General features: G+C 44.8%; 1 protein-coding gene across 1 annotated transcript; it reads right to left on the reverse strand.

The window, feature by feature from the left end:
- Window positions 1-36,362: 36,362 nt before the first annotated feature.
- On the reverse strand, window positions 36,363-100,013 carry SEC23IP (SEC23 interacting protein; the record flags this gene model as incomplete). Its single annotated transcript, XM_073595772.1, is given in 18 exon segments — window positions 36,363-36,567; window positions 39,283-39,375; window positions 45,681-45,840; window positions 54,416-54,598; window positions 54,682-54,784; window positions 55,237-55,392; window positions 57,169-57,339; window positions 64,617-64,712; window positions 66,754-66,897; window positions 73,666-73,787; window positions 76,857-77,065; window positions 88,570-88,711; window positions 92,873-92,962; window positions 95,619-95,736; window positions 95,918-96,007; window positions 96,092-96,285; window positions 96,827-97,046; window positions 99,490-100,013. Coding segments are annotated over 17 exon segments (2,804 nt in total), but the record flags the coding sequence as incomplete, so codon positions are not given.
- Window positions 100,014-106,845: the final 6,832 nt, after the last annotated feature.

Below are 106,845 nucleotides of genomic sequence, written 5' to 3' on the forward strand. Positions count from 1 at the left end.
CCGAAGTCGGAAGAAGACCCCCGGAGCTGTCTAATAAAATGCTTTAAAAATCTGTGTAGTGTTTTTTTTTAAATTGACACTTTTTTCCTAGGTGAATGGGTAGGGGTACGCTGTACCCCATACTCATTCACATAGGGTGGGGGGCCGGGATCTGGGGGCTCCCTTATTAAAGGGGGCTCCCGGATTCCGATAAGCCCCCCGCCCGCAGACCCCGACAACCAACGGCCAGGGTTGTCGGGAAGAGGCCCTTGTCCTCATCAACATGGGGACAAGGTGCTTTGGGGTGGGGGGGCCGCAGCGCGCCCCCTCCCCCAAGGCACCACCCCCCATGTTGAGGGCATGCGGCCTGGTACGGTTCAGGAGGGGGGGGGGCGCTCACTCGTCCCCACCCCCATTCCTGTCCGGCCGGGCTGCGTGCTCGGATAAGGGTCTGGTATGGATTGGGGGCGACCCCACACGCCATTTTTTCGGCGTAGGGGGTTCCCCTCAAGGTCCATACCAGACCCAAGGGCCTGGTATGCCTCTGGAGGGGAACCCATGCCGGTTTTTTATTTAAAATTTGGCGCGGAGTTCCCCCCTAAAGATTCATACCAAACACAGTGCCGGCATTGGCGGGGATCCAAGTCGGATCCCCGTTCATTGAAAGTCGGACACATGCCGGCTTCATGTCGCAGGGCAAAGTCGGATCCAAAGTAGGACGGCTGTCGTGTCGCACCAGTGTGAACCCAGCCTTAGACACTATTCTGATTCCTCCAGCAAGAAAAAAAGTCTACATAGTTCTTTTTGTTTGTGAGAGAGCTGGACAGCTGTGTTTGCCATAATTAACCCTGTTTGCACTATGCATGCAGATCTTCATTAGCGATTGTAACTAAATTTGAGCACTGTCTGTCCTGACAAAGGGTTAAGGCTCAATTCACACTACCGCGACTTGGGATCCGACTTGTCAGACCTCAAGTCGCCCCAAGTCACTGGACATCAGAAATTGCATTCAAGTTAATGAGAGTCATCCTAATGTACGCTACTGAAGTCACTCCGACTTCAGAAAAGGTTCCTGTGCTACTTCAATGTGACTTCTAGGCGACTTGTACCCATTGATTTCAATGGAAGTCGCCTCCAAAGTCGGATCGTGTCTTAACTGAAGCAACAATACAGGAAGAGAAAATTGTTTTCTCGGGCAAACCCCTCCCTCCCCCCTCCCTCCCACAGAGCTGATTGTGGTTTGATTGGCCACTGGAAAGTCACCTGTCCTGGAGGCGACTTGAAGTCGCCTTGTAAGTTGCCAAAAGTCGCGCTGTGATGCGCCCTCAGGTCGTGTCCAGGTCGCCTCGCAAAGTCGTGGCCAGAGTCGTGTTGCCCCTGTGTGAACCGAGCCTTAAGGTGACGAGGCTGGGCTTGTTGCATTGTATATTAATCAGGACATTCTTGGGACAAACTCACACTTGTCCTTGTCCTGAGAAACATCTAAAAAGGTAAGAAATATTAGTAAGAAATATTTTTAAAAAATAGGTATGCTGTATAAATAGGAACACGTAGCTCACTTCTGTTGAGTATTTATGACTAGTACCATTGGCGGGTGCTGCTCACGAAACTTTGGCAGCACTTGGATTCACCCCCAATAGATTGTGGAGATCTGGTTTGTCTTTGAATTTAGGTTTTGGGTCAGGTTTGAGTAACGATCCTGACATTTGCCTGTATTCTGTTTCCCCCTTTTTTGGTACTCTCCTCCTTCCCCCTCCCTTTTTTTTTAGACCACCATGACGGGAAACCTCTATAAAGCTCTGTTCCTTTAATACGTGGGGCCTGAATGAACCAACTAGAAGATCACAGATTTTATACCACCTTCACAAGTCCAAGGTTAGCATTGCTTTTTTTCAGGAAACTCATTTCTGTACAGATAAGATTCCTACCTTGAAGATGAAGAAATCCTGGACTGCAGTACTCTGAAGAAAGACATCTTTATTTGTAAATCGTTAAAATCCAACAAAAGCCATCTCAGAGGAACAGTGTGTAGCAGTAGCTAACGCGTTTCACATCCATAGATGCTTACTCATAGCTTTGAGTAAGCATCTATCGATGTGAAATGGTATAAATCTTTTCCCCTTTCCCCTGTCCCTTAGCAATCTCACCAGATCCCCCTTCCCGTCTCAGGCGCTGGAGGCCCATATAACCATATTGCCTAAACCTGGTAAGGACCCCACCTTGTGCGGGAGCCATCGCCCAATATCCTTAAAAAATATTGATATACACTTGTATGCTAAATTGATAGCTAATCGCCTCACACCACTGCTGCCGACCCTGCTCCACCTTGACCAAGTGGGTTTCATCCCTGACAGAGAAGCTAGGGATAATACCCTAAAAACAATCTCTCTAATGGAATATGCCCAAAAATGTCACATTCCTGCTTGCCTGATTTCGGTGGATGCCAAGAAGGCGTTCGACCGGGTTTATTTGACATCCCTATAACATACCCTGAAACAGATAGGACTGCAGTGACGTCGCTAGGGGGTGGCTTTTGGGGCCAAAGCCCCAAATCTGGAGCCCATAGCCCCGAGTCTCTGCAGGGGTTACCAAGGGGAGGGGAGGCTCTCTGGGGACCCTGATTTAAGTGGGGGGCTCTCTGGGGACCCTGATTTAAGTGGGGGGCTCTCTGGGGACCCTAATGTAAGGGGGAGGCTCTCTGGGGACCCTGATTTTAAGGGGGAGGCTCTCTGGGGACCCTGATTTTAAGGGGAAGGCTCTCTGGGGACCCTGATTTAAGGTGGAGGCTCTCTGGGGACCCTGATTTAAGGGGAAGGCTCTCTGGGGACCCTGATTTTAAGGGGAAGACTCTCTGGGGACCCTGATTTAAGGTGGAGGCTCTCTGGGGACCCTGATTTAAGGGGGAGGCTCTCTTGGGACCCTAATGTAAGGGGGGCTCTCTGGAAACCCTGATGTAAGTAGGGGGCTCTCTGGGGACCCTGATGCAAGGGGGAGGCTCTCAAGGGACCCTGATGTAAGGGGGGGTTCTCTGGGGACCCTGATGTAAGGAGGGATTCTCTGGGGGTCCTGATGTAAGTGAGGGGCTCTCTGGGGATATATACACACACACGTATATTTCTGTATATACATGTGTATGCCCGCCTAAGCATACGACTTTCTTTACTACGCTGCTATGGGCTCTAGCCCCAGATCTTTTGTAGACCTAGCAACGCCCCTGTAGGACTAGGCGCAAACTTGTTGCAGAAGATACTGGCTCTCTATAGTCGACCTTCCACGAGAATCCGTTCCCATAGTCTTCACTTGGACCCTATTTTGATTCTTAATGGAACCAGACAAGGATGCCCTCTCTCTCCCCTGCTATATGTACACCTGGCAATAGCCATTCAACAAGACCTGGACATTTCAGGGCATTTCAATTGGGCAAAATCAATATACATTTTCACTTTATGCAGATGATCTCCTGTTGTCACCAATCCTCACATTTCTATCGCCTCCATAATCAGAACATTTCAGGAAATAGAGGTTGTCAGCATATTCAACGTAACTTGTGATAAGACTGAAGCTCTCAATATCTCCCTACCTCACACCACTGTATCCCGCCTTCAAGCTAATTTTGCCTTCCAATGCAAAGGACAGCCTTACAGTATCTGGGTGTCCATATCCTGTCGACATTAACCTCTCTGGCTGATCTTAATTATACCCCTTTACTACATACCATTCGCACATGCCTCAAAGGCTATGATAAACCACACATTTCCTGGTTCAGCCGTATGAACGCAGTGAAAATGGATGTTTTACCAAAATTTTTATATAGCTTTCAGACTATCCCTGTCCCACTACCCTCTGGCTTTTTTCAGGCTATTCGTACTTATGTATGGCACAAAAAGAAGCCCAGAATTCTGCAATATATCTTTTCTTTACTCAAGGTCAGGAATAGAGTTGTCCTTCCTCAAGTGGCCCTATAGTTTCAAGCTGCATCCCTTCTCCGCAAAGTTGACTGGTATCATAGTAGACCCATTAAACTATGGACTCACGTCGAAGCGGACCTTATCTCCTGGCTTTGGACAGATCCCATTCATAGGCCCTCCTGAGACCTGCTTCCTACACTTGTTGACGCTACCTTACATATCTGGGATGGTTACCTGGGTTGGAAATTGCTTTTTTCTAGACCAAGCCCCCTGACCCCATTGTTTGGCCTTGCATCCTTTCCCCCAACTTTGACTAGTCCTAACTTCCTTTCCTGGCAGAGGAGTGATAATCCTTTACTGGGTGGTACCTTGCGTGGGGGAACAATCTTACCTCTCTCTCTCAAGTTTTCTCAAAGTTGCCATAACACTCGTATAGCCTGGCTTGAGCACACACAATTACCTTAAAATGTTCTACTCCTCAGACCTACTGACGAGGGATCCCACAGAGTTTGAGTCACTACTGTCTCGGTCCACCAGGCCTGATCGCCCACTCTCTCAGATATACCAAATGTTGCTGCGGGAATCTAATCCGACCTCCCCTTCATTTCTTTCCAAGTAGGAGCAGGACTGAATATATTGCCGGATGAAATTGACGGGGACAAAGTACTAGCATTGTCATAGAAACTGTCGATTTCCTCTTAAGCCCAAGAACGCAACTACCGGATTCTTGCCCGCTGGAATCGTTGCCCAGTGACTCTTCATAAAATTGATCCCTCCATTTCTGATATGTGCTGGCGTTGTTTGCGGGCCCCTGGCACCATGCTTCATATTTGGGTATCCTACCCATGCATTGTCCTCTTTTGAGACAAAATACTTCAATTTTATGATAACCTGGTGGGAGACAAATACCCTAATCAGCCTCAAATTACATTACTCTCCATGGTGCCAGGCTCTTACAAACAAATCAAGAAAAGTTTGATCAGACACTTTTTGACGGCAGCTCAGTCTGCTATGGCCAGAAGCTAGCACCAGCCTAAGCCCCCGTCACTTGCTGTCTGGGCTTGTGAAGTGAACAATATTGAATATATGGAAAATATACTTGATTGCATTTCAGTGCATTTACTTTCCTAATGTGACTATATTCATGCCTCGCATCATGGAATGTGGTTCCTCTCTTTTTTTTTTTTCCACATGTATCCTACCGATGCTGTTGCCAGTTGCGTAATTGTACACTTTCATGTGCGTCGGTATGTCTCTTAACTTTACGTGGACCTACTTATGTCTTTGTGATCTATCATGTACGATGTTCTTTTTGTACTTTCTTACCGTATGTCAAAAACGTAATAAAACAAGATTCAATATAAATAGGAAAATGAAGTAAACATATATAATGAGGTTTTCACAAATTTAACTGCAAAAGTGGAACTACACCTGTGGTTTGTTGCTGTGCTCAGATTTATTTTACTGCCCTCCGTAACCTCCATTTGTTTGTAGAACAGGTATTTTTCTCACACAGTTTCATATCTCCTACACAGCTGATTCTGTTTGGTTTGATGGTTATATCTTGACCTACTTGTTATCATGCTGAACATCAACAACACCTTAGTATTGAATGCAAAATTTTCTTCCAGCAGAGGTTTGAATCTCATGTTTGTGCTATGACTCAGATCCTTCCCATCACAGACCTCAACCACCCCCCTTCACACTACTCCCCCCCCCCCCTTTTACATCACATGCCCCCTTCACTTCACAGTGGACCATCTTTACAGTCCCCCCTTTAAATTACAACTCGCAGCACCCCTCTTTACAATACAGTCCACCCTTTACATTACAACCCCCCCCCCCCTTTACATCACAGTATTCTTCTTTTCCTCCATTACCCCCTTTAAATTACGCAGTTTCAGAGATTCCCCTCCTTTAAATTACAACCCCCATTACACCACAGCTCCACTTTACATCACAGTCCCTCCATTTAAATCACAACACACCCCTCTACATTGCTGTCCTCCACTTTACATTGCAAGCTACCCCTTTACATAACAGCCCCCACTTTTTTTTTTTTTTTTTTTTTTTTTTTATAAATCTCTTTTTATTTTAAAAGTTATCCAATACAGCACATACAAAAAAAAAAAAAGAACAAAAAGCAGAAGAAAAGGGGTACATAAATAGGGACTGTCACTGAAATCGTCAGCACAATAAGATCAGGTATTCCCATAAAATTCTCTACGTCCGATATATACCAATTCAGAAATATCTATACGCTGTACCTCTCTGGAAGGGAAGCATGAAAAACGTTACTTTATTTCCCCCTATTCCCCCCCCCCCCTTTTCCTCCCCTCACCCCTCATGCATCCTCACAAATATTCTACATCCCTCTCATCCTAAGCCTTCCTTACTCCACCTGTCCATCTCTCACCCAATCCAGCCATGCTTTCCATATTTTCTCAAATTTCTTATAATTACCCCTTTTCCTATAGATATATTTTTCCCTACAAACCACCTCCCCTACTGCATTTTCCCATTCTGTCAATGTTGGGGCCTCCTTCCTCTGCCAATGCCGTGCGATAAGCTTTTTTCCCTGGAACAAGCATCTGTCTCTTGCCGTCTGCACATCCTTTGAGATCCCTCCCTCCCCCTTCAAGCCCAGCAGGCACTCCCCTGCCTCCACCCTCAGCGATGTCCCAAACACTAAGTTTATTTCCCCCACTATCCCTTCCCAATATCTATGCAACTTGGGGCAGCGCCAGAACATGTGGATCAAATCCCCATGCCCCCCTCTGCATCTCTGGCATTTCGCGTCAGGTCTCCTGCCCCACTTGAATAGCTTCAGAGGTGTGTAATATGCTCTATGTAGCAAATACAAATGAGACATCACTTGTGAGGGAGAGAGAGTGACCCTGGGACCCAGCGCCAAGGCCTGATCCCATTGATCATCAGATATTATGCCCACATCTTTTTCCCATCTAGCCCTGTTTTTATTTTCGACCTGGCCTTCTTGTGCTGCTGCTTTCAAGCACCCATACATGTCCGAGATCAGACCCTTTGTAGATCCCGCATCGATCAGCCTTCTCAAAAAGGTCATTTCACACCACACTGGCATTTCCTTCCCAAATTGTGCCTCCAGAGCGTGCCTGAGTTGCAAATATTTATAAAATGACCTGTTGGAGATCGCATACTCCTCTACCAGTTCCTGGAAGGACTTTAACCTCCCTGCCCTATATACCTGTACAAGGTAATGAATGCCCATATGGTCCCATTCCTCTACACGCCCCATTTTCTTAAGCTCGTTAAGGCTATTATTATCCCAGAGTGACGAGAATTCCGCAAACCCCTCATATCCCAGAATTTTTTTAGCCTGTGCCCAGACTCTACTCATCAACCGGATAGTAGGACATTTGGTACAGAATGAGTCCGCCTCTAACCCCTCCGCCACTGTATCGTGTCTGGTGTCGTTCAATAAGATGCTACCCCCTGCTCCTGCTTCTCCTGGCCTATTACTACCTCCCATTTGTTGCAGTTGGGCTGCCAGGAAGTAACCTCGTGGATCTGGTACCGCCAAACCTCCTTTCTCCTCTGGTCGCCGTAGCGTCTCCAGCCCAATCCTGGCCACCCCTTCCTTCCAAATAAGTTCTCTAAATATACTGTCCAGTTTTTTGAACCAGTGCTTGGGAATCCAAACAGGAGAATTCTGCATAACATATAAAATTTGAGGTAGCCAGACCATTTTAATCAGATTGCAGCGCCCGGCGACCGAGAGGGGTAAACGTCTCCATACTTGACACTTCTGTTTAAGTTTCTTCATCAGTGGAACTAGGTTTCCAGATATATACTGGCTTGGGTCTCTGGTAATATTAATCCCCAGATATTTCATATGCCTAACCACTTGGACCTGGGATGCCTGATGTGGGAGAGGCTCACACAGGGTATCAATGGGCAAAATCACTGATTTCTCCCAGTTGATTAACAGCCCAGAGAAATTTCCGAACTCCCTCACTATCCTCATAGCTGTTTCCAGTGACTCCTGCGTGTCCGCCAAAAATAATAAAATATCATCGGCATACAAGGCCACTTTATCCACCCCTCTCTTCCTCCTGAATCCCTGTATGCCCTGTGCCATCCTTAGAGCCACTGCCAAGGGTTCAATTGCCAGTGCGAAGAGCAGGGGGGACAAAGGACACCCCTGTCTTGTGCCCCTGCTCAGCTGAAACCCCTCCGAGCATTGCCCGTTAATTTTTACCTTGGCCCTTGGCTCGCTATACAGCAGTCTTAGCCACCGAGCAAACCCGGGGCCAAGCTGATATTCCGCTAGTACCTTCCATAGGTAATGCCATTCCAGGGAATCGAAGGCCTTGGCCGCGTCTAGTGAGAGAATTGCTCTCCTACCGCTATTTTCTATGGGGATTTGCATATTGAGATATACCCGCCTTATATTGGTGCTTGTGGATCTGTTTGGGATAAACCCAGACTGATCCGGGTGTATTAGTTTAGGGATTATTTTGTTAAGCCTTGCAGCCATTACTTTGGCAAGGATCTTCACATCCGAGCACAGAAGCGATATGGGCCTGTATGAGGACATATCTATTGGGTTCTTCCCTTCTTTTAACAGAAGTATTACTATGGCTTCTGCCATGGAGGGGGGCAAAGCCCCCTCTTCCTTAGCCCCATTGAATACTTTCAGCAATAAGGGTAACAGTACCTCCCCATATTTTTTATATAATTCTATAGGCAGGCCATCCGGGCCTGGGGATTTTTGAGCCGCCATATCTCCAACCGCACTCTGCAGTTCCTTAAGAGTCAGTGGGGCATCCAACATTTCCCGATCTACCTCTGATATCGGGGTTATCTCCAGCCCCTCAAAGAAACTCTGCATTTCCCCCTCTACATTTACCCTGGTGGAACTATATAACTTCTCAAAGTACATTTTAAATTCATTTACTATATCCGGAGTGTTTTTTCTTATCTCTCCTTCCCTCCCTATAATTGCCGGTACTGCACTCGGGGGGCCGTTTGCCTTGATTATCAGAGACAGAGCTTTCCCTATCTTCTCCCCCTCTCCAAAAAAGCTCCGTCTCTGAAAGGATCCTATCTTTTCTGCCTTCTCCCGAAGCACCCTGCTGTACTCTTCTTGCCTCCTCACCCAACACTCGTGGTTGACTTGGGATGGTGTTGCTACAAAGTGCGCCTCTGACAGTCTTGCATTCTCTTTAGCTTCCATTTCAACAGCTTGCGACTGTTTTTTGACATGCGCTATTCTCTGGATTAAAGCTCCTCGGATATGTGCCTTTAAGGAGTCCCAGACCACCCCAAGTGAAGCCGATCCTAGGTTTATACTAATATATTCTGAAAGCCCCTCCATCATTTTCTCCTCCTCTCCTATAAGTTCGAGCCAAAAGGGATTAATCTTCCAACTCCCCCTGCCATACTGTCCCCCCACTCTCACGGAGGCAATAACTGGGGTGTGGTCCGAAATGCCTCTTGGCTCATATACTATCTCTTCCACTACATTTAGTGCCTCCTCATTCCCCAGTACAAGATCAATTCTAGACAGGGTGGCGTGAGTCCTGGAGTGACACGAATACTGCCTCTCTCCAGGATGCCTCCTTCTCCAGATATCTACCAGTCCTAGTTCAACACAATACTGAAGAAGGGGACTCCTGTTGGCCTCTCCCACTCCAGGCTTTGGCGGGAATCTGTCTATGCTCCCATTCATCGTCATGTTAAAATCTCCCAATGCTATTACCGGTGTCCCAGGGAAGTCTGCTACAAACCTGGCTAAATCCTCCATTACCTCTGTGCAAAATGGGGGGGGGGGGATATACACATTCGCCAGTATATATCTTCTATTTTCTATTAAACAGGAGAGGAAAATATACCTTCCCTTTTCGTCTACCCTGCTCTGCCCGCAGGAGAAGGCAAGCTCCGTACTTATCAGTACACTCACCCCTCTCGAGTATGATGAGTGGGTAGAGTGAAACTGCGTCCGGAACTGTTTGTTGCTCAAAGTTTCACATGTATCCTTCACCAGATGCGTCTCCTGCAGGCAGAGTATCTTGAAGTTCCCCTTTTTGGCTATTGAAAAAATGATTTGTTTTTTAAGCTTGTCTTTTACTCCTCTTACATTCCATGAGCATATATTGATCCTTTTACCCGTATTTGGAATTTTACCCCTCCCTCCTTTAACGCTCCTGGACCCTTCTATCTGGTACCGTTATGATATTTTGATCCCCTATCAGGACTAATCTCTCATTATAAATGCAATAAGGGGGCACGTAGTATATCTCCCTATCATTTACCCACCCCATTAATCTAACAACCTGCATCCACTCATATCCACTCACAACACTCCCCAACCTCCACCTCTGATTATGTACATGCCTCTTCCCCCCCACCCCCCATCCCCCGTTCCCCCTCTCCCTCCCAACGCCCCCCTTCCTCCCCACCCCCCCCCCTCCCTCCCCCATTCCACCCCCACGCCCACTTTGGGGCCTAACCCTCGGGGTTCTATTGTGACCTTCGAAAAACTTTTTGAGGTTTAAGAACAAAAAAGAAAAAAACCATGAACTAAATCCAGTAGGGGGGGACTTTCCCCCTCTTGGGAAAAAAAAAAAAAAAACAACAACAAACATGTATTTTGTGCTATTACCTTGTGCGTACATTGTGCATTTTTCTCTATAGACATTATATTACTATTTACTTAAAAAAAAAAAAAAAAAAAAAAAACATGTATTTTGTGCCATTACCTTGTGCGTAATTTGTGCGTTTTTACTCTATAAATATATTATATTACTATTTATTACTATCTACTTAGTCCCCCTGGGAATACAAAACACACACAAAAAAAAAAAAAAAAGGGGCAGAAACATGCATTTTTGTGCTATTACCTTATACATAGATTGTGCATTTTTCTCTATAAATACATTATATTACTATTTACTTAATCTCCCCCTCCCCCCTCCCCCACTCCGCTCCCCATTTATCACATCAAATGGAAAAAAAAAAAAAAAAAAGTCCAGTGAGAAAACAACCCAAAAATAATACAATAAAAATTCCAGAGAAAAAAAAAAAAAAAAGAAAAAACAGGAGATTATTCCAAACAGCACTCAACTTCCCTCTCCTCTCTTAATTCTTTCCTCAATGTCCTCTAGCCAAGTTGACACTTCATTGGGGGTAGAAAAAAACCTAACTTCTCCCAGAGCCGAGACACGCAGTCGCGCCGGGAACAACAGCGCATAATTAATTTTGAGTTGCTGAAGCTTGCGCTTACAATCTCCGAATTTGGCTCTTTGCCTCTGCAGCTCAGGGGAGAAGTCTGGGTAAATTGAAATCCTAACTCCATTGTGCTGGATGTTCCTTAACTCTCTTACCTTCTGTAAAATAGTGACTTTGTCCCGGAAACACAAAAGCTTAAAAATAAAGGGTCTAGGGTGGCCTCCTGGTGCTAGGGTCTTGGGACCTATTCTGTGTGCCCGCTCGATAGCAAATGTAGCAGAAAATGAGTCCCTGCCGAACTTCTCCCTCAGCCAGTCCTCCATGAATTGAATGGGGTTGTTCCCCTCACAGCCTTCTGGGAGCCCAAGCACCCTCAGGTTCTCTCTGCGTAGCCTGTTCTCCATACTGTCCATTTTCTGTAAGCAATCCCTTAGTTGGATTTTCATGAGTGCCACCTCTTGCTTTAGTGGGTACACATCATCCTCCATTTGGCTACATCTCTCCTCAAGTGCTGTTGTGCGGGTACAAACCGTGCGTACTTCCCCTTTAACCACAAGCAGTTCATCTCTAATACTTTTAAATTGCTCAGACAGCTCGGTGATTGATTGCTTGCAGGTATTAACAGCTGTAAGAATATCTTGCAGGGATGGCTCTCTCTCCCCTGAACTGCCCTGGTCCCCCCCTATCGCCCCTTCTAGGCCCAGATTTTGTTGTTTATCCAGGATTCTTGAGGCTGAGCCTGCGAGTGGAATAGCTGATGATGGAGCTATCAAAGTCCCATTTTCCTGGGTCTGGCTTCTCCTCCCAGGATGTCCCACCTGCTGCTGGCCCCCTCCTGGGTTGCTGGGTTTGTTGGGGGTTTGATTTGGGGTGTGCGCAAAGCGCTCTAGTTTGGTGGCTACTTGGTTTCCCTTCTCCTTAGCGCTGCGGGTTCCGAGACCCCCTGTCCCTTGCTGGACTGGCCCATCCTCCATCCCCTTCTTCCTGGACATTTCTGATGGTATCCTAATAATTAGCTGTTTTACCAATACACCGCGCTAGCCCCCTGCCCTGTAGTCCGGGCCTATATAGCCGCAGTCCCCTTACCGGGGTATCGGTAATAGTGTCTCTCTGCAGCAGGGCTTTTATACTGTGGGTGCACACACAGCCAGTGTCTTACCCCTCCAGTGCTCCGGACGAGATCCCGTGCCACTTAGTCCCTTCCAGGGGTTTCCATCACCGCACAGCGCAGCTCGATCCCAGGTGTCAGCGCCTTCCTCTCTCACAGGAACAGGCGCTGCCGATGTATTTCCTGTACGATTGGGCTCCGTGCAGCTCCGTGTAGCAGTCCCACTGCGTTCACATCCGCGGTAGCCTGATTAGGTGCTCCGGGCAGTCTCCTGAGTCCCGCACTGTCAGACGCTGGATACGGAGCGAGGGGAGAGGGCTGAACTCAGTCACGGCGTCCTCTCTCGCCTCTCACCTCAACATCCGGTCACGCCCCCGTTGTTCCTCCCCAACAGCCCCCACTTTACATTATAGTGCCCCCTTTAGATCACAGCCTCCCCCCCATAGTTTACAGGCCTATCTTTAGAGTACAGTGCCCCCTCTACATCGTACCCCCTTTTTCCAGTGCTACCTTACACAGCAGGACAGAGGGCAGGAGATATGTCAGGTCAGGAGATTCCCAACTTTTTCTGATAACTAGTGGGTGATTGGTTCCTGGCACTGCCCTGCATCATAGCAACCAATCACCACTTGTTAACCTTGAAAAGTAGGGCTGCTCCCGCCCTCCATCCAGACCTCCTGCCCTTCTCTTCCTCTGCCCCGCTGTGAAGGTGAGAGTAGCAGAGTGGGAAAGAGAGGACACACAGGCAATTTAGTGATGCCTGATATAATTGTTTCATCATGCACTGGACTATATGCCTGCCAAATCCTACATTCACATGACAGTTTGCTGCATTCAGAGGCATTGCCTTTCGATGCGATAACACTGTGCTATGGCTGCATACAAACTGGTCGATTAGTTGTGGCCAGTTTGCATTAAACCAAAATTCCATAAAAACACTGACTCTGGACACACACTGGATGCGCCCAGGGTCAAGGGAACTCTATTCACATGTGAACAGTGCTGGCGCCAGGGAACGATTCGTACAGAGTATAAATCTGACATCTGCCGCTGTTCACACACACATCTACTAATTCTTGCTGGTGGCGGCCGCTGGCTGCTGCTATACTGCAGTGTGAATGTAGCTTTAGGCCTCTTTCATACGCATGGCTGGTGGGCGGTAAAACAGGCTGTTGAGCTGTGGTTCTACTGCCCCTTTACCACTCACCTAATACCTACAATACAGCCAGTGGCATGTAAAATTGACAGTTGGCACTGCCTGACAAGCTCAGTTACTGGATTCAGTGGGGCCACTTCACAACTGAGAGCCAAACGCTTGCCATGTGTTAAATTAGTCCCATTTAAAATTGACAAAAAAAAAAAAACAGGTATTCAGGAGGCTGCAGGATTTATATAGTGCCATCACTTTGCACAGGGCTTTACAATATAAATTAAGACAGTACAGTTACAACACAATAAATTACAAGAGAATTGAGAGAGCACTGCTCTTAGGAGCTTACAATCTAATAGGGCGGGGCAAGTAGTACAAAAGGTTATAACTATGGGGGATGAGCTGATGGAAGTGATAAAAGTTCAGTTAGTTGGAGGCGTGATAGGCTTCCCTGAAGAGATGAGTTTTCAAGGTATGATAACTTGGTGGGAGATACTCCGGAATGAGTAGCTTGGTGGTTTCATTCGTAAAAAAGGGGCAAATTTTAGAGATGTTACAGAGGTTTAGTCTTAAAGCTTTTGACAACGATTGGTTTCGGGGCTGAAAGGTCAAGTCAGAGTCTCGGACTACACCTAGTACCCTTGCCTGATAGGCTTCCCTGAAGAGATGAGTTTTCAAGCTATGATACCCTGGTGGGAGATACTCTGGAATGAGTAGCTTGGTGGTTTAATTCGTAAAAAAAGGGGCAAATTTTAGAGATGTTACAGAGGTTTAGTCTTAAAGCTTTTGACAACGATTGGATTTGGGGCTGAAAGGTCAAGTCAGAGTCTCGGACTACACCTAGTACCCTTGCCTGAAGGGAGGGACTGATAGTTGTATTATTGATCTTCATGGAAAGGTCATGAAGGAGGGCACGAGTGGAGGGGGATATTATCAGCTTTGTTTGAGAGAGATTTAGTTGAAGGAGGTGGTGCGACATCCATGCTGATATGTCAGTTATTAAGTGTAAGAGGTGATGGAAGGAGTGAGGTGAGGAGAAGAAAGATAGATAGATTTGGATGTCATCAGCATAGAGATGGTATTGGAAGCCGTTGGAGGTTATCAAGTGACCATGGGAGGAGGTGTGGATCGAGAACAGAAGGGGTACAAGAACAGAAGCTTGGGGGCCCCCTACAGAAAGAGGAAGCAGAGAGGAGGAGACAGAGCTGTCGGTAACACTAAAGGAGAGCTGTAATAGATAGGGGAGAACCAGGAAAGATCTGAATCTTGGAGGCCAAGGGCATTGGAGTTTACTGAGAAGAAGTGGGTGGTCAACAGTATCAAAGGCTGCAGAGAGGTCAAGTAGTAGGAATATGGAGTAGTTGCTATTGGTTTTAGCAGTTAGTAAATCTTTAGCGAGTTTTAGTAGGGCAATTTCCATGGAGTGAGTGCTGCAAAGAAAGCCAGACTGTAGAGGGTCAAGAAGATTTTTGTCAGTGAGGCAGGAGCTAAGACAGTTGTAGACTAAGTGTTCCAAAAATGTAGAGGTGAATGGGAGCAATGAGATCTGGTTGTTCAGTTTGGTGGGGTTCAGTGGCGGCTGGTGCTCAAAATTTTTGTGGGGAGCAAACAAACTAAAAAAAAAAACAATTGCTGCCTCACTGTGCCCATCAAACGCAGCCACTGTGCCCATCAATTGCAGCCATTGTGCCATCAAACGCAGCCACTGTGCCCATCAAATGCCACCACTGTGCCCATCAATTTCAGCCACTGTGCCCATCAAACGCTGCCATTGTGCCATCAAACGCTGCCACTGTGCCATCAAACGCAGCCAATGTGCCCATCAAACGCTGCCATTGTGCCATCAAATGCTGCCACTGTGCCAAACGCAGCCTCTGTGTGATCAAATGCAGGCACTGTGCCCATCAAACACTGCCACTGTGCCATCAAATGCTGCCACTGTGCCCATCAAATGCTGCCACTGTGCCATCAAATTCCGCCACTGTGCCCATCAAACGCTGCCACTGTGCCATCAAATGCTGCCACTGTGCCTATCAAACGCAGCCACTGTGCCCATCAAACGCTGCCACTGTGCCATCAAATGCTGCCACTGTGCCATCAAATGCTGCCACTATACCTATCAAATGCCACCAATGTGCCATCAAATGCTGCCACTGTGCCATCGAATGCTGCCACTGTGACCCCCCCCCACCCGCTCGCAGTCTGCCCGGCACTTACCCTGTCGCGGTGGGGCAGTGGGTGACAGCGGTGAGCGGTGTCCTCCATGCGTCGCCTTCCGTCCTCTCCTCTCGTCCTCTCCTCCTGATAGGCATCCAATCACAGCACCTGTCATTTCAGCCAATCAGGTGACGGGTAACAGACCTGAGCACCTGAGTGGCGGTGAGGCGGTTCAATGTTTTCTAACACACCTGGGTGGACCATGTTCACCTATTCTGAAGCCTATTAGAGCCTATGGCTCTAATCAGTTGTTTCAAAAACACCCCCCGCTGCTGTAATTCAAGTGCCTGGCGCCTGAAAAAGGGGCCGGACGCCTCAATAGGGGGTGGCAGCAGTGGCCATGGATAGATTCATGCAATGCACAAATCCATTGGTCATAGAGGGGGTGACTGGAGAGAGGGGGCGGCGCCGTGTGCCCTTATGGACGCACCGCCACTGGTGTTGACTGTGCTGTTAGACAAGGTATGTTAAGTGGGGAAGATATCTGTACAGTTGAAGTGTCCTCATGTATTGCATCAATCTTGTTTTTGAAGTGATTGGCAAACTCTTGGGCAATGAGCGAGTTAGTGGGTAGGGGTGGAGGGACAAATCAGAGTTAAAAGGTAGAGAAGAGCCGATGAGGACTGGATGACAAGTTTAATAAGAGTGACAAAATAGGTTTGGTTGGCAGAATGAAGGCAGGAATTGTATTTTAGGAGTGAAGATTTGTAAAAGGTGAAGTCCTGCAGGGATTTGGTTTTACGCCACAGTTGTTCAAGAGCACAGCAATGTCTTTTGAGGTTTCTGGTGTAGTCAGTTTTCCAAGGTTGTAGCAGTCGGTACCTGGATGTGCATGTAGTTAGAGGAGCAAGTGCATCCAGTGAGGATGAGAGTTAACTGTTATAGACAGAGGTGGCCAGGTTAGGACAGGAAAGGGGAGAGATTTTGTCATAGAGGGGGGTCAGCAGCATAATATAAAACAGAAGGGTTGAAGTGACAAATAATTGTTTGCTGCTTGGAGGGATAGGTGGTTGGAGACAAGGATACAGTAGGACTGATGATGTGATCAGAGAGAGAAAAGGGGGTGAGGTTGCCAGGAGTGCAGAGAAGGGAGAATGCAGGGTCAAGGGTAGTACCATTAGAGTGAGTGGAAGCGTGTGTCCATTGTGTTAGGTCAAAAGATGAGGTAAAGTTGAGAAGTCGAGATGTAGCCAGGCTGCTAACATTAACAGGGATGTTAAAGTCATCAAGAATGACAGTGGGTATTTCAAAGGAGAGAAAATAGGGTAGCCAGGCAGAGAAGTCATCAAAAAAAGCTGGTACTGGTCCAGGAGGCCGATAAAAATCACTGCAATCTTCAGAGAAATTGGAGAAAACAGACAAATACAGTGCATCTTGAAAGAAGAAAGGGGGGTAGGAAAGACTTGAAAGGTGCCCAGTGGTGATAGAAGGAATCCAACTCCACCTCCTTTTTGTCCACTGGGTGAGTGAGTCCAGTGAAGGCCACCATGAGAGAGGGTAGCAGGAGAAGCAGAGTCAGAGTCTTGAAACCAGGTTTCAGTATTGGCAAATATGTTAAAGCAATGGGAGATAAAAAGGTGATGTAGAGATTGTTACAGACAGTGGGCATTTCAGAGGGCACATGAGATCGGGGGGCTGGTTTTTGGAAGCAGAGGGATTGAATTTAAACTGAGTGGATTTGGACTGTTGCCAGAGGTTAAAGGGTGCTGGATATGGGGTTTGCAGTTAGAAAATGGAGGGCAAGGATTGGGGGAAACGTCCTCAGAGATTAGGAGAAGAAAGGAGGTTTAGGTAAGTAAGATGGGAGTGGGATGTATATGAGCACACATATCTCGCTGTCTCGATGTTTAGGTCAGCATGTGGGTTCAGTATTTGCAGGAGGTGATGGTTGCAGTAATAGGGAGGGGGCAGGGATGAGGGTGATATGTATAAGCTGTGGGGTAGAGCGGAGGGGTAAAGTAAGGACAATTTGAGGGCAGAGAACTCTGAGAAGGAAGAGTAGAGGGAGCATTCTATAGGGAAGAGAAAGTGGCAATGAGATTTAATAAAAAATTAAATATCAAAAGTTGGTTTGCTTGCCATCTTTCCAGAGTGGAGCAAAGTTCTCGTATCTTCATACTGCTTTAGTTAAACTGCTGTGCTGAAATTGCTACAGCACTTGTTCAAGGAATACTTCGGCAAGAAGCATAGGGGTTTATTTACTAAAGCTAGAGAGAGCAAAATTAGTCACAATACTGCACAGAAACCAATCAGCTTCTAACCTCAGCTTATTTAATTCAGCTTTAGCAATAAAACCTGGAAGCTGATTGGTTTCTCTGCAGAATTGTGACTAATTTTGCCCTCTCTAGCTTTGGTAAATAAACCCCATAGTGTCTGCAATTCCACAACAGATCCCTATCTGCACTGTCTATCACAAGTTCTAAGACATGGACACTGGTTTCTCTCAATCTCTCCTCGTAGGCTGCATTCACACCTGAGCGTTTTGTAGCTTGAAGCTCAAAAAAGCTGGAGAGGAAAAAAAATAATGATTCTCTATGGAGATGGTTCACCTCTCCACTCCACAACGCCTGAAGCCAAACGCCTGAAGCTCAAACAAGTTCTGGAGCTTTTTTTTAGGCAGATTACAGGCGTTTTTCTGCTTTTTACATTGGTGAACTTTTGACCTGTACAAAATCGCAGCAAAATTGCCGTAAAATCGCGTGATTGTCAGCCTGAAACTGATATGCTCAGGTGTGAATGCAGCCTTATGCCGCGTACACACGGTTGGAATTTCAGCCCACAAAAGACTGATGAGATTTTTTCGTCGGAACATGCGACCGTGCGTATGTCCATCGGTCTTTTGCTGGCTGGAATTCCGCCAGCATGCTCTCAATTTTTCGGTCGGGAAAAGTTCCTATCTGAAAATGTGATCGTCTGTGGCAATTCCAACGCGCAAAATCCCTACGCATGCTCGGAAACAATTCGACGCATGCTCGGAAGCATTGAACGTCATTTTCTCGGCTCGTCGTAGTGTTGTACGTCACTGCGTTCTTGACGGTCGTAATTTCAGCGAACTTTTGCGTGACCGTGTGTATGCAAGGCAAACTTGAGCAGAATCCCGTCAGAAAAGCCGCCATATCTTTTTCCGACGAGAAAACCGATCGTGTGTACTCGGCATAAGGCCCTTTTCACACTTGTGCGACTTGTCCTGCGACTTGGGACTGCAAAGTCGCATGACAAGTTGTACTCCATGATTTTTAATGAGTATCATTCATATCGGTGCGACTTCAAAATAGTCCCTGCACTACTTTGATCTGACTTTGAGGTGACTTGAGGTCCCTAGACCTCAACATTATAGTTACATAGTTACATAGTAGGTGAATTTGAAAAAAGACACAAGTCCAACCTATGTGTGTGATTATATGTCAGTATTATATTGTATATCCCTGTATGTTGTGGTCGTTCAGGTGCTTATCTAATCATTTTTTTAAACTATCGATGCTCTGCGCTGAAACCACCGCCTGTGGAAGGGAATTCCACATCCTTGCCGCTCTTACAGTAAAGAACCCTCTACGCAGTCTAAGGTTAAACCTCTTTTCTTCTAATCTTAACGAGTGGCCACGTGTCTTAGTAAACTCCCTTCCACAGAAAAGTTTTATCCCTATTGTGGGGTCACCAGTACGGTATTTGTATATTGAAATCATATCCCCTCTCAAGCGTCTCTTCTCCAGAGAGAATAAGTTCAGTGCTTGCAACCTTTCCTCATAACTAAGATCCTCCAGACCCTTTATTAGCTTTGTTGCCCTACTTTGTACTCGCTCCATTTCCAGTACATCCTTCCTGAGGACTGGTGCCCTGAACTGGACAGGTGAGGCCGGACCAGTATACAGGCATTGCTTCAAATCGCCTCAAAATCTCATGACTTTCAGGTTACACAAGTGTGAAAGGGGCCTTAGAGAGTCTAGGTTTCCAAGCTCATACACAGGATATAATAACTTTACAGGTAAACCTTGGTAAAATAGAGGCAGATGAAATTAAATATAAAAAAAACAATGTCAGGTTTTGCACCTTAGGAGTAGAAATATGTGTGCAAGTTACTCATTAGGAGGAAGTCCTTGTAGACCACTGATTTAGCATGCAATCCCAAGCTGCGGCAAACAAGGCAAGCAGACTAATCTTATGAATTAAAAAAAAAAATTAATCCAGAGATACAACTAAAACTCTACCCCTTTCCAGAATTCTGATTTGCCCAAACCTTTAGAATACAGTCCAGTTCTGGTCACAATTACCCTGAAAGAATGTCCTTAAAGAGGGAGTCCACCTAAACCACCTAAAAAAAAATATATTAAAACCCAGCAGCTACAAATACTGCAGCTGCTGACGTTTAATAAATGGCCACTTACCTGTCCCAGGGTCCAGCGATGTCGGCAGCCGACGCCGAGAACCCGCTCGGTTCTCGGCAGCTGCCGCCGCCATCCTAGGTGAGGGAATCAGGAAGTGAAGCGTTGTGGCTTCACTTCCCGGTTCCCTACTGCGCATGCGCGAGTCGCGCTGCGCATCGTAACTGGTCCCTGCTATCTCCTGGGACCTGTGTGTTTCCGAGGAGACAGCGCGGAGGGACAGGAAGAGGCATAGACTCCCATGGGAGTCTATGCCGGAAGTGGGTGCAAATACCTGTCTTAGACAGGTATCTGCACCCCCCTCCCCCCTGAAAGGTGCCAAATGTGACACCGGAGGGGGGAGGGTTCCGAAAAGCGGAAGTTCCATTTTTGTGTGGAACTCCGCTTTAAACTAGAGAGAGTTCAGAGAAGAGTGACACAACTAATAAGGGAGCTGGAGGACCTCTGTTATGAGGAAAGAAAGGTTTAAAAAATATATATATATATATATATATATATATATATATATATATATCACACTTATTCACCCCGGAGAAGAGGAGCTTAAAAAGGGGGATATGATCACAATATACAAATGTATCAATGGTAATGTAGTAATTTGTATTGAAATGTATACTCTAAGGCCTGTGATGAAAACATACAGCCAGAGATTTAAACCATGTATGGGCAGGCTGACTGTACCCGAGTTGATTGATCGACCAACTTGGGTACAAAGAACCTACGGGATTTTACATGCAATTATTGCTAGAGGCTGGTATAGCTGCTAGCAATAATCACTGTCTTCTCCATCTGTGGTTGCAGGAAAAAAATTAGCTCTGTGTATGTCCTGCCTAAGAATGGATGAAAAAAGGTTCAATCTTAAACTGTGTAGGGCAGTGGTCTCCAAACTGCGGCCCGGGGGCCGGATGTGGCCCTTTGCTTGCCTTTATCTGGCCCTTGGAGCACTGTTCCACTCGCTGACACTGACTATTCTTCTCGTTGATACCAACAATAGGGCACTATTTCTCCCATTAAAACCAATGATGGAGCACTGATGCCAGAGCATTTTCTAATCCCACTGGCCACAGTCTGGCCCCCCTAAAGCCTGAAGGACAGTAAACTGACCCCTGCTTAGCAAGTTCGGTGACTGATGGTGTAGAGCAGTGGTTCTCAACCCTTCCCCTTAAGTACCCCCAACAGGCCATGTTTGCAGGTTTTCCTTTATCTTGCACAGCTGCTTTAAATCAGAGTAAATGGTTTAGTATTTTGGACAGCTATTTTATCTAAGAGAAATTCCCAAAACATGGCCTATTGGGGGTACTTGAGGATAGGGTTGAAAACCCTATGTGGAACTCCCTTCCCTAGGTGGTGGTATCAGCTAGGAGTATATCTAAGAAAAAGGAGGAAAAACAAAACCCTTTTATATGTCTTCCTCTGTGAACACAATATACAGGAGTATCGGATAGAATAGAAAGATATTGGTGACCCATACGCGCCCATGAGAAGCCCCAGTGCCGGGCTAAGGCACCATATATACCTCATCTACGGTCTTGCGGAGGAGGGATATTTGCCTAAACAATCTCCTACATTGAGCAAGTTTATCTTGCTAAAAGCACTACTTGACCTTCATTTTAATTAAAGAGGTCACTTCTATCTGATAAGCTGAACCCACATATGGAGCACTTTGGGTGTATTCATTCCAGTTCACTATTGATGCCATATAGAAGATAATCAGCACTGAAGAATCATATGCACTAGGACTTCTATTATTTTTTGATTTTTTCTTGTTGACATTTATTTGGTATTTCAATATGTATATTGATCGCTTATTTTGTATATTAGAGCACATTGCCCTTTAATATGGATATAGAGGTATTGTTCTACTGAAATATTCAATTATCTAAGTAGTCAGACGGATATGTAAGTCCTGTATTTCACTATATAAACTGACTTTACTGTTATAAATACGTGTAAAATTCAAAACTCCGGTGGGTGTAACAACATGTCCGCTTTCCCCCTTCTTAGTGTATTCTTACTGTGGACGAGTGTGGGGTGTAGCAAGATGGCGGCGATGGGACGTCACTTCCGTAGCAAACTGCGATGGGTCGCTGAATATGTCGTTACACCTGCCAGACGGGTGATGATGTCAGTGCGCAGCTCAACGCCGCCGCCGGGTGTACCAAGATGACTGCCGCTCCGGAGCTAGGCCGAAGCGGCGGGCTTTCCTAAGGCCGAGGCCGAGGCAGCGGAGCACTCCGCGGATTGCGTGGTGTGCCGATCCAAACAGGTTGACCCGTTCGGATCACGGATCGGTGACGATCCGTTGCACCACTAGACAAAACACAAACAAATTATATCCAAAATGGTGAAGCGCTTGAAAAAAGTCCAACATGAACCCAAAATATATTGCTGACACAGACTTAACTGGCAAAAAACATATAAATGTAATCCACTTTTAAAAAGTCTAAAGTAAGCCAAAGGGATGTATCTTGAGGTATCAGATAAGTGAAGAGACCGCCACCGTCACCTACACTGACTCTTACCCTTAGGTAGATGATAACAAGCATGGATATAAATCACTGACAGCTCCTCAGCAGCACAGGGATGACTCTGTATCTCCCTCACACAAGAGAGAAAAAGAGACTCCTCATAGTGCAGACATCCAAATGTTAGTTTATTGATAAAAGGCTAAAAAGTTTTGCACTCACATTTCAGCAGGTTAATATAAGCATTATAGGAAACGTCCAGCGTTTCCAACCCACAAAATGGCCGCCGCGTCCCAGCATGCAAGTTGCGTCACACGTCTCCAACTCCTAAGCGTTTTGTCATCTATGACGTCATCAGGGGCATGGCTTGACGTGCGCTATGCTCAATATATATAGGGGACGGCATGGAATAAGGATTTGGGACTTTATATGAGACTCATATGTACACTCATACACATGTGCCTCTATCCCTAGTGGTATGGAATGGAAGAAAGATTGGGACATATTATTGGATAATGAATAATTGTTAAACATATATTTATTTGTTCCTTCTATAATAGTGGATTTTACAAGTCTATGACAGTAAGTACATGCATAATTAGAAATTTTTAATAAAACATGATTATGACATAAATGACATGACAAGGAAGGAAGAATAATCTCCATGACAGAATTCCCTATAGGACTATATAACATGTAAGGTCTAAAATATATTGCATTAAAAGCATAGTAGACCGTCTGTAGGACATGGTGCATCTGGCACTTTTTGAACTTTTTTCCACCATATAATTTATTGATTTTCATTACTCTATAAATAGAAGTGGACTTTATGATTTTCCAACATTATTGGATTGCCCCTTTTTTCATCTATCTTGTGTTTTTTCATATATTGTGCACATATTTTGCATATGATTTGTGCATTTTTGATTTTTTTGATCATATATTTGTGTCATTACAATATTGTTGCTCACTATTCACGAGGTGTCACTTGTAATAATTTACATTTTAATAATTTACATGTTATTTTATGTCTAAGAAATGTTATATTAGGATTTTCATTTTTAAGTTATTCGTAGTAGTTACTATCACATTAAGCTATTGATGTTAGGTGTGACAATTGGTTTTTCATTATTAATAATCCACTCTCTGTAATAGGGATCTAGGATTGGTCTAATATATTAGAAGTGGTGTGGACACTCACCTTAAATCCCACTGACAGGGGATAGCGCCACTCTTCATCTAGTTACGTTTCGAATTTGTATAATATGTATGTTAACTTCTTTTAGTAAATGTTTTGTATTATTACATGGTTTGTACCTAGCATTGAACCAAGTTAATAAACTTCCTGACGAATTTTATTTATTATGTCATTTTGTGGTGACATACTTTGCACAAAAAATATCTATATGTCATGTAATAAACATAATCAAAAATAAACATAATCAAATATGAGTAGTTTTTGTCTTTTTTCTATGTAACATTAATAATTATAACATCATTACAAAATATGAATATTGACTATAGTGGGAGTGGGATTATAGTTAGGGTTGGGGATTTGGAACTAGTGGGAGTGGGATTAGGGTTAAGAGTTGGGGTTTTGGGACTAGAGGGAGCGGGTTAGGGTTGGGGATTTGGGACAAGTGGGTGTGGGATTAGGGTTAAGAGTTGGGGTTCTGGGACTAGTGGGAGCAGGATTATGGTTAGGGTTGGGGATTTGGGACTAGTGGGAGTGGGATTAGGGTTAAGAGTTGGGGTTTTGGGACTAGTGGGAGTGGGATTAGGGTTAAGAGTTGGGGATTTGGGACAAGTGGGAGTGGGATTAGGGTTAGGGACTAGTGGGTGTGGGGTTAGGGATTTGGGACTAGTGGGAGCGGGATTAGGGTTAGGGATTTGGGACTAGTAGGAGTGGGATTAGGGTTAGATATTTGGGACTAGTGGGAGCAGGATTAGGGTTAATACACCCCTCACATTTTTGTAAATATTTTATTATATCTTTTCATGTGACAACACTGAAGAAATGACACTTTGCTACAATGTAAAGTAGTGAGTGTACAGCTTGTATAACAGTGTAAATTTGCTGTCCCCTCAAAATTACTCAACACACAGCCATTAATGTCTAAACCGCTGGCAACAAAAGTGAGTACAACCCTAAGTGAAAATGTCCAAATTGGGCACAAAGTGTCAATATTTTGTGTGGTCACCATTATTTTCCAGCACTGCCTTAACCCTCTTTGGCATGAAGTTCACCAGAACTTCACAGGTTGCCACTGGAGTCCTCTTCCACTTCTCCATGACGACATCACGGAGCTGGTGGATGTTAGATGCCTTGCGCTCCTCCACCTTCCATTTGAGGATGCCCCACAGATGCTCTATAGGGTTTAGGTCTGGACACATGCTTGGCCAGTCCATCACCTTTACCCTCAGCTTCTTTAGGTGTGTTTGGGGTCGTTATCGTGTTGGAATACTGCCCTGCGGCGCAGTCTCCGAAGGGAGGGGATCATGCTCTGCTTCAATAAGTCTCAGTACATATTGGCATTCATGGTTCCCTCAATGAACTGTAGCTCCCCAGTGTCGGTAGCACTCATGCAGCCCCAGACCAAGACACTCCCACCACCATGCTTGTCTGTAGGCAAGACACACTTGACTTTGTACTCCTCACCTGGTTGCTGCCACACATGCTTGACATCATTTGAACCAAATAAGTCTCATTAGACCACAGGACATGGTTCCAGTAATCCATGTCCTTAGTTTGCTTGTCTTCAGCAAACTGTTTGTGGGCTTTCTTGTGCATCATCTTTAGAAGAGGCTTCATTTTGGGACAACAGCCATGCAGACCAATTTGATGCAGTGTGCGGCATATGTTATGAGCACTGACAGGCTGACCCCCCACCCCTTCAACATCTGCAGCAATGCTCGCAGCACTCATAAGCCTATTTCCCAAAGACAACCTCTGTATATGACGCTGAGCACGTGCACTCAACTTCTTTGGGAGACCATGGCGAGGCCTGTTCTGAGTGGAACCTTTCTTGTTAAACTGCATTATGGTCTTGGCCACTGTGCTGCAGCTCAGTTTCAGGGTCTTGGTAATCTTCTTATAGCCTAGGCCATATTTATGTAGAGCAACAATTCTTTTTGTTCAGATCCTCAGAGAGTTCTATGCCATGAGGTGCCATGTTGAACTTCCAGTGACCAGTATGAGAGAGTGAGAGCGATAACACCAAATTTAACAGACGTGCTCCACATTCATACCTGAGACCTTGTAACTTTAACGAGACACATGACACCGGGGAGAAAAAATGGCTAATTGGGCCCAATTTGGACATTTTCACTTAGGGGTGTACTCACTTTTGTTGCCAGCGGTTTAGACATTATTGGCTGCGTGTTGAGTTATTTTGAGGGGACAGCAAATTTACACTGTTATACAAGCTGTACACTCACTACTTTACATTGTAGCAAAGTGTCATTTCTTCAGTGTTGTCACATGAAAAGATATAATAAAATATTTACAAAAATGTGAGGGGTGTACTCACTTTTGTGAGATACTGTATTACATCTAGAAACTAGGTGGATTTATCAGGTTAGGTGCTATGCCCCACATGATATGAACATCGAGTGGGATATTAATTCGTTCATTAATAATAGCTAAGCAGTTTTGGGTTTTTTTACCCCTAGACAACGTTTTTAATTCAAAGTTTTATTAATGTCTTCGTAATATGGATGGAATTGTGTATAAATGTTGTAATGTTACTACCCTGTTTCCTCGAAAATAAGACCTAGCGTGATTGTCAGTGATGGCCGCAATATAAGCCCTACCCCCCCAAATAAGCCCTAGTTAAAGTCCCTGTAGGTCTTATTTTCAGGGTAGGGCTTATTTTCTGGGAAACAGGGTAGGGCTTATTTGGGGGGTAGGGCTTATATTGCAACCATCACCGACAATCACGCTAGGTCTTATTTTCGGGGAAACAGGGTAATTGTTTAATTTTAACATATTTTTGTACCACAAGATGGCGCTGCTTCCTGGCTTGGTTGTATAAGATTCACTATAAGTATTGATGCTTCCTGTCAATGGATTGCATAAGTATTTCCTGTTTCCTGTTGTTGTGTGCGATGTATGTGTGGAGCGATGCGTAAAATTGACGGCGCTATATGGGTACCTTAAATAAATAGGGATAATTGTAGACATGCACACTCTCACTCAGGTTGAACTGGATGGACTGGTGTCTTTATTCAACCTTACTAACTATGTAACTCAGTAGACCTTCTATTGCTTCTTGTTATTGGAACGCAGGTGATGCCCGCCCACTAATAAGCTGTCCCCTTTATATATTGAGCATAACACCACACCCTGACGACGTCATAGATGACGAAACACATAGGAGTTGGAGAGGCGTGACGTGACTTGCAGGCTGGGACGCGGTGGACATTTTGTGGGTTGGAAACGCTGGATGTTTCCTATAATGCTTATATAAACCTGCTGAAATGTGAATGCAAAACTTTTTAGCCTTTTATTAATAAACTATCATTTGGATGTCTGCACTATGAGGAGTCTCTTTTTCTCTCTCTTAACTGGGTAATGAGACTGTGAAGGAGATACAGAGTCATCCCTGTGCTGCTGCAGAGCTGTCAGCGATTTACATCCATGCTTGTTATCATCTACCTAAGGGTAAGAGGCAGTGTGTTTGGGTGGCGGTCTCTTCACTTATCTGATACCGCAAGATACATCCCTTTGGCTTTGTAGTTTTTAAAAGTGGATTACATTTATAAGTTTTTTACCAGTTGAGTCTGTGCCAGCAATATATTTTGGGTTCATGTTGGACTTTTTTTTCAAGCACTTCACCATTTTCCATATAGTCTGTATGGATGAGCTGAATGTCTTTATATTCTATGTCCTGTCATTTTAATGTCACCACCCTATATATTGTTTTATACTTCAAACTCACTAAAGTTTATGTATTAAAAAAAAAAAAAAATTACAAAGTTGGTTTGTAAAATGTTATATGCAAACACTTACAATGTAAGAAAACCACATTAATATGCTAGTTACGCGTAGAAAAGAAACTGCACATTTGGCATGTGGTTTTTTTTTTTTTATTTTTCTGATTTATCTTACTAATCTAAGAGGTCTTTTTGCAAAATTGCGACCACAGACTCTTCCGCCTTGAGCAATTTACCGCAGCAACTGATGAGAAGTACCCAATCATGAAAGCAAAACAAACTTTAAACGGCACCCCAGTCTGATATCTCAAAACCACATCAAGGTTAGATCGAAATACCAGACCTACACTAATGTGTCATCTTTCCTTTAAGCTGCAGTGCAGAGATCAGACATGTCCTTATTGTGTCACTGGTTAGGGTTAGGGAGACCTGTGTGAATCTCCAAGAAGTACAAGGAATGGTTTAAAAAAAAAAAAAAAACCCCAAAACACTGAGTTTCAGTTCAAACCTTCGGATAGTGATTACAGATATGAAAAGAACTTGTTTACTTGTCTTATGGAAGTATTTTGAGTAGAAATTGGTGGTATTGGTAACAAAGGTACCATCTTAGCATCAGTCCAGTTAGGGGCCCAGGGTTGCAGGCATCTCCAACTCCTCCATTGATGCACTCTGATAACGCTCAGTAATATCAGCCACCGTAATTCTCACTTCCTGTAACTCAATACAAATGTCATCAGATGCTCTGATGTGTCAGTACTTAGAAAGTTCGGGCCATATTTGGCCACATTCCAGAAACTGCACATCATTCTACAGTCTGCTGCATGGGCCTCCATGTCCTGCTCAGCGATCTGATACAGCTGTAATTACTCAGTACAACTTATAACATCCAAGTGAAAGATGTAACACCAACATGTCAAGAAAAAAAAAAAAAACAGAATCACTAATTTGGAAAAAGGATCACCCCCTCCTAAAAATGACTTGTAAACTCAATCAGGTGTAGCTAATCACCTTCTCAAATGGCACACAAAGCTATTTGGACTTTCAACTGATCAGCTGTAGTCATTTTGATTAGCTCAGCATGAAAAGAGCTTTTCTGGAGCATTTCAGTCCCTGGTAGTGCAACTGAAGCAAACAATCAATTATGGGTAGCAAGGCACTGTCACCAAGATCTCCAGGATAAAGTTGTGGATGGGCACAAGTCTGAAGAGATGGATGCAAAAAAAAAATTCAAAGGCTTTATCATTGCCTGGAAGCACAGTGACGTCTATTATTAAGAAGTGGAAGGTTTTTGGTACAACACAGACCCTCCCTGGATCAGGACATCACTACAAACTGGATGAATGAGCCAGGAGGAAACTGGTCAGTGAGGCTACCAAGAGGTCTACAGCAACTCTGATGCAGTTGAAGGAATTTATGGACAGAGTGGTCATTGTGTGCATGTGACAACAATATCACAAATTCTCCACAAACGTGGCTTGTATGGGAGGGTTGCACCTTGAAGATTCTGAGACACATGGAAAAAAAGAGGTTATGATCAGATAAGACTAAAATTTAATTATTTGGCCTCAATACCAAACTATATGTCCGCCAGAAATCCAATACAGCTCACCATCCAAATATCACCATTCCTACAGTAAAGCATGGAGGTGGTAATATCCTGTAATGGGGTGCTTCTTTGCAGGAGGGACTGGAGCACTTGTCAGGATAGAAGGAAAAATGGATGGGGCAAATTACCATTGAATTCTTGAGGAAAATCTGCCAGAAAGTTATAAACAGGGCCAAGGATAAATCCAAGTAGAAAAAAAAACAAAAAACAAGCTTACTTACCGATGAGCTCGCAGACAACCAAATCAACCTAACAATATGCATTAAGTCTGGATTTGCAAATGCATGCGTAAACCAGAGCCTCGCCACGGCACCCTGGTATGTGTGGTCCCTAACACTAACTTATAAGTGTCTCCACAGTGGAAGCACATGCAATTTTTTTATATCACTATACTGGTCAGGCAATGCACTGACACCTTTGCAGTGTGCTCCTGTACATTTAAGAAGGGGTGGGCTCCCCTTCAGTCCACCTATCCATCAGAATGCATGTGCTTCCACCATGGAGACACTTATAATTGTTAGGGACCACAGATACCAGGGTGCCGTGGCGAGGTCCTGTGGCTTAGGCATGTATTTGCAAATCCAGACCAAGCCCCTGCTTTTAACGCATACTGTTAAAGGTTGATTTTGGTTGTCTGCGAGCTGGTTGGCAAGTAAGCTTGTTTTTTTCCCTTGGATTTATCCTTGGCCCTGTTTATACCTTATGTCCAGCTATAGATGGGGGCAGTGGTGCTTTTTTTTGTACCTCTGCTAGAAAGTTGTCAGTGGAAAGAAGGTTTACCTTCCAAACATGACAATGACCCAAAACACATGACAAAAATGAGTTCACAGTGGTTGAAGGAGAAAAAGGCGAATATCCTTGCATGGCCTAGTCAGAACCAAGACTTAAACCCCATTGAAAATCTGTGGAATGACTTGAAGACTGCAGTCCACAAAATGGTCACCATCAAATTTAACTGAACTTAGTAGCAAAAGGTGGTTAAACAAAATACTGACACAAGGGGTGATCCTTTTTCCAACGCTTTTCAACCAGGGTGCGTTCAGGTTTCTTCAGGGGTTCCTTGGCAAAATGCCTACACATGCCAGTGGGTGCCAGCATCCTCACAAGCAATGACATCATCAGTTGATAAGGAGGATGTCTGTCGCTTGGACAGCGACCCTGCCCCACTCCATCAGCAATGGACCCCAATGTGACCCACATTAGCTAAATGATGGGGAGAAACTGGAATACTAGTCAGTACCAGTGAGCTAAAGTGAAGAATAATCACCTCTAACATTGGGTGTCCCCCGTGTGTAGATGTTGCAGAGTTATGCAAAACTATAAGAATAGTTTACATTTTAGAATGGGGCGCCTCAAGACTATCCATGTTTATGGGTGCCTTGACTGAAAATTGCATGAATCTATCCATGGCCGCCGCCACCCCCTATGCAGTTGTCCGGCCCCTTTTAAGACACCCTGAATTACAGTGGTGGGGGTATTTTTTTTTAGAGCCATAGGCTTGAACAGGCTTCAAAAAAGGTGGACTCAGAGCGCAGTGCATTGCACTCGGAGCCCACCCAGATGTGTTAGGAAAGCAAATTAATATTTGCTTTTCGAACACTGAACCGCCTCTCAGCCAATCAGGTAGCATGGGTTTGATACCCGTCACCTAATTTGCTGAAAGGATAGGCGCTGCCATTGGACGCCTAGCAGGAAGACGAGACACACGGAGGGCACAGTGGCTGCATTTGATGGGCACAGAGAGGTGGCAATTGATGGGCACAGTGAGACGGCAATTGATGTTTTTTTTTTTTCAGTATTTATCAGAATTTTTCAGTTTGTTTGTGCCCCCCCCCCCCCCAAAAAAAATTTTTTTGAGCACCAGCTGCCACTGGCCTTGAATGACATTTCTAATACAGCAATCTATCATTCTAAATGTGCAGAAACAGCTTTAGCCCCTTTTACACCCGAGGGTTTTCCTGCGCAATTTCTAAAGCACAACACTACTCAAGCTGAAGAGTCCTAGGATTCTCAGTGGGTGCATTCACTTATAGCTGGGAAAAACTTGTGCGCTTGTTTGGGGTAGAGTTGCACATTTTTCGGACCCATATACTTTAATGGGAGCACCAAAAAAAAAAAAAAACAAAAAAAAAAAAAAAACAACACATGTTTATGCACATCAGGCATGAGTCTATAGGGCCAAAAATGCACAATTATGCTCCTTTACTACAAATCTCATGTACCTTTATGTAATTGGGGTGTTAAAGCGGAAGTCCCGCAAATTTTTTTTTTTTAAAGTCAGCAGCTACAAATACTGCAGCTGCTGACTTTTAAAATAAGGACGCTTACCTGTCCAGGGCGCCCGCGATGTCGGCACCCGAGGCCGAACCATCCTTCGGATGCTGCTGCCGCCATCTACGGTGAGGGAATCAGGAAATGAAGCCTTGTGGCTTCGCTTCCCGGTTCCCTACCGCACATGCGCGAGTCACGCTACGCAATCCGAACCGTCCCTGCTGTGTCTGGGACCCGTGCGTGTTCCAGCAGAGAGCGCGGGGGGACGGGAAGAGGCGTAGACTCCCGTGGGAGTCTATACCCGGAAGTAGGTGCAAATACCTGTCTTAGACAGGTATCTGCACCCCCCTCCCCCCTGAAAGGTGCCAAATGTGACACCGGTGGGGGGGGGGTTCCATTTTTGTGTGGAACTCAGCTTTAAGAAGCTTTCCTGAAGTCTTTAACCACTTAAGGACCGATGCTCTGAGATTTGGTGTTTACAAGTTAAAAACAGTTTTTTTTTGCTAGAAAAAATTACTTGGGGGGAAAAAAAAAAAAATTCATATCAAGATTATATCTATCTATCTATCTATATATATATATATATATATATGTAGATAAAATGGCGGTCGTTGCAATACTTTGTCACACCGTATTTGCGCAGCGATCTTACAAGCGCACTTTTTTTGGGAAAAAAAAAAAATACATTTGAATTAAAAAAATAGGCAACGGTAAAGTTAGCCCAATATTCTTTTAGATTGTGAAAGATAATGTTACGCCGAGCAAATTGATACCCAACATATCACGCTTCAAAATTGCACCCGCTCATGGAATGGCGACAAACTTTTACCCTTAAAAATCTCAATAGGCGATGTTTAAAAAACTCTACAGGTTGCATGTTTTGAGTTACAGAGGAGGTCTAGCGCTGGAACGCTGTGACGTTTTAGTTTATGGAGACCATCTTCCCCTCACTCGTCTCCATACCAAGCCAGGGAGCAGACCTGGTCGCCTCCGCCGCTACCGACGGCTCCGGTAAGCGGTGGAGGGCACCGGAGCGCAGCGGGAGGGGGTGTTCTTCCGCTGCCGATAAAAGTGATCTTGCGGCGAATCCACCGCAGAGACCACTTTTATCTCAAAAGCAGACCGCTCGCTGAAGAAGAGTTGCCTGTCGTCATTTTACGTCACTAATCTGAAGAGGAATATTGTTGTTATGGCAGCAGCTAGCTGCCATAACTCCGGCATCCTCTTCTTTAGCGGGCGGTCCGCTTTCAGATAAAAGTTTTACTATTGCTTTAATCGCTTACGGACCGTAAGTGGTTAAAGCAATAGTAAAATCATTAACTTGCAGTAGTACTTTTTTTCATTTTTTAAGACATAATGTGCTAGTATGCATCGCATACTAGCACATCATGAAAGACTGATCTTTGAAACAGATCCCTCCAGTGGCACACTGTCACTGTTGACAGGGCTTTAGGCTTGATTTACACCTATGCATTTTTAGTCCTTTTTGCATTTTGTGGATTTGCACTACAGAACATGTTCCATAGGAAACCATGGTAAATGGACTTTGCAGGTTTGCACTACAATGCAAAAAGCACTAAAAATGCATAGGTGTGAATCCAGCCTGAGTCTTCACCCAGCCTTCCTTCTGGTTTTTCAGGCTCTGGCAGTTTGAACAGCCGAGGCGACATGACGTCAATCCCGCGCATGCACACGGGAATCACAGCCATGGCACAGCGCTCTGAATTGACGGCACACTTGAGAGTGCCATCCATTCAGAGCGCAGTGCACATGCGCCAGTGACGTCACTGGCTCTTACAGATATGAAAAGCTCCTAAAACAGAGTACAGGAAGTCCCCGAGTTACCCACACAATAGGGACTGTAGGTTTTTTCGTAAGTCGAAGTTGTTCATAAGTCGTAACACTTTGTAAGTAACTTCTGGTCAGAACACTGCATTCGTGAGTGTAACGTCCGCCTGTGCATGGATGTGGGATGTTCTGGGCGCTTGTTATGTTATCTGGGGCTCTTCTGACCATGCAGTACATGCAGTACATGCAGTACTGCAGTATGGGATGTGTCCGGAGGTATCCAGGACCAGCGTGGAGCACAAGTGGCCGGCGTTTGAGGCCGTTCGTAAGTAGGAGTCGTTTGCAACTCTGGGACTGCCTGTACGTCCAAGAGATATTCACTGTACCTACAGCTAATCCTCATTATAGGCTTACCTGTAGGTACAACTGAAAGAGCGGACCTTACTACCACTTTAAAGCACCCGTCACTTCGTTTGGGAAAGTTAAACAGATCTTGATGCGAGTGCCAACTGTCACTTTAAACAAGCTGCTAGCAGGCTTCAGTACTAATTGGAGCGTGTGCTAATAGGTTATTTATTACTATTCACCACTCCCATAAGTTCTATGTATAACAGCCCCATATTGGAATGAACACAGCTGCTCTTAAGGTTTCAACAAAGAAAATACTTCATACAAGCTTACTGTAGATATTGCTGTCAGTTTGTACAATGTCTTAGTGAATAGCACCGATAATGTCACCTGGACTGCGTAGAGCAGAGGTAGGCAACCATAAAGAGGTGGAGATCTACCTGAACATGGAAGAAGTCAAAGATGGCCCGGGCACAGTGTTGCCTCCTCACACCTGATATAAAGCTCTAATTGCCGCACTACGGTGTCACAATTGCATGCATTGCACAGCAATCATGGGTTTAAATCAGGTGGGGAGGAGGTAACCCTATGGGCACCCCTTATGGACGGGCCTCCTCCAGTGGCGGCCCATCCATAGGGGGTGCCCAAGCGCCGCCACCCCCCCCCCCACCCCCCCGGCAGTCACAAAAAAAAAAGTTTTTTAAACATGTCCCTTAAAAAAAAAAAAAAATAAATAAAAAAGTCATTTAGTGCACTTTAGTGTTCGGGCGCTGGACACAGTGCACTATGGGAAGCGCCACGTCACGAGATTGCAGATGCAGTGATTCATTGGTGGGCTTTGGAGCTGCTTTGCGGCGCAATCCATTGCACCAAGCAGCTTCCGCCCGGTGCCCGTAGTGAATCACTACGGCCAGGTGCTTTGTTCTCAGTGTGAGAACAAAGTAACTTCAGGCGGGCTACAAAAAGATGGCCGTGGTGACTAATCCCCTTGTGCCCACTGAACACATAGAGAAAGACAGGAACTAGCTGCAGCTGAAGGGGAGAGACAGACGCTGCATGAAGGAGGGCTGTGCTGCCGGGGACACAGATGTAAGGAGGGGCTCCGCTGATGGGGACACAGATGTAAGGAGGGGCTCTGCTGACGGGGCACCTGATGTAAGGACGGACGCCGCTGACGGGGGCACCTGATGTAAAGACTTTCTCCTCTGGGGACACCTGATGGCATCTGGTGGCAGGTGACACGCTCAGGGCTCCCACTGATTCTGCATTATGGAGAGTTGAATGATTTCATTTTATATTACAATGTAATATATCCTAAAACTTCACCAGCCGCCACTGGCCTCCTCACCACCTGTCAAACACACTCTGCCTGCTGCACTTATGAATGAACCCTTAGTTGCATTCGGCAGCAGGAACCTTAGGGGTTGTTCACAAAAAGTTAGTGTGTGGTAAAACCCTGCGGCTGATTTACGGATTTACCGCCCCCCAATCCCTACCCCCTTTAGCTGCTGAGGCAGCAGCCAAAATGTGTACACATGCCGCATCAGGAATGAAACCCGCTGCTGCTTTTGGTGGGTGCTACCACCTGCCAATCTCAACCCATTCAAGTAAATGGGGCCTTTAAGCACCCCATAACTACATGCTTCTGCGGGGTCCAAGCGGTTAAAGCAGGTGGTGAGAAAGCAACACAAAGCTGTTTTAACCCCTCGTTTGCTGTACTGCACAAGGTTGTAGGGCACTTGCAGAGTGGCCTCATTCACTTGAGCGGGTCATGCATGGCAGGTGCTACACCCACCAGCCATGACAGGGCGTATTACTCTTGCTGTGGCATGTGTACACCCGTGCGACTAAAGAGGGTGCAGTTGAGGCAGGAGTGGTAAACACCCCTTAACTATGGAGTATTACCAACCCCCAAACTAGAAATGTAAAATGGACCCTTACTGTTCTAAGCCCCCTATAAGGCTGCCTTCACATGGATGTGCTGCGGTTTACCTGCACCATGGGAGCAGCGCATTTGCAACTTTCCTGGGTCAGCTGCGCTTTGCCATAGACTTCTATTATATCCTGCAGGTGTGGTGCACTTTCTGAAAGTGTACCAAAATTCTTTCATTCAGAAAGTGCACCAAACCCACAGGATATAATAATAGAAGTCTATGGCTAAGAGCAGCTAACCCGCAGGAAAGCTGCAGGTACACTGCACGGCACCCGTGGTGTGGGTAAACCGCAGTGCATCAGTGTGAAAGTAGCCCTATACTATTATGCCCAGTGTATTGCTTCAAACTGACCTGAAGATCTCCTCTTTCCTGCTGCTGGCACCACTCTGCACACCGCTAGCCGGGATAAGAGGTGGAGTGCAGTTGGCATCACTCTGCATGGGACAGGAGCCGGCACTACAGAGAAGGCAACGTCTCCCTACTACAGCTCCAACTTTACAAGTAGTCCCTCCGCACCGCACTCTGATGCTCTGGGATGGTGGGTAAGCAAGCCCGGATGGTGATCTACCAGTCACCTGCGAACTACTGGTTGCTGACCCCCAGTGTAGAGAAAGCAGGACCTGGTGCTGGTACAAGAGGACTCGTGTGGGAAACATTTGAGCTAAACTAGATCTTTAAACCATTGCAATCAGATTCCACACTGGCTTTGAAACCTGGAATAGCGACTGAAGGCAATAGCTAAAGGTTTGTTTAATTTATGTACCAGCTCCTCTGGAATCCTGGAATTCTGGCACACACTTCAGACCCGCAATCACTAAAACCAGGCACCAGACATGGCATGGACATCCTGTACTCCATATTTGGTCTCTTAATTCTGCTCGAAAATAAATTGGCCTAAAATGGGAGAATCTGGTGGCCGAGTAAAGCAAAAAATATTTCCGAACACATATCTGACTGTAAACTGAACACCATTTATGATGTTACAATTAGACTGCATTGTGTTCTGACCAGATAAAACCAGCAGTATACACAAATGTTGCACACAGAGAACTGAACTCTCCAGGCTGTAAGAGATTGAGCCTTTATTTCATGTAAAATAATTATCTATGCTCTGTACAAGATTGGGCTCATTCACAATAATAGAATTTTGTTATATGATAAAACTATGATCACAGTGCCGTTCATTCATAGATGGCCGGCTCCTTTCCAAAAAGAACCAGGAAAACACGTCTTCAAATCTCAGAAATGCAGCATGATCAGCAACCAGCACCTGCAACAGAGCAATTCAATAAATAAGAAGAAGCAAAAAAACAGACAGACTGATTGCAGTATAATTGTCACTGGTCCCAAAAAAAGTGTCCGATCTGTCCAGCGATCTTTAGCGGGTTTGCGGCAATCACTGCCATTAGTAGTAGTAGTAGTAAAAAAAAATAAATAAATAAATAAATAAATATGAATAATAAAAATGCCAGAAATCGTATCTCCTATTTTGTAGACGCTATCAACCAATCAATATACGCTTATTGCGATCTTTTTTTACCAAAAATATGTATTAGAATACATATTGGCCTAAACTAATGAAGAAATTAGTTTTTCGTTATTTTTTTGGATATTATAGCAAAAAGTTAGAAATAGTTCTTTCTTCAAAAATTGTCAGTCTTTTTATTTATAGCGCAAAAAATGAAAACCACAGAGGTGATCAAATGCCACCAAAAGAAAGCTCTATTTGTGGGAAAAAAGGGACGTAAATTTTGTAATGGTGCAGTGTCGCACAGCCGCGCAAATGTCAGTTAAAGTGACGCAGTGCCGTATTGTAAAAAATGGCCTGGTTATTGAGGAGGTAAATCTTCCGGGACTGAAGTGGTTAATTGTCTTTTTTGTAATTTTTTTTTTCTTGTACATTACCACAGTATGTAATGGGATCCGGGGTCCTGCCGAAGCAGGTCAGTCCGCGAAAAGCGTTGGCTACAGAAAAGACCAGGACAATATCATCCTGGGCAACCAATGTGACAATTTTTTTTTTTTTTTTTTTAAAACAAATCTCTTAAGATAGTGTGTAATATTTTGACTAAATCTATGTAATATTGCTTTTAAAATAAGTGGTCAGTGTTTATTATACCCGAGGATGTACATGTAAAGTCCCAAATAATTATGTATCCTTAAATTATCATTAAAAGTAAAGAAAATCCCAAATTTTGGGTTGTCTCCCCAGAAAAATAGGGAGGAGGAGGGAGGAGGGAGGAGGGAGAAGGGCTTACCCAAAATGAAAGAAAAAAAAAAAAAAGAAGAAGAAGTTTTGCCTAAAGTTATACTGTAGATTACAATATGACTGAATATGTAGCAATTGTATATGCTAGGCTATTGTTTTAAATTTGTCAAACTGATGGTCAGCAAGTTTAACATGCCCACACTTGAATCCCTACCGCTGCGCCCCTAGGAAAAAGTTTAGAGATTTGATTAAAGCTGCTACTCTAAATAAATCTAAACGAAGACTGTATTTTACCCTTTACCTAAAATGTAAAAGTAAATAGTGGCGCTGATATTGAAATATGACAATACCGTAACAAACGAACATAAATGAAATAACACCCTGTGACAAGTGAAAGTCACTATGAACATAAGTTACAGAAGTGACACAAATTAAAGTTCATAAAATAATCTAAAATTTCGACTCACAATCTTCCTGTTATCAGCAAGTGATGGTAGATTGTGGTCACTGCGGACCCGCGGTGTATGATCTGTATCTCCCCCTCACTGACTCAGATCATGTGATAACAGGAAGATTGTTTTTATGCTTACTTTATTTGGATCTATGTGAGTGCAATAGTTGAAGACTTGCTTTTATTCATTAAAAATTGTTTTAAACGTCACACTTTTGGAGTACTTATTTTATTTTCATGTGGAGAGATCTTTTTCCATATGCACGGTTGGATATCGGGATGATTTAACCCTTTGAGAATAGAAGTAGAGCTGGGCGATTTTCGAAAGAAAAAAAAACAAAAAAAACTGCGATTGTTTTGAAAAAAACTTGATTCACATCGTGTTTTTTTTTTTGGACACCACGCTGGTCCTGAGGAGCTGCAGGCAGGAGTTTTTAGGTGAGGCCGCGGCTTCGGCCTAGTTCGCGGCGTCCGGCCTCGCAGACTAAGCTGAAGCCGCGGCCTCACCCAAAAACTCCTGCCCGCAGCTCTTTAGGACTGGCGCGGTGAAATTAAAAAAAAAAAAAAAAAAAAAAAATCGATTTGCTTAAATTTTGAATTGATTTGACCTCTCAACTCGATTCAAGATTTAAATCCATTTTTCCCCAGCCCTAGGTAAAAGTGCATATGCCGAGCATGAGAGTGCAAGGCACCTAAAGCCGGTGAGTGCGTTTCTTAAGGGGAGCAGAGGCACTTTCACATGCAGTGTGGTGGAAGATCTGGAATATTACAACTGCTATAGAAAAATATTTTTGAAGTCCTGGAGTCAAAATTTGGATTATTTTATGGACTTTAATTTGTGTCACTTCTATCACTAATGTTCTTAGTGACTTTCACTTGTCACAGGGTGTTATTTCATTTATAAAAAGTACAGGCCGGCAACTCGACAGCTTCTCCATAGAAAATATTTATATAAAGCATTACAGCAATAACATCATCCAAAAATGCTGTCATTTCATTTAGGTTTGTTTATGTTACAGTATTGATTGTTAGATTTCAATATCAGCGCCACTGTTTACTTATTTGTTTTAATTTGCTATAATTAATTGCACAAATGTGTAGTTACCATTTAAGAGATATTTTTAGTAAGATATCAAAAACCACCACGACAGCCAAAAGATCTTTATCTATAGCATACGTCAGTGAACATACCGATGTGCATAAAGACAAAATATTTTGTCAGCATACCAAGAAAAAAAGAAAAAAAAAATTTACATAATTTCAGGCGGCCGGTATTGTCAGAAGTGCACTACAATAAAGGAAACCACAATAAAGAAATGACTTACGTTAATGCAGCTTAATGTAAAAGCTGATCAGGCTGAACATTTATTGACTTGTAAATTTGCTTCAGAAATAGAAGGGCTGTGTCTTCAGATTCCCTAGAAAAAGATAAAAAAGATTATCTATTCTGATGCTTAGAATCTGTAAAATGATGCTATAGGCCAAGGTGTTAAGAAAAAAAACATCATTCAATTCCAAGAAATCACACACAAACGGGGCCGCAATAGAACGCAGCTATAGTCATAGTCTTAGTCATAGTGAAATCCTTGTGGGGTTCAACTACACAAGTCAGCAATTCTAGATAAAGCATTTAAAAGTAACTCCATTATGTTAGGAGAGGAGTATAAAAATATTAGAGAGGATGAAATCTTGACTATGTTGGGAATGATGAGAGAGCATTAAAACCAGAGCATGGAGAATGAATTCTCTATAATGAAGGGACAGGTGAGAAGACTGTAAATTATGAGATGTTAGCATTTTTGGGGTATGTTGGGACTGGGGAGGCGACACTGGAGTAAGAGATGTATGGAGAAAGAAATCAGATATGTTGGGACTATTAAAAGGGGACATTAGAGTACGAAGGATAAGATGGAATTTTTGTACTGTTCATAAAATCCGATATTTAAAGTTCTGACTCCTGAGTAAAAGTCAGTGGTGGCGGTTAAAGGGTTAATTGCTTGATTTGCCCAGTGACAAATCACTCCCAGGCTGCTAGCACATAGATTGTGGTCCCGCAAGCTGGAAAATCTTAGTGCCGGGTGCAGCTGAGAATGGCAATGTTACGCAAGTGACAGCGCAGCGCGAGATCGGCTGGACCTTTGTCATGAGTTAGTGAGGAGGGCAAGGGGTCTGATGCCCGCATTTGTCACAAAGTTAATAGCCTCCCATGGCTTTCGATATCTCTACATTGATGACACCCAAATCTATCTATCCTTGCTTTGTGCACTGGTGCAAATCATTTGGTGGAGGGGGGGGGATTGTGGTGTGGGGTTGTTTTTCAGGGGTTGGGCTTGGCCCCTTAGTTCCAGTGAAGGGAGCTCTTGTATACCAAGACATTTTGAACAATTTCATGCTCCCAACTTTGTGGGAACAGTTTGGGGATGGCCCCTTCCTGTTCCAACATGACTGCGCACCAGTGCACAAAGCAAGGTCCATAAAAGACATGGATAAGTGAGTTTGGGATGGAGAAACTTGACTGGCCTGCACAGAGTCCTGACCTCAACCCGATAGAACACCTTTGGGATGAATTAGAGTGGAGACTGCAAGCCAGGCCTTCTCGTCCAACATCAATGTCTGACCTCATAAATGACTTCTGGAAGAATGGTCAAACATTCCCATAGACACACTCCTAAACCTTGAGAACAGTCTTCCCAGAAGAGATGAAGTGGTTATAGCTGCAAATAACAGCAGGACAACGACCACAACCATACAACCAGAGCTACAATGGAATGGTTTAGATCAAAGCATATTAATGTGTTAGAATGGCCCAATCAAAGTCCAGACCTAAAGTCAATTGAGAATCTGTGGCAAGACTTGAAAATTGCTGTTCACAGACGCTCTCCATCCAATCTGACAGAGCTTGAGTTATTTTGCAAAGAATGGGCAAAAATGTCAGTCTCTAGATGCAAAGCTGGTAGAGACATCCCCAAAAAGACTTGCAGCTGTAATTGCAGTGAAAGGAGGTTCTACAAAGTATTGACTCAGGGGGGCTGAATACAAATGTACACCACACTTTTCATATATTTGCAAAAATAAATAAATAAATAAACCTGAAAACCATTTATTATTTCCCTTCTACTTCACAATTATGTGCCACTTTGTGTTGGTCTATCACATAAAATCCCAATAAAATACATTGACGTTTTTGGTTGTATCATGACAAAATGTGGAGAATTTCACAGGGTATGATGAATACTTTAAGGCACTGTATCAGTTTGAAACAGACAAAAAAGTAAAGCGGTTATAAAGCATTAAGGCCATTTCACCGTAATGCATTCTGAGCATTAGGAATAAAAACATTCTGTGCTGCAGCATCTGTTGGGAAAAACAAAAAAACACAAAAACACACGGTTTAGGGTTAGTGGTTGCAGCATTACAAAAAAAGTGCTGTAGCACAAGACCGGGACATTAATCGAACGGTTCTAAACATCTATAGTCAATAGACTACCACATCAACTAGAAAGGAAGTCATGTAGAGGTTGAAAACTGTGGTCTAAGACGGAGAACAACAAAAAAAGTACACAAGAACCACACATCCCCTGCAAAGCTCTCAGTGTTGAAAACATTAACTGGGGTGAGGAGGGCGCTGGATCCCTGGACAGTAAGTGTCCGATTATTAAAAGCCAGCAGCTATGGGATTTTTCTTTTTTTTTTTTGAGTGAATTATCTCTTTACCACTGTAGTATAGGACAGATAACATCAGAAGTACATTAGTACCATGCATGACCTACAAAGAGCTTACAGTATAACTGGCTGCAACACTAGACCAAAACAAGTGCTGCCATGCACTACAAGACATAAAAATGTTTAACACCTCTGCAAATCAACATGTAGACAGGAAGTCATGAAAGAGGTTAAAGGGGTTGCAAACCCTCGTGTTCTTTCATCTTAATGCATCCTACGCATTAAAAAGGTGAAAAAAAACACCTGGTGCCCCCCCCCCCCCCCTTCTACTTACCTGAGCCCTGGAATTTCACCCAGCAGAGACATGCTCTTCCTCTGCCCGGGGTTCTCGGCTCTCGATTGGATAGATTGATAGCAGCGCAGCCATTGGCTCCCGCTGCTGTCAATCAATCCCAATAACGCAGGCGCCAGGGGGACGGGGCAGAGTGTGGCATTCGTGTCTATGGACGCAAATGCTGGACTCAGGAGCACACCCGCAAGGTAGCCCCTGCGGGAGAGCACTTCTCCTAGGGGCTTATACGATGCGGGGGAGGAGCCACCGGGGACCCCAGAAGACGAGGTTCAGGGCCACTCTGTGCAAAACGCACTGCACAGCAGAAGCAAGTATGACTTTTTTTTTTATTATTATTTTTTTTTTTTTTTTTAAAAACAACACACGCAAAATCACTTTAACACTTTGGAGGAACACAAGAAGTAAGGCTGCTTTCACACTGATGCAGTTTTCAGGCATTTTAGCGCTAGACAATAGCCTCCAACGCCTGAAAACCACCTCCCCATTCATTTCAGTGTGACTTTTCACACTGGGGCGGTGCACTTGCGGGATTTTCTGAAAAGTCCTGCAAGCAGCATCTTTGGGGCAGTTTGGGAGGGGTGTATACACCCCTCCCAAAACACCCTGCCCATTGAAATGAATGGGCAGCGCTGCCAAAGCACTTAGGCATCACCAAAACACCCCTAGCTAGCGGCTGAAAACAACGGTAAAGTGCTGATAAACCTAGCGGTGCTTTAGCGCCAACATGAGTGGCTACAGTGTGACAGTAGCCTAAATCCATACCATGCATGACCTACAAAAGGGCTTATAGTGTAACTTTTTTTTAAATCTTTCTTTATGCAAATAAGAAAACCATCACAGTGTATCAATAGGTACAGAAGACTCAGACTGCCTGTATCCAAAAATAGATAAAGAAAACCCCATTGCCTCAACACAGGTACATGTCCCGGGGGAACTCAGGGACACCTTGCAAAGATCCAGAACATATACATAGGAAGTCCATGTAAAAGGCACAACCCATGCCATGTAAAAAGCTAAGGGTTAAACATCTCTGCCGACAATTAAACAAATGCCGTGTAGGACCCCTACTGCCAAACATTATGTTGACAGAAGACCCCACTGCTGCACTGCCACACCTGAATGTTTACTATGTAGTAAATTATCTATGTTCATCATAACTTTATGACCACCCACTTAATATTTAGTAGGTCCTCCTTTTGCTGCCAAAACAGCCATTACCCTTCGAGACATGGACTCCAAAGAAACATCCAAATGAATGGCAAGACCCAAGGTTTCCCAACAGAACATTGCCCAAAGCATCACACTGCCTCTGCTGGCTTGCCTTCTTTCCACAGTGAATCTTGGTGCCATCTCTTCCTCGGGTAAGTGACACACGTGCACCTGGCCATCCACGTGATGTAAAAGAAAACATGATTCATTGGAGGAGGCCACCTTCTTCCATTACTCCATGGTCCAGTTCTAATGCTCACTTGCTGTGGACACAGGTCAGAATGGGTACTCTGACCGGTCTGCGACTATGCAGCCCCACATGCAATAAATTGCGATGCACTGTATGTCCAAACACCTCTGTATCGGAATCAACATTAGCTTTTCAGCAATTTGAACTACAGTAACTCTCGTCTTGGATTAGACTACACGGGCCAGCCTTGGCTTCCTGCATGCGTCAATAAGCTTTGGCCACCCATGACCCTGTTGCTGGTTCCCTCAAGGTCCTGATCACTGCAGAACGGGAACATTACACAAAATCTGAAGTTTTGTGTTGCTCTGACCCAGTCGTCTACCCATTACAATTTGGCCCTTGTCAAGGTAGCTCAAATCCTTATGCTTGCTCATTTTTTTTCTGCTTTCAACACATCAACTTCAGGGACAACAAATTTACTTGCTGCCCAATATATCCCACCCACTTTCAAATGCCATTGTACGAGATGAGAGAGGATGTTATTTACTTTACTGGTAAGTGGTCGTTATGGCTGATCAGTATATATGTTAACATTTATAAAGAACCAAGACATAAATTCCCTAACAAATACATGTAACAGTCTAATAGGCACCCTCCTAAGGTATGAAAATGGTAGTCAGAAAACATCCACTGCAATCCGACTTTGGGGGGCGATTTGACAGACATCTGTGTGGGTTCATGCACAAATGTCTATATACAAATCGGACCCAAAATCACCAAAAGTAGTACAGGAAGTACTTTTGGGAATCATTACAGCGCCGCAAAGTCAGCATCGCACCAATTTGGACGATGACATTGCTGTCAAATCGGCCCGATGCGAACAGGTGCTTAAAGAGGAACTGCAGTCTGCTCACATAATTTCGTATGATTAGAAAGCAATTGGAGACCCTTATTGGGTACTGATGAGGCTGCCCTTGGTATCCACTTTTAATGTACAGAGAGGAATTGGTGGGTCATATTTAAATTAGAGGGTGCACAAGGGCAGCACAAAACCTAAATACACCACTGCATGGCGGCGTTTGTATGCGAGTTACAAGCGGCATTTTGTTCATATATTTCTGTGTACTAGCAGTTTATCTGGCTGGTATTGTGTTTAAGCTGCTTTAATAAAAACTACTACACTATACCTTATTTCCTTTGCTTATTGGTATCATTTCGTGGTGTGAAGGGCTGAGTGTCCCCTAAAAGGATTGAGAGTCCTGGACTTAGAGGATATCGGAGGCACTGTCTGGATCCATTCATAAAGATCTGTTGACCATAAGCGGGCTGCATACTGCATGGTTATATACTCCCTCTGGTGAGTTTGCATTTTATGTGGGGAAGGCAGAGTGGCACACGGATTCATCAGTTTGTTATTATCAGGGGTGATTTATTTCACTGTTCCACCGAATATTTACTAAATACTACACTATAAGATTTTTCTGTTTATAATGTCTGGATTTGATAGCATATGATCTTGAGAAAGTGACCACATTTCACACCAGACATGAACTTGTATGAATTACATCTGAATTGTATTACAAAAAGTGTGTGGGCTGCTCTCTTGATTGAAACAGCATCTTCGTCTGGCGAATGGCCATTTCTTCTATTTTTGCACATTTAAAAAAAAGGAGCACTGCACTTTTATGGACCATTTGATCTTTTCACCAAGAATTTGATTTTGGAGCACTGCACTTTATATGGACTTTATTATTTGATTTTTTTTTTTTTTAAGCGCTGCAATTTTGTTTCTCCCAATATGTAATGGGGACACTAGGTCCACCAGAACCCATTGCAAACTGCTAAGCATCACAACGGCGTGTCAAGAAACAACAGTGCAAGCAATAAGAATGAGTGACCTAACTCCTTCAGCCTAGGATGGGTCATTTAAACATGGCTTTATGAAGCTAAGATGATGAGTAAGGGTAATTTTAAAGGTACGCATTGTTAAGCAAATTGTGCAATATGTCAATAAGTTTATAAATTAAATAATACAGATGTCATCTAGATTTTTCAATTTCAACTCCCCTTTAAGAGAGAAAATGGCAAACCCTAATTCTTAAAGGAGAAGTTCACGTTAAAAAAAAAAATAAATGCACATTTTTTTGCAGGTACATGTTGCCAAGGCACCACGATACTATGTGCGGGTTCCATGCAAATCTTTGCCACAGAGACCCCCACATGTATAAAAGCTTTGGGAGAAGGGAGTTTCTGCTGGCTGCCAGTGTTATGTGCTGGAGAAGAAGCTTCTTATCACATGCAATACTCACCAGTAACATAGGTGGCTCTGCAGGGCAAACAAATACTCATTGAAACTTTCAATTGGCTTCTCTTGTAAAACATAGTCAATTCTGTGGCCACCATTCAACATGCCAATCTTAATGGACAGGTCCTCTTCTCTGCAGATCTCTGTATTTTCAAATTTCTCGGCTGAAAGAAAAAGTATAAAAAACGAAGAGCTTGATCAATATTATCAACTATCATGCAGAGATAGCCCCAGCACCGCAAAGGGAATGGGGAGAAAAGTGCAGTCTGCAGGTCTTGGTGTCAGTTTAACAGCCGGCATATTTAAGAGAGCAGACATTGGATCCCGATAAACAGAGATGGACCAGCAGTCAAAACTGACAGCCAAGCACCGCAGGTTACACCGGAGCCCACATTATCCTTAAAGTGATTGTAAAGTCTTGTTTGTTATTAAAAAAAAAAAAAAAAACATAATATACTTACCTGCTCTGTTGCAGTGGATTTGCAGAGCAGCCCAGATCCTCCTCTTCTCTGGTCCCTCCCTCCTGTTGAGTGCCCCCCACAGCAAGCGGCTTGCTATGCTGCAGCTCGGCTCGGGTGCCCCCATGTGTCCATTTAGACAGGGAGCTGCCATTTGGCACCGAACCCCTCTCTCTCTCTCCTGATTGGCCAACTGACTTTGATTGACAGCAGTGTGAGCAAATGGTGCCGCTGCTGTGTCTCAGGCAAATCAGGAGGAGAGTCCCGGATGGCTGAGGGACTCGTGGACACTGCTTGACAGAGATAGGGCTCAGGTAAGTATTAGGGTGGCTGCTACACACAGAAGGCTTTTTATCTTCATGCATAGAATGCATGAAGATAAAAAAAAACCTTCTGCCTTTACAACTCCTTTAAAAGGGCAAAAAGGTATATTATACAGCCGTGGCCAAATGTTTTGAGAATGACAAATATTAAAATTAATTTTCGCAAAGGTCTGCTGCTTTAGTGTTTTTAGAACTTTTTGTCAGAGGTTACTATACTGAAGTAGAATTACAAGCATTTTATAAGTGTTAAAGGCTTTTATTGACAATTACATGAAGTTTATGCAAAAAATAGGATTTTTTAAAACAGCTTACCTGTAAAATCCTTTTCTTTCGAAGGACATCACGGGACACAGAGCCACAGTAATTACTGATGGGTTATATAGGTATCACTGGTGATTGGACACTGGCACACCCTATCAGGAAGTTCAACCCCCTATATAATCCCTCCCCCTTGCAGGGATACCTCAGTTTTGTAGCCAAGCAATATAGTGTATTAGAAGAGGGGCGGGACCTCTGTGTCCCGTGATGTCCTTCGAAAGAAAAGGATTTTACAGGTAAGCTGTTTTTAAAAATCCTATTTTCTTTCTCGAACATCACGGGACACAGAGCCACAGTAATTACTGATGGGATGTCCCAGAGCAATGCTACCTGAGGGGGGGGAACCACGACCAAGTAGGGTGCAATCAGACCTGAGGACCCTGTACCGCTGCCTGCAGCACACTACGCCCAAAGGCGATATCCTCATGCCTTCTCACATCCACCTGATAGAATCTGGTGAATGTATGAACTGAAGACCAGGTTGCGGCCTTGCAGATTTGAGCCATAGAGGCCTGGTGATGCACTGCCCAAGAAGCACCAATAGCCCTTGTGGAATGTGCCCTGATCTGAAACGGAGGAATCTTCTGTTTCAAACCGTAAGCTTGAATGATCAACTGTCGAATCCATTTAGAAATGGTAGCTTTTGACGCTGCCTGTCCTCTATTGGGACCCTCTGGCAGCACAAACAAAACATCCGTCTTGCGGATCTGAGTAGTTGCCCCTAGATAGGCCTTAACTGCTCTTACTACATCCAACGAATGTAGAGATCTCTCTTCCAGAGAACAGGGATCTGGAAAAAAGGAAGGTAGAACAATGTCTTGGTTTAAATGAAAATCAGAAACCACCTTCGGTAAAAAACTAGGATGAGGGCGTAGTACCACTCTATCCTTGTGTATAATCAAATAAGGCTCCTTACAGGAAAGGGCTGCTAATTCTGATACTCTTCTAGCAGAAGAGATGGCCACCAGAAAAATTAATTTCCTTGTCAACAAGACCAAAGGAATCTGACTTATTGGTTCAAAAGGCTGTTTCTGTAACACAGCCAGGACCAAATTCAAGTCCCAGGGGTTTAGGGGCGCTTTAACCGGAGGATTAAGACGCATCACCCCCTGCATAAAGTTTCGGACCAAAGAATGCGAAGCAAGTGGCCGCTGAAATAATACTGATAAAGCAGAAACCTGGCCCTTGATGGTACTCAAGGCCAGCTTCATCTCTAATCCCATCTGTAGAAAATCAAGGATTCTACCTATGACATATTTCCTGGGATGCCAACCTCTGGATTCACACCAGGTTATATAAGCCTTCCAGACTCTATGATAAATCATCCTGGAAGCTGGCTTCCTTGCATTAATCAAGGTAGATATGATAGAACCTGAGAGCCCACGACTCTTCAGAACGTGGGTCTCAATAGCCAAACCGTCAAATTTAGCGTTTGTAAGGCAGGATGGAACACTGGACCCTGAGATAACAGGTCTGGGCGTACCGGTAGGGTCCACGGGGAACCCACCGTCATCCTTACTATTTCTGCATACCAAGTCCTTCTGGGCCAAGCGGGGGCCACCAGAAGTACCGACTTCCTTTCCTGCCTGATCCTGCGAAAGAGTCGTGGTAGTAGCAGAATAGGCGGGAATGCGTAAATCAGTGAGAACCGATGCCACGGAATCACCAACGCATCCGTCCCGCATGCAAGAGGATCTTTTGTCCTTGCCACAAATCTGTCTATCTTTTTGTTGAATCGGGATGCAAAGAGATCTACATCTGGAACCCCCCATCTTTGGCATATGGCCCAAAAGACGTCGGGATGCAGAGACCATTCCCCTGGAAGTAACTGCTGGCGACTTAGATAGTCCGCCTGCCAATTCTCTATTCCCAGGGATGAAAACTGCCGATATGCATGGCACAGGCATCTCTGCCCAGACTAAGATCTGGTTCACCTCTTTTTGAGCAGCTCTTCCAGAACTGCTCCCCAACCTGACAGACTGGCATCTGTTGTTACCACCGTCCAGGTAACCGGTAGAAAGGATTTCCCCTTCTGCAGGTTTTCGGGTATGAGCCACCAATTGAGGCTCTGACGCACCGCATGCGACAGGTGCATCGGAAAGTCTAATGCCTGTACCTTCTTGTTCCAGGTCGACAGAATACTGTGTTGCAGCATTCTTGAGTGAAACTGAGCATAGGGAACTGCTTCGAATGAAGACACCATCTTCCCTAGTAGCCTCATACAAAGGCGGACTGAGGGACCCTTCTTGATCCTTACTGTCAGAATCAGCTCTCTCAAAGCAGTGATCTTTGCCTGGGGTAGAAATATTTTCTCCTGGCTTGTATCTATAATCAGACCTAAATACTCCAGTCTTCTTACTGGTTTTAGGAAAGACTTTTCTAAGTTGAGGATCCAACCCAGGTGTTCTAGATACCTGACCGTGGTCCTCAAGTTTCCATTCAAAGAGGCTACCGACCGGTCTATCAAGAGCAGGTCGTCTAGGTATGCTATGACAGCTATACCCTGAGCCCTTAATCTGGCCAGAGGAGGAGCCAAGATCTTTGTGAACACTCGAGGTGCAGTGGCTATGCCGAAAGGCAGAGCCACAAACTGGAAATGGCGCCCTCCTACCTCGAAGCGCAGAAACTTCTGATGAGCAGGAAAAATGGGCACATGCAGATATGCATCTCTGATGTCTATTGATGCCAGAAATTCTCCTCCCTGCAGGGTGGGAACTACTGTTCGAATTGATTCCATGCGGAAGGATTGAATCCTTAGGAATCGGTTCAGATCCCTTAAGTCCAGAATGGGCCTGACATCCCCATTTGGCTTTTGGACCGTAAAAAGGTTGGAATAGAAGCCCAATCCCTGGTCCTTTGCGGGAACTATCATAATGACCTCCTGCGACAAAAGTCGCTCTAACGCTAGAAGGAGCGACTGCTTCTTCTCTGGGTCTCTGGGAACATTTGATCTGAGGAACCGAGGAGAAGGGAATTCCTGAAACTCCAGCTTGTACCCTAAGGTTACTGTGGAGACTACCCATCTGTCCTGGAAGTCCTCGTGCCAGAGCTCTGAGAACTGTCGCAGTCTTCCCCCCACTCGAGTGAGCGGGGGCGCCCCCTCATGCAGAGGTCTTAGTGTTTTGCCTAGTAATCTTCTTTCCCCAGGACTTCTTTTGTCCCTGGGGTTGACTCTGGTCTCTGGACCCCGATGGAGGCGGCCGTCGAGACTGCCTGGAGGCTGAAGCCCCCGGCGCTGGGGAAAGAGTCCGTTTGAAAGAGGGACGCTTACTCTTCTTCTCGACAGGTAAGAGAGTGCTTTTCCCACAAGAGATTCTCTTGATATAGTTATCCAAGTCCTCTCCAAACAACCTTGCACCACGAAATGGAAACCCAGCCAGTAGCTTCTTACATGGTGCTTCGGCTGACCAATTTTTCAACCATAGGATTCTACGTATATGCACCAACCCCAGTGAAAGACGGGAGGTTTGCACGATAGAATCTCTAATGGCGTCAACCACAAAGCATAAGGCCGCTGGAAGGTTAGCAAACCCCTGGGCCTGCTGTTCAGGTAATACTTTGATGACCTGCTTAACATGGTCTCTTAAGTATTGACAGACTCCAATCGCTGCTACTGCAGGTTGGGCCACTGATCCTGCTAAGGAGAAAACATCCTTCAATAGGGATTCCATCCTTTTATCTACAGGATCCCTGAGCATCTGAGCATTGTCTACAGGACAAGTCAGGCTATTATTTACGGAGGAAATGGCGGCATCAATAGCCGGTATTCCCCACATTTTAATAAACTTTTCTTCCATCGGATAAAGTGTTAAAAACTTTCTCGGCGGAAAAAAACATTTGTCTGGGTGATCCCACTCAGAATAAATAAGCTTTTCAAGTAAAGTATGAACAGGAAAAGCATGTGCTGCTTGGAAAGGTTTCAGTGACCCCAAAGCAGAAGAGGATTCTTTAGCAGTTTCAGGTATGGGCAACTTAAATGTGGAGCGGACCAATCCAGTGAGGATCTGCACTAAGACTTTCTCCTCTTGGGAAGTCGCAGAGGGTCCCTCTCCACCTGAATCCTCCGAAGAGGAATCATCCATCCCATCCCGATCCTCTGAAAGGGATTCATCTCCTTTATCCCAGAGCTCCTCTGTCTGAGGATCTTGGGGAACAGAGGAAAGCCTAGTGCGTTTTCTTCCACTGAGTGAAGACGTAATCACGGCCATTAATCTTTCCTCTAGACCATTAATGGTTGAGGAAAAAACCTCTTGTGTAATATATACAGGGGCTGAAGTGCCAGAAGCAGGTGTAGCCCCTGACCCCGATGGATCTCCCTGGCTAGCCGTCCCTGGCTCATCTTTAGGGGGGGAGGATGCTGCCGACAGGGGGCCCTCAGAACCTGAACGAGATCCCCTAGTGTCTCTGGTTCCTGGGGTGCTTGAACCTCTTCTACCCATAGTGCAAAGCAACAAGGTGTGAGGTATACAAATGAACACTGCCCGCTGAGCGATGTAGTCTGGCTAAAAGCCTTGCTACCCAATGCTCAGGTCTGGTGTTACTTCAGTAAATGCTGCCTAGGAGAATGCCTGTGTCCCACCTTACATGCGACGGTCAGCTCTGTGTCTCTCAGAAGGCTGTGTGCACCTGTACAGAGTGCCTCCAATAGCCTGCAGCTGGCCTGAGTGGGAGTCTAAGCACCTGTGCTGACGTCCCGCCCCCTCCTCTACCGCCCCCCCCCCCCCCTCGAGTTTTGAAAAAAACGAGCGCTTCCCGCGCTGCCGACTCTCCTGTCATGCTTCCGGAGAAAGGCTGGGGATTGGGGGGGGGGGGGGAGGCTGGTAACAAGATCTGCCTGAACGGCTATCTTGAGAGATGGTGGCCATTAGGCCGCAGAGCCCGGGTGGTATAACCCCTTTCTAGACCCCTGTGGCCCCTCTCTAGCCTGGGGGGGAACATTCAAACATGAGAAATCCCCCTTTCCACCTTACCTGTTTGCAGCCTGCTTGATACGCTGGGACATAAACAGCGATTACAACACCTGAGACAGAGTCAGCATGTGTAGGTTTGTGCTCTTGGCAGCCCCCGGTGGTCACAATAGGCATAGCATGCATTTACCTTAAAGGAGAAAAGCCACTAGAACTCAAAAATTCTGTGGAATCTCCTCTTACCTTATCCAGCCGCAGGGTGCTGTTTACACAGACCCAATCTTCACCTCTCACGGTGGGCTCCGTTTGAAAAAAACGTCAGAGACTGGGGCCCCCATCAGTAGGGGGATCCAACAGTTCTGGGACCGTAAAGCACCTCGCCAGAAATTAGGAAGTTTAAAGCCATTTTCTGATCTGCGGGGTCCAGCTCTCTAAAAAGAGAAGCATTACGGGTAAAACCTCGTTTCTTCGGACACAAGGCCCGGGTACCATTCAATTCGGCCATGAAAAGACACTTTGAATGGATCCGGTTCGCCTGGCTTGCCCCAGTATAGGATATCAGGATATTCCCTTTGGAGCTCAGCACAGGACATCTTTACACGTCCATCACCTAAGACACTGGCGTAAAAACTGAGGTATCCCTGCAAGGGGGAGGGATTATATAGGGGGTTGAACTTCCTGATAGGGTGTGCCAGTGTCCAATCACCAGTGATACCTATATAACCCATCAGTAATTACTGTGGCTCTGTGTCCCGTGATGTTCGAGAAAGAAAGTCAATATTTGCAGTCTTGACCCTTCTTTTTCAAGACCTCTGCAATTCACTCTGGTATGCTGTCAATCAACTTCTGGGCCACATCCTGACTGATGGCAGCCCATTCTTGCATAATCAATGCTTGGAGTTTGCCAGAATTTGTGGGGTTTACTCTTGTTCACCTGCCTCTTGAGGATTGACCACAAGTTCTCAATGGGATTAAGTACTGGGGAGTTTCCTGGCCATGGACCCAAAATTTTGAAGTTTTGTTCCCTGAGCCACTTCGTTATGGCTTTTGCCTTAATGCATGGTGCTCCATTATGCTGGAAAAGGCATCGTTCATCAGCAAACTGTAACTGGATGGATGGGAGAAGTTGCTCTCGGAAGAGATTTTTGTACCATTCTTTAGTCATGGCTGTGTTCTTGGGCATAATTGTGAGTGAGCTCACTCCCTTGGCTGAGAAGCAACCCCACACATGAATGGTCTCAGGATGCTTTACTGTTGGCATGACACAGGAATGATGGTAGCGCTCACCTTTTCTTCTCCGGATGCCCCAAACAATCGGAAAGGTAATTCAGAGAAAATGACTTTACCCCAGTCCTCAGAAGTCCAATCCCTGTACCTTTTACAGAATATCAGTTTGTTCCCTATGTTTTTCCTGGAGAGAAGTGGCTTTTTTGCTGCCCTTCTTGACACCAGGCCATCCTCCAAAAGTCTTCTCCTCACTGTGCGTGTAGATGTAATCACACCTGCCTGCTGCCATTACTGAGTCTTTCTTGGGCTCTCTGAAGCCTACTTCACAACAAATGAACCTCTCTCCTTGATCCGATAAATGGTTGATTTAGGTGCACTCTTAATAGCAGCAATATCCTTGCCAGTAAATCCCTTTTTGTGCAAAGCCATGGATGACTGCACGTTTCCTTGCAGGTAACCATGGTTATCAGAGGAACAATGATTTCAAACACCCCCCTCCTTTTAAAGCTTCCAGTCTGTTATTCTAACTCAATCAGCATTACAGAGTGATTTCCAGCCTTGTCCTCGTCAACACTGACACCTGTGTCAACGAGAGAATCACTGACATGGTGTCAGTGCTGAAATGCAATGGAAATTTTTTTTTGTTGGAGGACAAACTACATTTTAATGGCAAAGAGGGATTTTGCAACGAATTACCATTCATCTGATCACTCTTCACAACAAGATTCTGGAGTAAGTTGCCTTCATAAACACTGAAACAGCAGAGACTTTGTGAAAATTAATATTTGTGTCATTCTCAAAACTTTTGGCCAGGGCTGTAGAACAATGCACTGATACAGGCCTCTATCCCATTTCAATGCCCCAGCCCCCTCCACACACCGATTCTTGTACAAATAGAAAAATGTGTGCTGAAAAACACGTTTGGTTCAATTGAAGGAAGGATTTGTCGTTTTCATTAAAATTACAGAATAAAAAAAATAAAAAAAAAAAAAAAAAGGGAAGAAGGTTGTTCTCACTATTCTAAAGTTTTTTTTTTTGAGTTTACTATTTCTCAGTGATCTTACATTTTCTACCTGGTTATGCTGAAAATCATTTATAGAAGCTAAACTTAGCTATATATGGATCAAAATCCATCTTTTGTGGTCATCCCCGTTTGATAAAAATAAAAAAAAGTAGGCGCACAATCTAATCTGGCTGACCCCATGAACATATATTATAATGGAGTCCATAAAAATCTCTGGCAATAGTCCATAAGTTCCTGTTTGATAGAAGCTGATCAGTTTCTGTCAAACAGGAACGTTGGAAAACTTGACCATCAGCAGCTGCAGCCCTTGATCAGTGTATTCTGACAGCTGAGACCCGCTGTCTGAATACAAATTTGCTGACAGGCGGGATTCCTCCATCCACTTTCTTTGGGTTGATGGTGGACTTCTCCCCCCCCCCTTTCCTGCAGACAATCATCTATAGCCAGCTTAACAACGCTCAACAAGGTTCTGCATAGGTCACCTTCCACCTGCTTCTCCTCTTCTTCCTTAATTTGATCAGCAACTTTCTCTAGTTCTTCCTGCAGCTGAGTAGAAGACGTGTGAAATCGGGCAAATTCATTCAGTGTCTGCCAGGCCGAGCGCAAAGAGCTGAGGAATCCATGTTTCAGATCGGACCCCATACGGGTCAGACTTTCCTTCAACTCTAAAAGACAAATACACAGGTCAGATGGAATGTTGTAGGTCTCCGATTACCAATAAGGACTGAACACAGACCTAAATACTCACCAAGATGAAGCCTCTTCCGCCCCTTGTGATGTGGAATGAGAACAGGTTTCAGATCCAGATCTGATAGAATCATTGGTTCCAACCGGTAGGCAACGGGGTCCAACTGACAGAGAAATACGCATCATATAAACACTGGTACTGACCAATGTACACATATCTCCTCCCTACAGAGAACATACGTACTATTGTAGAGTTCATATACTCAGCATGGTTAGAATTTTTGTTTAACATCAGAGAGATACTCAGCAACATAAAAACCATGGATCAACAGCAGCCACATTTACACCTCATAGAATAACATACTACTGCCTTATATGAGTGATCAAATCAACCTCAATGTGTCAGAAGCTCCAGAACAGCCAGAACATGGTGCCACCTGCTGGCAAAACCATTACTGCAATGGTTTAGATTAATTTTGCTCATTTCCACTTGGCCATTGTGCTGCAGTGTAGAGATTGTCTTTCACAAGTTAAAATATCAAATATTCTCCAGCTTCAAAATTTAAAAAATTACATACTGACCTTGTGCCCCCTGCTGTCTCCAAGATGAACTTACCGGGTGATAAATATTGAAGAAGCCCTTGCAGGTAGGTAGTCTGTAGTTCTCATCAATCTTATCCAGTCCCCGGACAGTCAAAAACATCCCGATAGGAGAGCCAAGAGCAAAGAAATTTACCAGCTCAAAATCCAGCAGATTATACCTCACCGATACCTGAAAAGGAGGAGAACAGATCCACTTACTGCATAGATCAGCGTAACCTGAAGGCCAGTACCCAAAATCACAGAGACCCCAAAGGCCTGTATACAAAATCAGATAGAGCCCAAAGGCCCACATACAAGCCAAAGAGACTCCAAAGGCCCGCATACAGATCAGAGCTATCCTTGAAGACCCACGTACAGATAGGAAAAAAAAAAAAAAAAAAAAAAAAAAAAAAAGGGACCCCGAACTGCTGCATACAAATGAGACCTTGAGGGCTGTGTACAGAGAAGGGCAGCGGCGTACCAACAGAGGGTGGTGTCATGCCACGTCGCTTACGGGCTGTCAGGCAGGCCCGGACTGGCCATAGGGCAGGGGTTGTGGGGCCGCGACAGGCTCCCGGTCTGGTATCTGCAGGTGGATCAGCGGTCACCCTTAAAAAATATGTCCGCATGCCAACTTTGGAACAGTAAGTGGGCTTAGCACTATATGACCATATAGTGTGACCAAACCCCCCTATTTTTTGAATATGTTCAGGTGTTTTTAACTAGCCTTGCAGGAAATGTCATTCTTGTACGTGTGCGCTGTAAAATATTTTGTACAACTCGTACATCATGTCCGCACTCTCCCGCCAGCTCGTGCATCATATTCGCACTCTCCAGCCAGCTTGTGCATCATGTCCGTTTCAAGGTCTAACCATCTCCTGTAGTATGTCTGCAATCTCTTACTTAAACACATTGCTAATAGAATTCGCTATCTGTTTATGCCAAAAGGTAGGTCTGTGCAGGGAAGGCAGAGAGTAAAAGGGGCACTGTGATTAGAGAGACAGGGGGTGGGGGCAGTGAAAATTGTGCAATAAATATTCTTGAAAAAAACAACACACATTTTTGGGGGTGTTTTTACATTTTAAAGTTGGGGAGTGTGGGGGTGCCAGATATAAGATCCACCCCGGGTGCCAAATGCTCTAGGTATGCCCCTGCGCTTTGGGGCCCCGGGTACTGATGACAATGACCCCAAGGATTACCTATAGATTTCAGGGCCCCAAAGGACCATGTACAAGTCAGAGTGACCCAGAATGACCGTGTACAAGATCAGAGCACCCCCCAGGTGACACCACGCAGATCAGAGTGACCCTGAGAATATTACTAGGCAGATCTGTATATAGGTGGCTATGCAATTGTAACTCATATTGTGCAATTTCCCTTACATTTACCAGATAACTAAAGTGTGAAGTCTACATTTTTCTCTTTAAATTTACTTCCAGTTAAGCAGGCTTTTGCACTACATGGTTTTAGTTAAAGTGATATTAGAGTCTTGTTTTTTTTGTTTTAAATTAACAAACATGTTATACTTACCTCCTCTGTGTAGAATAGCACAGAGCAGCCCGGATCCTCCTCTTCTGTGCTTCTGGCCCCTCCCTCCTGCCGAGTTTCCCCACAGTAAGCAGCTTTCTATGGGGGCACCCGAGCCTCTCTCTCACTCTCTCTCTCTCTCTCCTTAATTGGACAGCAGCAGGAGCCAATTTTGCCTGCTGCTGTCTCAGCCAATGAGGAGGGAGAATCCTGGACAGCCAAGTCTCCCGTGTAACATCGCTGGATCGAGATGGGGCTCAGTTAAGCTTAGGAAGGCTGCCACACACAGTTTTTTTTTCTTAAATGCATAGAACATACTAGGATAAAAAAAAAAAAAAAAACCCACACCCTTCTATCTTTACAATCATTTTAAAGAAGATTTTACATTTTGCCTGCAAAGTGTATGGCAAAAGGAGCAGAGGAGGAAGACAATATTTACCTGTCCAGTTCCAGTCTCAAAGTGTTCATAATTGACATGTATGGAGGACACTGAAGCTCCCACTGGCAGTTTTCTTTTTTCTGGCTCTAGATTGCTGTTGGTAGTGAAGCCATCACTTTTTTCTGGTTGGGCCTGAAATGTTTTCTTCTCTGCTGTGGCTTTCCTCTCGACCTAAAAAAAAAAAAAAAAAAAAAAAATGATAAGATGTAAGGCCTGGTTCACACTAGGGTGATTTCAAATATGACTTGAGTGTGACAATGGAAATCACATTTATTTTCAATGGTGCCCATTCACATCAATGCAATTCAGTGCGGTGCAATTTTGGAAAAGGTTCCTGCACTACTTTGGTGCAATTTATAGTGAGATTTGGCCCAACAGAAAATACGAACCACATCCAAAATGCAACCAAAGTCACATTACATAAATCGCACTGCAAATTGCATCAAAATCACATCACAGTAGTGTGGGGACAGAGGCTTAAATTGTCACTAAACCCACAACAGTAAAATCAGTATATATATGTAGTAAAGCATATACTGCTGATGAAAAAAAGGGATTCAGCAGTTAGAATTTACTAAAATAATTGCATTTCCATGTTCTGTGTACTGTGGGAGACCAGATATAGTGAATGCAGGGTCCTGGGTTTAGTAACACCTTAATGCTCCCCTCCACATACTAGGGCTGCAACTAACGATTATTTCCATAAATCGATTAGTTGTCCGATTGTTACGATTAATCGGATAACAACCTCAACAAAAAAGTGTGGTGTATAATTTAGTTACTATGTAAAGTTTAAAATAAAAGGCAATTTATTCTTAAATCTCTCTATGCAGTGGTAAATATAAAAAAACAACTATATGGTTAGGAAGCAAAATCTCTAATCCTCTCTGAGAATAACAGACAGAGGAGATATACTATATATACACTATTAGAAGAGATATACTGTATATACTATTAGAAGAGATATACTGTATATACTATTAGGAGGTTGAATCTGGTAAATATCATCTGACTCAGATCAAATTTATTTATTTATTTATTTTTTTCCTTAAAAAAAAAAAAAAAAAAAAAAAAAAAAAAAAAGACGGTTTTGCAGATTTTCAGACAGAACAGTAATATATTATGTATGACAGACTCCCTTGTCATAGGCAGGTGGCTTGATAAAAAGCTCCCTGCGCCTGCTGTCACTTATGCTGGCCATACAAAATCCATGTCTTCCTTCAAAAAAAACGGAGTTACTTACCGGTAACATCCTTTTCCAGGAATCTTTCAGGACAGCACCATAGAGAGACACCGGCTCCTCCCCTCTTAGGAAACACCGCCTTCCAATTCAATATTTAAATCTCATCCTCCCAACGGCCCCTCAGTTCTTCACGAGTTCCTCCGGCCAGCTGGGGAGACACAAGAATACGTCATACAAATCTTTATCTTACCTGACGTTCTCATGCGATGAGTTCTCATAGATAATCAAAAACCTGGGTGGGTACTAGTGCTGTCCTGAAAGATTCCTGGAAAAGGATGTTACCGGTAAGTAACTCCGTTTTTCCCCATTCATCTTTCAGGACAGCACCATAGAGAGGATAAGCGAGCACCTTACCTTAGGGAGGGACTACTGCCTGCAGCACCTTACGCCCAAAGGCTTGGTCTTTGGCTGACAGCAGGTCCAATCTGTAATGCTTCACAAAACGTGGAAAAACTGGACCACGTTGCTGCTCTACAGATCTGCTCCGGAGAAGCACCAGCCCACTCTGCTTGAGAAGTTGCCACTGCCCTGGTGGAATGTGCTTTAATACCCTCCGGGGGCTCCAAACCCCCGATCACATAGGCCTGGCTAATGGCCAACCTTAACCATCTGGCTATTGATCGTCTAGAGGCTTTGAACCCTTTCCTAGCCCCTGAAAACAATACAAAAAAAGAATCGGATTTCCTAAACTGTTTTGTACTATCTAAGTACTGAAGGACGCACCTTCTAACGTCCAGTTTGTGAAAAATATGCTCCTGTTCCCTCACAGGATTCGAACAGAAGGTAGGTAAAATAATTTCCTGGCCCCTATGAAAACTAGAGGCCACTTTTGGTAAAAAGGCCGGATCCGTTTTAAAAATCAAACGGTCCGGAAAAACCTGAAAAAAAGGCGCCCTAATAGAAAGGGCTTCGAGTTCACTTACTCTCCTTGCTGTGGTGATCGCCACCAAAAACACAGTTTTGAGGGTGATCAACTTCAAGGTACAGGATTCCAATGGCTCAAAAGGATCCCCTGTAAGAGACTGTAAAACTAAGGAAAGATCCCACACTGGGAATGGGGAACTTTTAACAGGCCTCTGTCTGCCTAAAGCTCTAAAAAACCTAGCTACCCAAGGATCTATAGCTAGCGGCTTTTCCAGGAAAACGCTTAGTGCCGATACTTGTCCTTTCAAGGTGCTAAGGGCTAATCCTTTGTCCGCTCCTGCCTGCAGAAACTCTAATACTGCTACAGAACTTCGTACATGGAAGGAGCTTTCTGTGCACCAACTGTTAAAGCGTTTCCACACCTTTAGGTAAATGGCTTGCGTCTCTCTTTTCCTGCAATTTAGGAGAGTTGTCACTAGCCGATCCGAGAAACCTTTGCCCTTTAGCAATTCTTCCTCAGTAGCCACGCTGCGAGGTTCCATCGCTCCACCTGAGGGCAACAGATTGGACCCTGAGAGAGAAGATCCTCCCGGATAGGCAGAATCCAGGGAGGCTCCACTGTCAGACTCTTCAAGAGGGAGAACCACGGCCTCCTTGGCCAGTGTGGTGCGATCAGAATGAGGGTTGTGTCTTCTGACCGAAATTTTCTCAGAACTGCTGGAATCATTACGGGAGGGGGGAAGGCATAACACTTTGAGAAACGCCAGCTCTGAGCTAGTGCATCCACCCCGGCTGCTCCGTCCCATCTGTTTAGGGAAAAGAACAGACGAGCTTTCGTATTCGCCTTTGAGGCGAAGAGATCCATGGAGGGGACCCCCCACTTCCGAGTAATCATCTCGAAGATGTCCTGGTTCAAGACCCAGTCGCCTTCCTTCAGCATTTTTCTGCTCAGAAAATCTGCTACGTGGTTCTGCTCCCCCTTCAGATGTATTGCAGAGAGAGAGAGAATGCTCCCTTCGGCCCACCTGAGGATGGATTCTGCCAGACCCCACAAGGATCTGCTCCTGGTTCCCCCTTGCCTGTTGATGTAGGCCACTGCTGATGAGTTGTCCGAACGGACCCTCACATGCTGCCCCAGGAGTTCTCTCTGAAAAGCTCTGAGAGCCAACTCTATTGCTCTCAGTTCCCTCCAGTTCGAGGACTTCTTTGCGTCTTCTTTTTCCCAGGTGCCTTGCATCATCTTGGAATCTAGGTGTGCTCCCCACCCTGTGCCGCTCTTATCGGTCGTAACCGTTATGGACACTGGAAGAACCCACTCCAGGCCCTGTGAGAGATTGGACCCTTTCCTCCACCACCAGAGGGACCTTTTGACCTGACTTGGCACAGATATAAGGGAGTCCAGAGATGCTGGACTGTGGTCCCAGACACTCAGAATAAACAGCTGTAGGGGGCGAAAGTGCAGCCCTGCCCACTGAACTGCCGGAAGCGCGGAAGTCAGTAAGCCCAGTGCTGACATTGCTTTCCTTACTGAGATCTGACTGCTGCCCTGGAGCAGTAATATTGCTCTGTCCACCTTCTGGATTTTTTCTGCTGGAAGGAACACTTTTTGTTTTGTCGAATCCAGTACATAGCCCAGGAAGGTGACCTTTTGGGCCGGAACCAAACTGGATTTTTCCAGGTTCAAGAGCCATCCCAGGTTTTCTAAGCTGTCTCTTGCTACCTGAAGATCCTGGTACAACTGCTCCGGGGAAGGAGCAAACAGGAGTAGGTCGTCCAGGTACGCGACTACAGAGATGCCTCTGAGCCGCAAGAAAGCCAGGACCTCCACCATCACTTTGGTGAAGATGCGGGGGGAAGAGGATAGTCCAAAGGGGAGTGCTTTGAACTGTAGATGAAACGTTCCTTCCCCAGTTTTCACCGCCAGTCTGAGAAACCTCTGGTAACTTTCTGCGACTGGAATGTGCAGATAAGCGTCCTTTAAGTCTATTGACGCCATGAAGCAATTTGGGGGAAGAAGCGCTTTCACCGAATAGATAGAATCCATCCGGAATTTCCTGTAGGTAATTGAGACATTCAGAGGCTTCAGATTCATGATAAGCCTGAATTTTCCCGAAGGCTTGCGGACCACAAAAATGTGGGAGTAAAAGCCTCTGCCTATCTCCTCTACAGGAACCCTCACTATCACCTCTTGTTCCTCTAACTCCTGTAGGGAGGATAGAAGAGCTGACGCTTTCTCTGCACACTTTGGCTGCTCGGTGACCAGAAGTCTGTGCTGAGGAGGTTCTGAGAACTCTAGCTGGTAACCTCTTCTTATGATCCCTAACACAAACTGGTTGGAGGTGATCATCTCCCATTGTGGGAGGAAGGCCCCCAATCTTCCTCCCACCGTGGTTACCCCGTCATTGGGTCTTCTTGGGCTGTTCAGGAGGGCGAAAAATCGCCCCTCCCCGCCCCTTGCCCTTCTGCCCCCAAGCTTTTTTCTGCCGCTCTCCTTTTGGGGTTTCAAACTTTCTCTGGGGGCGAAACTTTCTTTTAGCCTGCTCCCCAAACTTCTTTTTAACGGGAAAGGCCTTTTTCTTATCGGCCGTCCGGTCTAAAACGGTCTCTAACCCTGGGCCAAACAAGAGATCTCCTGTGGAGGGGAATTCCACAGAGTTTAACTTTAGACGCGCTGTCTCCTTGCCACGTCTTAAGCCATAGGGCCCTTCGAGCCGAATTAGTGAGGGCTGAAGACCTTGCGGACATGCGCACTGATTCGGCGGAAGCGTCCGCAATATACGCTACACCCTTAAGTAGCATGGGAAAGGAAGCCAAAATAGTCTCTTTTGGTGTTCCTGCCTCAATATGCGCCTTTATCTGCGTAAGCCAATATTCCATATTGCGGGCCACTACTGTGACCGCCATGGCAGGCTTAAGGTTTCCCTGTGACGAATCCCAGGACTTCTTTAAGAGAGAGTCCATCCTTCTGTCCATGGGGTCTGCAAGAACCCCCATGTCCTCGAAGGCCAGATCTGTTTGCCTGGAAACCTGAGAAAAAGCAGCATCCAGCCTAGGGGTCTTATTCCAGACTAGAGACTCCCCTTCTGAAAAAGGAAACCTTCGCTTCAAAGCCCTTGAAAAGAAAGGTATCCTCTCAGGATCTTTCCATTCATTCTTTATGGCCTCAACCAATACATCATGGACTGGGAAATCCTTCCTTTTTTGTTCCCCAAGACCTTTGTACATTTGGTCATGGAGCGATAACACCTTCTTTTCTTCCTGAATTCCCAAAGTGGTGTGAATAGCTCCCAAGAGCTCCTCCACTTCGTCCAGGGAAAGCTTATAGCGAGAGGTTTTTGTGGATTCCCCATCCACCTCCTCCACATCCGATTCCCTTTGAGAATCTGAAGCGGTGCTATCTGGCTCCTCCTCAATTTCCACTCTGGAGCCCCCTGGTCTCTCTCCACTAACAGAGGGAGTATCCACTGGGCTAGGTGTAACACTCTGCTGCACTGGTAAAGGACTGCTTTGGGCTTGCGGCAACTGGAAGCTAGAAAAGAGTGCCTTAAAGGACTGAAAGGTGCTAGAAAGCTCTTTGACGGATGCAGCAAGATCTGTACCCTGTTCTGCTGCCTGTTCCCTGACTAATCCATCAATGCACTCCTTGCAAAGTGCCTTGGTCCAGGATTCCCCCATACTAACTCTACAAGAGGGGCATTTTTTCTTTGAACCATGAGGCGACTTGCTTTTCTCTGTGGCTTTCTGAAAAAGAAAGAGAGAGAGTCGCCATAAATGCCCAATCCCACCAGTGCTTTTACAGAGGACCACCAGGAGTGCCCCCCCCAGGACCAACCACCACCAGGGTCCCAGACACACTCCCCTTCCCCCCAACCACCAGTGAGGGGAGAACACCCGTGAAGCTATCGGGATTTAGGTAAGGGAACACCACCCCAGGGTTCCACTTACCTTAGCATGGCTGGTGCTACTGTCTCCTGGAGCAGTTCTAGAGACCTCTGTCTCAGACATGTCCGCTGAGGATGGTGGTCGATCGTTTCCCCCGACAGCTGACTCTACAGCAAAGCAAGAGGGTCGCACCAGCCGAACGCTCGGTCCGTTTTCTTTCCCCGCGTCCGGAACCGGAAGACGCGGAATCGTCGGAAGTGCCCGCCCTCGCCGGAACTGACGTCACCCGTCATCCGACCCGGCCATAGAGCTTCAAACGCTGGCTGCTTGAACAAGCAGGAGAGACTCAGGCACTTCCCACAGCGCCCCCCTGGGCAGAAGAAACACGGACCTCCTCAGCTGTCTCTTTCCCCAAGAGAGGCCGAGGCGCGCCAATTCAGTTTTAAAAACAGGTAAGTATGGCTTCCCCAGCCTTTACCTAACTGAATAAACAATAGTAGAGGGAAAGAGCTAGAGAGACCCGACTCCCCCTCTTCCTCACACAAAATCTTTGGCTTCAGTCTCCCTGACTGATCCGCCACGGTTCCCAAGCAGTGTCTCCCCACCGGAGGAAACACCTGAACTGAGGGGCCGTTGGGAGGATGAGATTTAAATATTGAATTGGAAGGCGGTGTTTCCTAAGAGGGGAGGAGCCGGTGTCTCTCTATGGTGCTGTCCTGAAAGATGAATGGGGAAAATGTCTGAGCTCTGAAGAAGAAGGGACACGTCAGCTTACTTTGGACCCTACATCCCACAACTGTTACCGGACAGCAGATCTTGCTGATGGAACTAATGTGAATTTATACAACTTGCTTGATTTTGATCACTCGTTTGCGAGTCTGTTTTTAACTTCTTGCAATATTAAAGTGTTGCAAAAGGTAATGCGCTAGGCTGGTGGGCCCTCTGTTTTTTTCTTTTAGAGTTTCTTTTTGGGTTTTCCCTGACCTATGGAGAGTGGCAGCACAGATGTGGTAGTTTGACAAGCAAAGACTCATGATTTCAACCAGCCGCACATTTATTTAAGCGCAGGGGCATTTGTTTTTCTTTTATAGTATAGAGTGCCCCTAATGCAAAGTAAAAAAAGAAAAAACTTCTGCCTTTAGAACCACTCACTTCCTGCCCAGAACTACATGTCCCATGAGGCATTGCTCCTCACACATTCACAAGTTCTCAGGCAATTACTGACATATGGATGGTGTACTGAGCTGTATGTGTGCCGCACTGTATTTCCCGATATGTAAACAAATAATGCATTCTGCATGCAGGCCAACCAATCGGCTAACCGATTGATTATAAAAAATATAATGGACAACTATATGCATAAGTCGATTAATTGTTTCGGCCCTAGAGTAGATATTACAGAAAGCCTAGCTTCGACCTGCACAGTAGAAGTGGTGTCAGCGGACTGAGCATCTATTACCTTCCTGGCAGCCATCTCTTCCATATATTTGGCAATCTTCTTTCTGGGTCCCAGTGGAATCCCCATCTCTTTCAAGTCATCAACCGTACACATGAGCTGAAAAAGAAGAGGGCAAGAAATAACAAAAATTACACACAGCATTATTTAAGGACAGAGACCAGCCTGTTTTCAGCCACAGTTTAACCAATGTGCAGTGTGAATGAATAGAGATTGCTGGTATTCACATCAAGGCACAGCAAGCCTTAACACATGCCTGCATCTAATGCAATCTGCCTGTAGTACACCCAATGAATGGGGGGCATAATGCACCACCATTATGAAGTGTCTGCGGTACATCCTGTACACTGCATTTGTATTAAAACGCATAACATTTTATTGCCTGAAAAAGATGAAAACATTCATATACCTTAGCAAACCAGCCATTAATTAAATTAAAAATTTAGAACATCATGACATTTATACACAATGCCCTAACACGTGCACCAATCAAAACATGAAAAAAAGGTAGACACCAGAAGCGCTCAGCATACATAAAAAGTTTGGAGGGGGGATGGCCCTGAGCTACCCAACAATAAATTCTTACCAAGGGGTCTTTATACTACATCCACTCTAGCCTCTTGCGTTTGGTTTATTTTATTTCAATGCAGGAGAAATTATCAGGAGGATGTATAAACAAAACTATGGGGTTGATTTACCAAAAAGGCAAATAGATTGTGTACTTTGCAAAGTGAAGTTGTAACCCTGCAAGAGCAGTTGCCCCAAAGCTGGGTAAATGAGGTGAAGCTTCACTTTGCAAAGAGCATCCAATCACGTGCAAGTAAAATAAAAAAATGCATTTTTGTTTGCACATGATTGGATGATGGAAGTCAGCAGGGCTTCTGATCATTTACCAAGCTCTGGAGCAACTGCACTTTCCAAAGTGCAAAGTCTATTTGCCTTTAATGAATCAACCCCAAAATGTCTCCCAAATGGATTTATCCCGTGTTTATTGTACTTGTGTTTACAAGCATTTACTGACAGACATTCAGAGGATCCAATTTTCCCCTGGAAATGCAAATTTCCATTTTTTCTAAACGCAAGTAAACTGAAAGCACATGGATGCATCTAAATGCATGGACATATGAATAAGCATTTATATGCAACTTACAGCAACCGGCTTCCCCCTTCGCCCCACACATGTGCAGCCAACATCTAGCACCTCGCACACAGTTCCCGCCACTCCACACCTCCTGTGTCCAAGGCGCCAAGCTATCAGATCCCCTGCTGTGGCCGGTGTGCGGAGTCTGGCAGGCAGAGCGCGCTCTTCTTCCTGCGCTGTGCCTTGCCGGAGACAAAGAGCTCGCCCCTTGTCAGCACGCCTGATGTGGCAATGCAAAAATAGCAGAAAAAAAAAAGTCAGTAGTTAAATCATTGTAGCTACTGACTTTTAATATTAGGACACTTACCTGTCCAGGAATCCAGTGGTGTCTGCTCCCGAGCCGATTTTTAAATCGGCCATTGGGTGCTGCCGCCGCCATCTCCTTGATCGCCCCCTAGTGTTAACCCCTTCCCTGCCAATGACATTTATACAGTAATCCATGCATTTTTAATTGCACTGATCGCTGTATAAATGTCACTAGTCCCCCCCCCCAAAAAGGTGCGATCTGTCCAGCGATCTTTAGCGGGAGAGATGATAGAGATAAGAGATGATAGCGATAAGAGATGATAGCGATAAGAGATGATAGAGATAAGAGATGATAGAGATAAGAGATAAGAGATGATAGAGATAAGAGATGATAGAGATATTAGAGATTCTTTTAGTTGACCGTACAGAGATTGAAATTTGGTTGGTTCAGCAGATGATCGTTATGTACAGACAGTCGTATTTTTCCTGATCAGTACCGCTGGCTATGGCCGGCAGCACTAATCAGTGTATTCTGACATCGAGGCAGTCTCCCCGCTGTGAGAATACCATAAGTCAGCGGGAAGGAGTAGACTTCGGGGGTAAATGGGGAAAATCAAGTCTTTTTTTTTTTTTTGGTCCAACCCATTGGTTGAATGAAAAACAAACGAAAACAAAAAACACTGATCTATGGGCTGTCGAACACAAGCACAGCTCTCCAACGCCAATCCATCATTAGTTCCCAAGCCAGATTACCAAAGACTCCATGTCAATTTTCTCTTTGTCAAACACGGTGAAGTAATCTGATAGGCTGAGAGACTCCAGCGCCTCCCGTAGCTCAGGAAGCCCTTCTTGCACCACCTCTGATTCACTGGACTCACATGGATCTGGAAAACTGCCCTGAAACAGGAGAAACCAGGACAAATGAAAACCCTCAGAAAAAACAAAAAAGTATACAATATTTTCAATATGTTCTAGGAAAAACGCATAAAGAGATTTGCCTGCAAGTTTTAAACCTCACTGGTTTGCGTTTGAGGGGCGTTTTCTGGCAAAAAAAAAAAAACAACTCAATATGAGCATTTTTTCTGCCAAAAGAGCTGGTATTTTTTAAGCCCAGTGTGCATGGACCCTTACAGTTTTGCTCTACTGTTTCTCCTCACAAGAAATTCTGAGAATGCAAACCACCTGCAAACAGTGCATGCAATAAAACCTGGAAGCAGATTGGTTTCTTTGCAGAGCTGCACCAGATTTTGCACTCTCCAATGTTAGGAAATAACTGACTGTGTGTGATGGAATTGTTCAGTAGAGCAAAAACCCTAGTTAGACTTACCGGTAACGGTATTTCTACGAGTCTTTCAGGACAGCACCTGGAGAGAGCGCAGCTCCACCCACTTTCCCAGGAAACACTGCAGTCAGTTTCTTTAAAGACCGGACACTTCCACCATGGCCTCAGTTGTTCATAGAGTACCTCCAGCCATGCTGAAATTAGATAAGCAGAACACAGCAATAACACATCTTACAACCTCAAAACTTAGGGCGGGTCATCGGCGCTGTCCTGAAAGACTCGTAGAAATACCGTTACCGGTAAGTCTAACTAGGGTTTTCTCCCCTCGTCTTTCAGGACAGCACCTGGAGATGATAAAAGAGTACTTACTCTAGGGTGGGACCACCGCCTGCAGGACCTTCCTGCCAAACGACTGTTCCGCTGCTGATAGCAAGTCCAACCTGTAGTGGCGGGTGAAGGTGGAGAAACTTGTCCACGTGGCCGCTTTACAGATCCGACCCGGGGAAGCCCCTGCCCTCTCTGCCCAGGACGTTGCTACTGCCCTTGTTGAATGGGCTACTACCCCCTTAGGGGGCTCTGCTCCTGAAGCTTTATAAGCTTCGCTGATGGCCATTCTGAGCCATCTACCTATGGTGCTTTTGGATGCTCTATACCCCTTCCGTGGACCAGAGAAGAGAACAAAGAGCGAATCTGATCTTCTAAAATCTTTCGTTATCTCTATATAATGTAATAAACACCTTCTCACGTCCAGGGAATGAAAAGACCTCTCCTTAGCACTGGACGGGTTAGGACAAAAGGTAGGGAGAATTATCTCTTGTTCCCTATGAAATGCTGATGCCACCTTTGGCAAGAAACCCGGGTCAGTTTTTAGCACTACCCGGTCTGGAAAAATATAACAAAAGGGTTCTCTTATGGAAAGAGCTTGTAACTCGCTTACTCTCCTAGCTGAAGTTACTGCTACTAACAGGACTATTTTTAACGACCATAGCCTGATTGACGCTTCCTCTGGAGGTTCAAAAGGCCCTTTGATTAGACCCCGCAGAACCACAGACAGGTCCCATCTAGGAAAAAACTTAAAAGGTATTGGCCTAGCTCTGGCCAATGCCTTGAAAAACCTAATAATAAGCGGCTCCCTTGATAATTGCCTCTCAAGAAAAACCGATAATGCAGCTACCTGCACTTTTAGGGTGCTAGCTGCCAACCCCATCTCCATTCCCTCATGGAGAAACTCTAGCACTGGAGCGATTTCCTGTGGCGAAAGTATCCTAATCGCACACCAGCTATTAAATCGCTTCCACGTTTTGAAGTAGATGGCCCTGGTAACCTCCTTACGACTGTTCAGCAGGGTAGAGACCAGTTTATTTGAAAGGCCCTTATTTTTTAACATCTGCTCCTCAGTAACCAACCTGTCAACCTGAGATGCTGGGTATTTGGGTGATGAAGGGGGCCCTGCGTTAGGAGGTCCTTCCGAAGCGGAAGCTCCCAATAAGGTTCCACCGCCATCCCCTGTATTGTTGCGAACCAAGCCCGTTTGGGCCAGAAAGGAGCCACCAGAATCATAGTCGTGTTCTCTTTCTGTAGCTTTCTTAAGACCAAGGGGATCATCTGAAAGGGGGGAAAGGCGTAGCACAACTGGAATTTCCATGGCTGCGCTAATGCATCCAATCCCTCTGCCTGATCCTGCCTGTTCAGTGAGAAGAAGGCCTCTACTTTTGCATTCTTTTGGGATGCGAAAAGATCTATTTGGGGCATTCCCCATCTTTCTGTTAGTTGTTGGAAAGTCTCTACATTCAGATTCCATTCTGCTTCCAGTACTCTTTCTCTGCTCAGAAAGTCTGCCATAAGGTTTAAATCTCCCTTCAGATGTATCGCTGTTATGGAGTTTAGCCTGTCTTCTGCCCAGGCTAGAATCTGGAGTGCCAAGGATAGCAGAGCCCTGCTCCTTGTTCCTCCCTGCCTTGATATATAGGCCACCGCTGTGGCATTGTCCGATAGGACCTGAACATGATGGCCCCGGACTGTTCTTTCGAAGGCCCATAGACCCAAGAGAATAGCCCTCAGCTCTCTCCAATTGGAGGACTTTCTGGCTTCCCAGCCTGTCCAACTCCCCTGAGCCATCTGCTCGTCCAGGTGGGCGCCCCAACCCCAGGAACTTGCGTCTGTTGTTAATCTTTTCTGTAAAGGAAAACTCCAGAGCAGACCCCTGTTCAGGTTTGAGTGATTTCTCCACCACCAAAGCTTCCTCTGAACCCGCGCAGGTATCCTTATTAATTTTTCTAGGGACTCTCCATAGGACCAACTCGTTAAAATTGTCTGCTGGAGCTCCCTTCCATGTAGACGTGCCCACTGCACCGCTGGAATAGTCGCAGTGAGTAGCCCTAAGACCGACATAGCTGCTCTTATGGAGATTGGCATATTTGTCTGCGTCTTCTTCACTGCCTCCTGAAGCTTCTCCCTCTTCCCTTCGGGGAGAAAAATTTTCTCCTGGATGGAATCTATCGTGTAACCCAAGAATAGTATGGTCTGAGATGGAATCAAGTTTGATTTCTCCTCGTTGATTATCCATCCTAGACCCACCAGGTGTCTCATTGTCTTTTCCAGATCTCTCACTAACAGGTCCCTTGTTTTGGCAAAAATTAGTAGATCGTCCAGATAGGGCAGGACTGATACCCCCTCTACTCTGAGTGGGGCCAAGGCCTCCGCCAGGATTTTTGTAAAAAAAATCCTCGGAGAGGATGACAGCCCGAAAGGGAGAGCTCTGAACTGGAGATGAAGGGTAGATTCCCCCAGTTTTATCGCAAACCTTAGGTGTTTCTGAGATGTTGACGCTACTGGTACATGCAAGTATGCATCTCTCAGGTCTATGGAAGCCATAAAACATCTCGGGGTCAGGAGATTCTTCACTGAGAATATTGTGTCCATCCTGAACTTCTTGTACCTGATAGTCTTGTTTAGAATCTTCAGGTTCAGGATGAGCCTGAATTTTCCCGACGGTTTCTTCACAAGAAATATGTGTGAATAGCACCCCTGTTCTAATTCCCCAGGGGGTACGTTCACTATCACCTTTTGTAGCATCAAGTCCTTCAGGATAGCTGTCATTGCCAGTGACTTTTCTGAGTCTCGGGGAGCCTGGGTTATGTAAAAACGCACAGGAGGAGGTTGAGAAAATTCCAGCCTGTAACCCTCCAAGATGGTTTTGAGGATAAACTGGCTGCTTGTTATAGTCTTCCACTGTAAAAAGAAGGTCTGTAACCTTGCTCCCACAGTTGGGTGACCGTCACTGGGTTTTTGGGCTTGTGGTTGGGGGGCGAAAAAGTACTCCTGACTTACCCCTCCCTCTTTGAGACTTCCAAGGCCTTTTGTAGCCTGCCTCTTTGGTATCTGGGGTCTTTCGAAAAGCACGAAAATTTTTGTTGCCTTGCGGAAGTACCTTCTTCTTTATAGGGAAAGCCTTCTTTTTGTCAGCTGTTCTGTCAAGAATAGCTTCCAGCCCAGGGCCAAACACTAGATCACCTTCAAAGGGTAAACCGCATAATTTTGTCTTTGAAGCAGTATCCCCTGTCCATGTCTTGACCCATAACGCCCTGCGAGCTGAGTTTATCAGAGCTGTGGATCTGGCTGACATCCTGATTGACTCCGCTGAGGCATCTGCTATATACCCTACCGCCTTTGATAACACCGGTAGCGTATCTAGCAGATCCTTACGAGGCGTCCCTGCCTCAATGTGGATTTTCAGCTGCTCCAGCCAGTGTTCCAGATTTCTGGCTACCACAGTTGAGGCCATGGCAGGCTTCAAATTTGCTAAAGAAGAATCCCATGCCTTCCTTAATAGGGAGTCTGCCTTTTTGTCCATGGTATCTTTAAGGATACCCATGTCCTCAAAGGCCAGGTCAGTATTCCTAGATACCTGGGAAAAGGCTGCGTCTAGTCTTGGCTTTTTATTCCAAATATGCGAGCTATCCTCATCAAACGGAAACCTTCGCTTGAGGGATTTAGAAAAGAAGGGGGCTCTCTCTGGATCCTTCCACTCCCTCTTAATGGTCTCTGATAGGAATTTATGTACAGGAAAAACCCTGTGTTTTTTCTCCCCGAGGCCTTGGAACATCTTATCGTGTAGGGATAGCTGAGCTTTATCCTCTGTGATGTTAAGGGTAGTATGAATTGTTCTTAGTAGATCATCTACCTCCTCAAGGGATAACTTGTACCTAGAAGAAGGAGAAGAAGCTTCATTTACTTCTTCTGCTTCCTCCTCCGAATTTAGTAAAATGTTACTTTCCTCCTCCTCTGAGTCGCTGCCCCCTCTGGATGCTGAAACAGAGGATTGAGAATGTGGCACCACACTGCTATGCGCCGTTGGACGCCTATCTAGGTAGGACCTGAAGGACTCAAAGGTGTCTGCCAGTTCCTTCCTGAAAGAGCTTAGCAATTCGCTTTGTTGAGCTGCAGGACTAGCAGGAGTTGTCTCCTCCTTAACTATGTCCGTAATGCAAGATTTGCATAATACTTTGGGCCAGGAATCCCTCAGTAACCCCTTACAAGAGGGACACTTCCTTTTAACAATAGGGGAGATATGCTTGGTCTTTTCTTTAGCCTTCTGTAATATCCCAAGGGAAAAAAGACAATAGCTGAACCATATTTCACAAACAATAGCTTACATGCTGTATAAGGAACACAGAAAAAAACACCACCAAGGAAGTTAACCCTTTAACACCTATGATCTGTTCCACAGCCGGTGAATCACCCCACAGATCCACCTTAAAACATAATTAATCACTTATCCCTCCTTTAGTACTCAGGACCAAGTGATCTGCAGGCTCCCCACTTTTTTTTTTTTTTTTTTTTTTAGGGAAGGGATAATATATCAACATTATAAATGCCCATAGAGTAAAGACAGAGACCAGTATCCCTGCTTACCTGAGCCTGGCTGATTGTTGTGGCTCCTGCTCCTGCCACCGCCGTCTGATCGTCCTCCATTATTGACAGGACACACAGCGGCGTTTGTGCTCTTTTATTTGATTTTCCCGGGCCGCTCACCGCTGTGAGGGCCGGAAATGAAATCAGCCATGGAGACCGCCCCCCCCTCCTGCGTTCCAGCGGCCGGAACCGGAAGCCGCGTCGCGCCGCTCGAGGCCCCGCCCCCGGTCGGAAATGACGCGCTTGCCATCCGAACCCGGAAGGCGTGCGGCCCGTGGAATAGACGCCGCTCTACTCCACAGCCCTGCCACCGGTCTGTAGGAGCGGGACCCTCGCAGCCTGGCTCTCGCCGAGCATGAAGAGGAGGAGGCACCGGAGAATCCCCCACACGTCAGGGAGGATGCTGGGCTGTCCTGAAAAGAAGAAAAACGATCCGGTATGCCCAAACTTTCACCACCTGGAGAAAGCGCAGCACACCCCTGGTTCCCTGCAGCGCTTCCACCATGGCGGAGGAAACACTACAACTGAGGCCATGGTGGAAGTGTCCGGTCTTTAAAGAAACTGACTGCAGTGTTTCCTGGGAAAGTGGGTGGAGCTGCGCTCTCTCCAGGTGCTGTCCTGAAAGACGAGGGGAGAAAATTTTTTTTATTATCATTATTATTATTATTGATCGGCAGACTAAGTGCATGGAATACACCTAGTCTTTTTCACATTTCACTGTGTCAGTTCTGTCCATGGCGTTCTTGTGAGGGGCAGATAACTATACAACAAGCAGACGCGAGTTTTGTTTAAACCCCCCCCCCCCGAGTGTGGATATGACGTGCGGTTACTCCTGATGAAGCAGCAGCTGCAACGTAATGTGCAGAGTTATAGTCACAAATCCCATTGGACCTTTGTCATCATATGGTGGGGGACCCGGGGAGGGACCACTTTTCATCTATACGCAGGATATACATGTATATGCATCTTTCCAGGGTGTAAGATGGGCACATTTTAAGTTATTCTTTACACCATGGATTTAGTTACCATTTATAGATATTGCACATATTACTAATTTTAGCATTTATTTACCATTTTAATATTCCTGGGGCTTCATTTTAGTGAAATAATCACCTGTCATTCTGAATACACTTGCTGGCCGAGTTTAGACAGCAAAATACTCTTTTGTGAGTCTTTTGCCATCTGCTTATACTGTGGAGCAGTGTGCTGGTTTAAAGGTTTTTAACTTGGGTTGCATGTATTAGGTTACTTAGGGTTTTTTTTTTTTTTTTTGCGCATTTTGGGTTTTTTTTATTTACAAAGATTCCGATCATCTACGGTTTTTATTTATTTTACCGAGGTGTTTTAACAGTGGTACAGTGCTTCTCTTATACTAATTGTGTATAGATGAATATATTTCATAGTCCACAAATCGCAATAGGAAAACAGGCTAAGTTAAAGAACATTGCAACAGAATAATCCAGACTTACCCAATTGTCTCTAGCGCCTTCATGCTTCAGTACAGTGTTCACATTAGGGGGTGGGGCTTGTGCTGGGGGTGTAGCTGTTAAATCTTGCTGGTTGGACAGTATATCGAACAGAATCAGAGAGCCTGTGAAATATGGAGAAGCAAGGACTAGGCTATACAGTGTGTATAGAAAAGTATCACCCCCCCCCCCCCCCCAAATAATTACATTTTGGTGCTTTGCAGCCTGTAATGAAGACAGATACCGTTTTTGTTTTATCCAGCTGCATTTACTCAGTACAATGTATAACATTCAAGTGAAAAAGATCTAACACCAACATGTCAAAGAAAAAGAAAAAAAAAAAATCAAAAACAATCACTGAGTTGGAAAAAGGTTCACCCCTCCCCCTCCTAAAAAATGACTTGTAAACTCAATCAGGTGTAGCCAATTACCTTCTCAATGGCACACAAAGCCATTTCACTTTCAACTGTGATCAGCTGTGGTCATTTTGATTAGCTCAGCATGAAAAAGAGCTTTCCTGGAGCATTTCAGTCCCTGGTAGTGCAACTGAAGCAAACATCTATGGGTGGCAAGGCACTGCTGCCCTCTGCCGGAAAGGTGCCAATAGGAAGAAGGTTTACCTTCCAACATAAAAATGACCCAAAGCACACGGCAACAACTACCACACAGAGGTTGAGGGAGAAAAAAGGTGAATGTCCTTGCATGGCCTAGTCAGAGCCAAGACTAAGGCTCGGTTCACATATGAACCCCATGCGGCTCACAGCAGGGGTCCAGTGCGTGCGAGTTCACCATTTCAGGTCCGATTTCAGCCCCAATTTTGGCCTGAATTTGGACCTGAAACAGATCAAAATCAGATGCAAAACACACCAGACCCACTGCAGAGATATGTGAACCAGCTCCATAGAGAGCCGGTCAAAATCTCCTGCTATTGCGAACTGCCCCACATCCAATTTGCAATGGTGTGAACCCAGCCTTAAACCCCATTGAAAATCTGTGGAATGACTTGAAGACCGCAGTCCACAAATGGTCACCATCAAATTTAACTGAACTTGAGCAGTTCTGCAAAGAAGAGTGGGCAAATATTGCAAAGTCTAGATGTGCAAAGTTAGTAGAGACAAATCCCAACAGACTAAAGGCTGTTCGTCTTCATTTCAGGCTGCAAAGCAACAAAATGCAATTATTTTAAAGGGGGGCAATTCTATACCCATTGTACTTCACATCTGGGGTGATTGTGCATATAACATTCACTTATACACAGTTCCTTTTTTTTCAGCACTACTGAATATACTGCTGCAAAATGATGATCGTGTTCCACTATGTCTGTTTAGTAGCCTACTGCTTAGGAAAGGCTATTTACTCCAATCAGAAAAATTGGAACCGCGCTAGTGATAGAACTGGTGTCCATACAAGTAACCATCTGTCCATCCTATAAGTAAAAACCAGATAAGGTGTATAAAGCAAATATATTGTAGGAATCACCAAAATATATTTATAAGTAAACCAACAAAAGGTGCATTCTTCATGTGCAACCGTGAAAAGAATAAAAGTAAGTCCATGTAAAACCAACAAGGTGAATCACCCAGGTGTTTGTTAGAGTGTAATTGAGGTCCTGCTGGATAAGGACAAGGTGTTTGGTCCACCACCACAAATAGAAAGACTGGCCGCTTACCAGAGACTCATGACCACCCACTACAGAGGGTCAGAGTAAGCTGTTAAAACTGAATGCTCTGGACCGCCACCAAAAGGATCACCTCTGCTTTTTTTTTTTTTTTTTAATTAATTTTTTTATTGCGACAATGTCCCGGGACAGCTGGTAGCCTCCTTCCAACTTCCAAGGTACGCTATACCAGTGACGCAAGAGCAGGTCCACGGACTTCCTCCCTCGGTCAGCTTGCACAGGAACCCTGGGTTGTAGCTTTCACGCTTCAGGCCCTTTTTTTGTTTTATTCCAATACACACAAAGGGAATAAACATGTGTATAGCAAAACATGTGTTACTGCAATACTTTTCTGTGAGAAATACTTGATTTTCTGGAAAAATTTCTGGGGTGCCAACAATTTCGGCCAATACTGTATGTAAGCCACTATGAAGCTGTGAAACTCTGATGGGTTCTCAATTGATATGTGGTCTGTACAAAGCAAGTAAAAAGCAAACCACTAAACGGTGTAAATGAATCCTATTCATAAGTGGAAGCACTCTCTAACCACAACAAAAATTATACCTAATAATAGCAGCGCCAACAGCCCCGTTTTTTCTAATATATTCTCTTTGAGACACCACCTTGTGGAGTTTTTTTTGGGGAGGCTGCAGCTATATTCATACCGAAGCGCAGAATTCTAGTTTTATACATTTAACTACATCCTTTGTGTTTGTTTAGTAGCCTGCCTCTTAAGATAGGAAAACATACCCAAATGTCAGTTTAGTACCTACCTCTTGGTGGGGATGGAGGCCTTAGGGAAGAAATTGTTTTCCCTATGCCTATTTAGTAGCCTACCTCTTAGGATAGGACATGTTTCTTTAGTACCTACTTCCTAGGGGGTGGTGGGAAAATATATTCCCAGTGTCTGTTTAGTAGCCTGCTTTATATTATAGGACCTGTACCCCAATGTCTGTATAGTTTATACCTTGCTTCCTGAGATAGGACCTGTACCCCAATTTTGGTCTAGTAAACAACTTGTCATGGGACAGGCAACACTATATCCACTTGTCCTATCCTAAGAGGTAAGCTGCTAAATAGACAAGTTGGGGGGGGGGATTTACTGAAACTGGAGCACTCAGAATCTGGTGCAGCTGTGCATACCAATCAGCTTCTAACTTCAGCTTGTTCAATTAAGCATTGACAATGAAACCTGGAAGCGGATTGGTTACTGTGCCTAGCTGCACCAGATTTTGCATATTCAAGGTTTAGCAAATCGTCACCATTAGTGTCCATTTAGCACTCTGCCCCTAAGCAGGTTTTATGCCCCAGTGCCTATTTAGAACACTGCATAGCCCAAAATCTGTTCAGTACTCTGCCCCCTAGAGGAGGTTTTATACTCCTGTCTCTCTGCTAGTAATTAAGACATAAGCCATCATGATCGTATGTGTGAGATTTCACTGGAATAAATACTGGCAGACTTGCAATCAACAATCTAGGCTCCTCATTAATACAAAACACTCATTACAGATGGAAAACAGAAGGGAGGACCACCTACCTAAACTGTGACCAGCCACAGACACCCCTCCTGTAAAATCTGGGTTTCGGCTCATGAAGAGTTCATACAGCCGGTTCATCTCCAAGCTGACTTTGTCTACGATGGTCTGGCAGTAGGTGGGACTGTTGTAAAACAGAATGTCCAGGAGGGTCTCATTGGTGAAATGTCGAAGACGTGCAGTACTTGGCAGTGTGATTTTCTTGATCCTCCTACAAAGACAGAACAGTGCAGCCTTTTACTAAAGCCATACAAAAACAAAAACACACTACATAAGCTTTAATGAATTAAAGGGCTTGTAAAGGCAGAAGGTTTTTCATCTTAATGCATTCTATACATTAAGATAAAAAGCCTTCTCTGTGTGCAGCAGCAGCCTCAGCACCCCCTAATACGTACCAGAGAGCCCCATCTCTGGCCAGCGATGTCCACAAGTCCCTCGGCCATCCACGACCCTCCCTCCTAATTGGCTGAGACACAGCAGCAGCGCCACTGGCTGTCGAAGTCGGTTAGCCAAACAGGAGAGAGAGGGGGTGGGGCCAGACAGCTCTGTGCTTGAATGGGCACACGGAGCTGCAGCTCAACTCGGGGTGCCCCCATAGCAAGCCGCTTGCTGTGGGGGCACTGAACAGGGAGGAGGAGCCAGGAGCACAGAAGAGGGACCCGAGAAGAGGAGGATCTGGGCTGCTCTGTGCAAAACCACTACACAGAGCAGGTAAGTATAACATGTTTGTTACGGTTATTAAAAACCACAAGACTTTACAATCACTTTAACCACTTCAGCTCCGGAAGATTTACCCCCACCCCTTCATGACCAGGCCATTTTTTGCGATAAACGCAGTGCCTTGACAATTGCGCAGTCATGCAATGCTGTACCCAAATAAAATATGTGTCCTTGGTTTCCAACAAATAGAGCTGTCGAGGAGAGGAGAGAATCTTTTTTTTTTTTTAATAGATATATATATCCCAATAAGTGAATATTTTTTTTAGTCAGAAAGGTTTTTATTTTGCATAAAGAAACAAATACAGGTAGCATACAGATACTCGTATATGGCATGTACAAATTTCGGGATTCTCATAAAGCATGTCACAGGAGCAGTTATCAACTACCCTAGATTATTGTAGACTGTTCCAATGATATGCTACCAGGAGCATCACCTGTCTTACTTATGTCTTTTAATTATAATAGGTCTAACACACAATATATTTCGCAGGGAGTATGACTCCATACAAGGTACAGATTTAAGCAAATACCAGCTATAATAATAGTACCCTTATATGCTGAGCGCTTAATGATTTCCAATCATATTAGAGTATAAAAATAGTGAACCTGTTGTTCATTCAACAGCAATATCAGAATCAACTCTTACTGTATTATAATTCCGACAACCTTAACTGGATTCGTTATGTTTAGTTCAATATTATATTCATCTTTAAAGTAAGGAAATAAAAAAGAAGGGAAAAACAGAAAAAAAAGGGATAGAAACAAAACAGAGTAAAGCCTTGCCATGCAGTACCTCATCATACATACTGTTTCATATTCCCCAAGGGCTGTCTTTTTTTTTTTTTTTTAAATTTCACGTTTCCTTGCATGCGCATAGTTACTATACAGTAGTCAAGTCTACATCAACCCAAGAGTAACCTATCCCTAACTAGTTGATGCGGGGCCAAACCAGGAACGTCCAACCACGCCTGCCATATGGAGAGGAATTTTTGTGGAGCCTTTCTACGTTGGTAGGTTATTTTTTCTCTTATTAGGATCCTATTCACGCTGTCTATCCATTGCCCCCTGGTGGGAACTCGCGGGGTAATCCACCACTGGGCAATTAATTTCTTTGCTATGTATAGTAAACGAAGAAGCGCTATACGTGTAGGTGGAGGTGCAAACTCTTCGTCTATTCCCCCCAGTATACAGACCACCGGAGTTCTCTCAAGAGTTACCATATATACTTCTGAAATCGTGTCCAGTACTTCCTTCCAATATCTGAATAGCTTGGGGCATTTCCAGATCATGTGGAGTAGACTTCCATGATCCCGTTCACATTTTGGGCACAGGGGTGAATCTCTAATTCCCCACTTATAGAGTTGAAGAGGGGTTCTGTACGCCCTATGTAGAAGGTAAAGATGTGAAAGTTTCTGTGATGCAGAAAGTGACACCAAGGGGGCATTCATAAGGCATATCTCCCAGGTGTCTCCATCTATTGCTCCTATATCTTCCTCCCACCGCTGTCTGGATGGTAATCTAGAGGGGTCTTGTATTCGTGCTATAAGTGTATTATAACATCTAGATATCATGCCCTTTTTAACTTCATCCATAAATACATCCTGTATAATCGGATGTTCTGTCTGTTGGATTCTAGCATTTCTATTCTGGGTTTGTAAGGCATGTCGCAATTGGAGGTATTTATAAAAATTATTATGTGGGATTCCAAACTCTGTGTGGATCTGTTGAAATGATTTGAGAGTGTTGCCCTGGTATAACTGTGAGATATATTTGATGCCTGCGTCCTCCCAACCCTTGAAGTCTTTTAGTTTTTGTATTTCTTTCAGTTGTCTATTTCGCCAGAGAGGCGTGCTGGACAGAAAGCCCGTGATGCCCATTAGTTTTTTGACATAGGCCCAAAGTGAGTTTAATAATTTAACTGTAGGAGCTTCCGGGTCTAAGTGTAAGAATCCCGCCTCCAAATTTGTCAGTGCTGAATAGTTATTGTCTTCCAGCACTACAAGTTTACGGATCGGGTCTTTCGGGTCCAGCAGGCCCCATCCTCCTAGTTGTTGTAGTTGGGAGGCGAGATAATACATCCTAGGATGAGGGACTGCAAGTCCTCCCTCCTCTTTGCCGTATTGTAACGTTGATAATTTTATCCTCGCTATTTTTTTTCTCCATATGAGCTCTCTGAATTGGGTCTCTAATTTGTCGAACCATTTTTTTGGTATCCAAACTGGGGAATTGTTAAAAATATAAAGTAGTTGTGGTGCCCAGACCATTTTAATAAGGTTAATTCTACCAACAACAGACAGGGGCAGTTTACACCAGGCCCTGCTTTTTTCGCGGAATTTGGTTAATAAGGGTGTTAGGTTCTGTTCAACATAAGTGGCTGGGTTAGGGGTCACCTGGATCCCTAGATAGCGGAATGAGCCTACTTGTTGTATCATCTCCGCACCTAGTGGTAATGGAATGTTCAGGGGGTCAAGCGGCATCAGCACTGACTTGTCCCAGTCAATGGAGAAGCCCGATAACTCCCCGAAGTCCTTGATGAGGGACATAACCGTTTCTAATGAGTCTTTTGTGTCTCCTAGGTAGAGCAGGGTATCATCTGCGTACATGGACACTACATCTTTATTCATACCTCTTTGGAATCCCGCTATTCTAGAGTCTCCTCTGATTTTTGCTCCCAGAGGTTCCAGAGCCAAGGCAAACAGCAGGGGCGACAGTGGGCACCCCTGTCTGGTGCCTCTAAACAAAGGAAAGGGTTCTGAAAGTTCCCCATTAATCCGTAATCTGGCCGTGGGCGCAGCATACAAAAGCTGTATCCATCGAATAAAGGTATCTCCCAATCCCATATTTTGTAATGTTTTCCACAGATAAGGCCACTCGACACTGTCGAAAGCCTTAGCTGCGTCCAGCGAAAAAATTGCTCTATTGCCTGTGTTGTCCACTGGGAGCTGTAAGTTCAGGAATAGTCTTCTTATATTTTGGGCCGTGGATCTCGTGGGGATAAACCCGGATTGGTCTCTATGCACTATTTTATGAATTACCTTGGCCAATCTGTTTGCTAACATCCGGGCCAGCAACTTGATATCGGATGTGAGCAGTGAGATGGGTCTGTAAGATCCTGGGGAATTCACATCTTTACCCGGTTTTAATATAACAATAATGATTGCCTCATTCATTGAGCTTGGCAATGAACCCTCCTTAAATGCCTCATTGTATACCTTCAGCAGTGTGGGGAGCATGGAGTCTGCATAGCGTTTGTATATCTCTGCAGGGAGGCCATCTATACCTGGTGCTTTATTGTTTTTAGTTTGAGATAGGGCAACATCCAGTTCTTCTGCAGTTAAAGGGGCATTGAGCATGACCCTATCCTCTAGTGAGAGACTGGGGAGTTCACAGCTATCTAAGAAGTGTGTTATTGCACTATCAGTGGGCGTAACTTTAGACGTATATAGATCAGCATAGAAATCACCAAAGACCTTCAGAATATCAGGAGTAGAGCATTTCAGAGCACCCTGTGCGTCACATATGGCGGAGATGAGAGAGGTCGACTGTTGAGACCGCGCCAGTACTGCAAGCATATGGCCAGTCGTCTCCCCCTCCTCAAAATATGACTGTTGGAGAAAAAAACGTTTGTTCTCCGCCAGCTGCAACGCCAGTTGTCCAGACATTGTCTGTGCACTCAACCATGCCCTCTTATTGTCTCCTGTGGGATTGTTAATATAATCGTTTTCAGTCTCGGTGACTCTATTTCTTATCAATAGTTCCCAAGCCTTGGTGTCAGTTTTAATAAGTTGTCCTCTCAAAAAGGCTTTCGCTGTATCCCAAACCAGCCCCAGCCCAGCCGTGCCAATGTTATCTCTCAGAAACAATGTAAGTGCTCTGGCTATAGGATCTGGCTCGGCAAACAACGAGAGCCAAAAGGGATTAAGTTTCCACATTGGCCGTTTGTACCTACTTGGTAATGAAATGGTTACACAAAGTGCCGAGTGATCAGATATGTGCCTGTCTGCATAGTCAGATTCCACTATTAAATGTAGCATCTTGTCATTCCCAAGGCCCAAATCTATTCTGGATAACCCGTCATGTGAAGCTGAGTGGCAGGAGTATTTTTTATCATTTGGGTGTTTGGATCTCCAGACATCTATCAGCCCTGTTTCTTCAAGTAGTCTGGCAAAGGGGGTACTACTTTTCATCTGAGATGTGCCAGCAGTAGGTACAGGAAATCTATCTTTGAGAGGATTTAAGAGATTATTGTAGTCCCCCATTGCCAGTAAGGGTACTTCTGGGTATTGGGCCATAAAACCTGTTAGGTGTCGGATAACCTCTGAGTTATACGGTGGGGGTATATAGATACTAGCAAGAATACATTTGAGGCCTGTAATTGAGCATAAAAGAAAGACATATCTGCCAGCCGGGTCAATGCGTTTTCTAATGCAGTTGAACTGAATATCTTTTCTGAACAGTATACTTGTTCCCCTTGAGTAAGTGGAGTGGGTTGCATGAAATTGGTTAGTATACAGTCGTGGACAGAGGCTTGGAGGAGGGTCTGCAGAGAAATGGGTCTCCTGCAGGCAGACTACCCCCGCATTCAGCGACTTGAGATGTCTAAGGACCGCCCCCCTTTTAACTGGATTTCCCAGTCCTCTGACATTCCAAGTCACAATGGACAATTTAGTCATCCCCATTTTGTTTCAGTATTATTGACCAGGCCGGCATAATTCTCAACAAGACTCCCGGGTTATACCGTGACATGTTATCTGGAAGGGGGGATAGGCCCCTTTTCTCCAAATTATGCTTGTTTTCTCCTTTCAGAGAACATGTAGGCATTTGTAGACATGAAATCATGTTGCAAGGCAGGGAGAAATACATTATTAGGTTAGTACATAGGTACAGAAGACAGTAAATCATTGGGTTAATGCATGTTACTCTGCATGGCAAGAATCTAAAGGTCAACAGTTTACACAGCCACTTGGCTGCAGCGTTAACTTTTCCCACACAACAGGTGTGGGGGGGGTAAAAGCCCTGAAAACTCCTAGACAACCAGTAGGTTAGTTTCCATAGGGGTTTCACAGCTACGGTAGGCATGTATTGCTTCATTATTTGCAGGCAAAAATGCGGACAGAAAAGGGAGCAAAAAGGATAAAAAATAGAAAAAAAAAAAAAAAAAAAAAAAAGGGGGGAAAAGAAAATCCTGTGGGGAGGAGGGTGATACAAACAAACAGTTCTCCTCGGCCGCCTGAACATCGGATGTGAGAGTAAAAACTGTCCTCCATAGACAACAATTATTTTGAATCTTAAGGCCTCTTCATGGCCCAGGGATTTATCCCAACAAAAATAGACCTGGTCTTGCCAGGTCATTGCATATCCAGGACTTATCTCTTAAGTAGGGACATCTCTTTGTGGTCTGGCAGCTTTAAGGGCCCTATCCTCACGATCTAGCCATTGGGCCGCCATGTCCGGGCGTTCAAAGAAGCGGGTTTCTCCGAGTGCGACTACCCTAAGGCGGGCAGGATATAGCATCGCATATGGCAAGTTAAGGTCCCTTAATCTTCGTTTGACATCCATAAACTTTGCTCGCTGCTTCTGGAGTTCAGCTGAAAAGTCCGGAAACAGGGAGATTTTGGAGTTTTCAATGGATAACTTACTGCCCATGGTTCTGGCTTTAGCAAGGATGACATCTCTGTCCTTGTAGTTTAAAAGCTTAAACAGAAAAGCACGCGGGTGATTGCCAGGGGGTAGTGGGCGAGATGGCACTCTATGCGCTCTCTCCACCGCAAATAGCGGAGAGAATGCTTCTTTACCAAATGTAGTGAGGAGCCATTGTTCGATGAAAGCGACAGGGTCTTTACCCTCTATCCTTTCTGGGAATCCTAAGGCGCGGACATTGTTGCGGCGCATGCGATTTTCCAAATCATCTAAACGCGCAGCATGCTGATCAGCAAGATGGCAGTTATACTTTAAATCTCTCTGCATGGGTACTAAGTCATCTTCAATAACACTGACCCTACTCTCCACTGCAGCTGTGCGCTCTCTCAGCTTTTGCATGTCCTGTCTCACATAGGATATTTCAGCTTTAACACCCTTCACTTCATCAGTCAGGGTTGAGATAGATCTGTTGCATATAGTCACTGCGGAGAGGATATCTCTGAGAGTGGGTTCAGGGCCATCCAGGGGGATACTTGGTGTCTGAGTGCCTTGATAGGGATGTGATACTGTACTCACTGTGGCCCAGTCAGATGGGGATCCAGCGCCATCCTCCAGTGGCATAGTATTATCCATCTCCAGCTGGTTTGCTTCTTCCTCACTGAGGTCAGATGTGGGTGATGGTATTTCTTTTGATGATTTATTACCAAACAGGAGTTTCTGGGCTGCTTCCTTATATTTTTCCTTTTGAGATCGCTGTGGCAGAGCGCCATCTTGGGCCTGTGCTGCGGGCAGGCCGCCACCGTTCTTGTCCCGTTTTGGCATGTTTTTCTGCTGCTGATCGGTCGGGTGGTTGGGTCTGCTGTGGCCCGGATAGCGTGCGGTTCCGATCGGAGGTGTCAGCGGGTTGGATGAGTGATCTGGAGGATGATTACCAGGATTTTCGGCGGAGCTGAGGAGAAGTGTGTCCTTCTACATGCGCTGCCTGGCCACGCCCCCCCCAATAAGTGAATATTGAGTGGTTTACACAACAGTTATAGCATCTACAAACTATGCGATATTTTTATTTATTTTTACTAGTAATGGCGGCGATCAGCGACTTATAGTGGAACTGCGATATTGCGACAGACAAATCAGACACTGACACCTTTTTGGGAACCAGTGCCACTAATACAGTGATCAGTGCTAATAATATGTGCTGTCACTGTACTAGTGACACTGGCTGGGAAGGGGTTAACATCAGGGGCAATCAAATGCGCAGTAGGGAACTGTCTGTGAAGCTGAAAGTCTTCACAGGCAGTTTCTCTTAGTGAGGATGGCGGTGGCAGCACTCAACAGCCGATCCAAAGATCGGCTGGGGTACCGACATCACGGACTCCCCGGACAGGTAAGTGTCCATATTCTAAAAGTCAGCAGCTACAGCATTTGTAGCTGCTGACTTAATTTTTTTTCCCCAGGCTGGAACATCTCTTTAAGGGAAGGTCATCAAACTTAATTTACAGCAAATAGGAAATTAACATGAATCCAGATCCCCAAGGTGGTGTTTTCAGAATTACAGTCAGAGCTTTAATCCAGTGGTTCTCAACCCGGTCCTCAAGTACCCCCAACAGGACATGTTTTGGGAATTTCTCTTAGATAAAAAATAGCTGTCCAAAATACCAAGCCATTGACTCCGATTTAAAAGCACCTGTGCAAGATAAAGGAAAACCTGAAAACATGGTCTGTTGGGGGTACTTGAGGACCGGGTTGAGAACAACTGATCTAAACCATACCAGAGAGACAGTGGGAGGTCAAGGCAGTGAATGAGTGGCTGAGCGGAAGGTGCAGGGAGGAAAGAGCTGTGTTCCAGGAACACTGTGGCTACAGTCGGTTGTTTTTTTTAGGCCAAGAACATTTTCAGCAGGTACAGAAAATACCTGTTGATTCTTCCAAAACTTTAGTGCCCTTATCACTTCTTGTGAGCTTAAAAGAAAGCACAAAAGAACCTTTATTGTGTAACCTTCTAATCCCATCAATCTCCCATGTAATAGAGATGAACTGAGGTTAAAGTCCAGCATGTGTGTCAACCAAGATTACTGCAAAAACCGACAGTTACTTAGCGAAAACAGTGTTTCTACAAAACCTTCCAGAGAGACGAGAGGCTCCTCCCTACAGGAAACAATCAAATCATAGCCTTTTATAAGGCCCCACCTTACCCCTTGTCCCTCAGTAGTTGTAAAGTAATACTCCCAACCGATTCACAAGTGTTATTCCAACATTTAGGCACTTACCACCTAGTGTGTACATACTCCTCCACCCATAACAGGGCGGAAGTAGTCCTGTCCTCCTGGAAGGTTTCGTAGAAACACTGTTATTGGTAAGTAACTGTCGGTTTTCTCACCTCATCTTCCAGGATGGCAACACACGAGGATAATAAACAAATCCACAGGCCTACCTTAGGGTGGGACCACTGCCTGTAATACTTTTCGACCGAAGGCTAGGTCTTGCTGCGATAGGACCTCCACTCGGTAGTGCTTCAGGAAGGTGCCTTGACTTGACCAGGTGGCTGCGCTACGAATTTGCTCCCAGGAGGCTCCTGCTTTTTTGGCCCAGGAGGTTGCTAGGGCTCTAGTTGAGTGTGCTTTCAACTTTTCTGATGCAGGTACACCTGAGCTTTCGTAAGCTATAGTAATGGCTTGCCTTATCCACCTAGAGACTGAAGATTTTGAGGCTTGCAGTTCCTTTCTAGGTCCAGAGAAGAGGATTAAAAGATGATTAGATCTCCTAAATTCCTTTACCCTCTGTAGATAAGTAAGGAGGCATCTCCTCACATCTCAACAATGAAATTTATTTTCCCCCTTCATTCTTAGGGTTCTCGCAAAAGGATGGTAAGGTTATTACCTGAGTCCTATGGAAGGCTGAAGACACTTTAGGCAGATATAAAGGATCTGGCTTGAGGCTGATTCTATCTGGTAGGATCAGCAGAAAGGGTTCTTTAATGGAAAGACCCTGTAAGTTCCCTACCTCCTAGCAATAGTATTTGCTAGGAGAAAGGCTAGTTTTATGGTCAAAAACTTAAATGAAACTTCTTCTAAAGGTTCAAAAGGGTGCCTAGATAATGCCTCTAGAACTCTGGTTAGGTCCCAAGGTGGAAACCTATCCTTCTTGACAGGGGTAGCCCTATCCATGGCTACCCAAAATGTTTTAATTAAAAAAGGTTCCTTCGCTACTCTGGTGTCAAGAAAAACCGAAAGAGCTGCCACTTGTACTCGAAGAGTGTTGACAGCCACACCCTTCTCTACCCCATCCTGGAGAAATTCCAGGATTACTGGAATAAAAAGTGGAAACTATTTGTTTTCGTTTACACCAAGAACAAAAAAAAAAAAAAACAAAAAAAAAAACCCACACCTTTCCAAACCTTAAGTAAAAAAATTTCTTGTCACTGGCTGCTTAAGAGGAGAGAGTGTCTATTACTCTGTCTGAGCAACCTTTGCTCTTAAGGATCTGGCGCTCACTTACCAGGCTGTCAGATGAAAGAATCCCGGTCTGGGGTGCAGCACTGGACCCTGCAAGAGACGGTCCGGAATCTTCCAGGGAGGCGCTACTGAAAGTGCCTTCAAGGTCGCAAACCAAGCCCTTCTTGGCCACCATGGGGCCACTAGGAGGACATGGCCTGAAACCTGGCTGAGTTTCTGAATGACTCGCAGAATCAGTGCCAAAGGGGGGAAAAGTGTAAGCCAACTGGAAGGTCCAGTTTTGTGCTAGAGCATCCAAGCCCTCTGACTCTCTTTCCTGAGAGAGAGAGAAAAGAACATCTTTACCTGCCTGTTCTTTTGATTGGCAAAGAGGTCCATCTCTGCGCAGCCAAACTTTTGAACTAGTACTCAAAACACTTTTGGGTTCAGTTCCCATTCTCCCTGACAGGTTGGCGACTGAGCAACTCTGCTTCCTGGTTTTCTGTGCCCCTTATGTGGACCGCTGACAAGGAGACTACCCCTGTGCTCAGCCCAGGTCAGGATCTCCTTCGCTAAGGCTAGAAGGGTTTGGGACCTGGTTCCCCCTGATGGTCCAGATAAGCTACGGTCAAAGCATTGTCTGAACAGACCAGGACTTCTTTTCCTGACAGTCTTTTCGAAAGCTTTTAGGACTTCGCCCATCGCTCTGAGTTCGAGATTGGAAGAGGATCTGGCTATTTCCCTCTGCCAGGAGCCCTGAGCTTTGGCTTTCCCTAGGTGAGCTGACCATCCCCAGGCACTTGCATCTGTGGTGACTTTAGTGGATCCCACTGACCCCAGGATCTGCCTTTTTCCAAATTGCCTGGGACTGACCACCACACCAGGGAGGATTTTACCTGACAGTAAGGATTGGATGGAAGGATTGCAGATCCCTTGAGTTCAGTTGCACCCAGAACTGTGAGAAGCTCTGAGGCAGCAGGTAAGTGCAGTCCTCACCGGCATTCCTACACCTGGCTCACAGGTGTACCATCTGACTCTTTTTAGTCTTCTGGTCACAGAAAAAAAAAAAACAAACAAAAAAAACCAAAAAAAACACAACACACACACACACGTTTCACTGTGGGAGAAACAGTCAATACTGAGGGACAAGGGGTAAGGAGGGGCCTTATAAACAGCTGTGATTTGATTGCGTTTCCTGTAGGGAGGAGCCTATCAGCTCTCATGTGTTGCAGTCCTGGAAGGTGAGGTGAGAAAGGGAATTAAAAGGCCTGATAAAAAGAAATATGAATGCAGCCAATACATCTTAGGACTGGTGAGCTGCAATTACATTTGCGTTGGGTTTAGATATGCTTTTAAGGCTCTTTCACACTTGTTTTAAATTTTAGAGCAGCCTAAAAAGCATATTAAAAAAACGCACCAATAGCATTAATGAGCTTTTAGGATGCGTTGTATGGGCGGTCGTGTTGCATCAGGCAACACTTTTCAAAACGCACAATGGTATTTTTTTCCACAAAGCTAAAATGGGAAGAAAAAAAAAAAAAAGACAACTTTTGACACTTTGCAACCGCACTGTAAACGCCATAGGCAAGTTTACGTTGTGTTTCAATAGAAGTGAATAGAGGCAGTTGCAAAGCGTCAAACGCCTGCCATACTCTGCAGGCAGCATTATTTACGCCACAAAGCTACGCCAACGCTGCAGTGTGAACTCCTCCATCCGCTCCCTATTGTAACAATTCTGTGTGGCATTTATAGGCATTCGGGGAGCGTCAAAAACACAACCCAACTGCCTATTTTCAATGCATGTGTGAAAGAGCGTTGGGGAGAGTACAATTCTCTGCAACCAAAGTTGACGTTTCCCTTCTGATGTGAAGCCTCATTTTACCCACACTGGAGAAATGCATCATGTACGCTGAACTCTACTTACCTGTCCACACCAGTGGCATCACCATGGAGGGCGCTGTGCCAATGGACTGGCAGGAACTCCACACGGCGCACTTTGCCCTCTTCCACTGACTTTCTGAAATGACTTTGCAGCAGCTTCAGGGAGATGGCTCTAAAGTCATCCACTGTGTAAGATAAGGAGAAGATTATTGGGAGGAAAGGGGGTACTTATAAATCATCCTCCTCTGCCCCACCACCGTAAAACTGAGGAAAATGACTACTAATGCTCATACTTTGATTCAGAACCCCATCAGTAAACCTGTCTCTGGCTGGTGATTCTAAGTTTTTGAAACCAGAGGATCAGAATGTCAGACAGGCAAATCATATTTTCTGGGGCCCATCAGGAATGACAAAAAGCAAAAATCAGTCTTACCTATTCACAGAATGCTCCAGTCCGGTCCCATGACCTCCTCAGCAGCCAGCTTCAGAGAAGATGAGAGATTGCCAACAATGGCGGCAATGCCTGGGTGGTGACATCATCCATTGGCTTACTATGGGGCATCCATTGTTGGCTGTCCCTCATGTTCCCTAAAGCAGCCCCTGGGAGCCGATCACAGGACCAGAGCGCTCTGTGAATAGGCAAGTATAAGCATCTTCCTTTCGCAGGGTAGATAAAATAGGATTCAGAAGGGGGGAGGGAGCAGGTTTAAGCTTAGTTGGTAAAAACCTGAACTTCTACTTTAGCACCACCTTATTACAATGAAAGACCAGAAACAGCCTTAGAAAGATAAGGCCTCCAGTAAAGACACTCTCCTCGCAGAGATGATGCCAAAGAAAAATCACCTTTTTGGCGAGATCACCCTGCACAAAGATCTTAAATAGAGAGAGTTCAATGGTCTCAGAACAGAATGGAAACAGCACAGATGTGACTTTTGATGATACTGAGACAAACGCTACTCCAGACCCAACTGCAGAAAGAGGATTTGTACTACACAGAAACTACTGGAGGGAAAGCCCTAGAATCACACCAAGTAAACATGCCCTCCGCATCTGATGCTAGACCTTCCAGGAAGTGGACTTCCTAGCCTTCAGCATTGTAGGAATCTTCAGCTTAGAGACAGTCCTTTCGCTTTGAAACAGGGCTTTAACGACCATGTTATTAAAGCCAATGACCGGGAAGCAGGACGGCAAATTGGCCCATTGGGACAGTAGATCTAGACGATCTGGCTGGGCCCAGGTTTCAACTGCTAAAAGTCCCACATCCACCTGGACCAGTGAGAATTACTAGAGTTTCATCCAACTCAATCCTGCAGAGCAGACAAGACATTTCAGGGGAGGAAAGCACAGATCAGAGTGCACTTATACCACAGAGACACCAGTGCTTTCACCAGGGAAAAACTGCACATGAATACAAATCAGTGGACGGTTGTTTACCATAAATGACAGGAGAGCCACAGCCAACTTCCCCCACCAGTAACACAGGTACTGGAACACCTCTGGGTTTAGAACTCACCTAGGTACAGACGTGGCTGGCTGAAGAAGTCTGCTTGCCAACAGTCTATGCCTGGGATGTATATGGATGACGAGGCTGGAACATAAAGTTCTGCCCAGGACAGGATGTGCTCTACCTCTCTTGCCACAGCAAGACTTATAGTTCTTCCTAATGGCTTAAAGCTGAACTTTATCCAAATCAGTTTCATAAAAATTAAGGTTCTTCAACAAAAAGTACATACTGTAAATTCCACATTAATAATTATGCTAGTGTGTGCTGTAAATTGCCTCCAGCATTGCTTTGGTTTCTTCTTGTTGGAGGCCACCATTTTTTTGAAGCCCAGGGCAGTAATTTCCTTATTGGAAACTCTCCCCCTCTCAAAAACTATATGTCACTTTCTGTAATAAAAATGTGTACATTTCCAGCCTTGGTTGAATGTCTTGGCTCAGCTAGAGAAGGCTGCAGAAGTTTTACAGTGCTGAAGTGCCAAAAGGAGAGAATATCAGGGAGATAAGACAATATCCTTGTAAGTTTAACAATCCCTGGCAGAAGAGTTTGCCCTGTCACCTCTCCTGCTTCTTTTCTACCTTCCTAAATCAATGCTCTCACAGCACAGTCTGTGTCATTCCCGTTTCCTCCCCCTCTCTGCATCAGTAAATCTTTAGGCAGCCAATAGAGGAGTCAGTTATTTCTGTTCATACACGCCCACAGACTTTATGTGGATGAGGGAATCCTCTCTGCTGAGCTAGTGTATTCTGACAGCAAGGAGACTTCACCGTCGCCAGTAGCAGACTATAGTCTGTAGCACTAATTGAGCGGGGGAGCAGCCGACAGGGCAGTTTTCCAGAATTTGATTGGTAGATTGACTTCTGTACAAACTCCCTGCCCATGCATGGATTGAAATTCGGCTGACTACTGCTGAACCAGATGAATTTCGATCATGTATGGCCGACTTCAGGCTGTCAGCTGATTGGCGTCTAGTGACTCACTGATTATCAGCTTAGTTTCAAGATTACAGGACAATTGAGGATGTGCAGAGCAGGGTGAAAATGAGCCTTACTGGATTTAAAAACAGTATAGACGTTTATTTTTATGTTTTACATAGTTATACGTGCAAAAGGGGCCATCTTGAAGCAATTTATCAGGACATAATTTTCTGACTAAAGTCCCACTTTAAAAGTATGTCACCACTGTGGCATTGTCTGACTGAATTCACATCAGATGGCCCTATGCTGAAATTGTGCACAGATCCAGAATTTTGATCAAGAATCGAGAATCCTGAGACAAATCTGCATAGACAAGATGCCAAGGACCCCCCTTCAGCCTACCAGGCTGGAGTCTTGCGTGAATCTTCCAAAATACGGGAAGAAAACACTGCTGACTACAGAGATGGATCCCTGAGGAATTAGATCAAGATTTGGAGTCAGCTGAATTGATCTGTCCAGAGACGGGACCAACATGTCCGACAATAGAACATTGGGGTTGATTTAATAACACTGGATCCTGCAGAATCTGGTGCAGCTCTGCATAAAAACCAATCAGCGTCCAGGTTTTTTTTCAAAGCTTACTTGAACAAGCTGAAGTTAGAAGCCAATTGGTGCAGCTCTGAATGGTAACCAATCGGCTTCTAACTTCAGCTTGTTCAAGTAAGCTTTGAAAAAAATCTGGAAGCCGATTGGTTTTTATGCAGAGCTGCATCAGATTTTGCACTTTCCAGTTTTAGTAAATCAACCCCATTAATGTTGCAGAGGCGGGGAGTCAAATTGGGCAAAGGGAACTGCCTCAAGCAGGACACGATCAGTTCCAATACTTATGCAGTATAAGTATAGTTGGGCGGCTTCTGGATTGAAGAGTTTGAAACTTAAGGCAAGAGAAGGTCGGATTCACAAAGGTAATAAGCTATGTCTGAACAAGGTTAGCACAAAAAGGATACAAATCTAGTAAGCGCTTAGGGGAGGGGGTTGAAACAAATAAGTTATCCAGGCGCTTCCAATCTTTGTACAGAATTAACTGGACAGTTAGTGAAAAGGGAACGTTTTGGTGGCTTTAGGGGCCCATATAGGACCCAAGGCTGGAAAAAGCACCAGTAGAAGCAACAAAGGTGACCCTCTAAGCTCAGAGGTGTCAAACTGGCGGCCCTCTATCTTCAGAAAAGTGTGCACTGTGTCAATAAGAGCTAAAACACCCTCAATAGATGAGAAAGAAATATTTTTTTTAGAATTAAATTTCTTAGCTTTTCTATTTAAAAATAAGTGAAAAATTGTTTTTGTTTTCTTTTAATTGGAAACATGAGATTTACAATACTTGTGTCATTTGCAGTCTCCAGAGCTTCTCAACCTTGTCTCTGCAACTACATAGTCACCCTTCCTCATGTGCGAGTGAAGGAGACTAAAGTTTTCTCCCATAAAACTTTTCGCGCTCCTCTTCTCCAGGACCATGCTTCTATATTTCCCCTTCTCTGCATCTCCCCCACCTCCCCATATGCCTTGTCTGTATCTCCTCTCACCCCCCCCCCCCCCCTAAACATCTACTGTACTGCACTCCTCTGCCCCCCTCCCAGTACACCTTCTCAGTCCACTCCTGAAAAACCTACTCGAATGGGACCTCCCCCTATAAACCTCCTCTGTATTTCCCCCCGCCTTCTTTGTCCTCTTCACTCCCCACCTCTAGCATACTTCCCACAATTCCATAAAACTCCTCTGTATTCCCCCCCCCCTGCTGACCCCACCCCACACCTCCTGTGTAGTTCACTTCTCTACCCATCCCTCAAAAAAAAAAACTGCTTTTGCCGACCCCATCTTTTTCCGCTTACCCCCAATCAAAAGGGTTAAACAGCCTAATGAAGTTCACTCACCACATTCCACCATACTTCTGAAGCGCAGATCACACACCGGACCAATCCCATGCACCATGAACACCAGATGATCGGCTTGAGGCACCTCACCTGCGAAAGAACACAATCTGAGAACCACACCCCCAAAAATTATGTCTCCTACTGGGTATCACCATCAATGCCATATGGCATCTCCCACCCCATATGATAGGGCTTTTGTGTAATGCCTCACTGAGTGGTCAGAAAACTCAAAATCTGTAAGGATTAAACCCAATATCACCCATTCATCTGCCTACACCACAAAGCATCAAAAAGAATGGAGGTTGTGGAAAAAGTCTGCTGTGTATACCAGCCAACATCCCAAACTTAAATATTGTACAGAATTTCCCCTTAGGGATGGAAGACTTTAAAAGGCATGGACTGTGAAACATGCAATTTCGTAAAAAAGTATAAAGTAATTTTATTTAATAATTTATCAAAAAAACGTAAAACTCATACAAACATATATTAGAAATCTCTGTACAGATTACTTTCGGGTGCATAGTATTCCAGAAAAGTATGCACGCAAAATATGAACATGTAATAGATCATATGCATTCGATGTTTTCTACGCGTTACAGAGTGAAAACTCCTTCTTCAGGAATAATCCGATATTCACTTGGATTCTAAACGTAACAATCTAAAATATAAAAACATATTTTCAACAACAAAAAACACTTCATCAATATTTTATGTCCATCCAATGAGGACAGATGGATCAAGACAGAGACAGGAATATATGTGTGCTGATTATACACTCACATGTCCAACAAACCACCGGAAACCAGCAGGTCACAGAGGAATGACCAGATGGCCCAGAGAAGTACAGATAATTATGACATGAAGGATTGGAAGAGGAACTTCCTGATTGCTGTGGGGAGTGGGCGCAGCGATCACTTGAGCGCAACCCGGGACCGCAACAGCAGGAGGCTAGGGGTATAATAAAGAAAGAAAGTGGCTATAATGATCTGCAATTATAATTCCATATAATTATAATAAAGAAAGTGGCTATAATAGTCTGCAATTATAATTCCAGATTATTATAGCCACTTTCTTTATTATACCCCTAGCCTCCTGCTGTTGCGGTCCCGGGTTGCGCTCAGGTGATCGCTGCACCCACTCCCCCCAGCAATCAGGAAGTTCCTCTACCAATCCTTCTTGTCATAATTATCTGTACTTCTCTGGGCCATCTGGTCATTCCTCCGTGACCCGCTGGTTTCCGGTGGTTTGTTGGACATGCGAGTATATAAGCAGCACACATATATTCCTGTCTCTGTCTTGATCCATCTGTCGTCATTGGATAAGACCTAAAATATTGATGAAGTGTATTTTGTTGTTGAAAATATGTTCTTTTATATTTTAGATTGCTACATTTAGAATTAAGTGCATATTGGATTATCCCTGAAGAAGGAGTTTTCACTCCGTAACGCGTAGGAAACATCGAATGCATATGATCTATTGTTACATGTTCATATTTTGCGTGCATACTTTTCTGTGATTTTTCTGGAATACTATGCACCCGAAAGTAATCTGTACAGAGATTTCTTATATATGTCTGTATGAGTTTTACGTTTTTTGATAAATTAAATAAAAATTACTTTATACTTTTTTATGAAATTGCATGTTTCACAGTCCATGCCTTTAAAGTCCCGTCCCTAAGGGGAAATTCTGTACAATACACCACAAAGCATGAGTCAGGTGAAAGGGTACTGAGTAAGCAGGTGCAGGATCTGCATCTCAGGTCATAACCTGGGGCAAAGTCCTCATAGCACTGCCAACAGACCACAGCTAAATTCAATAAGACACAGGCTCTGCTCACCAGGAAACACTAAGGTCCTCGGTCTCCCACCACTCATATCGACAGACAGCAAGCCTTCCAGCCACATCTTACACCAATGACAGTTTTACCGGCAACTCCCTTTATCTCCACATAACCCAAGATGTGGCCAGCTTCTCCATATTAGTCCCAAATGCTATTCAGCTGGAACTTACAGGAAGCAGCTAAAATATTTAGCTCGTGAAATCTGCATTTAAACTTTATTTAACCAATTTAAAAAGGAGTTAGCATGGCCGGCAAAACTTTTTTGGGTGGGGCTATAGTAGCACAGGGTTAGAAACCCGATTAGGTTTTCAATGGTGTATGTGTATCCATTTTTTTTTTTTTTGCAGAGCCACCTTATTTGTCCTGGTAATCATGGTCAATGAAAAACCTTGGAGCTGTCACCACAACAGGAAGAGTGGAAATAAGAATCCTCTTCCAATGGGGACCCCTTGTTCCGGTGACAACTTTCCAAGAGGGGAAATTCCAACATTTTGGAGAGATTTCCTCTCCAAAGTGTGGGAAATCTTGCGCCATCTAAAGTGGACAAAAATGTATTACAAAAAATTCAGTCTGTCCATCAGTATAGTATATTCAGCCTTTGCAGTAAGGGGTCTGGTGCACTGTACTCTTGGAGCTCCTTTCCTTACCAAACACTGCGTACAGCTATGGCCCGACACATATCCACTGTGTTCACACAGCAAGGTGCTTGTCATGGAAGCTTAGCACTGGATTATAGGATTGCTAAATATACGTGGATGTTATTCACTGTCTGCAAGGTAGTTCTGGACTGCCTGACCCCAAATTAAGGAATGAATTGGCCCTCCATAAAAAAGCTCATTCTCTATGGCTCTCTAATGTTCTGTCTGTACAGACAACCACTAGACACAGTCCCTGCATGCAACATACCATCTGGAACTTCATCATGGTCATCTATGCCCCTCTTCACCACACGTGGTCTAGACTGCCCATCCTGTGGGGTCCCCCATTCATCGGGTATCGCTGACTGCTGAAACTGGACGATCACCTGTAAAAGATGGACACCAGGTACCAGGTCTGAGATCAAGGAAGAGCAGACCTATAAGCCCTTTATCTTAAGACATCCTGAGGCTGCCCAAATCCTGGGGCACAGATCGCCTTAAATATATAACTGTCCATAGATGCTCCAGCACCTTGGGTCTGTACAAATGTGAATAAACCGCACCCACCTTGGGGTTGTGCATTATAATAGTTTCTCCACCCGGGAACTCCAGCCTTCGATGCCACTGATTGGTGGTCACTGCCTTCTTATACTCTGCCTGAAATGGAAGCACCACATGACATTATAGATACATTTCTCTTTTAGAATCTCCAATAGGCCAAAAGACACGAGATCCATTTACCTCCAGCCTTTCACTAAAATCCTCAGTGTATGGCACAAATTGGCTGTCTGAGTCTCCTTTGTAGAACCAGGAACAGCGTCTGACCTCCAAATCCTCCTCCTCCCAGTAGACTGCTTTCATCTCCCGATCATACAGGCAGACATCATACCGCCCGCCGGCTGTACTCACCACCACACTCTCAGGGTCTGGCTGAACTAAACAGAAAACAGAACGGAATGCCAAAGTAAATGGAGACAAATTCCTGCTGAAGTAAGAACACAAACTACTTCTTTATCAAGATGAAAAGGTAACCTCTGTGGAATCAAGAACTACCAATATGGTTCTGTGGGCCCAACATGGATTATAGCAGGGGTCTTCAAACTTTCGCAACAAAGAGCCAGTTTATTGTCCTTAAGACTTTAGGGGGGGAGGGGGCAGACTGTGGACAGCGGGAGTGCAAATTTTCCTGGCATCAGCGGGAGTAAACATCCCCACATTTAGTATAAGGGGGAGGAGTAGTGCCCCATTGTTGGTGTCAGTTGGCAGAAATGGTGCCCCAATGCTGGTGGAGAGTGTTTCGTATCATTGGGAGGAATAGTGCACCAAGGGCCGTAAAAAGGCAAGCAGAGGAGCCGGAAACAGAGCCCCCCGGAAACAGTTTGGAGACCACTGGCCTATAGGAAAGACAGTGTGCATCTGGGCTCAATACAAGTGTCAGAGTTATTTTAATTCAGAGAGAAATCAGGAATCACTCACCGGAGTTGTACACCTTCTCCAGATTTACAGAGTCATACACGCTGAACGGCGACCAGACCTCGCGTTCCTCCACCAATTTACAGAAGAACCAGTGAGGCTGGACAGGCTCATACAGGTTGGGCACGAACTGAGCCACTGCTGGCACTGTGGAAGCAGCAGGCCTGGCACTGGGGTACTGTTGTGTGGCTGATCCTGTCATGTATGGGGGCGCCATTGGTGGCTGAAGACAAAAGGAAAAAAAAAATAAATAATTTTTCAATTCAAGAGTATAAAACAGAATAAATTTAAAGTGGTAGTAAACTCTGTACTACCACTTGTACCTACAGGTAAGCTTATAATGAGGCTTACCTGCAGGCACTATGAATATCTTCTAAACTTGCACAGTTTAGGAGATATTCAGAGTGCATGCAGCCAATGACAACATTGGCGCACGCACTCTGAAGGTCTGGCTTATAGTGCCGGACCTTCAGAGACTGCCGGAAACGGGTGCTCCCGTGTGCATGCGCGGGAGAGACTTAATCGCACCCCTGGCCCCTCATGTAGCCAGAGGCCACAAACCCGGAAGAAAGACTGAGGGAAGAGGTCGGCCATTTATCGGTGACATTGTTGCGCTTCATTCTAAGGCAAGTTTCTCATAATGTGCTATGCATATTATGACATTGCCTTGAAGCAATTTTTTTTTTTTTTTTTCCTGACCACCAGTGGTTTACTACTGCTTTAATAAAATAATATTCATCTCAACACTGGTTACCCAAACTGTCCATCCTGGTACGCAACAGAACCTTTTTGCCAGTGTTACATGCAGAACAGTCATCCTCAAGAGATAAAAGTTCCGGAAGTAAGGCAGTGATAACACCAACTGTGTAACAGGCATTATATAGCCAATTTGGAACTCTTCTGGGGGAGCCCATGATGGCCAGTAAGATGTCAATGAAACATTTTTAAACTGGAACTTGAGTCAAACAATGAAGTCCCACTAGATCACTTCACACTGGCCCTTTTTTCTATGTAAAACATTAAAAATAAGTGCCTATACTGCATAAAATCCAATAATACTCTGGTTTTCACATGCTCAATTGCTCTCCATTTTTTTGCATTGTGCCAAAAAAAAAAATCAGAGCCTCTAGAGGCTGATCTGCTGACAACCTAAAGATTTACTGCTGCTCAGGGGCTCTGGGCTTCAGCAAAATGGCAGCCTCCAGCAAGAAGAAACAGAAGCAATGCTGGAGGCAATTTACAGCACACACCAAGTTTGGTAGGATAATTAACGTGGAACGAATGATCCTTGCTAAAGAACATTATTTTTTTGTCAAGTTTTTATGGGTAAAGTTCCGCTTTAAAGGATAAGCTCACCTTCTAGAACACGTTACATCTGTATTCAGGGTGTAACAGGTTACTGGTTTAGCAGCCTCCATATCCCTCAGAGTCCCTGTTGCGACACCCAGGACAGAGTTCTGTGAATGGGGGAATTACAACTACCATCAGCCATTGCAGAAAACTATTTATAGTTCTCAGGGCACTGAGGAGGACTCTAGGTAGTTCATTGAATCTTCCTGTCATTAACTGCCTGCCTGTATGAGATACGGGCAGACAGCTACACTGACAGTCTGCAGGAGCCTGAGATCGCACCTGCGATATGCTGATCATAGTTGCAAGGCTTTATGGCTCCTAATGAAAAAATAAAATAAATGCACATTTTTTTACCTGCAAAAAGATGTGCATTTATTTATTTTTACAGAGGTGAACATATCTTTTAAAAGGAAACTCTTCTTATAACCATAGTCATGAGACAATAATCTCATATCTATGATATCTCCAGGTGGCACAGTTAGGTTAGAAAACCCACCTTCACCTGCTACCCCACAGATATGCTGGGGACACTTGGTCAAGCTCAGACACAAATCTCTTTGTAGTAAGCTAAGCTGGCCATAAATATTCATTCAGCAGCAGTGCGAGGTGCAGTTCCTGGAACGTTTGCAACTTTGGTACAAAGTTTCTTAAAGGATATGTAAAGCTTTGTTTGTTTTCGTTATAAAATTTGATATATTAATTTTTTTTTTCTTTGGGAGTTCCAAGTAATTTTCTAGCAAAAAAAAAAAATAATGATTTTTAACTTGAAAAGAACAAGTGTCAGGAAAAGATTTAGGGGGTTATTTACTAAAGGAAAATCCACTTTGCACTGCAAGTGCACTTGAAAGTGCAGTCGCTGTAGATCCGAGGGGGACATGCAAGAAAAACTAAAAGCAGCATTTTAGCTTGCACATGATTGGATGATAAAATCAGCATAGCTTCCACTTATTTCAGATCTACCAGTTAGATTTAGAGCAACTGCACTTCAGTGCAAAGTGGATTTGCCATTGGTAAATAGCCCCCTTAGTGTTTAAGTGGTTAAACCTCCCTCATTTACACACCAAGTTCATTCCTTTGATCTAAAGGACAAAACATTGTGACTAAGGAATGTTGTGATACTTGGCAGACTGCCTGCTTTTTTTTTTTTTTTTTGATAGCTGTCAGCTTCAGCAGAGAATTCTCTGCATAGAAAGAATCAGGAAAATGCTTTGTCAAGATCGCGAGGTGGAAAAGATTGCGATCGCAATTCTTAACGATTAATCGTGCAGCTCTACTATAAGCACGGTCCTCCTATGTGAGTACAAAGATCTTACCGGTGGCAGGGAGCCAGCTGAGTAAACATTAGGTGGAGCCAAAGGTAGCGTCTGGCTAGGTAGCCCCGTGGCAAGATCCTGCTGGAGCTGAGGAGGGGTCAGGTAAGGATTAGCTCGGCTGCTCAGGGTATTGTGACGGTAGGGATTATAGCTAATCTGGGAGGGACCAGTGGGAGGGGCAGAGAAGGTGCTCGGGGGAGGGCAGGAGGCTCCTCCCACTTCACTGGGAGGTGGAGGAGTGTTGGAAGGATATGGAGACATGGTCCTTGGAGGGGTAGTGTTCTGTCCATTGTGAATTGTGGAGGGAAGCGGCACGGATGCTGGAGATCTGGAGAAAGCGGCAGGACTCGATGTTGAAGGTGCTGTGGACACATGTGCCTGTCCAATACTGGCGAATGGATCATTCGAGGTGGTCAGACTCGTCGTCTGTGAAAAATAACTGAAGGTCTGTGGTGCACTGTGCAAACTGGATGTCTGTCCCAAGAAACTGTCCTCTTCCCCCACCTCTACCGACTCATCTGCAACTGAGAGAGACGAAGGTCAGAACAGCACAAGCAGCATGGACAACACTGTATATACCATGGTATGGAGCCCAACAAACGCTCTATGGCAGTCGAACCTTGGCACCCCAGATGTTTTTGGAACTACATTTCCCATGATGCTCATGCACTCTGCAGTGTAGTTGAGCATCATGGGAAATGTAGTTCCAAAACATCTGGGGTGCCAAGGTTCACCATCACTGGTCTATGGGGTTGATTTACTAACTGAAGAGTGAAAAATCTGGTGCAGCTGTGGACGGTAGCCAATCAGCTTCTAACTTCAGCTTTTTTGAACTGAGCTTTGACAAAAGACCTGGAAGCTGATTGGTTTCTTTGTAGAGCTGCATCAGAGATTTTTCACTCTCCAGTTTTAGTAAATCAACCCCTATATGTTATTATGCAATGTATATACACCCATAGAGAAATCCAACCCCCAATGCTACAAAGTGCCCGAGGAATATGTTCCCCACAGCATGCTGTACGTTTACAGGGGACAGTGTAGTCTACAGGGTGGTATGCAGATGTATAGTACACATTAAAGTAAGTATGAAGAATACAGTGTAATATAGATGGGGAGGGGGGCAGTATACAAGGATATTAAATGTGTACAGTAAAGTCTTAAAATTATTATAAACTTATTTTTTAAAATAACAAACATGTTATACTTACCTGCTCTGTGTAATGGTCTTGCACAGAGCAGCCTCGATCCTCCTCTTTTTGCACCCCCCACCGCCTCTACTGACCCCCCCCCCCAGCAGAGTGCTTGCTATGGGGACATTCCTGTGGGCTTAATCCCAAGTAGCTGCGTCTTGTGTGTCCATTGACACACACAGGAGCAGCTTGGCCCCTCCCCCTGATCCCACCTCACTGGCTGGGATTGACAGCAGTAGGAGCCAATAGCTGTTGCTGCTGCCTCTTTGTCCAGTGAGGAAAGACAGGTGATGCTCTCAGGCCCAGTGCCAGATCGAGATCGGGCTTCGGTAAGTATAAGGGTGGGCTGGGGGGAACTGCAAACAGTGTTTTTTTTTTTGTTTTTTACCTTAAAGTGATTGTAAAGCTTTGTTTATTTAAGTAAAAAACAAAAAAACAAAAAATAAATAAAAAAAAAAACCTGTCATACTTACCTCCTCTGTGCAATGGTTTTGCACACAGCAGCCCTGATCCTTCTTTTCGCGGTGCTCCTGGCTCCTCCTCTTGTCAACTGCCCCAAAGTAAAAGTTTATTCCATGGGGGCACTTGTGCGGGCGCGCTCCTGAGTCCTGCTGCTGCATAGTGCATACACTGACACAGGCAGCAGGACTGGCTCCTGTGTCACTGGATTTGATTGACAGCAGCGGGAGCCAATGGTTTCTGCTGCCATCAATCTATCCAATGAGGACCCGAGACAGTAGCTGGAGATGCTCTGCTCATCCCCGTTGATGGAACGATTGGGTTCAGGCAAGTAAAAGGGTGGGGGGCTGCTGCAAAGATTTCTCACCTTAAGGCCCCTTTCACACTGGGGCGGTACAGACGCCGGCGGTAAAACAACGCTATTTTTAGCGCCGCTTTACCGTCGTTTTAGCTAGCGGCCGAGAAAGGGTTAAAACCACTGCAAAGCGCAGCTGCAGCAGAGCTATGCTGGTGGTATAGCCGTGCTGCCCCATTGATTTCAATGGGCAGGAGTGGTGTATACACCACTCCAAAGATGCTGCTAGCGGGACTTTTTTTACCGTCCTGTCAGCGCACCGCTCCAGTGCGAAAGCCCTCAGGGCTTTCACATTGGAGAGACAGGAGCGGCTCTTTCAAGGCGCTTTGCAGGGCGAAAGGGGTCTAATGTATAGAATGCATTAAGGCGAAAAACAGCGAGAGTCTACAACCCCTTTAATGCAGAGAAAGTAATAAAATTAAAAAACAACTCCTGTCTTTAGAACCACTTTAAGTTGGCCATACACTATATGGATTGTATAATCTACTTTAGATTTATCTAAACTATGTAATAGGAGGAGAAACCTGAGCAATTCATTCAATAAGACCCCTTTCACAATGTGCCGCCACCGGCGTCAGAGGTAAAGCGGCGTTATTTTTAGTGCCGCTTTACCGTCGTTTTAGCGGCGATATTCAGGCCTCATGCACATGGGTGCTTTTAGGCATACAATGTAAATTGCAGGCACATTTTTGCACCTGGAATACACCGATGCAGCTTATAGTAATGAATGGCTTATGCGACTTTAAAGGTCCACTGGTGTGAACCCGTGCATGTATATGGCTGTATAACCCTGGACATAGATGATCTGTGTTTAGGGGGGGGGCACAGCTTTATACATGTATGATTTTTTAGAAATAGTGGCGTAAACCCACATACAGCTATTTTTCAATATCCTTTACAGAATAACTAAAAAAAGCTAAAACTTTTTTTTTTTTTTTAGTTTTAGATAGAATGAAGAGAGATTTGAACCCCTGTCAATGTTTATTGCTGTCCGTGTCCCCGTTATAGAGATTCACCTCTCTATTTCTCCAGTTTACTATTATGATTGAAAGTAAAAGGAAAAGAAAACCCCCACATTTTGGGTTGTCTCCATAAAAGTAATAGTGGGGAAATCTTCCAATGGGGACACTAGTTCTGGTGAGCTGGGGGTCCCCAATAAATTCCCTTAATTTGCAGGGATTTCCTCTCACTTCCTATTTGGCTGTGGGACAGGAAGTGAGAGAAAATCCCCGCAATGGAATACAGATGGCGAAAAAAAAAAAAAAAAAAAATCTGACACGGGTTTATAACCCTCCCTTACTCTATCCAAAAATTACAAAAAAAAGTTTTGCCTATAGTTCTACTTTAATATATCTGTATATCCCAGGTACGGGAATACACCTGCAACTTACATCGTACGCCCAAAAGCACTCATCTGCATGAAGCCTAAGGCACTCGTGAAAAAATACTGTAAATAACGCCAAGAACAGTTTTTTATTAAATCAATAAATTCAAGTAAACAGAATAAAACAAAATGAATTCAGCTTTGGTGTGACCACCATTTGTCTTAGGTATGCTTGAAGGTTCTCCTATGGTAAGTTAGAAAAATAAGTTCACCAAAATGAAAAATTATTATTAAAATATTTTTTATTAGTAGTAGATTTTTTTAAAGGCAAAATAAAATGTGCAAATTTGTATTTTTTCTTAGGAGCCTGCAGAGCATTGCACCCACGTTCAGCAGATCATGGGTGCAATGCCAGGCTTGCCAGGGTCCTGCAGACTCCCAGTAAAGTGGTCTGCTCGTACCTCCTGTATGGGCAGGCAGTTACTGAAGTCCGGGAAGAATCAATGAACTACGAGAGTGCTCATCAGCAACCTTGCAGTTCATTGAGAACACAAGCCGTCTGCTGCAATGGCAGATGGTACTTGTAGATCATTAAAAGGAGAAGTCCAGCCTGAGCTCGTTTGGCTGGGCCTCTCCTATGGGTCACAGGAGTGCAATTCGTTTTGCACTCCTGTGACCCGTTTTCAGCAGCGAGCGTTCTCTGCTGATGTCACAGAAATCAGTCCAGGCACCGCGTCATCCCGACAATGGGGGTCGGGATCCACCAGGTGCCTGGACTGATGGGCGTCTCAGCGAGCCACCGAGACGGCCGCTCCCCGCAGCTCATCTCTCCATGACACTATACAATTTTCATGTTCAACTTTCCTTTAGATTTACCAAAACCATATAATATGAGGTCAAACCTAAATCCTCCGTGATCCGATCCGCGGAGGTTGATCCGATCCGCGGAGGTTGATCCGTACGGGACACCTCTGTGGCCTCGGCCATAGGAAAGGCCGCGGCTTTGGCCTAGCTCCGGAGCGGCGGCCATCTTGGTACACCCGGCGGCCGTTTAGCACGTCGAATGACGGAGCGATCACTTGTAACAAACCGGCGTCATGTCATGACGCCGGTTCCTCTCTCTCTCTCCCCTCTGTGTACTGATCTGTACAGTGGAGGGGAGAGATCGGATGGCAGCAGTGCCAATACTCTGCAATGCCCTGCCAATACCCTGCCAATAGGGAGATTGTGGCTATTACTGTGGGGGAAATTTTTTTTTATGTTGATCCGAAAATGATCCGAACCGTGACTCCTGATCCGAGGAACGATCCGAACCGTGAGTTTTTTGATCCGTTGCACCCCTATTAAATATGTATGCAATCAGACATGCCCTTGCACTACACAGTTGAAGGTAAAGCTAAAGGAAATGAAATAAGAAAATTGTATATAGTGTATGGCCAGCCTAAGTCTGCAATACTTACCACTGCATCAGTGGTCTGACACCCGTAAGGTCCCTCGCTGACAGCTTCTTGTGGGTGTCAGGCTTTGAACATCACGAGTGACCAGCACAGGATGACATCACTCCTGCGCATGCGTGGGAGTTCAGTCATTCCAGCACACAGGCAATGTGCCAGAATGTAAACTGAAGACTGTAAGCAGGCAGGAAGGTTTCTTTTACTGCAGAAGAGACATTGCATGTACAGGCAAGAGCCCGTCTGCTCTCAGCTTTTTAATCTTATACTTTACTTCCTCTTTAACGGTTTCCCAACCAACCGTTACCATCAAAAAACGCTTTGGCCTTGATGATGTCAGGATCCTAGCCCAGTGGAATGTGGGGGTGAAGAAGCTGCAGGGATCGGAGGATCGGGTAAGTAAATCTTTTATTGGTCCCCCAGACATAAACAAGCAATTAGACTAGAGGGCGGCACAGTGGTGTAGTGGGTAGCACTCTCGCCTAGCAGTAAGAAGGGTCGCTGGTTCAAATCCCAACCACGACACTACCTGCCTGGAGTTTGCATGTTCTCCCTGTGTCTGCGTGGGTTTCCTCCGGGTACTCCGGTTTCCTCCCACACTCCAAAGACATGCTGGTAGGTTAATTGGCTCCTGTCTAAATTGTCCCTAGTATGTGTGAATGTGAGTTAGGGACCTTAGATTGTAAGCTCCTTGAGGGTAGGGACTGATGTGAATGTACAATGTATATGTAAAGCGCTGCATAAATTGACGGCGCTATAGAAGTACCTGAAAAAAAAAAAAATAAAAAATAAATAAATTAGACTATGCAGTGCAGGCACCGTCTCACTGCAAGGGATCATTTATTCCCCTATTTGGGCTTTAACTCCCAAAAGGGTGCTAGTTCTGATTTATCAGTCACTCCTTTCCCAAGCAGAACTGTTAGAAACTGAACTTTTTTTTGTTTCCATCTTTTTTTTTGGCCCCGCCACCATTCCTGCCTAGAGCAGAATGACGGGTACCTGGCCCTCAGAGTGACGGGTACCTGGCCCTCAGAGTGACGGGTACCTGGCCCTGCAGCCTCCTGGGATACTTCCATTACATCTCCCAGGACCTGGCAGGCTTGGCATACAAAGCTGTCAGTGGGTGGCTCTGGGACATTATCTGGAGCTGGTTGGCTTTAACACCATTAAAAGTGTTTTAGTATATCTGTTCAATAAGTGCAAAAACGACCTTTTGATCCTGCCAAAAATCCTGTGATATGATAACTTCCTGTACTCGTAGCCTGTGCTGCCCTCTTATCGGCACCTGCCCAGGTCACTCTCTGTATACTGCAGAACACATCACCCCCCCATGTTATGAAAATGAAGAGGGGGAGGTGTTCCTTAGTGCTAACACACTATCAGTCCTACGATGACAACACGGCGTCTCCATAGATACCAAGCACTGAGTGTTGTCACCGTAGACAGGCACCCATTTCCTGAAATAAATAAAAAAAAAAAAAAAGCATAAATGATGGTGTGTGTGTATATAGGCTGATGTATATATTATCTAGTGTGCACACAGGGGCGGGACTGTATATAGGGTGATATATAGATTATATATGGTTTACACAGGGAAACAATGGTGTATAGTATATAATAATATACACCATAATATGTATATTTTATATACATAGATTAAATGGGGTGTGTATAGAGGGGAGGAGTGTAGTATATATTATATAGGGGTGTATATAGAGGGGAGGGTGATATATAATATATAGGGGTGCATACAGAGGTGGAGGAGTGTAGTATATATTATATAGGGGTGTATATAGTGGGGGAGGGTGTAGTATATATCATATAGGGGTGTAGTATATATTATATAGGGGTGTATACAGAGGGGGAGGGGTGTAGTATATATTATACAGGGTTGTATATAGTGGGGAAGGGGTGTAGTATATATTATATAGGGGTGTATACAGAGGGGGGTTATATATATTACATAGGGGTGTAGTATATACTATATAGGGGTGTATATAGTGGGGGAGGGGTGTAGTATATATTAGGGGTACACCGAATGGGTTTTTTGGTGCTGAAACAGATACCGAAAATGATAAATACACCTGGCCGAAAACCAAAAATGACTGTTTTAAAAAAATATTTTTATATATTTTAAATAAAATGTATACATTTTTCTATAACACGTTGCTAATAGTATTAGCAAAATTTCCATGAGGTGTACCTCTAGCAGATATGATGCAGGAGGTGGTCAGAGACTGGGGACACGGTACAGGAGGTCAATGCAGCCTCACCTGTGCCTACAAGATGCAGCCTCAACAGTGCCCAAATCAGAGCGGCGATCTCCGTGTGTCATGGAGCTGCATTTGAATAGCCCGGGTCGCAGTAACGATGTCCCGCCTCCTGTGATCACGTCACACTGATTCAATGTCCCACCATTGGATCAGTGTGCCGTCTGTCACAGGAGGCGGGACATTGTTACTGCGGTCTGTGTAGTTAAGCTCCGTGACACACGGACATCGTGGTGAGGAGGGAGGGAGGAGGAGAAAAGAGGAGAGGACTGCGGCACGCCGTGCCAGAAGGACACCCCAGTAATGG

Source organism: Aquarana catesbeiana, linkage group LG08, assembly GCF_042186555.1.
Source record: "Aquarana catesbeiana isolate 2022-GZ linkage group LG08, ASM4218655v1, whole genome shotgun sequence".
Taxonomy (NCBI): Eukaryota; Metazoa; Chordata; class Amphibia; order Anura; family Ranidae; genus Aquarana; species Aquarana catesbeiana.